General features: G+C 39.6%; 1 protein-coding gene across 1 annotated transcript; it reads right to left on the reverse strand.

The window, feature by feature from the left end:
* Positions 1 to 17,459: 17,459 nt before the first annotated feature.
* On the reverse strand, positions 17,460 to 95,416 carry RYBP (RING1 and YY1 binding protein). Its single transcript, XM_054595343.1, has 5 exons — positions 95,300 to 95,416; positions 94,422 to 94,547; positions 18,528 to 18,704; positions 18,332 to 18,430; positions 17,460 to 17,899 (listed from the first exon to the last, which is right to left on the reverse strand). The coding sequence occupies exons 1-5, from the start codon at positions 95,329 to 95,331 to the stop codon at positions 17,647 to 17,649; spliced, it is 687 nt and encodes a 228-aa protein (XP_054451318.1). The 5' UTR covers positions 95,332 to 95,416; the 3' UTR covers positions 17,460 to 17,646.
* Positions 95,417 to 144,179: the final 48,763 nt, after the last annotated feature.

Here is a 144,179-nt window from a genome sequence, read left to right on the forward strand (position 1 = left end):
AATTGACTGTCAGTTGAGAATTTAATGTTAGTTGACAAACCAGCCCCCAGTCCCACCTTCTTTGGGAAGAGGAAGCAGGCCCAGCATTTGCTGCTTGCTCTCCCCAGATGGGCAATGAGGACCTGGGAGTACAATAGTGATCCTTGTTAAATGATAGCATCAGGGTAGTAGCTAAATTGATGCTCATTGTGCCAGGCACTGTGTGACATCTTGCTGTGCAGAAGCACATACCCACAGGGCTGCCACATAGTTTATTTCAGATGAGGAAACAGAGACTTGGAGAATTCAAGTGATGTGCCCACATCCCACATCTAGCAGGGAGTGGATTCAGGACTTGAACTCAGATCTGACAACAAAGTTTGTGCTCCAAGTCCCTATTTTAGGCTTCACCTCATGGTCCCGGGTACTGCCAAGTCCCCAGGGATGCTGGGTCAGGGAGAGTCATCTCAGTCTTTGCGGACTCCCCAAAAGAAGCTTGACATTGGCCCTTTCTTCTCCTCTCCTGCATGCTTGGCTCAGTGGTTTCCACGTGGTTTCAGGCAAGAACGCCATTAGTAAAGATGCATACAGACCTCCATGCGTTGTTCCAGGTGAGAGTGGCCTGGGTCTTGGCACCCCTCAGTTTCCCCAGGGAGCAGGTGGAAACTGCTGGCCTAGCTCATGCTTGAGGCCACACCCAGCTTCAACATTCTGTGACTCTTGAATTTTGATACTTGCCTCCCAGACAAGTTTTTCTTCCCAAATATGTTCATCAAGACCCTTGGTGACAAAAATTCAATCGAAACTAAGTTAATCAAAAAGGGGAATGCATAAACAGAGGCCCTCGAATTCCACTTCTATGTTTTCAAAGCCAGCACTCCTTGCTGAAAGCTTCCTTGAATGGTTTTTCACAGCTCCCAGAGAGTGAATGCCTCCTTTAGCATGGAAGTCCCTGCCTTACCTGAACCCTGGTTCTGTCTCCAGCTGCATCTCTTGCCTTGCTCTCGTTTCTTGAAGCCTTTTACCTGCTGTGACTTGCACGTGTGATATTCTTCCTCAAACTCTCCATATTCAGATCATTCTCACCATTCAAGCTTCAGCTCAAATGTCACCTCTTCAGGGAGGCCTTTCCTGTCCAGTCTGTCCCTTTTGCCTCCTCATCCAACCTTGTTTCCTTATCATTGTCTGGAACACTGTCATCAGTGTGCTCATGTGGTTGCTGCCTCTCTCTCCACAGAATGCCCCTCACACAGGCACTTTGCATCATTTGCTGCAGTGTCTTTGACATCAAACACTCTGTTTGCCATGTATGTGTGCTCAGAAATACTTGCGGAATGAAGGAATAAATGGCTGACAGTCACTCTGCCTCAAAGTCAACATCGCTTGTGCAGCTTCCCAGGGGCTCTCCTGGGTCTCTTTTCCCCGACTCTAACCTGACATGCTCTGTGCCACTCTGTCCATGTCACCCTATGCTACACTTGGAGGAATCCCAGCTGCCTTCCCATGGGCCACGGGCTCTGCATGGCCTACCCCCTGGAACCCATCTTTTGCCTTCCTATCTCTCTTTCTGCTCCGGCTCCATTCACCTGACTCCTGCCCTCAGGTTTGTAGAGCATTTCTCACCGCTGGTGCACGCACTTCTGCCGTGGTCTCTCCTACCTCACCTTATGTTCTTCAGGGCAGAGACCACCTGGCACACTGAGCGCAGCCTTGTTCCTGGCATTTAGAAGTGCTTCCTACATATTGGCAAATGAATAGATAAATAAATATGGTTGAATATTTATTATATTCCAAACATTAAGCTAAAAATGAAAATATGTTATCACATTTTCTCAGTCATCTTGATTGATTGGACACATGAATGACTAAATGGATGAATTAACTTAAATGTGGGCAGAGCCACAGTCCAAAAGCGTGCACAGGTCAGGAGGGATGTAATTATTGGGAGGCACCCATGCAAGACACTAGTGAGTGGAAGGAACCATGGCATGTTAATAGGTTAATCTGTGTTCCTTCAAAATTTGTATGTTGAAGTCTTAACCCTCAGTACCTCAGAATGTAACCTTATTAGGAGACAGGGTCTTCGCAGATGATTAAATTAATACAAGGTCATTAGGGTGGGCCCTAATCCAGTATGACTGGTGTCCTTTAGAAAAATGGGAAATTTGGATACAGAGGAAAACTTATGTGAAGAGACACAGGGAGAAAATGGCCTTCTACAGGCCTAGAAGAGTCAGGCCTGGAAGAGATCCTTCCCTTGCAGCCCTCAGAAGAAACCCTGTTGCCGCTTTGATCTTGGACTTTTGGTCCCCAGAACTGTAAGACTACAAATTTCTTTTAAGCCACCCAGTCTGTGATACTTCCTTATGGCAGTCTTAGCAAACTAATAACAGCATCCAAAGGCGTTCACATTCAAAAACTTTTTTCAACCCTGGTGAGCCCAATAAAACTCATCCAGAGGCCACATTTTGCCCAAGGCAGCATAGGTAGCAACCTGCAGCTTCCCAGGTTCCCAGAGTATGTTCTGCCCATCAAGAAATCACTCTGTGGGAAGTCACAGTCAAATAGATTAAATGGGAATTCAATTATGGTTTGGAGATAAGTCTGTGAAGTCACAGGTTAAATGAGGGCAGGGACTGGAGTCAGGGCCTCTGTGATGCTTGTGGCCCAGGCTCCAGAACCTTTCTCCACACAGAGCCTGTTTGTCAAGGAAGAATTTAAAAGAAGAGATAGAGTGAATCAGTTTAGACATGGCTGTCAACTAATACCCCTAGCATATAGTAACCAATACTCTGTAAAGCCCATTGGAACTACTGTTTACAAGTATCTGTTAATTATTAAAATATAATCTATTTTTCCCACTCCATTTGTTGAGAAATTTCATGTTACACAGAAAGGTTAATTATCAACCAACTTCCAAAAACCCTTTGTTGGAAGCTTCTGGTTCATTTTCTCCAAAAAGAAGGAATCCTTGAACTCCCTATTTGGGAATGCAGACTTGGGCTGGCTTAGCTAAACTGTCTTCTCATTCTAGGAGCCAGATGGGGCAAACCTCTCAGATGACCCGATAGAGCTGGGATTAACCAGAAACCACTTCAGGCCATCCCAAACCATTTAAAATGTAGATGTGTTAGTTTTTCTGTATAGTCTGAAGACCACCATCTTTTCAACATGGTTGTAAAAGTAAAAGGGTCTCTAGTTCTGGGACCACAATGAGAGACATTATTCCAGTGGCTATACCTATTAGGTCTGTTTGGTGCCAACTGTGTGGAAGGTAAATGGTCTATCATCTCGTGGATAATACATACCACATGATATTGCTCAGCCTCAAGGAAGCCTAGGAAGCCTCATTTTTGTAGTGATAACTGGAATGGCGTGATACAGAGCAGGCCTCAGTCTCGCTGCTAGGCCCTTCCCCACCACCAGCTGCTTGCCATGGCCCATCATCACAGTCTTCCCAGGACTCAGTTCTCTCCAGCTATGCTGGGAAATGTCCTTATAGAAGATGGAGGCAATACTGGTTTTTATCTGCTTCTTTTGGCTCTTCAACTTCATGTGATTCCATGTGGTCTCTCCAGAGTGTCATTGTGGTACCCAGTCCCTGGGCATTATGGTTGGGCCAAGCACAGGATTATATCCCTCTGTTTGGGTCAGGAATGAGCACATGACCCAAAATCCCTAGGCTTTATAGCATATAAGACTTATAGTGTGTGAAGATAGTCCTCCTCTTAGAAAAAGATTTTAAGAAATTCTCTGCTATAGGGGTATACACCCAGCCTCTGTGAACCAACTTTCTTGCCCATTGGACTGTTTCTGGCTGCAACTACATAACAAAATAAATGATGATGATGATGATAGTTAAATACTTATATAGTATTTCCTGTTCAAAGCACTATTCTAAGCATATCACATGTATTACCTCACTGAATCCCCGTAACTCTCCTCTTACCGTCATCGCCATTTCATATATACTAGGAAATTGAGGCATAGAAAGGTTAAGTAGCTTGCCAAAGTTCCCATGATGAGCAAGATTGAAACCTAGGCAGCCTGGCTCCAGAGTCTTTCCTCTTAATCACTTCCATAGAGAGAACAAGAGGAGGATGTAGAGGTGTCATCAGTTAAGCCCCTGGATGCAGCCTGAAGTGGATTTCCCAGTTACACAAACCAATTCATTCTCTTTGCTTGAGATGTTTTACTTTGTTGTCTGTCTCTTGTAACCAAAGGAGTCCTGCTTAATCCATCACTTCAATACATTCTTCTGGGTAGAAGACAGGCAAAAAGCATCTTAGTGTTTCTTGTAGTCTATTAAACAGAGCTCTGCCTATGAACATAAAATCCCTTCCCATGGTTCTATTATTAGTCTTATTCCACAGACTACGAAACTGAGTTCCAAAGATGTTGTCATTCATCCATGGGTCCCCTCAGGTCTGCCTGACCCATTGTCTATGACCCTGACTACCTTAAAATATGCAGTGTCATTATGTAGATATGAAATACATAGCCCAACTCCTTCCAAAATTAACATAAAGGCTTCCTGTAGACATTCAGATGCCAGAATATCAGTATTTTTTAAACAGATTTATTTATATATAATTCACATATGATACAATTCAGCCATTTAAAAAGTACAATTCAATGATTTGCAATGTATTCAGAGTTGTATAAGCATCACCAAAATAATCTGCAGAGAATATTTTCATCACCTCCCCCTCAAAAAACCTTGTATCAGTTGTTCCTCATTTCTTTCCAATCCTTTCCCCAGTCTTAGGCTACCACTAATCTACTTTCTGTCTCTGTAGATTTGCCAATTCTGGACAATTTATATCAATAGAATCATACAGTATATGTAATAGAGTTAGGGCTTCCACATACAAAACCTGAGAGACACAATTCAACCCATAACATTTAACACTCTTTGTTTATCTGAGAGATTCTTTAGACTTTGGGCACGTTGAATAGGGTACATCTGGGGAGCATGCGTCATGTGTTAAAGCATCCTGTTGTAAAGGCAGGACTGGGAGTAAAGAGACAGGCTAACCATGGACATTGTTAAACATACACTTCTTAGGAGTCCTACCTTTGGATCATCACAGGCAGCTCGCGCTTAAGAACTACAGCTATGGACCAGATTCACACAAAGATCCTCTAGAGCAGAAACAAATAAATGTATAACTAACATAAATGTATATTTCTGCCCTACCCAAAACTTCAGATCACAAAACTCCCCAACTATAGTAACATTTCTCAATTTTCACTTTAGAGGTGTCTGTCTGGAAGCAAAGAGGAGACTGGGAACGTGAAGTTGTGTTCACCTGCAGCCTGGTTCTTCCTGAGTACCAAGTGCATGCATACAGCTGGTTTCACTTTCTTCCAATTATAACAATCCAGCAAGAATGGAAAACCAGGTTTTTCTGTTCAGAGTCTCTCCTTGGATATGGGTAGGGAGGGATGAGGGTAGTGCAATGGAGGGAGCTAGGTTATATTTAGTTCTTTCTGGTTCTTGGTCAATATTTTAATAAAATGATGTGGTAGACCAATTAATGCACAAAATATTTGCTATCCTCCATATGGCACATATCCTGTGGGACAGTTATACAGCCCTGTCCTCTGCGATCATGTAATTTTTTAGCTCATCACATGTGAACAGACACAACACATGCCATCTCTAAGCAGAGGCTCAAATAGCCCAAGCATGGTTTTTTTAATCCTTCCTGCATCTAGACCAAACATAATATCCCAGAACAAGGCAGCTCCACCAGCCTGACTTCCAGAGTAAATATGACTTGAAGAAGAGCTATAAAAGACTTGTAGCATGGGTGACAAACCAACATTTGTTGTAAGCTTTGGAGATTTAAGGTCATTTGTTATAGCAGCAAAACATAGCCTGAGCTGCCTGAGCTGCCTGAGCTGGGGATTCTTCGGAAGCTACCCAAAAGCTACCCATTAACTCATGTGACCACCATATTCTCTGAATAGTATAGATTCTTTCTTTTTGGGAATGATGTAATTTAGAAAAAGAGAGGAGAGAGCCATACCAAAATTATCTGGATCCTTCTTAGCCTGCAGTGGCACTTCAATTTGGGAACATGGAACCATTCTGGAATCCAATGAAACCTCTGAACACTGACCCCAATTAAAATGTGTAATTGCAATAAAAGACACACATTTTTGTGAATCATTTCAAGCAATTCACCTCACAAATCCTCTGAAGCCCATTCATGAAGCCCTGATTTAAGATCTAACTTCCACCTTTCTTTCTTCAAAATTTCTCAGCAGCAGAAACTAAGTTGGAGAGTTGAAACTTGATGTAGCACTTAAGAAGTCTTCCACTAGAGGACAGGGACTCTATAACTCAGTTCTGGGTCATCATAATACTTAGCACAAAGTAGGCAATCACGAGAAGTACGTTGGATTAAACACAATCTCCATATTCAGAGGTATTCCACTGTCATTCAAGGTCACCCAAACTATTAAGAACAACTGGATCTGTACCCTAAATCTGACTTTAGACCTGATGTTGTACTCAAGCTTGGGTTACATGATACTGCATGGGAAACATAGTATATTTTTCTGGGGCATCAGTTTCACTAGGAATTTTTTTTTTTTTTATCATTTGCAAATAACAGAAAGTCATAATAGTATGTGATGGTTAACTTTACCTGTCAACTTGCCTAGGCTAAGGGACACCCAGACAGCTAGTTAAACATTATTTCTGGGTGTGTCTGTGAGGGTGTCTCTGGAAGACATTAACATTTGAATCAGCAGACTCAGTCAAGAAGATCTGTCCTCACCAGTGTTGAGGCCCCCAACAGAACAAAAAGGTAGAGGAAGGGTGACTTCTCTCTCTCTGTCCCAGCTGAGACATCCATCTTCTCATGCCCTCAGACATCAGCATTTCTGGTTCTAAAGTATGGACTGAGAATGAGATTTATATCATCAGATCCCAGATTCTCTGGCCTTCAGACTCAGGCTGAATGAGCTATCATCCATCTTGGGTCTCCAGCTTGAAGATGGCAGACTGTGGGACTCATCAGCCTCCATAATTACATGAGCCAATTTCTATAATCCCTCCCCTGCTCTCTTCTCTCCTCTCCATCCCCCATATTATGTAGGTTCCATCATTAAGTCTACGTCATACTCCAAGATGATAGAATAGCAGTCATCATGTTCAAGTTTCAAGATGAAAGCTTGAGGAATCAGGCAAAGCAAAAGGATGCTGTCTTCCTCCCACCTTTGAGGTCATTTCCTAGAAGTGACATAACAGACACTTGCTTCCCATTGGCTAGAATATAGTCACATGGCCAGACTCAGCTTCAAGGGAGTCTGCGGAATGTTGTCTTATCCCAGAACGGAATCTGCCTTGCTAACGGTTGGGATTCCATTACTAAAAAGGAAGGGAAGAATAAAAATTGGGAAGCAATTAAGAGTCTTTACCACATAATTGGGAGAGGTTATTTTTCTTATATTCAAACACAGCCCCTTCTAATCAGACAGACCTAGTTTTAAGTTTGACCGTGCATTGGGCAAGGGTTGCCTGGATGTAAAGCCAGTCATGTTTGTGCATGGTCTAGGGTGCCCGATTAGTCGGAGGTCAGCTCCGACTCTCACTTCCAGGGTAGACTCCTTGTGGGCAAAGACTTAAGGGTGGGCAGTAATGAAGGTAAATGTGCTGACATCTGACAAATGAAGAAGAAGGCAGCCTGCACCCCAGGCATATGCTCTGACCAGGAATCAAACTGGCAACCTGTTCAATGCTCCACCAAGTGAGCTATGCTGGTCTTCCTGAGAGAGACCGAGTCAATGCTGGTGTCCCTGAGGAGGGGGATTGTTTATATTGGGGGGCAAGACAGAGTCAGCGCTGGTCTTCCTGAGGGGCATTGGGTTTATGTGGTTGGAGAGATGAACTAAAAACAGAGGGAGGCTAAGGACCAGCTTTCCCATTCAGGAGTATGTGCGAGAGGGCAGCCAGCTCTGTTTGACTAGGGGACTAGGAGATGTGCCTAGCAGGTCCTTGGAACCCATGCCTTGTTAAATATATATTTAGCCCTCCCCAAACTAGGCTCTATGTGGCTGGGGGAGGGCAGGAAAGTAAACAGGCTATTCCAGACTTTTTAATTGAAGCACCCATCAAGGCAGAAGAGTATTTCAAGTCTTGCATTTTATTTCTAAAATCCACATTGAGGTTGTATTTCCCCACACTCCATGTTCCTATTATATTGATCATTTAGCTACTCCTATGTGCCAGATATCATGCTATCTCCCTCTGCTCCAGGGATACATACAGCTTTTCCCAGTCTGACAGGGCACTGCTGGCTCCCAATCCTCCACACAACCCCAGCAGCAGACTCCTCAGCAGCCTGGGGTGGAGGTGGGGGACTTTGGAAGGTGCTGAAGTGCACATGCACCACCAAGAGGCTGACAGTGTCTCACCTGCTTTCAGGAAGAAGGGTTTCTGGTGTGCAGGGAATCAAGAAGGACTCATCCTGGACTAGTGTGATTGGCACGAGAGTGGGTTGGAGAGCTCTGCTGCCAGCAGGAATGTGTGGTCACATCTCCCCAGAAATGATGACAGAGCACAGCTCCCTCATGGCACCAGGCCATGGCTATGTTGTTGGCATGAAGACAGCCGGGCATATCTTCCTGTTTGCAATTATAATGCCAGGCATTCTCTATTTTGTGGTGGGGTTCCATTTTATGGTTCTGAATAATCTTTTATTTGTAACTAACTAGGCACTTGAAAGTGAAGTGAGCTATCCCTTTGCAATGCTACCATGGTTCCAAGTGTGGCCTATACAATGGGAACTGGCAGGTGTTTGAGACGGACACCCAGGCTACCCACGGCATGGCAGGGAACTAACATTCGTGAGTATCTAACAGGAGTCAGGAACTCATTGGCTCACTACATCCTTATGACCACCTCACCATTCTACAGGGAAAAAACTGAGATTCAGAGAGACTCAATAATTTTCATATGGTCACAGAGATGCAATTTGTACCTACTATGTCATATCTACAAGTCTTTTTACTAATCTTTTCCCCAGAGTTATATTAGTTGGTAGAAGGTAAGTCAAATAAGTTTTTAAAACACCATATTAAAGAAAGTTGAATGGCTTTTTTTCTTTTTCTGCAGAACTTCCCAGGGCCTTTGCTATGCCAATGTGACTAAAACTCTAAGAGGACTTGTATATTAAACAGTATTTACCAAACTTATTTGGAATCTGGCCTAAATAGTGTTCCAAGGAACATACTTTGAACAAACTGCCTTTTCAACTTCTTGGAAACTGAAAGCCAGGACTGTGGATTAGGCGGCCCTGGTTCATGTCTGATTCCTCCACTTACTACCTGGGTAAACTTGGGCAAATTCCTTAACCTCACCATGATGGGTTCCTCATTTGCAAAAGAGGCAGGCAGTGGTTCCCTCCTCTAGGCCCCTTCCAGACACCGAGGGCTGTCAGTGCTCACCTCCTTCACAGAACGTGAGGAAATAGCAGTGCATTCCAGGGGTCAGAAACACTTTTTATTTAAGGTGCCAGATAAAAAGTATTTTAGGCTCTGTGGGGGCCACATAGCATCTGCTGCGAGGGTTCACCTCTGCTGTAGTAGTGGAAAGCAGACATAACAATACTTGAAAGAGTGGGGCGTGACTGTGTGCCAACAGAACTTCACTTAGAGATGATGAAATTTGAATTTCATATAACTTTCACCTGTCACAAATATTATTCTTTAAACTTTTTTTCCAACTACTTAAAAATGTAAAAACCATTCTTAGCTTATGGGCTGTTGGGATGGTTTGGCGGCAGTTTGCCCACCTTTGCCCCAGCTGTATTCACCACTGTTACTGTGAGGATTAAATGAGTTAATACTCTTAAGACACATGAAACAGTATGCATAAATTGTGCCATTTTTTTGCTAAATACATTTTGCTATGATGCCCCACTATGTTGAGTAGAACTATTTAGAATCAGAATGCAATGAGGAGCTGTCATAGGGCTGAGAACATAAAAGGAAGTCCTACAGTGAAGCCTTGTTTCCACCATCCCCAATCACATGTGTCTCCATTCCCACTTCATTCAGACTCATTTGGGCAAAAGTTCCCACTTGGATTTATCAGCTTCTACAGAAAAGTGGTGAGCCTGGCCAGGTGCCCACCAAAGTGGTCTTCACCTTTTGCCAGCCACATGGGGAAACTGGCTCATCTGTCCACCACAATGTAATTGACAGCATGATTGCTATCTGCTGATTGCTCAAGATGCATGGGAGACTCGTAATTCTCCCTCTTATTACCCCATTTGCTTGCTGCCTTGTGTGACTACTCAGGATGATCTCTGCAAGCAGGAGTCTCCTGGAACTTTACAGTAGAATTTATTAGAGGGTTTTGCCTCTCAGGAATACCTCAACTCACGTATTTTTCCACTCCAGCAGATTGTTATAATCCCAGCCTATGAGACTACTATTGGCTTCTTCAAATGGGTACAAACTTCTTTAAATGTGAAGAGGCAATGAATACAATTTATACATCTCTTTCGTTCCCCATACACAGAGCTCTCTGCATTCTGAGGCTGCTGCAATGGCTGAATTATCCACACTGATAAAATAGTACTCATCTAGAATTCGCTCTTCATGAGTGTATTTGTCGCTCATCTAGTGGTTTGTAGCTCAAACTTTTATGTGCTAGGAGCTTGTGCCATTTATGCATGAATGAAAAAAAAATCCCATTCTGGAGTACTAGATCTGTTGGGTTGATCACTTCTTAAGTTAATATAAACATGTAACCACTAGGCTGTACACCTGAAACTAATATAATATTGTATGTCAACTGTAATTGAAAATTAAAAAATTAATTTTCAAAATCCCATTGTTTAACGAATATTTTTTAATGTTTTACAGTTCCAATTATTTTCCTCTTTGTTCCCCTTCACACAGCCCACCCTCACTACTTCCCATTGTCAATCCGAACCCTGTTGTCCATGGGTCCTTCATATATGTTCCTTGACTAATACCTTCACCTTCTTTCAAGCAGTCCTCCATCCCTCCTCCACTCTTACTGCTGTCAGTCTATCCCATGATTCTATGTCTCTGGTTCTATTTTGCTCATTAGTTTATTTTGTTCATTAGATTCCTCTTATGAGACCATATGGAATACTATGCAGCAGAAAAAAAGAAGGAATTTGTACCTGTTGTGACAGCATGGATGGAAATAGAGACTGTCAAAATCTCATCCTCAGTTAAAAAGAAACTCATATGTGTATGTTTATGTATATATGTAACCCAGAAACTAATGTTCTTTAAGCTTCTACTGTGTGGTGGTGTACCCTATAGATCTTTAATTTTCCACTGACTCTAAACTTTTTCTCTTTTAATAATAACAGGACAGTAAACATTTAAAAAAAATCAAATTTTAATGAAAAATAGCCATATTCGTTGTTAACATTACTTGTAGACACAGAAACACCATGCAACTGTCAAAAATACCACTGGGCTTTATTTACATGTGGCCTTTCTACCAACTGCTCCTTCCTCTGGGTCAAGAAAATAAAATAAATAAAATTTAAGAGCAAGCTAAAACAATTACAAAACAAAATGGATCCTTCTCATTCATTGCTGGTGTTGACATTTATGAAGCATTAGAACAAATGTTCATAAAAAAATTTTGCTCTCCCTTATTCAAAACACAGTAAAATACAAGCACTGGCCCATGGCCCCTTGGAGCAGAGAACAGGGCACTAGAGGGTGTTTCAGAGATGAGAAAATAAACCTAGGGAGGCTGACTTCCCTAAGGTCCACAAACCAGCTGGAGTTCCACCGGTTGACTCCAAAGGAATGTATGCTGTTGTTTCTAGGAATCCCTTTGGTGGTGTGCCTTGTTATTTCAGAGTCAGAGGTTGACCGAACTGGTGTGACTGCTTGGGCAGGTCCCTGTCTGGGCTACATGGGTGGCAGGCCTGTGGGTCTGGAATTTAAAGCTATAATACCCAACACCGGACTCTTGATCTGGTCCACTTTTGAACAGGGAGCTGAGCCTTTTGAAGAGTTGAGTGCTGGATATTGATTTCTCTTATATCCTGACTTCTCCAAGCCTCTCTCAGCCAGCCTTCCTCTTGGAATTGCTACTGTTCCAGGGAGTGCCCACAATTGAAGAGTTAATTAAAAAGTGCCTTGTAAGGTTCACAGGTGCTTTGGGTGGGTTTTGTCCAGGGCAGGAATGACAAATGAGTTCTTCACAGGAACAGGGGTCATGATGCACAGAGAGCCATTTTGAGGATTCTGAATTCAGCTGAAAGAGTACTGTGATTGATTAGTGATATCTGGCACAAGTCTGAGGAGAGGACAATAGTGGGAAGTGGCATGACTTTTTTGCCGGGTCTAGGTCAAATGAACCTGCAGGAGTGGGCCATGTTCACGCTGTGCCCTCGTCTCCACAAATACTTCCGTTGGCTGTTTTTAGCACTGCAGTGGATGCACATCTGGGACTCTAGCAATGCTGAGACTCCCCGAGCCCCAGCCTCATAGTTAATGGATAGAGAGGAGCAGGTTTATCATACAGATTTTAATACCCAGAATCCATACTTTCATTTCAGGGTCTGAGCTCCACCCCATCTCTCCCGACTTGCCCTATGACATTTTCTAGAAAAACCGGAGCCTTCAGTGGCCCATTTATATTGCACATAATAGCCCAGGCTGCTGGGAAGATTGTCCCCTTCCTGACAAATGCCGTTAACAGGCAGCCAGGTTAGATCTGGCTTCTTTTGCTTAGCAAACAGGATCTGGATCAAGAATTTTTAATCCTAACACAAGGGTGGTTCTGAACCTTTCCTTGCGATCATTTTAAGGTTTCAGAGTAGCTCTTCACAACTTCCGGAAAAGCCAGGGATGAGATAGACCAAGGGCCTCCCTGACCTCTCACCTTTTCTTTGCTGCCCGGGGCAGATGTTGAAAGCAAGCATAAGCTTGGGCACTTTCTCACCCTTGACCAAAGTTAAATGAGCAAGAGCTCCTGACCACAATGGTGTCACACCCAGCCAGCGTATTCCTCGGCAGGGGTCTGGACATGTGGTATCTATGCTGGGGCCCAGGACCTTTGCCTCCCTTCTCATCCTTACAATTGGAAAAATCCACCTTCTTCCTAAAAAGCCTGCACTTTCATTGTAGGGACCAACGTCTTGCTGCATACTTTTCTAGTGTGGGAGGTAGCTTCCATCCTCCCCAAACAGTGAAACCAGTGCCACCAGCAGCAGGGATCCTCACGGAGGACTCTTCAGGTACCAAAGGTCACTTTATCTGTACCCACAATGGCACCGAGAAACATCATACACCATCTGATCACTGCCCTTCAACTCTTCCAGGTCCCCCCAAGAGTTCTGAGGAGCCAGGCTTAGGTTGTGACTCAGTCCTGGAAAATAACAAGAATGGTTTGCCACATTTCTTTTTACCAGGACAAACCAATTTTCAAATTAGGGTCCTATACCATTTATAATCTCTTCCTTTCAGTGTCAGTTACAGTGCCAACCCAGGACAAAGGGTAACTGAGGATGCATACTGAAGTTTTTAAGTGGTTTCCATATTCCTTAGAATCAGCAGCAGTTTCCTGGCAAGCTTCCAGGTTTGACACCACTTCTTGTTTACATTGTCACAAATTTATCTCACTGCAGTTGGCCATAAACAGGTCTTCCGAGAATCTTCAGTATCACACTTTCAATTAGCCACTGTGAGCCATACCCTCCATTCCCTTATTTATATCACTGCTATTTCAAGGGATGCCCCCATATGCATTCATTTTCAAAATCTGGTCATTCCTGTGTTCAACTGTATCTCCTGCTGCAGCCATGTAACGAGTATACAACTTTAGTTTCTAATGAACAACTCAAGTTCTTAGCCTCCTATTCATGCTGAGAATATTAAGTTAAAAACTTGGGTTCAGAAATTATTTCCCTAGAGGCTAAAATCTACACACACAAAAGATTTCAATGTAAATTTTACTATTTTATTTGTGAAAAAACTACAAGCAGAATTCATAAATAGACATTTCTATTTAAAGCAAGAAAATGATAAAGTGGCTTCTAATAACATAGTCGTGCACATGCCAGTAACAGGAATATATTAACATCTTTTATTTGCTAGACAAAGAGCAGTGTCCAATATAAATTTCCCCAAAACATTTAAGACCTGTGAATTTCTGACCAGTTCACAAAACCACCAACTGACACTTTAGCATGAAGAAAAAAACAAACCTAAGACTGTCAGCTCTAAAGACATTACAGAGCAGAAACTTCCAAAAGCGTTATACAAGCTGTCTTTCTGGGCAAATGAAAAATAGAGCTCGTATAATACATTAACAAAAATTCACAAGATTATGTTTTGACATACTTAACAAGCATTTTCTATTTGTCTCCAACAAACAAAGCTAAGGAAATAATGTAACCATCTTTACACAGTAAATTAAGGTTACAAGTCATACACAAGAACAGAACTGCTTGCGCATTAAAAACTGTTCAGCTCCATTGTCATACTCTAAATGTTGGCTCTTAAACCAGTTTCGGTTACATACAAGCAAAGGTTATTATATATTCAGCAATTAATAAACTTTCAATAATTTAAGATATGGTAGCTTAAAAAAGTAGACTGAGAATGGTCTTGATAAGGCAGGTGAAACATCTTAGTGGAATTAAACTCACAGAAGCTTCTGCCAATGTTTTAAAATAACTAGATTGAAACTGAAAGGTTTTAATTAAAATGTTTTATGGGTGTCAAGATGTTTCTTTTTTTCTTTCACTGCATGACTCAAACAGAGCATGTCAGGTAAGCTCTGTTTGCGTGCATGCAGGAGCAATAGCGTGGTTTTAAAATAAATGGAAACTTGCAAGTGTAACACTGTGCTTTTGTTTTGTTTTATAACCTGCTTACTGTGCCACTGAATACCAAGTATTTCTGGCCCTCTTCTATCTTTCTAATTTACACTAGTGTTTTTACACACTGCCTTCTAGTTGTAGGGCAAAATACAAATGCAAGAAGTTATATTAATTCCATTTCCAGAATACATGCGTGAGGGGTATCAATTTCAGGAATTAAAAGCCTCAAGTACCTAGCTCCTCACTACCTCAACAGAAAACCCAAAGGCAGCTAAAGGACTGGCCCAATAACATCTGATTGCCGAAAAAGTTCCACTGTCAGCTGTAGTTTCTATCAAAATGGCCATTTTACCCCAGGCTGTTCTAAAGCAACCCTCCCTTCCTTTACCCTTCCCCATACTTTAATTTTATCATGGAGGCAAAACCAAAAAAACCAAGACACTGGCAATGAATTAGCAGCCTATGAGTAGCTGGTTGGTTAGCTTTTGCCACTAATCTAGGGGTCCAATCACTTTACATGAAACTAATTTTTAACAAGTTACACAGTGTTTCTGAACAAAGTGCATACCTACACTTACGGGTTCAAAAAGCAGTGCAACCTATGAGTGAGGTGACATTTTCCTTTTCAAAAAGTTAATTTAAGAAACTTAGCAATTCCTTATATCTCTGGAAAATAAATATGGCTGATTAATTTACCCTCCCTGAGACCCTTAATAAAAGGACTATTAAAAACTTTAGAAGGAATGTCTTTGCAATATCCCACCAATATTAAAATGTGGATTTAAAATTCATAGTCAAATCTCTATGTATTATATATTCTGATGCTTACAGAAAGCATCTGATTTCCTTTGGTTCATTAATAAATACTTGAAAAATGTATTTAAGAAGATAAGCATAGCTTGCATCCCAGACACAAGTATTATTTTAAAAAGAGGGCAACATTGTCCATGCATTTTAGAGTAGGACCACAGCAACAAATGGCACTGCTGTAAAACCTTTGCCTTTTGAGAACAGAATTTAAATTGTGGTATCACAGTGACTACAGAATAGTTTTAATGTAAATGTGAAAGGAACCTTTCCTGTTGGCTACTCAAATCAAGCTGTTAATTTTTTTTAATCTTGTTGCCTCCAGACTGAAGTCACTCCTATTCTGAAGCAAACCATGTTTTTCCACACCTGTGGTGCTTGCTCCCTTACAAATCAGCTGCTCTTTTATGATTCCCTAAAGTATGATCAAATAAGGAAGGTGACCATCATATTCCCATGTCTGAAATGACTCTGAAGTCTACGAACTTTGGATGTGAATGGTAAGAGTTAAATAGGAGTGAGACTCTAAATCCAAACAGAGCAAAACACTTTAAACATGTGGGGGTGGGATCTTTAGTGATCTTTGTTTTGTGTGTTTTTGCAATACAGTGAAATATGAGTGAAAAATAAAATTTAAAAACAGAGTTTACTCAAGTTATCTTTATGTCAAGAAGTCAAGGAAGAAAAGACCACAGGCTCTCATAAAGTATGAGGTTTCCCTGCAACTCTGGCTACTAGCACTTCAAATGTTGACGACTTGAGCTTCTTCCCACAGCAGAAAATTGAGAAATGTCTGGACTGAATGTGTGGTTCATAACCATTTTTCATCAGTAAAATAAACAAGGGTAGATTTTTAAGAGAGAAGAAAAATGCTCACAATTCAATTGGTAGGGTAAGGGAAAGGAGGGGACATGAGGCAAACACACTTCAATTCTAAAACCACCACTGCAGTGTCACGTGCAAAGTGGAAATGGGGATTTGCTTCTTGTATAGATCAAAAACATAGTTTAGACAGTTTTAATCCTAAAACTAAGAGAAAATTTATAGATTTACCCCAGACATGAATAAAGGTCTGGAAAATGGATGGAATTCGAGTTATAGAATACCATATTTTCATGACTGCTTATGTAAGAACAGCAATGTTAACACGTAACCATAAATTTACATGAATACTTGGCATTCTGGAGCTAGCTTAGTTAATTCTGAATGATAAAGCCTCCCAACTAACCACCTGTGATTTGTCAGTTATTCCATCGCAAATGCAGGCTATATGGAGCAGTCTTTGTGATCACATTGTTTAAAAATATATATTTTCATATTGTCCAGTATTCTTTAGACAGATGAGAGAGTCAAGTTCCCACGTGGGTTGGAACACACTTCAGGTAAGACTGATTTTAATTTAATTTCAGCTCTTTCATAGAAGGGACTGTCCCAGATCTGTAACTGTTCAATGTTGTATTCACTTCACAGTGTATCAAGCACCAGCGTTGCCATGGATTGGTTTCAAATAACCCTTTATATATAATTTTATATTTATATATATAGTTATATCAAAACTGATAGTACATAGTATAACTGGAAGAAAGAACTAAACTTAGAAGGATATGCTGAAAAGATGGAGTCTGTGAACACAATAAATAAAAGTTCCCTCACCCAACCCCCCTCCAACAAAACAAAACAAAACAAAAAAACAGTTGTAATGTACATGGAAAATTGTGCACAGCAGTTTTTTTTTTTTTTTTTATAAAAAGTAGATTCAGAAGCACATCCAATTATAAATGATTGTTAGGAAAAATCATATAAAACAATGGAATACATAAAAGTGTCAAGAGTAATCGTCAGGGTGCGAAATTCGTTGGTGGCCAAATGCCCATGGCAAGCAGAAATTATCCTGGCAGCATCACTAACAGGTCGATGTCCATAGAAGATTCTCCAGGGGTGTAAGCAGCATGGGCAGGTGGAGGATTTGAATTTCATACCCTGATTCATAGTTTTCACAATTCCATGTGCAATTTCAGAAAGATTCATCATTTACTGCTGACATGTCGCCCTTTGGAGTGGAGGAGCGGGAAGAGCCCTTGTCTGTGCTCTCTGACCCCGAGCTGCTCTGGTTCTGCTGTTCTGACCCTGCACTGGAGGTCACTGTCGATGAGGATGTGGAGGAAGAGCGAGTCTTTTCCTTAAAGTCTGTGATAATGACGGTGACGTTGCCCACAGTTACTGCCAACTGCTGTGCAGTGCTCCTGTCCACGTTTTTCAGTCGAGGCCTAAACGCACAGAGGAACAGCAGATTAAATAAGCTAAGGACTGAAAATGACTTCTGAAAGACATTAATACCCAGAGATTTCATGACACTGTGGCAGTGAATCTAAACTGTCACCACATACGCCACCACAAAATCTCTGGAACCTTACAAATAACAGAAAACACCTTCAGTAAGCAAAGCCTTGGACCACCTCAAAATCATCATCAATTGATCTGTCTCCTGTTTTGACCACAGTGATATGAAAGTAAAGTGCACGCACACACGGGCACATGCGTGTTCATATCTATATATATGAGGTTAACAGTCTCATACACAATTCTTTATCCCACCCCTTCTTAGCCTATGAACCCACAGGTACCAAACCATCTGAGTTTTTGATTATGACTAAGTAAATCAGAGCAGCACTTTAGTATTTTATTCTAGTTTCAAATACCTTGAGGTGTGATTCGATTCACTGGTCTTTGTTGTAGCATTTGCAGACTGTATACTGTTTGCTTCACTAGGAGGATCTTTCAGAATATCGGACTTTGGTCTAAGGGGAGGAGGGGGAAGTACCAAAAGAGGCATTTAAAGATACCTTTGATTCACCTGCAAAATAATATACTGTGCTGAGTTACCTAGGAACTTACTTTGTTTTCTTGTTGGCATTTTTCTTGGTAACACTGGGACTAATTTCCTTATCTTTCTCAGGTTTCTCTTTGTCTTGCTTCTCCACCTTCTCCTTCTTCTCTTTCTTTGGAGGTGGAGGGGTGGCATACTGTTGTGCCACTTGTTGTGCCACCAGCTGAGAGTTGATTCGAGGTTTCCTAAAACATTCAAGGAAAGACATCCTTGTTTTATAAGTATTTCTTACAGGTTTTTTGTGTCTCTTAATTTCTTAGATATTTTACTACTTTGTATCTGGCACCTCAAAACTCAGTTATGTGGTGCTATTTCTATATTATTATTTCTATGTAGATGGATGAGTCCATAAAACTTTTCCTCTTTCAAACTCACTTTCTGTATATCTGCCCGTTAATGACATATACACGTGCTCACGCAAACAGTAACAATGCCTTTCAGCCAATTAAAAAAAAAAAGGGGGGGGGCACTTTCTAAGAGTGTTGAGGAAACTACTTCTTTTGAGCTGTCAGGATTACACTGACTGACAGCTTTCAAATACTCCTGCTGCAGAGTGGGTTACTCTCACTTTATTATATGGATGCTGGTAATCCCTCGAAAAGAGAGGAAAATCACAAGTGTGATAGTCACTCCTCAATCTAATTATTCCAACTTGATCTGCTCCTCTGCAGCTGTGACTGGCTTGGAGGACACACAGAGTAATAAAAAGTTTGTACCAGCTCCCAAAGGGATGAAGACTGAAAGTCACTATAAAGAACCTTAGACAAGAAACACATTCATTGTGTTATCAACCATTGTGTGCCCGCCAATCTCCAACTGACAGTGGCTCTTAACACTATTGTTTTATAAATTTTAAGTGGTGCTAAAACACTTCTTACAATGTATGATCATTCAGACCTGAATGAGAAAGGAAAGCCTATCTGTTGTTTCTATACAGTATTAATTTTGAAAAACAGTCCTATCTACATTGACATGTACAGCATAATAAACTCTCCAAATACAAGGTGGGGAAACAAACACCCAAATGAATCCATTCATGAGGTGAAACTGACTGGCTGCCACAATGTAATGATCCCCTTTAGGCAAGCCCTAGAATTCCCTTTCCTTTTCCCAGGATGGAGGACTGTACAAAATAAAAAACAAACCTGGAAAAAACAAAACAAAAACAAAGCTTCCTCCTTAGATCTGGCACTTTTGGGCAAGAAGACAGAGAGTTGTCAGAGACAAGATACGCTGACCTTCCTAAATTAAGCATGGTTACTGGATTATTGGAGCACCTCTTGGGAGCAAGAGTGCTATGGCCGAGAAGGCAGTCAGATGCGGGCTGGGGGAGGGGGGGGCGGGAGGATGCTTATTCCACAACCACATCAAGGTAAGCCTGAGTGAGGAAGGCACTAGATTTATTCTGAGTGTTTCATTACTGGTTTGCTGGTACTGTGGCTTTGCCAGAGAACATACCAACAAACGTGCAATCTCAGAGCAAGTTTCCCATTGGCCTCCATCAACACAGGCCTTGGTCACAGGGTGCCACACCAGGAACACCAGTCAGGTACACCTCAGGCTGGATCACTAATGGTCTCACTTGTCACTGAGCAAGGGATTCAAACACAAATGTGAAGTATCCCTAGAGAGAAAGGGAGAAATGTACTTACTCTGAACCTGGCCCTCAAACATATGCAGGACCCCACATGAAAAGTAACTTTGTGGTTTTATAGTTTCTAACAAAGACAGCAGTAGCCATTCTAACACATTCTACTCCTTCAAAGAGAAGTATTGGGTTGGTCAAAAAGTCCATTACATTTTTCCCACATGACAGCTCTAGTAGTACTGAGTTGCCTTTTAACTTCATTTGAAACAATTTTATTAGATTGTATTGCAACAACTGCCATGTCAGTGTGCATTTAAAAAAAACTTTATCGAAATTGGTGAATTTCTGTGCAGCCTTTTTAATATTGAAGATGGAAGAAGACACGTACATTTTTGGTATTATGCTTTATTATTTCAAGAAAGGTCAAAATCCAACTGAATACAAAAAAGAAAGATTTGTGCAGTATATGGAGAAGGTGCTATGACTGTGCCAAAGGTGGTTTGCAAAGTTTCTTTGTACTACTGATATTTTGGCCAAATAATTCTTTCCTGTGAGGCTGTCTTATGCACTGGATGTTTAGCAGCACCCCTGGCCTGTATCCACTGGAAGCCAATAGCAGGAAATAGCTGACATACTTAAAATGTCCAAATCAATGAAGTTATTGGTGAAAATGTGTCTTATTTTATAGAAAAAAGTCACAGACTTTTTGGCCAACCCAATATAACTTAATTGCCACTAGGAACATTTCACAAGCACTTGCTGGGGGACCTAACAGATGAGCTGTCTACAGGGATTATCAGTTTAAATCAAATTAGAGTGCCATATACTAACCAAGATGCAGCCAGCGTTAACACCATGAATCGACCATTAAAACTTTACAAAAAACTCACACCTTCATGGAGAATTTCAATGAAACCAGATGTGTACTTTCCTCCAAGGGAGCCCAACACATAAAGAAGACAGATGGGCACCAGTCTAAGAGTATCTTCAACGGAGACAATCACAGGCACTTGGAGCCTGCCCTAGGGAACTCCCAGCCTAATCAAAGGCTCATCCAATCAGCTAAGAGGAACTTGCCTCACTCTAGGACATACATTCTATGATGTCACTTACCCTGTTACACTGTAATTGATGATCAACTAATTGTATACTCCTCAATGGCAAGACTGCCTCTTAATCATCTTTGTCAGTAAAACCATCTATTGGATAAATAAAAAGCAAACGAACATTGCAGAGAAAGACAAAGTAGGAATAGGATTGAGAAGAGGGGCCCAAGCTTTAGCGATCAGGAGTAGTGGCCAGCTTTTAGAAGAAGAGGCCACATAGGATCAGGGCTGCAAAAATGAAGGAAGTGAAGACTGCCAGAGGAAATAGGAGGTCTTCTTTGAGAATTGTAGTGTTGAGGTAAAAGACAGTCCTGGCTACTACTGGAAAGGATTGAGGGGATTTCTATATAGGAAAGGGAGACAAATTGTGTTGTGCACTGAAAGAGGGAGAAAGATCAAAGACTGACAAGAAATAAGGGTTAACGCATGGGACAAAGGAGAGAAAGAACAAACTCAACAAAGTCCTGGGTAAGGAATGGGGAGACTTTTTTCCTGAGACAGGAGAGGGATGCTAGGTAAAAGGTGGGTTGTAGGCAGAATATGGAAATGAGAGATCAGAGAAGAGATCCAGAATGGATTATTCCCTCACAAGGCCAGTTTGCCAAGGCTACAGGCACACTGCAGACACCAGGTGAGTTGCCCATCTGCATGTTTCTGCTACTGGCATTCTCTAACACTTCAGCAAATATACCCTCAGAATTCTTCAGCACATGCATCACAATCCAGTATCTGTAGCACAATATCTACATGTACAAAAGGTAAAACGAGCTACAATTCTTAATATAGAGCATGTGTGCACAACCAGATGCCATATTCTTATGTGCATCTAAGAAAATGATTTTGATTAGAATGGTTAGGTGTCTTCTCCTGTAATGGTCCACCAAAGCAAAATTTCACAAATGAAAAGAACCCAAGGTTATTTTGGAATCTGATTGTTATGAAGAAATATGGGGGGTTTGCTAAATCCACCTGTGTTGTCAAAATCATTGCCGTGTTCTAAATGTCATTCATATATACATACATAATACGTATCTATCTCCATCCTAAGTAACAACCTAACTCAGCCTTTCTTCATAAAAAATCCTCAACAACAGATGAGCACTTACTACTTTAATTAATACATCTGGTTTTTCAAGTTAATTCCCCCAGGGTCAGGGAATGTGGATGAGGGAGGAAAATATACCTAATTAATTTTGAAAAGGCACACAGTATTTCTGAACAAAGAACATGCCAACACTTACTGGTTCAAAAACCAGTGCAAACCTCTTGGAAGGGGCAGGTAAAGAAAACCAGAAAGGCCACCAGGGTGACCTCTCGTAAGACCTCTTGTTCTTGTAAAAGTGCAACTGTATCCAAACTGTTCTGGCAGCTCTTGACGTCTGTATCCTCCCCTTTTTTCTAAGCTAATATATTCTGACTGTGTGACAGAATAGAAATGGCCAATCTCCAGTAATAGAGCTACACACATTTCACTCCTGTGGAGTGAGACCTACCACTTCTAGACCAGACGTGACAAACTGCACCTATAGTTGGAGAGGCAGAGCCGGTTCACAGGTGGCACAGGACAGGCACACCATATCCTCTAGAGGAGGAATTTTTATCACCATTTTAAAAATTAAGAAGACTGAGAAGCAGAAAGATTAGGAAACTTATTTAGGTGGTTGATATGGGATTTTTAACCCAGATCCATCTGGACTCTCCATGGGCTTCTCTTACGAAGACAGCAAGGAGCCCAGACTTGTTTTTATGTGTATTTGTGTATATGGGGGGTGAGGTGGGGGTGGGAGTAAGTAAGAGCGATATGGCTCGAGCACAGGGTATTAGGGATGTCCCAGGTCCCACTTTTGCTAGGCACAACCTGAGAGTCCTATTACCCTCATTAGTTTCTCCACCTTTACTTTGGCAAAAAAAGGACTACTGGGGTATATTAAAGGAAGAAGAAAGGGCAGGGGGAGGTGACAAGAATGTTTTCCACTGCCTTTGGAACACTGTCTGTAAGGAATGAACCTGTATCATGATATTTAACACAGCTTATCAGTGAGAAATACTTTCTTCCTACCAATTTACATTGCTCAATGAAGTTTTCTAAGTGTCATACAATGAACTGTAAGTAGCACATGTAATAGGCAGAACTATCAGCATGTTGTACAAAGTTTTTTTTTTATATGGAGCTGAGTCAGGAGTCTCCAAAATTACCTTAGTTTCCCAACTAACAAACCTTAAATAAGCAATTAACAGCCTTCACAATACAGTGGAAAACATTAGATGACAGCACATGGTTTATGGCTTTTGGTGTCTAAGCCTCCAGTGACCACCGCCACCATCACCACCAAAAAACAAACAAAAATGGCTGTTAGACCAGAAATGCTATATAGTAAATACGGGGTCTTTATGAGTAAGTATGCACCAAAGAAGTTTTCTGTTTCTTCTTCAAGACTTATATTTTTTATAACAAAGTAAACAAGCAGAACAGAAACAGACTCAGATACAGAGACCAATTTGATGGTTGCCAGCTGGGAGAGGTTGGGGGATGGAGTGAAAAAAGTGAAGGGTCTAAGAAGCACAAATTGGCAGTTACAAAAAAACTCATGGGGATTTAAAGTATAGCACAGGGAATATAGTCAATAATACTGTAATAATTATGTATGGTGCAAGGTGGGTACTAGGCTTCTGGAGTGATCACTTCCTAAGACATATAAAATGTCTAGTCACTATGTTGTACACCCTACAGTAATATAATGTTGTATGTCAACTATAATTGAAAAATAAAAAAGGCTATTTTTATGGAAAAAATTGCCTTCTTAAAATTATTTTATAGATCTAGTGTTAGTTCAGTAGTGTTTACAAATGTAAATCTGCTGTGAAATTGCAGTAATAGACTACATCAGGAAGACACGTTTGTTTATTTGCATTTAAACAGCTAATATTTCAGAAAATGTCTATTCCATAAAAAAAGTAAAATCTTTATATAGGGAGACTGTAATTAAAAAATTTTTTTCCCAGAGTTTGAGCATACATGAATGAATGAACACAAGGGAGATCACAAAACAAGGGATATCTTCTGGGATTTTGATATGTGTACTTGTGCCACTTTGGGGAAGCATGGGCAAATCATATTTTTTAAAAGAGACATTTCTCCCATATTCCCTTTTCCTTTTTCACTTGTGCACTCAGGGGAACCTGAGATCTTATCACTGGTTTTCTCCTGTGCTTCTCTGTCCCCGAGCTACCACAACAGCAACAAGGCAAAAACGTGCCCTCGTGTTCAGGCAACAAAGAGCTGGAGACAACTATGACAAACTGTATCTTTTCCTTGATTATGTCCAGCTCTTCTTAAATGATCATTTGTGTGTTTTGCCCACTTACAGAATTCCATCTGGTATTTCATTTTTCAATTAAAATACCCCAAAGGTCCTGAAATCTGACAACTTATCTGTCAAAAGAAGGGAGAGGCGGTACTTGACAACTTATAAAATGTCTTCAAGTCAGCTTGCATTGCCCTTGAGTTCTTTGGACATTGCCTTTGCAACCTCCTAACCCCTTCCTTACCTTGGCAATCTGTTAGTTGAAGAATTAGCAACTACAAGGTTTTAAGAACTCTGCAAATGTGTTTTCCACTCAGTTTACTCTGCCAGGAGCCCAGGGTTCTTTTAGCCAAGGATCACATTATGGTACTGTAACCACCAGGACCCATGTTCCTGTCCCTACACTCAAAAGGTCATTCTGTGTATGTGCACTAGGCTGGCTTAGATTTTATCCCACCCAAAGATAACTGAATTTTTCTACCACTGATGCTCCAAAACACATATACCAGCTTTGAACAAAGCAAAGTACTCTGTGTATTGCCATTATTCAATAACACCTGCCAACTTAACATCTTTAAAATAAAATGGGAATAACAGTAAATCCAACCTTAGGGAACTGGATAGGCCAAGTTTAAAAATGCTTTATAAACTGCACAACTTTTTTTCTTTGCAAAAGTCCCTGTTAAAGCCACAATGAAGTGAATAAATCTGATCTTTGTCTCAACTAGTCTGCGTACAGTAATGTATTCCAAGTTGTAAACAATCAAACTGCAAGTATATCTGTGGAATATATCCATTAAAAAAAAAAAAAGCCAGCTGATTTTTTTTGGGTAAGATTTTATTTGTTTTTAGGTGGGGGAGGAGAGAAAGAGAGGGAGAGAAACAATGTGTGGTTGTCTCTCGAGCGCCCCCTACTGGGAACCTGGCCTGCAACCAAGGCATGTGCCCTTGCCTGGGAATAGAACTGGAGATCCTTTGGTTCACAGGCCTGCATTCAATCCACTGAGCCACACCAGTTAGAGTTGAATACACCCATTTTTAAATTAGTCAGTGCTTACCTTTATCTCTAAGGCAATGTAAGTGTTAAGTATCAGAATTTGCCTACCCAACCATGCCGACTACAAATGACTCCTGGCTTTGATGACTAATTCAGAAAAGGGGCCTACAAGATGAGGCCTACAGGACAACTTGTTTTCAGTTCATTTTACCTACCACTCTCAATTCATTCTATTTTTTAAAATACAAACAATAACTTAAGAGAATGCTGTGAGCAAAACAAAGAAGTTAAGAGTTCTAACTCCAACATTAATAAACATAAGACCTTATGCTAGACGGGTATGAGACCACTGGGATGATCATTTAGTAAGTTATGTAATGTCTGATCACTGGGGTATACACCTGAAACTAATATAATATTGTCTGTCAACTCGAATTGAAAAATAAAAAAATGACTTAAAAAATAAATCGCATACAAAAATAACCATGACACCTTAAAATGTAATATAAGACTTAAAAAAAAAATACCTAGAAATGTATAGAACACATTTAAAGTAAACAGGCTATTTTTAGGGCTCTTTCCCCTCCACCTGTACTTTTTGTTAAGTGACTAATGCACCACTTTATCCTCAGCCATTCTAAAAGGTAGACAGCCACTAAAAAAGAGAGGGTTAACAACCAGACCAAAGAGAATCAGAACCCCCAGACTACTGTTAGTCTGATATTCTTTCAGCTACGCCATACTAGGCTGAGAACTTTTTAATAAAAGGGTTTTAATACCTTAGAATTTTCTGTATCTTTTTCATATTTAATGGGATATTACTAAGAATCACCAATCCAATGTATCCCAGTCCAATGAAGAGTAAGTAACAGATGTAAGTTACTTACAATGAAGAGTAAGTAAGTAGTAGATCATTTGGTTTACAAGTAAATTCCCAGGGAGTTTCCAGTTAAGTCTTTTCTTTGACATTATTTTAAAGGACCGACAGTCTTAAGAGAAATCTGCTCAGCTATGGGAAGATGAAATCACACAATAGTTCCAACCTAATTCTTCCCTGATGCAGGAACATAAGACTTTACACTAGTTGTTAGTCCCTGATATAGGCTTATGCCAGCACTTCTCAGACCTAGCTGGCTTTGCTCTTGAAAGATTAGTACTCATGGCCGGAGCTGCTCTTGCCACAGGGTCTCGCCATGCCACACCACGGTAATAAGCAGCCTATGTGACTTTGTGACCATCTGTGAAGACAACCATAATCATACGATAGATAATTTAAAAAGTCAGCTGTCACATAACTTTGCCAGGATCAGACCTTGCACAGCATTAATATCCCTTTGCTCCCTAAACAGCATCTCTTCTTGCTATTCTTTTCTCTCCTAAACAGTTCTTTCCTTCTCATGTAAACACCTGTCTTCATGAAATTTCTCAAATGCTTTGGCTCATTTTCGAGAATGAGCCACTGGGTGACCTGAAGGGATCTTAAGTTTGCACTCTAGGTTACTCCTTCCTACCAGTACATATCCCTGCCACAGGAGAACCACTATGCTCTCTATCAGAAAAGCAGCATTTTCCCTCAACTCTGACTCCAACTGTCCAATTAAAAAAAACAAAAGCAAAAACAAAAACACAAACCACAACCAAGCCACCCCCTTTCTCCTACATATCTTTCCTCCTGTAATCTTCTCAAGTGGTAGGGAGGGTATGGACTTTGAGTTAGAACAGCCTTTGGACTTTTATCCAGGCCCTGTTACTACACTCATGTAAATTACTTGAAATGGGAACGGAGCCACACCTAATTTAACAAGGTTGAAGTCAACATTAAATTAGGTAAAATTCACTTAGCTCTTATTAGTATATGTACATAGAATGTGTAGATGTTCAACAAAATAATTTTCCTTAAAAATAATATATATGCTTCAAAGCACTTTTCCAGGTGTGGGTGCATTTACCACCCTTTCTCAGCTACTGGGAGGTAAATGAAAAGATTTTTAAGTACAAGAGGTTGGTAAATCTTCCTCCAGGAAATGGTTTGAGAGACAGAAATCCTTTACATTAGCTACCTAAAGTTAATTATGTTGTACAGCAGCAATAGTAGCACTAAAGATCCTTATGGATATAACTGCCAATTTTTCTGCATATTTCAAATAGAATTTTGATTTTGCAGATATTTCTTTTCAAAGAGGATGCCTTTAGGAGGCCACCAGACTTTAACTGTACAATAAACGTGGCACTATACACACACTCACCAGATACAACTGGCTCCAACAGAACATATTGTTCTTAATTTAATAAATAGCACAATCTGAAATGTTCTACTCTAGATTCAACATGATCATTTCTGAATACTCAAATATCTCTTATGCCCTGAAATCACACTTAGTTAACATATAATTGAGCACCACTAAGTATAGGCACTATAACTTTTCCACAACTCAGGAACATATATTCATTACTTAATGTAATGTTCCTTTTACTTAAAAGGAACTACAAGTGGTTTTGATTTTTGAAAACAAATCATCTATTTTATAAGCTAATCTGGCAGCAACAGACAGATATCTTAGTCCAATGGTTCTCAGGGTATGGTCCAGAGACTCCTAAGAGTGCTCAACACCTTTTCAGGAGGGGTCTAGTGGGCCACAACTACTTCCATAATCATTTTATTTTTCATAATAATTCTAAGACATTACTAGCATTTTATTTTCCAAAGACTACATGACATCACTGCTCTGACAACTAATAAAATAATGTTTGTATATTCTTGTGTTTTAAACATTTCTCAGTTTTGATTTCTGGTATGGGATATATCTACAGATACAATCGACATAAGCAAAAGTTCCTTGGGGTCTATAATAATTTTTAAAAAGTGTATGGGATACTTTGACCAAAAAGCTTGAGAACCACTACCCTAGGATCATGCCAAATATTTAACTGTCGAAGTTTATTTCCTCACAGGAAGAGAATTTCTTTAGAAGGCTTAAATTTGTTCTCAGCAAAACTTCTAAAAGGAAATGTGAAAAGCAGCCTCACCTTCAACTGCAGGTTAAGAAAACATTCTGGAAAACAAAACAAAACAAAACAAAACAAAACATTTTAAACTTACTAAACAGTAGAGTAACTTTCAAGAAGCAGGCTTAAGGTATTCCAACCAGATTGTACACTTGCTTCCTTCCATTTATTGTGGTCATTCAAAACGGCCCATAATAAATGTGCCCTTTAGATCTCCCACAGCTTTTCTCCAAAAGCAAGCCCACTGAAAAAGAACATACAACCTGTGGACCAAATCCTCAGCAAACAGAAGACCTACGGTGAGGATTTGGTCTGAGCAGTGTTGTATTTTAGGGTCACTGTCTATCACTCCTACATCTTTCATTGTCCTTTTCCTTTCTAGTCCAGGAACTAAACACCTTCCTCCACAATGTCCTATTTGGTCATTTTTCATCTTCCCTCCAGTTATCTTACATGATACTACTGAAGCCACTGGTCCAAAAGAGAAAGTTTAACTGCTTATTTCTCTGCTTGAAACCTTTCCCACCCACCTACAGCTTACAGAAGTAAATCTTACCTCTAGCATGATCTAATAGGGCTCTTCACGATTTAGTCCCACCATTCCTCACCAGACCACCTTTCCTCCACTCACCACCCCAGGTTGCTTCTGAGTTCTAGCTCAAGCCACACCAAGACTTTATCTTTCAAGTGATACTTTACCACTTGCTTATTGCTGATCCCTAAGCTTCTGAAATGTCCTTCCCTGGTAATTCACCTGCAGAGCCCACACCCACTTTAACACCTAGCTCAAATGCCACCGATTTCCCAATTTCACTTGCCAAGTAACAGTTTGTGGCCAGATCTGCAGGGTTCCCCATACTTAATGTTCTATATTATAATTTCACCTTGTTTATCTGTTTCTCCTTACTAGATTATGAACATCTCTGAGGCAGTACTGATCTTTAAATTTTATGCTATACTCCCCCAACGTGCTTCAAAATAATTGCTTGTTTCCTGACAGTAGCTCACTTAATGCTGGCTGCAAGAATGTATGTCCTCTGTATAAGGTGGTGCAGACAGCAGATGCTGCATCAGCATGTAACATCACATTCCATTACAATGCTGTATGTACTTAACAGTCTCTCTGGGCCTCAGAAGTGAGGGACTTTGTATAACTCATCTTTTATTCTACCATTCCCTAGCAAAAATGCTAGAACATAAGAGGGTCTCAATGACTGTATCCACCCCAGAGAAAGAAGAGCTCCCAGTTTAAAAGAGGGGAAAAAGAAAAAAAATTCACAGGTAATAGAGAGCTTCCTGTAAGGAGGCACTGTGTTGAATGTACTACTTTCTCTTAACTTTTCAAGGTTACTGAAGGAGCCAAAGCCTAAAGGTCCAACAGTAAAAAAGAAAGCTCAAGCAAGAGGAGTTTAACACAAGCCTATGCTCTTTGGACTAATCCACACTGCCCACCCAATGAATCTTAAAAAGAAGGGAAATGAACTGAAGCCAATGAAAGCAAGGAAAACAGAAGCTGTAGCAAATGAGGACTAAAAACAGGTCTCTGAATCTGTCAATCAAGGTGCTTCTTTTCTGTTCCTTCGCAAGGTTATGCACATACCTACTACTCCCCCAACTCTGCTCCTACCTCAAATATTCCAACTACTGTAACACATCCCACCTACACTCACAACCATACATGTATGAAAAAAGCTGGCTTTGACCTTCTGTTCCACCTTCTGCCTTTATTTTTAACTATCTAGGGCAAAATTCTTCAGAAGTCTAAGTTCTTCAGAAATGCTCTTGGTCTTTTTTGTTTCCTCATCAAAGTCAAAAAAAAAAAAAGAAGATCTATGGGTAGGAACAACTGACTTCTCAAAGCTTACTTCACTCTAGAAAAACCACTTTGTTACAAGAGTAAAGTACTGTGGCATCAAGTGGGAGTCTCAAACCATCAGCAAGCTCTCCAATTATAAAGATTTACCTAAATCCTGAGCTTACACGAAGGGATATTTGGATAAACGGGGATGGTGGTATAGGACATACATGCAAACATCTGCCATCATTCCAATACCAGCAGTTTTCAAACAGGTATCCCACTCAAATAAGTATCTGCCTTTGGTATCAAACTAAGCCAATTTGCATGCCTTGTAGTACATGTGCAACAAGGTAAGGATCCTATTAACGTTCCATGAATGACTTTGAAATGTCTTTGAAAAGGATTTTTTCCTCTTAAACTAAATTGCTACAAGTTTACTTTCTTCAGAGATTTGCTGAAAGTTTGACTCACTAACTTGCAAAGACAAAACAGATTTCTTTAATGCTTTTTTACAATTCTGAAAATAAATTTTAACATTTCATTTTTAACTACAATAATTTCAGAGTTGCAAACATAGTACAGAGTTCTTGTACACTTCCTCACCCAATTTCTAATGTTAACATCTCATATAACTATAGTATAATTATCAAAAGCAGAAAATTAACACTGGTTTGGTTTATAACACTATTAACTGAACACTTTTTTTTTTTTAATTCTCACCAGTTTCCCCATGAATGTCCTTTCTGTTTCAGCATTGTGTCTAGGCTCTAGATGTTACATTTTTACATTCTGTCCTCAATTTTGTCTCCTGTCTACAACAGTTCCTCAGTCTGTCTTTAACAGCCTTGACACTTTCTGAAAAATTCCTCACTAGAGGACATGCTTAGAGAGTGTAAGGGAGTTCGGGGAGTGAGATAGATATACAGACAGAGACAGAGACACACACATTCATCTGTTGACTCTCGTCAGTGCCCTGACTGGGAATCAAATTCACAACCTTTCCACTCACGGGACAATACTCCAACCAACTAAACCAACCTAGCCACACTGATCAGGGCATATCTGATGCTTTCTTATGGTCAGAATGAGGTTATACATTTTAACAACAACACAGCAAACATGCATGTCATCTTGGGTATTTTTCACAAACCACATTATCACAAGGTTAAGTACCGTGGCATCAAGTGGGATATAATTATCAAAGGGTTCATGATGGTTCTATATCTTATTACTGGTGATGTTAACCACGTTCACTTGGCTATGGTGGTGTCTGTCAGGTTTCTTCACTTTCAAGTTACTATTCTTTAAATAAGCATCTTAGAAGAGAGATGTTGAGACTACATGTATAACTATGCTGTTTCCCCCCTCAAAGTTCCATTCAGTAACTTGAGCATCCAAATGTGGACTCTACAAAAACTACTGTTTTTTGTTTTGTTTTGGCCTAATGGTGATTTTCTAGTTCCTCCTTTCCCCCTGCATTTTTTAATTAAAAATTTTTGTGTACGTAAGAGCTGTCTCTGCTCTCTCATTTATTTACTCATAGTTATTTATATCTGTATAAATTGATGAATATTATTTTATTCTGAGGTAACATCCAGTGCTACTGTAATGGGGTAGGTCAGACCTGAGAATGCTGGAGAATGGGGGAAGACAACAGTCCAGAGGAACCCCAGCCTGGCACAAGAGGCTGCTTCCTTTCCGGCCAGGAGAAGGCAGAGGGGAGAGCTGCCCAGGCAGCAGACTGAAGCAGCCTCCCTTCTCTAAAGGGAGGAACCGCTGGAGCAGAAAGTTTCCTCCAGGTGAACTGTAAACAAAAGCAACTCCCTCTTGCTAAACATGGTGGCTGGAAGAAGGGTAAAGGCAAATATGGCCGACACTGGCCCTCACTGGTTGAAAAGCTGGACATTACCCCTGGCTTCCAAAGCACATGGAACTCTGGGAGAGAATTTTAAACAGAAGGCGGGCAAGGGCTCACTCTGTTGGCTCCTTGGACTCTTGTTTTGTTCTGCAGGAACAGGAGCATGGACAGGAGCGGTTGTGAGACCAAGAGATGCTGGGCCCACCTGGGGCTTATGCTCCCAAGCCCCCCAAAACCTATTTCCTTCCACACAAATCTTTGTGGTATGTGTACATAGGTAACAAGTGGCTGGACCCCATGCTGCCCAATTACATTACCATTATTTATTTTGTTGCTTATGTTGCTCCACTGAAGCTGCTAACAGGAACTCTTCCTTTAGGTTGAGATCTTTTAAAAGGCCCCCATCCTTTTTTTAACCCTTAGAATTGAGAAGTTTTTAGGAACAAATAATGTTCTTTAGACTATTTTATATTCCTAAGCACTGTACTAAAGAAAACCATTACAGACCAGCTACAGAAGGAATAAAGTAGTCTTTTACTTGTCAGTTGTGCAAAGTGATTCCTTATTACCTCAATTAGCTTTAAATTCCAGACAGCATAAACATTAACAAAAGCTGGGTGGTGTCTAAGAAAATGGGAGCTCTGGATCTCACAATGAGTACATTTTTTTCAGAATGTATTCACTAACCTAATGCTTCAAGAGAAAACTGCTGTTCTAAAGACATACTTGATCCTTATAAACACTTTGCAGCCAGAGGTAAAAATGCCAGGAGGACTAGTCATAGATGTCAGATGTAAGGTAAGTGTATACCTCAAAACATAAGATATATTTTTCTGGTATTCTTAGGAAAGGGAAAAGATTGCCAACTCTGGAACAATCTGGAGAAATTTTGCCCAGGAAAAAGGGTACAGGAGCCAAAGCATGTTCCAAAGAAGATCATTAAGTATCCCTCAGTGGAGGAAAGAAAGAAACTGTTTGCTTCTGACTTTAGCCCTCTCCACAGCTCTAAAAGAACTAAAAACTAGTAGTACCTCTAAAATCACTCCCTGCTTGCTTACAGCTGCAGCCTCTCCCCCATCCACACAAACAAATGAACAAACAGGGCTAGAAAGAGTAACAAGTGAGTGTTGAGTTTTGCTGACTTGGCAAATTTTTGTATAGGATAAATTTTAATGAGGTACAATTTAGAGAAAACAAAATGCACAGTTGAAGAGTACAGTTTACATTTTGACACATGTATATAGCTCTGTAATCACAATATCCAATCAAGGTTCCTTTGTGTCCCTATTCCCAGCTCCTGAGGGCCACCAATTTGTTTTGTCACTATGGATTAAATTAGACTTTTCTAGGAGTTCCACATAAATGTAATTATATAGCATATAAACTTCGTTAGTGTATGACTATGTTCACTGAGCAAAATATTTCTGAGATTCATCTGTGTTGCTGTGTGTTTTATTTACCTACTCTCCCACTGATGGACATTTCAGCTGTTTCCCGTTTTCAGCTATCGTGAATAAAGCTGCTTTGAACATTCATGTAAAAGTCTTTGTGTGGATAAGTTTTCATTTCTCTTGGCTAAAATACCTATGGCAAGTGCATATTTAACTTTAAAAGAAACTGCCAAACTCTTTTTCAAAGTGTCTGTACCATCTTTTCCTCCAGACAAGTATGGGCATTCCAACTGTTCCATATCCCCAACAACTCTTGGTAGTGTCAGTGTTTTTATTTTGAGCCATTCCAGTGGGTGTATAGCAAAAGTAGAATCTCAATGTGGTTATTTTAACTTAAAATTCTCCAATGAATAATGATGTTGAGCCAACTGTTTGCTGATATCTTTTAAAATATTTGTGAAGAGTATCAAGCTGGCCTATATGGTAATTTTGAAAATTGGATGATGGGCAGGGAGATTGTTATCTCTACTACTGTGTTTAAATTGTGCCTGTATCAAAAAGTTAAATAAACCAGAAGTCTCCTGGGCTGCATACCCAGATACTGTCTCAATGTCTTATCTGAGGTACAAGGACTCAGGAAGAAGAGAATAAAAGTAAAAAGACAATTACTTGTCTGATCTAGGCACAATAATGAAATAAGGCTTTTTAGACTCTGAACTAAACAGCTTTTAAAAAACCTACTATCAACTAACTTTTAAAAATTACCTAACCCAAATGAGCAAGGTTTTAAAAAGTCAGTAGAGAGGTGACTAACTGGAAAGGATAGCTGGAGGGCTATGCAGCATTTCAGATGAAAGAATGAAAATCTGAAGAGGTTCAGCAAATTCTAATAACTGAGATCAGACTGTTGGTTTATAGAGGATAGCAATATTACGTTGACAATCTACTTGCTATTATTTCTTTATCTGAATGTAACTGGCTGTGTGAAGGGTGACCGGTGTTAAGAAAGCAAAATTTTAGCCCTAGTTCTTATCAATTTGCAGAATAACTTATAACAAAGAACCAGTCTTCAGCTTCAGTTGTCCCAACTGTTAAAAGTGAGAGAATACCTATCCTACATATCTCTCATTGTGGTTGAGGCTAAAATGTTGGAACTAGCCAAATAAACACTGGGGGTGGGGCGGGACGCAAAGTCTGGAAGATTTATTTTTGGTTTTCACATTCATGCATATACATATTCATAAAGTAAACACAAGGTTTAAAAACCTTCGATTTAGTAAAACCAAAAGAATATTTTTCCACATTTTATACCAATGTACGTCTCAGAGGGTTGATGGATGGATACTAAATACTTTAACAAGAAAAAAATGATACGTATTAATTGCCATCCTCCTACATTTATTGAACGCCACTGATGACTCATGAGTGAATTTCCCAAAAAGGTAAATCTGCCCAATGCCAGATAGTTTTTAAAAATGGTATTCCATATTCTTTATATTACTGAACACTACATGGAAAAAAGTTTAGCTTTCCAATTACTGTAGGCTGCTATTCCAGTGAGATTCCCTGGAGAAGCATGCAGAGCTGCACCAGCCCTCTCTAGCCATGCCATCGGCTTTATGTTATGGATCAATGATACTGTCCTATAGTCAAGTCATTTCTGTTACCCTAAGACCTGTCCATTGTTCCTGCTGTTCACATAAGAGCCATCCACTCCCACACTCAGTCCTCATTCTGGGAGACTGAAATGCACTTGTTGAAATATAACTGTTTCAAAAGCAGATTACAATACATCCAATTTCTGACCACCAATTCGACATCTCCTCCAAGTGTCTTTAAAAAAAAAATTTGTTCTTGTAATTGAGTTATTACTGTATTAAATCCATCAATCATAAAAAATGCATTTAGAACTTCCTCCTATACTTAACTGTTCTTAATGAATAAGCTACAGCCATTTTATCTCAATACGTATGCACATTCCAAACTTAAATTTGTAAAGAAAACGTCAAGAAGACACAAACACATCAATAATTGTAGTCATTCTGTAAGTATGAAGTATTATCTCATGGGAATGACAATACAGTTATTCAAGACCAAAAACCTCCTCTTCAGACAGCAGCTAGGAAATATATTTTTGATTGACAGGGATATGGGTGTCTGTCAGTCTAACCATTAAGGTTTTAATCATGTTTCCTACCCAACAAATGACCGCTCTACTCCTGAATCAGCAAATTCTTAATTTTTACAAAAGCACAAACCTCCAAGTAATATTACCATTTTAATTTATTTGTTATGTATAATAACAGAATTAGTTTCGTTCAACCTCTTCAGCTGCTGAAGACATGATGAACTCCTTGATTAGGTTTTGGCCAAACTGAACAAATTATCACAGAGTTCAGAAAAATATAAACATGTTTAAAATAGAAAAGTGATAAGGAGAGCAAGTGGTTTAACAGTGGGGGAGGCAGAGCATAGAGCAACACTTCCACTCTAATTAGTTGAGGTGTGAGTAGTTATCCATGGTCCAAGATCCCCAGGCTGCTATGACTAGTCTGGACAACAGCGCTGACAACCAAACTTGTATGTGGCACCTAAGCTCCTGAAAAGCCTAACTGTGGATCAGAAGGATCTTGCTGGAAGCCTCAACTCTGTCTGTGCACAGCTGTACTACTGAGAGAGGAATCAACAGTGCTTTAGGGAAAAAAAAAAAGGTGCCCGTTTCTGGCTTGTGTTCCTCATCAGGGAGGTGGGGCTTCAAATCTATACACATCTAGGGGTCTCCTAAATCCAAAAGTGACTCCCTACTAGGTGCTCTATGAAAATGAAAATAAGACAGGGACCATAATGAGCCACAGCAGGATAAATACCAAAAAAGTACAAAGTATATCAGAGTTTCATGCGAAGAGGAAAACAGGTGTGATGAAAAACAGAGGAAGACAGGAGGCTTCAAATGGACTGTAAGGAATAAACAAGATCTTGAAACCTTTAAAGGTCTAGCTTGGCCCTGTAGTCATAATATGACTTTACAGAAACCTAGAGCAGTTGTCAAGTAGTGCTTGGCAATGTGCAAATAGATGTTCCTTGAAGAAATAAATCTGAGAAACCTACCTTACGGTCTTCTCTTTAACGTTCACAGTAGGCAGTGAATATCAAAGACCTACATTAAATCTGTGTAATTTTGTTTTTACCCAGTGATTCCACAGTTACTTGATCACATAACCTTCTTTGGTTTTGTTTCTTTTCTGTTTATATGCATTGAATTTCTAACTTTTATAAGGTTTTTATTTTGGTATTCCATCTGTCTTCCCACTGAACGAAAGTATGAGAACTGGTGATTTTTCTTTTCAGGAGAGTGGGATGAAGTTAGCATCCTCTCTGTTAACCTAAAGCCAAGTTGCAGCTCATGTTCTCCTATTTTCTAGTAATAAAAGTTAACTCTAAAGTGTGGTAAGTGATGAAAAGTCTGAGTTAGTAACAATAGGGTAATGAGTTTACACATTACAACCTTACTGCAGCTGCATGACTATAAATGCTGTTCAGGAACAGTACACTGGTGTCCCTCATTTTTTGAAAATCTGCATATGCCACTTGCTTTTATGAAAGACCTCCATCAGTATTTCAGAAGAAACCCGATGAGGATTTTCACTTTTATGAAGGAAGGCAAAAAGTGAAATAACGTTCTGTGTTTTACGACAGCCATCACAGAGGCAGCGCACACCATGTACCCCTCAGCAAAAGGGGCCCTGCCAAGCTCTGTTCAGGGAACTACACTCAGCATCTCAGTATCCAGCTGCCAGAGCTTTGAACTGTGTGGGCATCTGTGCTTTATAGCCATTTATTTCGTGCATCATTAGCAACATTGTCCTAAGGTATCACAAAGGCTAAGAGAGCTTATAAGCGTGCTATGCAGAAAACTGGATGTAATTAAGTGTTTTGATCTTGGCGTACAAAATACATTGTGTGTGCTTTGAAGTTGTAAGCATCCACCATTCACACTATTTATATGCAGGGAGAAAGAATCTTGAAAACTGGAGAAATTACTGTTGATTCTGCTGATAGGAAAGTGGTTTCTTTTAGTCCATATCCAGTAATGGATAAAATAGAAAGTGTTGCTTGACTGGGTTGATGGGTGTGCAAAATGTGGTGTTCGGAGAAGTCATTGGTCCAAAAAATTTTTCCATATAAGCTACTGGTGATTGCTTCTTTGTTTTATGCCTTTTGACTTAAGAAAGGTTTAATACAATCACTCTACTTTCAGACAGGGGAGGAAACCTGTACAGAGATAGAATATCTACAGACACTGCTGGGGCATGCTGGATACTCTCTTTATGCTTAGTTTCAAAGTAACTTTTTCAAAATAATGAAAAATTTCCTTTACTTTACAGGTGACTAACCTGGCTTAGAGAGAATGAGCAATTTTTCCAAGAATCTGGGTTTAATTTGCCCCCACATAGTAGCAACCAGGTAAGTGGCTAACCAAGACCCCCCCCTAAATTTTTCCCAGTTTGTAACAGAAGGGTTAGTAGATAACTAAATCTCATTCCTCTACTCCAAGGCACAACTGATGTCATGTTTTTCCTATTCTTACCAAGTATCAAAGAAATTTTTGTACTACTGGTTTCTAACACCAAGTGAAACATCAAAAATGTTAGTATTTGTCACCATTTCAGAAAGGTTAAAATATCAGAGGCTGGGCCCTGGCTGGTGTGGCTCAGTGTAGTGAGCGCTGGCCTGTGAACCAAAGGGTCGCCGGTTCCATTTCCAGTCAGGGTACATGGGGCACATGCCTGGGTTGCCAGCCAGGTCCCCAGTAGGGGGGGCACACGAGGGGCCAACCACACATTGATGTTTCTCTCCCTCTCTTTTTCCTTCCCTTCTCCTCTCTAAAAATAATAGAATCTTAAAGAAAACAAAAAATACTAAAAAGTATGGGAGAATGTTGTACCAGAACAAGCAAAACAAGGTATGATTTGATTTACTCCTATGGATTACTGAATACTTGCCTAGAGTAGTTACTACTGCAATAAAAAGACAGTGTTTAAAAATAAACCTGAATTAATTTAAAAACTCTATTATAATAAAGTAAGATTTGATGCCCATCCCCTTATTCCAAAACAGTTAACTTTCATTAACACTTATCCTAATATCTACTCACATACCTACCGTCTTTAAAAAGTGCTTAAAAAATAAGAAATTTAAAAGTGATCCAGGAAAAGTACTCTCCTTAAAATGTTGTGCATTCTGTTCTGTTGTTTTTGGGGCTCAAGGAGAAAAAGGAAGCAAAAACATGGGTTAGTGGAAGGAATTATGAGATATCTACAATAATAAATTTTCCCACAAAAATACAAGACTTCTGCCCCTGAAACTTACTTATTCACCATTTAAGTGCTGAGGAAACAGAGAAAGAACATTATCTGTATCTCCACTAAGTTTTTCAGTAGTCCTAAACACTGGTGGGTGGGGTCTTTCTTGGAAGCTATTGTGACTGTGATAAAAACTATTAAACCACTGAGAAAAAAATGTACACACAAGAATAAATGTCTGCATGCAATTTCAGAAAATTTATGGTTTATGGATCTTATGGTTATGACTGGTTCAGCAAATACCAGTTCATATAAAAACAAACAAAAATAACAGGAATGACTGGCTAAAATCCCATTTGGAACTTGCAGAATCTCACGATGTTACTGTTCAAACTGTCTGATTCTTCTCTTACCAACTGCAGGAACTGAAAACTCAGCGTAAGTTTTAAGTTGAGTTATGCCTTGTATAGTACCCAAAAACTTGGCTAAATTAAAATGACTGAAAATGGTCCCACACAAATGTCATTTTATTTTTTTCCCCATACATACAGCCATCTACATTATTTCCATTATGTGCAATTTAATATTCACATCCAATATCATTCCATCTTTCTCTACTCCAACCTCCTCAGTTGTATTACAAAAGAATTAACTCAGAATTTATATTTTTAACTTGCTTATCCATTTTAAATTGAGTTTTGGCTTGTGTATTTTATTAGGTTGGCCAAAAAATTCATTCGGTTAAGCAAAACCAAACCACGTTTTTCATTCTCACCAATGACTTTATTGAACAATGTATTCACCATTTTGTTCCACTACCTTCTGCCATCTTTCAAGCAACATCATATCATCTTCTCCTAATTTATCTGTTTTAAAAAAGTTTATTCTTTATTGTATTTTTCCCCATTACCATTTTGTCCCTGTATACACCCCCTCCCCTAAAAACTTTTTATTTTTTTGAGCCAAGAACTGTTGCATGTGCCTTTTGCAGTCTTCCAGGGAAATTAAAATTTCTTCCACTAAGACAATTTTGCAAAGATTGAAATAAATGAAAATCTGAAGGTGCAATGTCTGGTGAATACAGTGGATGAATCAGAATTTGCCAGCCAAGTTGTAACAGTTTTTGCCTGATCATCAAGGAAACAGGAGGTCTTGTGTTATCCTCATGGATGACTATGTGTTTTCTGTTGACTAATTCTGGATACTTTTTTGTGAAGTGCTGCTTTCAGTTTGCCTAACAGGAGGCAGCAGTATTTGTTGGAATTAACTGTTTGGTTTTCCCGAAGGAGCTCATAATGGGGGACTGCCTTCCACATCCACCATATACATGTCACCTTCCAAAGACTAGCCTTTGGTGTGGTTGTTGGTGATTCGTTTCGCTTGCACCACATTCTCTGCCGTTTCACATTACTGTACAGTATCCAGTTTTCATTGCTACAATTTGTTTTAAAAGCAGAACAATTTCACTACGTTTAAGTAGAGAAACGCACGCAGAAATATGGTCAGGAAGTTTTTTTTCCACTTTACTTATATGGAACCCAAACATCAAAGTGATTAACATAACTAAACTGGTGCAAATGATTTCCCACACTTGATTTGGACATTTTTGAGTATGTCAGCTATCTCTCACATGGCATAACACTGACTGTTCTCAATTAATGTCTTGATTTGATCACTATCAACTACAACTAGTCTACTCAGCCATGGAGCATCACTGTCCAGGGAGAAATCTCCAGCAGGGAGAGACTTCACAAACCACTTTTGGTATGTTCGACCGGTCACAGCACCTTCTCCATATACTGCACCAATCTTTTTTTTTGGCGTTTCAGTTGTGCTTTTGTCTTTCTTGAAATAATGGAGAATATGCAAAAAAAATGCTGTATTAAAATGGCTACACAAAAATTCACAAATTTTGTTTTTTCTTTAATGTACACTGACATGACAGCTGTCACAATACAATCAGACAATTGTTTAGAATAAGGTTAAGACAATGAAGCACTACTACAGTCATCTTACAGAAAAAAAAATGAACTTTTTGGCCAACCCAATACTTCTGTGATCAAGAATACTTTCCACATTCTTTTCAAAAATCCAAGCTTCTGGAAAATATTATCTTGAACATTAAGATTACTAATGTCTAGTAGTAGAGATTGAGACATGACTCTTTTCTCCTGTGAAACTTTGAATAGCTCTGCATTCAAAATCTGCACTTTACAGTCCACTTAAAAAAAAAAAATGTTTTTTAATATGTTCCAAAAGGAGGAAATAAGTCTTTATAATACAAAAGATTTATTCAATCTCCTTCACTGCTAAATCCATTGGGTCCAACCTGAAAATATGATTGACCATTAAGAGAGTTTGGGGACCTCAAGAAGATCCCTGAGTGAACTGATAGGGGCAAACTAACGGGGTGGCTTGGGTAAGATGAATTCCACAGGCTTGTGCAGCAAAGCCACCCATATAAAATTCATCTATGTATATACATATGTGTTTGTGTATAATGAAATAATCCCAATTGAGAGCAAAGGCAGCTCCCAAAAGCAGAGGTGTGGCCTCCCCTGGAGAACTCCAAATGAGTTCCAACCTGCCCTTTCCCACCAATCAGACTTCCTTCCAAATAAAACAACACTATAGTGTCGCCCTGCCCCAGCTTCATCTCAGACACACCAGCAGCACATACTCTTTTGGACAGACACATATACATGTCTGCCCACATCTTTCAAGCAACCCTCAAGAGTCTACCCCACACAAGCACGCACATCCCTCAAATGCACATATTCTTTAAATGCATATACTCTGACACCAACAAAATACATACAGATATTACCACCCAAATAAATCAGTACTTACTTCCACCCAAAAGATACATACTCATACACCTTCACTCTTTCACTTAACTAGAAAAGTTGCCAACATTTAATATACTGTATGTAACCAAATCGCACAAAAACAGACTTCATTCACACCTCCCAAAGCATGTGCAACCCCCTGCTCTACCCCTATCACCACTGAAAAAGAATGTGCTGGTTTTAAAAGTTGTCCAAATCCTTTGATACTTCTCACTTCAAAAAAAAAAACAAAAATAAACAAAAAACCCTAGGGAGTCTAAGTTTCTTCTTGACTGTGAACCACACTTAATAACGTACACCTAAAAAATAGAGTATGACTTAAGTGATTTCTGAGCTTAAATATAAAGGAACTGTGGCTTCCTCCTTGCTCTCCTTTGGACCACGGGCGGAAGCCAGGAGTCATATAGCGAGGACACTTAAAAAGCCTGAAGAAGAGGTTCATATGCTGAGCAACTAAGACCTCCTGCCTTGCCTGCCTGCCGCACCCCCCTCCCCCCGCCCCGGCCCCAACAGCAAGGTACTCGAAGACTTTGGCAAAATCACATAAGTCATCTTTGAAAGTTCATCTTCTAGCTCCAGTTTAAGCCTTCAGGTGACTGCAGCCCCATCCAAAATCGTGCTGCAACCTCATTAGGAACCCTGAGCCCAAGCCACTTTTAAGGGTGAGAATTGGATAAAGGTGGTCAAAACCCACAAACTTCCAGTTGTAAAACTAAGTAATTACTGGGGATGCGATGTAAAACATAATGACTACAGTTAACACTGCTGCATGATATATTTGAAAGTAAATTCTAAATGGTCTCCATCACAAAAAACAAAACAAAAACACATTTTTTGGCAGGGAGACTAAATGAGATGATGGCTGGATGTTAACTAAACTAAACTTAGTTAATCATTTTGCAACACAGGTAAGTCATGTCATGTTGTATACCTTAAACTTATACAGTGCTATCTGTCGACTGTATTTCAATAAAACCAAAAGGGAAAAAAAAAAGGTGTAAGATAATACTTGTTTTAAGGTGCTATTTTGGGGATGATTTGTTACACAGCAATACATAGCTCATAACAGACACAAACCTTCCACATTACCTAAACATACATTAATTTTGAAATAAAATATAGGAACATGCCAGAGAAGAAAATACACGCTCCAGTTTATGATACACCTACTATTTTCTACAAAACATTCTGTCAGATCCACTCTAAAGGGAATAATGGTTAATTTGAGGAATACAGAAGTGAAACAATTAATATAAGTAACCCAGACCTGACCTCATAGTCAACTCTTCCGACATGAAATCAAATACTGTCAATATTTATTACACAGTATTCCTTTAGGGGTCAGCAAACTATTTCAGCTTTGTAGGCCAAGGAGCAAAATCAAAATGATTAGGTAGATACATTAACAACTATCTAAAAGTACATACAGGTGGTGGGCCATAGTTTGCTAACTAAAGTCTAGACTGCAAAAAGTATACGGTTTCTCATACCAAAGCAAAAACAAAACTTTCAGTATCTGTATTTCTTTAAAGAAGGGAGGGAGAGAAAATCACATCTATCTGTTGTTCCACTTAGCATTCGTTGGTTGATTTTTGTATGTGCTCTGACCAGGGACTAGAGCCACAATCTTGGCATATTGGACCAATGCTCTAAACAACGGAGCTACCTGGCCAGGTCTCAGTATCTGTATTTCAAATGACTTCCCCATAGGTTGCACATTGTGCAAATCTTTAAACAGCAACGTAGAATATTTGCCTTCTCCTAAGAGAACAAGGCTTGCCATTCCAAAGTTAACAGTATCTCGACAGTCTTAATAACAAAGACACATTGCTGTCAAACTGGAATAAATCCAAATTTGTTTCAGTCAGAATATTAGGGGCAAGATGGTGATGGTGGTAATGTTCCAGCAACTAAATTTATTGTAGTCGGGGGTTTGCGCAGCAAACATGACATACTGGTTACCTTACTTCCTGCAAGATCAGTCACTAGGCAAAGAACACCGATAAATCCCAATGCATTTTATTCCCCAGACAGCAAGGAATCATGCAATTCAACCTTCAACTATTGTTATTGTCACATCTTCTGCCTTTAAAATTCTGTAAGTTATAGGTTTCCTAATTTAGTATTATTTTTTAAGTACACGCAGCTATGTAAATACAACTTATTTAGATCAATGGATGGTTGGAATGAGGTATGTTACTAATTACGTCCTCATTAACAATATGATAGTCAGGCAACCCCCAATGTCTAGTCCCTCTGTGACTAGCTGCTCAACCTTTGCCCAGTCATTTGTGTTCTCGGGATACAGATTCCACATGATGGAGCTAAAATTTGAATCTGATTCCTCTGAATGACAAAAATCCATGACTTATACTTGAAACAAATATAAAGATACCTGAAATAATTTAATTCCGTCTACTTAGCTGAAATTATTTGGTAGATAAGCAGTGCTCTTCTACTAAAAAGGAGGCAAGAAAATGAAAAGAAATTAAGGTCTGGAAAATACTCCATTTGCTTAGGTTCTCATATTAGGAAAATTCTCTTTCTAAGATGCCAGTGAAATGTATTTTCTAAAGGGAATGGCAACCTCCTTGATTAATTTGCCTTAAGACAGTGTTTTGCCTGTGTCTTTAAAATTATAGACCCATTAATCTTCTCAGAATTCTTTTTCCACCGGATAAAAGCTTCTTGTTAAATGTTCACTTTTCAGTGAAAATACACTGAAAGCACTTAAAATCAGTCAGGTGAGCCAATCAATGATTCTGAAAACAACCCATAGGAAAAAAACAATAGAATCAAGCTCCAACTGCCACAAATGAATAGCTGTGTACTCACTATGAAATTATAAAGTCTTGCAACTTACCTGGCTACATGGTCTCCTTCTTGGTGTCTGAGAACATTTAGTAAAGCCCTTATTATCCTATCTTGGCATCTAGTGACAGGTAAGGATCCAGTTTGAATCCAAGTACTGTATAAAAGTCTTCAATCTTTTAGACATGCTTAGCATAAAGTTGTGAATATACATACTTAAGTAAAACTGAATATTAAGTACCTTAGGACAACTCAATGATCTAAGAAAACTTAGGTTTTCTTAAATTTATTTAACAGATTTAATGCTGTGCCATGGCTAGTCATCTTCTTGCCAACAAAACTATTCCATATATTACTTTAATGGGACAATAGGAAAGGACTAAATGTTTCAAAATAAAAAGTAAACACGAAACTAATATTTTAATGAGCTGATCTGGCACTTAAAAATATATAACCATTATTTTATTCTGTCTCCATTCTGTTCCACAAAGAATGAGGTAGTTTGCAAAATTTTTAATCTTAAATGTGTGTGTGCGTGTGTGTGTAAAAATCAATGCTAATGAAAAACAAATTAAGACTAGGGGAAAAAAATATACAACATTGTTGCTGCAGTTCAGCATTTTTCAACCCTTTTCATCTTGTGGCACACAGAAACTAATTACTAGAGTTCTGTGGCACACCCAAAAATGTATTTCTTGCTGATGACAGAAAGAGGTGTAATTTTGATTCTATGCACTGAACAGCTATTGTGTTGGCTGCCGTCATTTTTAAATTTGACAATCAAAGGGAAAAGAGGTCAGTGCTCATTACTAATTATTAGTCATGTATTGCAGTTTAAATCATTCTTGTGGTCCACCCATGTATCTGCCATGGCATACTAGTTGAAAAGACAGTTTAGGAACAAAAATGGACTGAGCCTTCTCTCTAATCTTCCTTTAATATCAGTATGGGGGGGGGATAATTTTTGGGAGAAGAATCAGTTTAAGGAGGAGTTTTCTAAATGAGGTCCTAGATACTAGCAACTACATGTATAGGTAGATGTTAGGGCATGGCAACTATTAAGGCACTTAAAACCAGGCCCATCCAATGCCTTGTGGAGTGAACAGCAGAGGCAGCTGAAGGCACTTTCATTTTTTTCCTTTTCCCTTTCCCCTTCCTTTCCTTTCCATTATTTGGGGAGCCCACCTCAGCACAAGTATTAAACTGACCCTCTATAGTTCTACATGACTGGCCACATAAAGTGATCTAAGCCTAGAAAATTTGCATAAGACGAATGGTATCCACCAGGATTACAGAAAGGTTTTCATAGGGTGCTGCCATAAATATCCTGATTTTGCCAATGCTTTCTGGTGACCTTAATCAATTAAATAGGCTTAGGTTTCCTGCAAGGTCAGTCACTAGCAAAGAACACTGATAAATTCCAGTGCATTTTATTCCCTGGACAATTCAAAACAGGAATAATTAACGAAGAAAAAAAGCCAACCATAATTATCTTTTTTCCTTGGTTTATGTGTAAGGATATGTTTTCTTTTCAGCTGTAAGGTTAAGTCCAGACCATGTTCCTGTTGGTTCTTCCCACTTAAAAAAATATTTAGTCTAATTTCTTCTGTTTTACAGATGGCAAATATGAAATGCAGACAGTGACTTGCCAAAAGCTTTAATATTTGTGTCTAACTCCTGGGTAGAGTAGGCTTGCTTTTTTTATTCAGTAACATTGCCTCCCTTATAAAATTCATATAAATATCCGAAAATATTCATAGATACATGAAAATACATTCCTATTAGAAATTTGTCCCAAGACTCTTCTGCTATTAATAAGCATTGAAGAATTAATTGGTTTGCCTGCCAAGTCTGAATTTAAAATAAGATTATCCTCATTTCTTAAAAAAAAAAAATCCACCCAGAAAAGTGACACTATTTAATAAGTCAAATTTTGCTACCATTTAATAACAATTCCTTTAAAAAGGCAACTGCTCTTTATAAACCATTGTTTATTTCTCTTCCACAGGCTTCTTGCACTGATTTCTTCCTGTCCATCCTGCAAAGCTTAGGGATGACAAGAACCCAGCACAAACACTCTCCCTTCCACACAGAGAACAAACATGACAGGGCACAAATGGGGCTCCAGAAGCCTCAAAATTAACACTCCAGTTCCTTCTGACTTTTCCACTTTTGCTTCTACCCTAATGCCAAATTCATCTTTAAAAAATACTGTTTTGAGCCTTCAAGATCTTTATTGCCTTTCAACTATATATGAAGTAAAAACCTAAAGTCCACAATGTGACACTAATCTAATGCCTGTCTTTCCCCAGCCTGATAACTATACCCTGAACTGGTACTTTCAACCTTTCTCATCTCATGGCACACATAAACTAATTACTAAAATTCTGCAGCACACGAAAAAAATACGTATTTTTTGATGATCTGACAAAAAAAAGAAAAAGGCATAATTTTGATTCATTCACACTGGACGGCTATTGTTATTTATTTATTTTTGGGGGGACAATTTAACGGAAAAGAGGTCAATGCTCCTTGACTAAATAGTCAGGTATTACATATTTTAAAAATTCTTGTGGCACATCAGCTGAAAATTGCTGCCCTAAGCACATAGGTCTGGCTACTGATCCCCCTCATCCCTGAACCTGACAATTCCCATGCTCCCTACTTCCATATCTATTTCAAAGACCTTCCTGACTGCTCCTGTCCAACATGGTTATCTACAGCCTCAGAAGTCTTTAAGTTCCTGTTTAGTTGGTTCTATAGACACATGCAGCTAATGTGATTTTTATCCAGTGCCTTGCATTTTTATTTCCTCATTCCTCATTCATTCATTCATTCATTCATTCATTCATTCATTCATTCATTCATTCAACGTATGCTCTATCTCACATACTGTGCTGGATGCTAGAGATACAATGGTGCATAAAAATAGGCAATCCCTGCTCAAGAGCTTGGTCTAAATAGGGAGACAAAGCAGCAAAAAATCAGACACAGAAACAGAAAATTAAAATTGAGGGAAGTGTTTGAAAGAACAGCAACCTCAGGAACATATTTTTTTAAAAAAGTGGCTTTGGGGTGAGTAAGTTAACCACAGATGGGGGAGGAAGAGTTGAGGAATGGCAGTCTCAGGAAGGGTAAACGTGGAAAAATGGGCCTGTGGTAGGAAGGGCAAGCAGGAAGCCAGATCAGCACTACTACTTATGGATCATGTATTCAGCTACTATAAATCCCCATACTGTCTACTACAGTACTATATAGTTGGTACTATACAGTACTAAACTTGAAACTCATTTGCTGAATGAAAAGTTACATACATCATTACGAATATGCTGAAATGCTAAATAAAATACACACAAGTTGCTACAGAAATAGCAGCCTTGTAGAAAATCCTCCTAATACAATCCATATTGTTGATTCTCATCCATGCCTACCCTTGGATCAATGATTTTCAAATCTGACTGAATATCAGGATCAACCAGGAAGCCCTTAAAGAACGATGATGCTCTGGCCCCACAAATAGAGTTATTCATTTAATGGATCTGAGATGAAGCCCACCTAAAAGAAAGTATTTTAAATGGCTCCCCTAGATACTCTAATGTGAAGTCTAGGTAGAGAAACATTTGCCTTAGAGAAAGTTCTCCTCAGAAATAGATGTGCATTTCTTAACCTTTCCTTAAACCTAGACAATCCCTCCTACCCCCCACCCTGATTTAACCCAACTGCTGCGATTCCCAAACACATCTGAGTAGCTAAATCCCAGGGAAAACACTCATTCTTTTCACATGCTTTCACATAAGCAAGCTGGAATAAAAAATGGAGTGGGGGTGGAGTGAGGTGTTCAGCTGAAACAATAAAACCACTGTGAAAGTAAGCAGTTCAGTTTTACTCTAGTCAAAACTCTAGTTTGTAGAAGAGGGGTACAATCCATAAGGCAAGTGACTTCTGTCCAAGAGAGAAAGAAACTCACCCCTATCACCAGCAGAAAAAGAGAAAACAAAAGGGAACTCGATACATGTTCACTTGTGTCCCAAGCAAAAGGCCTTGAGGAAATGAGAACATTAATCCACAGTATCTCAAGAAACTAGAGGAAGAGGAGTGCACTGAAAATGGTTCCTGAAGTTACAGGCAAATAACAGTTATAACTCAAATACAGGTCAACTCCTAAGCTATCAAAATTGCCTGAATGTAAGTAGACAGACTTTGGCTATAGCTAGTATTTTGTTACATCAGAAAACTGCTAGTCAATGTTTTGTGTGTGGACCCTGAGAAAGAAGATTCCCTACACGAAATAAGGCTCCCGGTGGCTAAGTGGACTCAAATTAAAACAAACAAACAAATAAACAAACAACAAAACAGCCTAGGAGCCATTTCTATAAATAGGAGCCTCTCCTGAAAACAGCACTTAAGAGAAATGCCTACACTGAACTGCCTGTCTGCCTGCACTGTGTTCTTGTAGACTGAGCCATCCCTTTCAAGGGAGTTCCTGGAGTCCTACTGCAAACAGCAGGACTGAGGCTTTCCCCATCCAATCAGAGCTGCGCAGCTATATTCACAACAGCTCCTTCACTGACCAATCAGAGCAGCGCCATTCTGATCAATCAAGACAGTGCCTTTTGGATCATTCAGACCAATAATCTGGAGCCCTAACCTGCACGAGGACAGACAGATCAGGGATCAGGGGCAGAAACTTCTGTCTATGTAAGTCAGACCCCCTTTGACTCTGAAAGTGTACTTTCCATTTCCACCTAAGAGAGAACACTGGGTTTCCCCAGAGCAGACCAATGCAGAACAGGGCTGTCTATCAGATTAGAGGGATGCCTGGCCCCAGGGCCTCCTAAGTGCTATTTTCACAGTGTGCAGTCTGCACTGAATAGAGCTTCCTTCTTCACCACATCCCAAACTGGGGATTCCTGATGGTGTTGAATTGATACAAATGACCTTCTATTGATATCTGTAGTAACAGGATTCTACCCCTTATATACAAAGGTAATGTTTATTATTATTCAAAATTAAATTTGATATTCACTGGTTACTGTGGATTATTTGTGTACATCCCTTCAGCATTAGGTCAATGCAAAAGCACAAAGGAGATTTTAACCATACTTTAAAAAAATCAGGATTTTCACTGAAATTTATCTCAAAAGATGAAATGAAATGTTCACTGTCTTGATTTTAAAACTAAACCCATTCTAAGAATAATTATAAGTGGAAGAAAAATTAGCTCTGTCCAAGAACTTTCAGTTCTAAAATGAACCTTGGCCAGGTGTAAATCACACCATCCAGGAACCATTATTTAAAGCCACTGTCCATTTTAAAGAGTCTCACACCAATGGCAGAAGTGCCTTTCATTACCTATCCCACTTAATACCTCCAATCTCTCCCTTGTTCCACTGACCAGAGTATAGAGCTGATGCGAGAACGGATTATTGGGCTCCTTAATGTCTTTACTTTCTGTTACCTAAAGGTTGAACATTTGGCATGATGCCTGAACTCTATTAACATGTGGAATTGTCATCTTCATAAAAAATGTCTTTTAAGGAGAGTCTTGAATGAATAAATTAAATAAAAAGTGTGTGCTCAGCAAATGCCTTTCAACCAAATGTACATGAATTTTTTTCTTTAAATCCAATCCAAGAAATAAGAACATTCCATTTCACCTTTTGATGACGTAATTTAAAACACATTATGTTCAGATTTTTATATCCTTCTCAAAACTTAATTGCACTATAGGAGAAAAATGACTTAAAGATGTCATTCAGTCCTTTTTAACAATGGCAATGTTCTTGGAAATGTGTTCTATTCCATCATCAACTTAGGGCAACAACAGTATGTCCTTGTGTTTAAAAAAATTAACAATATAAATCTTAGGACTGCAAAAATAATGCAGAATTACTTTATAATGCATCAGGCATCTTTTCCAAATGTATTTCTTTTTGGTACTTAAAAGTTATTTCTACAAACTCAGTAATTTAATACTCCTCAAACCATTTCCCCTACCTTTAGTATTTCACCAATTGAAGGCACTTAAAACATACACAAAACATTAAACTAAATTACTACTTTTTACTACAACTTTGTTTAAAGTAATGAGCCTGTTTACACTGGACTGAGACCAATACTAAACAATTGAAAGATATTACAATTCCCTTTTGGAGATTATGATTTAAACCTATAAAACAACACAAAATAGGGGACAAAAGTAAAAAAACAAAGTACCTGATGCAAGCAAAATAGTGCATTGAACAAACTGGTGAATAAAAAGGCAAAGGCTAAATGGCAGTCTATTGCAATAAATCATTACAGCTCCTACAGGATAGCTGAACACCTCCAGATATTACAGAAATCTACATAATTCGAATCTGTGGAGCTACTGAGCAATCTGACAAGCTGATGTAAGCCATTTCAGAAATAAATGATATTACAAAGAAGGCTCGCATACAGGAATAGAAAACTTAATGTCCTTTCTTTAGTTTATCACAAAGAATGGAAAAATTAATTCTTCCATTGCCATTAATTAATTATACCACTCCCTTTCTCAAAAATATCAGCACAAGTTCCCACAAGCACAATGGCCCAGATCTGGGTTCTTAACGTCCCGATCAATTCCCAAGTAGCAGTGGGGCTTCTAAACATTCTCCAGAGGTTCCTTTAACTGGACTACTCTTTCTGCCCCCCGCCCCTGCCGCCAATTCAACATATAGTGTTTTTCTTGTTAATTATATCCTGAAGCCTCAATTATTTTTTAGTTCACTCAAGAAATATTTACTAAACATCCACTATATTAATTAACATGTCTGTCTGACGAAAGAAGTGATAACTAGAAACCTAGAATTTGTTTGGTTTCCCTACACTTCACAGTTCTATTTTGTTGCTTTCTCCTTTCAATACAGTTGCTCATACATAGTCAAGCAATTCTCTTAAAACAATAATTTACCAAACAAGAAAACTGTGAGAGACCCAGGACGGTACCTTCTAACTAACGACAACAAAGGCAATCTCATTTACGTCTTTTGGGTACATACCTCCTTTGAAGCTCTAGCTATCCACCTTATCTATTCTAAATCCATCCTTCCATTTTTTTAAAAGACCCTGTTGGCTTGTTCTCTACCACTAATTACATACTTGTATTTAGTGATTATAGCCATATATCACCGAGGACACGTTTTAATGTCATTATGCCAGTAGTAGCAGTTATGGGTTCACCTCATTTGAGTGTCCTGCTAACGGGCCAAGACTGTATTTTTATCTCCACTCAGACCAAGGTGTTTTGCTGTTTGGTGCCCAGATACACTACTGCTGTTACTGGTGGAAAACCTTACTATAAATACCTACTATTATATAATAAGAGACTATAAATGAATTATTCAATATTCAACCAACATTGGGGGTGGATAAAGCTAGCAGTGGTGAGAAAATTTTAAATGTGAAAGGCACTGGTTAAGAGACTAGGTATTGTAGTACAAAAGAGGGAATACGAACTTTGCTCTGAGAGATGACTACATAAAATGACTAGGGGGGGTCTTCAATCAGCTAATCAGGTGAACAAAGGGAACATTCCCAGAGAGGTTAAGTATATGTAAAGGGAGAGACAAACAAGTGTGGGGAACTCCAAAAGATGTGGGTAAACAACAGTATTACCAGTGATAGTGAGGACTGTAGGTGTTGACTAAGTATCTTGGTTTACAGGAAAACAAAAAGCACATGGGGAGAAAGGTGATGTGTGAAGTACAAAGAACATCTTTACTACCAGTTTTGTTTTGGATTTATAAATTCACATAAAAATAGATTATATCACTGTATTCTTCTAGGTCCAGAGTCTTTCTCAGCCTGAACCACAGAACACAAAAAATGAGATCACTATTTTCTCAATTCTCCCAAGGATATATATAACCAGTATAATTATAAATGCCAAGGGGAGAAGGTGGTTCACTATCTCCAATGGAAGTCTCAACAGCAACAGAGCTCAATTATTTAAAAACTCGTTAAGAAAGGCTCTTGGTTTAAGAACTCTGTCTTTCCACTTATAACACAGAACATATCACTGACCTCAAGAATGAATGCAACTGTTGAGGAGGGCTCCTGGTGGCTAACTGGGCTCAAATTTATAAACAGAGCCTAGCAGCCATTGCTAAACAGGGGCCTCTTAAGCAATCTGCACTTCGGGGAGAAGCCTGCACTGAACTGCCAGCCTGCACCGTGTTCCTGCTGTCTGAACCAATCCATTAGAAGGGTTCTTGGAATCCTATTTCAAACAAATAGGACTAAAGACTTTCCCTGTCCAAATGGAGCTTATTCTCCATTAGCACCTTCACTAACAAATCAAGACAGTGATTTTTGCACCAAACTGCAAAGATTTGGAGCCGCCATTTACATAAGGATGGACCAATCAGGGACCAGGAGCAGGGACTTTTCTCTATGTAAGTCAGCTCCCCTTGGCTTGGAGAGGGCACTTTCTCTCCTCTTCTACTTAAGACTGAGGACTGCACTACCCTGGCAGGAGAGCAAAAAGGAGCAAAGCAGAACTGTCTAGCCCCAGGGCCACCTCAGAGCCACGCTGTTCCATAGTCCTGCTGTCTCATAATTGAGCTGTTCCACATTTCTGTTGTATCACAATTAAGCTGCTTGTATTGAATAAAGTTTCCTTCTTTTCTGTACCCCAAAGTGCGGATTCCTGTTGGCCGTTGAATTGGTGTCAAGGCCCATCTGTTGACAGTGCAGATACCTCAACCTGAGGTTTGCGCCCTTATATGAAAATTTGTAAATGATACGAAATTTCCATTGCTGGTATATTTTTCTCTCGGAGGTGAGGAGGGAAAAAGTAGTAAGATATGTTATGTTCCAGTCTGTAAAATATTTGCAAATCATCGCTAAGTATCTCACATCGTATATTTATTTAAAACACAGCTTTATTAAAAAAAAAATTACAACACTGCTGAAATCTAATAAGCATAAGCCAATCATTGCATAGATTAGAAAACAAAAGCCAGGGAAGATTTAGGTGCCTTTCCTAGAGTCATGTATGGTGCTCAGGCAGAGGTAGCACTGAGATCAAGATTTTCCACTCTCCCTTTCAGTTCACTACTTGTCCGCTTTTCAACCAACATACTCTACTTCAAAACAAAAGGGATTTATAATGGAGTAGTAATTGCAATAGTAATGATGGAAAAGAAAAAGCATTACTTTATAATGCTTCCCAAACTCAGCATTTATAGTCACTTGACCATGCATTTTATTATAATTACTAGGTTTATCTGGTTATTTCCATGTCAATTTTTAAAAATCTAAGTACTCTTAAATCTGTTTACTGTATTATTGATGTCAATGTTCTAGTCAGTGAGAAACTGATTACATAGGAGAAATATTCTCTAATGTGCTAAGAACATCTAACTTACAAAAAACCAATTATGTAGTAAATTTTTTAAAAAAGATTTTCTTATTCATTTTCAAGGGGCGGGGGAGAGAGAAACATCAATGTGAGAGAGAAATATTAATCCGCTTGCCGCTCATACCTGTCCCAACCTGGGACTGAACCTGCAACCTAGGCATGTGCCCTGACCAGGAATCAAACCAGTGACCTTTCGCTTTGCATGATGACACCCAGGCAACTGGGCCACACTGATCGGGACTATGGTAATTTTTTTAAAATTAAAGTTTAAAATACAAATTCCATCTTTGAGGTTTCCGTAAGATGTTTCACAGATTCAACTTTAATTAACATCTCTGCTTCATCAGAAAAAATGAGCAAAGTCTGGATTTACTTGGCTTAAGCTAAATTTATTTTCACTGTACTACTAGTTTTAATAGTAGTTACTGTGTTTTGCCATGATCTATTCAGAAACTTCAAAATATATAGACACCTGAGGATATAAACCAAATACATTCTACTTTTAAAGAAAAAAAAAGAGAAGCCAATCAACTCTAGCCCAGATGACAAATTCTAGACCAACAAATAGTAGAGTGTGGCTGGTATGAGGGAGAGATCAGACTAACCTATACCGCTAGTTGCTGCTTTGCTAACTGCGGCCTCGCTAAAAGTCTGTGGTTAACTCAATAGGATCCATCCCCATAGAAGGCTTGAAAACTTACTTGAAATCCTTTCTTACAAACTCAAAGGTAGTAAGTGTTTAAAAGATTATAGCATGCATATTACAATTTCCGATTTTTTCAATTCTCTGCATCAGCTATGCTGCTAAAAAAAAAAAAAAACAACTATATAAAGTTAAATGTCTGCATAAGCAGGCATTCCACATTCGAAAGTTTCTACCTAATTGTGTACAAGCAAAACAAAGGAGACACCTTGCAAAAAGGCACAGCTAATTCTAGTGGAGGTAATCTTGCACAAGAGCTTATGTTACTCTAGCAACATGCCAGATGTCACACTTTCCCTCACAGAATTCTCTCAAATTAGAAGCCTTCCAGTGAAGCAATACCTGAATTTCTCTTTTCTTTTCATCCGTCCCCCAATCTTATAACCAACTTTAGCTATATCCTTTTACTTTTCAGCAAGAAAAATGTGTAGCTTTTGCAGGACACAATATACATGTGAATCAGTGAAGTGTGCACTACTACTTCATGCTGTTGTGTCCTGAGAGGTGATCTCAGGCCCCTCTTGTTTCTGATCTTCACTATCAGTCACTTATATGGCTTAGTGCTCCAAAGCCAAGACTGTTCTGCACACGGGACAGTCTTAAAAGTGATGCAAAGCATTGCTAAGCATATGAAGAAAAAGCACTCAATCTCCTTAACTTATACCCTCATCTTGAAATCCACCTGAGACTTCCACTTTCAATTAAGTGTTATTATTGTGTTGCCTTTTGCATATTAAGATGGCTGGTTAAGAAGTCTAACCCTGATGCCACCACAATTAAGTGTACAGTTTGTACTTCTTCCTTTATCAAAGTGTCTCCTTTTTTTTGTTAAAGAATTTACTCTAGATCTACCTTGCACTTTGATAATTTATTATTAGTGAACCAATGGCAAATGAAGAAAAAACCTTTGTATACAGGTATGAAGGGAGAAAAAAAAAGAACAAATTTGCCATCTCTTCAGCCAGAATTATAGTGCTGTAATAAATCTCCAAACGGTAATTTTTAAAAAGCTTGCTGCAATAATAAACTCTACATTAAAAAGTAACAAAATGAAAAGTTAAAGAGCATTTTTGTCTTGTGCTATGAGTTCTAAACAGAATGAGAGACAACAGATACACACACAGACATACACATGGGTGGGGGAGAGGGGAGCTATTATTTGCTCTTCAAGAAAATTCCTTAACAGGTCTAAGGTGAAAATATTTCTTGCTTTTTGAATATGAAGTAATATGAAAAAACCAAGCGCAAGTTTGTATTACAGTCAAGAGGTTCTGGGGTAAAAATAGATATGGTTAACTGTTCTTTTCGGGGCAGGGGTGGGTAAGAAAACTAAAAACCAAGAAAAGATCCTTAAGACTGTAACTCAATAATGTTTTAGAAACAGACTAATAAAGTCAGCTCATAATGAATATACATCATTCTTTTACTGGTTAAACTTGTCTTCTTAAAAAATGCTTTCGATAAGAAAAACAATAGAATAAATTGAAGTTCATCAAAATTAAAAACTTTTGTTCTTCAAAAAACATAAGAAAACAAAAGAGGCACATAAATTTGATAAAGGGAATAAAGCCAGAATATAGTAAGAATTCTTACAATTCTAAAAAAAGCTTACAACCCAATTTTAAAAATGGGTACATCATTAGTCCTTTGAGAAATGCAAGTTAAAACTGCAATGAGGTAGACTTCCAGTCAACATGGCAGTGTAGGCAGCCATGGCTCACCTCTTCCTGCAACCACATTGTAATTACAACTAAAATACAGAACCATCACTCAGGAGTGGCAGAAATCAAGTAGAATGGAAGTCTGACAATTACAGAATTAAAGAAACCACATACATTCATCAAGACTGGTAGGAGGGGCGCCCACAAGGAATGGGCTGGTCCCTCACCCACATGTTGCGTATATAAATACAGGAGAGAGATCTCAGGAGCAAGGAGTCCCACCCCACACTAGGCCCCCCAGGTTAGGGTTCCAGTGCCAGGAATATAGGTCCTCAAAACATTTGGCTGCAAAAACCAGCTGGGATTGAGCTGGTGGAATAACTGCTGAAGCCCCAAGCAGTCCCTCTTAAAGAACCCACACAGGGGACTCACCTACTCAGACTCACTCCCTCTGAGCTCCAGAACTGGGTAGCAGCTTGAAAGGCACCTGTGGCATACAAGGAAGAACTCAAGTGTCTGTCATCAAGGTGAGAGAGGCCACTGTCCCCTTTCTAAACACTTCTCCCACAGAGCTGGCAAACTGGTGCCATATCTGAGACTCCATCAACCTGGCTAACACTGTTTGATCCGGCTTGGAGATCCTAAGAGACTCTGCCACAACCAAGCTGCTTTTCCATATGAATGGCTGGTCTAAACTCACGCTTGAGTCACAATTTCCTAAATCCCCTCAAACAAGCACAGCTGGCCTCAGTGAGCCCCAGGCCTGGCACAGACAGCAGCCAGCCTAGATTCACCACTTGGCTTTGCCTGGGAATCTCCAAGCCCAGCACAGGTAGCAGCAATCTCAAATTGCTTTATTCCAGCCACGATGGCCCTGGGCCAAACACAGGTGGGGGCTGACCTTGGCCTGCACCACCGAGGAAACCAAAGGGCCAACCCACCCAGTGAATAGCTACAGACCACATTGGAGCACCACCATCCTGCCCCTTTACAGCTGATGCACCTGGGTAAATCCCTCCCATTGACCTGTAAACAACAACCAAAGCTCAATTACAAGAGGAGGGTCAGTGCAACCCACATGAAAGGGGCATAGGTGAGGCTGTGCCGCTGGACCCTAAAGGATACCTACTACACTAGGCCACACTGCTAAGGCACAGAGTCAAAGCTATGTATTAACTCCACCTAATACACAGACACAATCACAGGGAACCTGCCAAAATGAGAAGACAATGAAACATGGCCCAAATGAAAGAACAGGTCAAAACTCCAGAAAAAGAACTAAACAAAATGGAGGTAAGCAATCTACCAGATGCAGAGTGCAAAACACTGGTTGTAAGGATGCTCAAGTAATTTAGTGAGGACCTCCACGACATAAAAGAAATCCAGTCAGAGACAAAGGGTACACTAACTGAAATAAAGAACAACTTTTCGGGAAACAACAGTGGAGTGCATGAAGCTGAGAATCAAATCAATGATTTGGAACCTAAGTAAGCAAAGGACAACCAATCAGAACAACAAGAACAAAAAAGAATCCACCCCCTCCTCCCCAAAACCAGTATGGTGTAAGCAGGCTCTGGGACAACTTACTTCAAGCTTTCCAACATCTGCATCATAGGGGTGTCAGAAGGAGAAGATGAAGAACAAGAAACTGGGAACCTATTTGAAAAAATAATGAAAAAAAAACTTCCCTAATTCAGTGAAGGAAACAGAAATCAAGTCCAGGAAGCACAGAGAGTCCCAAACAAGGTGGATGCCAAGGGGCCCACTCCAAGGCACATCACAATTAAAATGCCAAAAGTTAAAGGTACAGAGGGAATCTTAAAAGCAGTAAGAGAAAAGAAGTTACAGTAGTTACCTACAGGGGAGTTCCCATGAGACTGTCAGCTGATTTCTGAAAAGGAGCATTGCAGGCTAGAAGGGACTGGCCAGAAATGTTCTAAGTCATGGAAAGCAGGGAGCTATAGCCAACATTCCCCTACCCGGCAAAGATATTCAGAATTGGTGGGCAGATAAGGAGCTGCCCAGACAAGGAAAGACTAAAGGAGTTCACCATCACCAAACCATTATCATATGATGGTTTATATAAAAGGCATTTATTTAAAAAAAGATCAAAACTATGAAAAATAAAATGGCAATAAATACATATCTAGCAACAATTGAATCTAATAAGCAAACTAAGCTAACAAGAAGATCAGAGACATAATCATGGATACAGAAAGCATTTATAGGAAATAGAGTAGCCAAAGAACTTATATGCATGACCCATGGGCATGCACAATGGTGGGGAAATTTCCTGAGGGAATGGGTGGTGCTGGGTGGAGGGGGACAAAGGTTGAAAAACCAGGACAACTGTAATAGCATAATCAATAAAATATAATTTTTAAAGAACTACTAATAGGTACCAAAACATACCCACTAACAAGGCTTTATCAAAGAGGCAATATCAAGTGTTGGTGATGACATAGAGCTCTCACATATTCTGGTGGTTAATACAAAATAGCACAACCACTTGGAAACAGACATTTCCTTAAAGGGTTAAATATACAATTACCACTTAAGCCAGTAATCTACTTTTAGGTTACCTGAAGAGAAACAACAATACAATGCATGCACACACAAATTGGAAACGATCCTAATGCATTAACTGGTAAATACAGATAAAGTAGTTTACCTATGCCAATACTATACTTTAATAACATAACAAGGTGGGCAGACCTCAAAAACAGTATGCTGACTGAAGTAAGCCTGACACAGAACACTATACACTGAATGATCCCACTGACATGAAATTTCTGCATATGGAAAGTGAAGACTGACTGCAAACAGGCACAAAGGAATTTTTTGAAGTGCTCTAAGTGTTTTCAAATTGGGCTATGGTGATAACAGAATTATTTGATAGGTGAATTGCATAGTAAATTATAATGTAAGAAAGCTGTCAAAAGTGAAAACTTTAACAACCCAATTCCCTAGAAATTTTTAATACTGAAGTTAATTTACTTTTCAAAATATTCTTATCTTAGTCTTTATTTACCAATAAACAATTATGTTTTCAAACCAAAAAAATTAAAGGAAATTACATATGATCAAAGTTTCCCATGTTAACTCATGTTGTTTAGAAATTTCTAACATACCACACATATGCACTAGTCTCAATGCACTGCCCAGTAACTGTACTTTTGGGCATTTATCCTAGAGAAACAAAACTTATATACAGGGTGGGGCAAAAGTAGGTTTATAGTCATGTGTACACAAAATTTATTCTTGATTTATTATTTAATTATTGTATTATTTTCCCACATGAACAATAAACCTTTTGCTCCACCTTGTATTCACACAAAAACCTGTACACAAGTGTTTACAGCAGCTTTATTTGTTCATAGCCAAAACCTGAAAATGATCCAAATGTCCTTCTATGGTTGAATGTTAAAACTGTGGTACATTCATACCATGTGATACCAACCACTAAGCAATAAAAACAAAAAAATGAACTACTGATACACATACCTTGAATGGATATCAAAGGAATTACGATGAGTGAAAAAAATCTCAAAAGGTTATATGTATAATTCTATTTACCTAATATTCTCAAAATGACAAAATTATAGAGATGGAGAAAATTCAGTAATTTCCAGAGGTTGGTGGTGGGAGAGGTGAGTGGCTATAAAACAATAGCAAGAGGAATTTTGTGATGGGATCCTTCTAAATCTTGACTGTAATCGTATTAACACAAACCACGCAGGTGATAGCATTACATAAAAAGTAGATATGCATTCTCATATTCTCCACCCATGCCCTTTCAACTCTACACACAGGTCCAAGCAAAAGGAATCTGAATCAAGTCTGTAGATTGTATCAATGTCAATTTCCTGGGTGTGATATTGGACTATAGCTAAGGAAACATGTTACCATTAGGAAAAACAGGATAAAGAGTACGAGATTTCCTTGCAGAATTTCTCACATGTGAATCTATAATTATTTCAAGAGTTTAAAAAAAACCAACATACTATATATGCACCACTACTTCCATGGAATACCAATATATAACATATTGTGCAGCTAAATTATGCTGAAGTCTTGCAATATATTATTCTTTTTATGAGGCACAAATCTTTTCCTTAAAAAAAAAACCCCAAAAAACAGACCTAACAAAAGCTATGACTAAAATCACTAACTGGAGGGGGGGAAAAAAAAAGAATATTCAGCACTTTCAACTTCTATACAAAGCCACATAGAACAATCTCTGGAGGTGTATTACAAATTTTCACAGAACAGAGGAACAATCTCATCTATGAGGAAAGTATTTTCTTTAGTGTGATACAGATGGAGCATTCAAGGCTAAAAGACACAAACAGGCACACCTTTCATTAAAAATTCCAGGTGTAGCCCTGGCTGGTATGGCTCAGTGGACTGAGTGCTAGCCTGCAAAAGAAAGGGCCATTGGTCAGGGCCCGTGCCTGAGTTGGGGGCAAGGCCCCCCATAAGAGGCACATGAGAAGCAACCACACATTGATGTTTCTCTCCCTCTGTCCCCCCTTCCCCTCTCTCTAATAATAAATAAATAAAATCTTTAAAAAATAATTCCATGGTTCAACAAGCAAGTTCAAATCACTAACCTGTGTTCCTAGCACCTTGACACATGAAGTATATCTGACAGGATACCTGAGCATTTGGTTAGTGAAAAGAACTATCACAATAAACTGTCACTTTGCTTGTACCTCAGTCTTTTGGGAGCGAGATTTCATCTTCATCCACTACCCCCACTTAAAGAGTGCAAAGCTCAGTCCCTTGAATATGGAGACCTACTGATGACACCCAGCAAGTCTTCAAAGGAATAACTAGTTACTAGGAAAAGGAGGGATGAGAGTCAACGTGAAATAGAGTGTCTCCATTTTAAAGAAAGAAGTAGCTTTAAAGGACCTATATGAAAAATCAACCCTGGCTCATGTGTTTCAGTGGATTGAGCACCGGACTGAGAAGCAAAGGGTCACTGGTTGGATTCCCAGTCAGGGCACATGCCTGGGTTGCAGGCAGATCAGGGGGAAAGGGGGGCAGGAGGGGGACACGCAAGAGGCAACCACACATTGGTATTTCTCTCCCTTCCTTCCTCTCTCTCTAAAAAAGAACCCAAACAGTGAATAAATAAAATCTTCAAAAAAGAAAAATCATAACATTGCCTGATAGTTTTAACTATACAAACAAAAGCAAGAAGGGCAAGTACTATAGACCTTTTGCACCCTGAACTAAACAGACAACTAAAGACAAAGGATAGGAAACTTGAGAAGAGACTATAAAAAAACCAAAGGAAAGGACTTAAGGACTTCTGTCCTGGTGGGGTGACTCAGTTGGTAGGAGGGTAGTCTAGCACACGGGGGGGGGGGGGGGGGTGGCGGGGGGGAAGGTTGCAGGTTCTATCCCAGGTAGGGGCACATCTGGGAGGCAAATGATAGATGTGTCTCTTTCACACAAATTTGTCTGTTTCTGTCTCTCCCCCATCAATAAACATGTCCTGGGGTGAGAAAGGAAGGTAGGTAGGAAAGGTTGCAGGAGGAAGTAGGGAGGGAGGACAGAAATAACTCAGGGAAGTATGTCCAGAGGATTAAACCCTCTCGACATTCTAACACCACAGTTAACAAATACAGAAGGATTTAAAACAGCATATAAGAAGGTATACCATGTTTGAGGATTGGAAGACTCTCATTTTCAAGAAATCAATTCTCTTTAAATTTAAAATTAATTTTGAATTTAAACTAAAATCAAATAAAATTTAAAATTGATTTCCAGTCTCACTATCCACATTTTAAGTAGTAAATAGTCAAATATTGTTACTAACTACCATATATTGAACAGTACAGATACAAAACATAACCATGATTACAGATAGTTAAATTGCTACTGAACAGTTCTGATCTATAGTCATTGCAATCCCAACAAAATCCCAGCAAGTTTCACAGAAACTGACAGGCTAAGTCTAAAATTTACATGAAAAACCAGAGGACCTAGTATAGTCAAAAACAATTTTGAAAAATACAAAGTTGAAGGACTAGTGTTCCCTAAATTCATGATTTATGTTGACTACTTATAGTAGTCAGACACAATGTGGTATTGGCAGCCAAATGGCAGACAAGAGACTGAATGGAACAAAACAATCCAGAAACATATCCATACATATGGTCATTTGATTTTCAACAGAAATACCATTGATTAGATAGAGTTTTAAAAAAAAAACCAGAATATCCATATGTAAAAATTAAGAACCTCAATCCATACCTATTATCCATAAAATAATGATTAACCCAAAATAGATCATACATCTAATTGTAAAACCTCAGACTTAAAAACTATTAAGCCCTGGCCAGTGTGGCTCAACTGGTTGGAATATCATCTGGTAAACCAAAAGGTTGCGTTTTCGATTCCCAGTCAAGGAACATACCTGGGCTGCAGGTTCAATCTCTGGTGGCGACGCGCAGGAGGGACAACCAATCTGTGTTCTCTCCCTCTTTTTTTCTCCCTCTCTAAGCATGTCCTCAGATGAGGATAAAAATAAAAAGTAAAATTGTAAAAAAAACAAAAAAAAAAACTTCTAAAAAAATTAAAGAAAATCTTTATGACTCTGAGCAAAGATTCCTTAGATAAAACATAAAAACCATAAAAGAAAAAAAACTGATACACTGGGTTGTGTTCATAAAAATTAAGTTTCTGCTCTTTAAAAGACACTATTTTACCCCGTTTTATTGAGAAATAATTGACAAACATAGCTGTATAAATTTAAGGTGCGCAGCATGATGGTTTGACTTATATACATTGCAATGTTTAGTTAACGCCTATTTTTTGGAGCTACTTTTTTGGGTATATATCTTTTCCTTGTGATCAGAGCTTTTAAGATTTACTCTCATAACTTTCCTATACATCATACAGCAGGCTTAACTATAATCTTCATGTCGTACATTATATCCCTTGTACTTACTTATTTTATAACTAGACTAATTTTGACCATCTTCCTCCAATTTCCCCTTGCCCTGAAACACTAGAAAGAAAATGAAAAGCCACAGACTAGGAGAAAACATTTACAAAATATACATCTGATAAAGAACTGCTAGCCAACAGTTTAAAATGGGCCAATTTGGAGTCACAGCAACAAAAAGATAAATGGATTTTATCAAAAAGATAATGATAAGCACATGAAAAGCTTATTAGTTATGAGAGAAATGTAAATTAAAACTACAATGAGATATAATCTACTATACTGGTTGTTAAAGACAAAACAGCTGGCAATACCAACCACTCAGGAGGATGTACAGAGACTGGAATTACTACACTGCTGATGAGAAAGCAAAATGGCACTTTTTAGGACAATAAAAATATTTTCTTTATTGTAATTACAAGACTTAGTTCACCAAAATTAACAGACCTGTACACCACAAGGAAGGGTTAATTTTACTATACTTAAATAGCTCAATAAATCTGACTTTGAAAAAATTCTCAAATTTTTAAGTATGTTCTCTAAACTATTTTAACATTTTGGTTTTCCATTCAGACATGCCTCTCATCATGTACTCCTAATAGCCTTCTGAGGACCTCATATAACTAGCTTCATCAAACCTCAACACTTCAAGACAGGATGACCTCATTTACTGCATTATTAGACAATCTGTTTCAAATGCACAGGGATGGATAACCAACCAGATAAGCTTCAAAAAGGATAAAGACATGTATACTATTCTACCTCTGCAAAAATACTCCAAGTGCAAGAAAGTCAGCAAAAAGAATAATCAATATGAAGGATCCTAAAAACAAAAGAAATCTTACAAAGGGAAAGGCAGTGCTATGAATGTGATACAGATGGTAACAACAAAAAAAATCAACCCACTCACATACTTCCCACTGGGGGAAATTAAGTGAGAAGAAAACAGAAACATGTCAAGAGAAAGTAAGTTCATACCCTAAAGCCCCTTTGTACCAAATGAGAAGTTACCTACCAAGCAAACAAAATAAGACTTTTTAAGACAACCTATTAAAAATCTGAGTTATAATTACAAAAGAAAGTATTTGTATGGGGGGGGGAAATGGGAGCTGGAAACAGAAGAAACTGTTACTTCATTGTGAAATACATATGTACCTGCCATAGTTCTGAATCTTAGAGGTAAAGAAATCCTGAAATAGAGAGCACAGCAAGAGTGTTACTACATTAGAGTTCAAAGCTATACCTCTAGCCATCTTCCTAATGCTTGGTCTGTCAGAGGTGGCATAATTTGATGGGAAGAGGACAAGGCTAGCCCATACGTACAAGTCCAGATTCTAATACTACTCATCTGGCTCCATGACATTGGGCCAGTAAATCACTAAATTCTGGTTTTCTTGCATAGAATGTTGGATAAATTATCACTAAGGTGCAATCTAAAGAAAATTTTCTCTGGCATAAGAAAGAGTAGCCAAGGGCAATTCAAAGTACTCTCTAGCTCTTCTATATTTCTTACTATAAATGCAGATTTACTAGTATCTCATTTTGTATGACTATCCTACTTATTTCCTAATAGATTCTGAGCTTTAAATAGAAAGAAAAATGCTGCTCAACAAACCCCAAGCACAAGAAACTTGAAAACTATACCAAGCTTTATCATAAACAAACTGCCACAAACCAGTCATTAAGAGAAATCTTTAAAAGCAGTCAAAGAAAAGATGCATTTCGCAGATGAACAAAGATTAAGAATGGCAGCAGGTTGTTCATCAGAAATGATGTAACCCAGGAGACAAGAAACATCTTTAAGGTACTAAAATCAAAACTGCACCCAGAGTTGTACACCCATTGAAAACATCTTCCAAAGCAAGGGGAAGAAACTGAAAGCCTCATACACTCTTGTTGGGAATGGAAAATGGTGCAGCTACTTTGGTAGTATGGTATGGTGGGCTGCAAAATGCTACCAAAGACATAAAAAAAAATCAACCACCAGCAGACCTGCACTATAAGAAATGTTAAAGGAAGTTCTTTAGGCAGAAGTAAAATATTATCACATGAAAATCCGGATCTACAAGGAGGAATAAAGAGCACCAAAAATGGTAAATATGTGGAAAAATAAAAAAATTCATATTTTGAAATCTCTTTAAAAAATAACTACCTCTCAAAGCAAAAATTAACTTGTAGGGGATTACAACGTATGTAGAAATAAATATATGCCTACAGCAGCACAAAGGCTAGTTCTCTGAAAGGTACTACATACTACTATAAGGTTCTTATGCTATATGTAAAGAAATAGACTATCACTTAAAAGTTAACTGTGATAAGTTAAAGATGTACACAAAAGCAGCAACTAAAACCACCAAGGGATACAGCTAAGACGTTAAGAAAGGACATAGATGGGATTAAAAAAAAAAAAAAAAAATCCAGAGAAAGGCAAAAAAAAGGGGGAACACAAAGAATGAATGGGAAAAATAGAAAACAAATAGCAAGACAGTAGATTTAAAACCAGTCGTATCAATAATTGCACTAAATGTAAATAGTTTTATCATCACAATATAAATGCAAAGATTAGAATATTTTATTAGAATATTAAATACTTGATTAGGAAAAAACCAAGTATATCTAGCTTATGTAAGTTATATACTAGAAACTCATTTCAAAAACACACACACACACAAAAGGAAAAAATGAAGGCCATGCTAACCCTAGTTAAAAAAAAAAAAAAGGAGTAGCTATATTAATACATGACAAAGTAGGTATCAGAGCAATAAAAGTACCAGGGATAAAAGTCATTTCATAATGACAAAGGGCTCCATCCAGAACCAATTCTAAAATATTTATGCGCCTAATAACAAAACTGACATAATTATATTAGATGTCAAAGCAACAGTTATCTGGAAAATCTTCATGTTCAGAAACTAAGTAACATAATTCTAAACAGTCACGTACTACATAACAGCATCTTGGTCAACATCGGGCCACGTGTACGATGTTGGTCTCCTAAGACTAATAGAGCTGAAATTTTCTATCGCCTAGTGATATCACAGCTCTCTTAACGCTGCAGTGCAATACATTACTCATGTTGTTTGTGGTGACGCTGGTGTCAACACACCTACTGCGCTGCCAGTTGTATAAAAGTATAGTACATACAATTACAATAGCTACACCATTTAGGTTTGTGTAAGTGCACTCTATTATGCTTGCAGGACAAAATTACTAGACACATTTCTCAGAATATATCTTGGTCATTAGGCAACACGTGACTATAATACATCAGTTTAAAAAATCAAAGAGAAAATTAAGAAGTATTTTGAACTAAGTGAAAATGAACACACATCATTAAATTTTAGGGGTTGTAACTAAAGTAATACTTGAGAGAGAAATTTACAGTACCAAGTGCCTGTACTTCAAAAACAAAGTTCTCAAAACATGACCTCAATTTATACCTTATATAACTAGGTAGAAGAACAAATAAAACTTAAAATAAGCAAAAGAAAGTCAATAGTAAAGATCAGACCAGAAATCAATAAAATACAAAAGTGAAACAGAAATCAAAAGTTTGTTGAAAGCAATAAAATCCCAGTAAGCCAAACTCATCAGGAAAAAGAACAAATTACCAATGAGGAATAAAAGAGGTGACATCTCTACAGATACTAAAAAGATGACTTGAGAATATTATGAACAACTTTACTCCATAAAGCAGACAGAATCCTACGTTCCTCAAAAGGCACAAACCGCCAAAGTTCACTAAAAAAATAAGTAAATAAATAATTTGAATATTCCTATATATTTTAAAGAAATTTAATTTGTAATTCAAATCTATTGGATTGGCTAAAAAGTTCGGTCCCCCCCCGCCCCACCTCTCATAAAGATGGCTTTAGTAGCACTTAGCTCATTCAAAACAATTTTGTTAGACTGCATATGACAGCTGTCATATCAGCATGCATTAAAAAAAAACTTATCAAAATTGATGAATTTTTGTGTAGCCATTTTAATATTAAAGATAAATGGAGAACACATGCATCGTTTCAGCATACTATGTTTCATTATTTCAAGAAAGGTAAAAACACACCTAAAACACACAAAAAAATTTTGCAGTGTATGGAGAAGGTGCTGTGATTGATTGAACATGTCAGAAGTCATTTGCAAAGTTTCAGGCTGGAGATTTCTCACTGGATGATGCCGCATGGTCAGGTAGACCAGTTAAGTTGATAGCAATCAAATTGAGACATTAATTGAGAAAAATCAATTATACCACATGGTGATAGCTGACATAAAAGATATCCGATTTAATAAAGTTACTGGTGAAAATGAAAAAAGTGTGTATTTTATTTTATGGAAAAAATCTAAAACAGACTTTTTGGTCAAGCCAGTACAAATAAAGAAAACTCTAGACCCAAATGACTCCACTGGTGAATTCTACCAAACATATCCAACATGGAGTACTGTGATGGGAATATATCATGACAAAGTGAGATTTATCCTCAGAATGCAAGGTTGGTTTACAATCTTAAAAATAACTCATGTAATTCAGCATTAACTATGCAATATCATATAATTATCTTAATAGATGCACAAGGAAAAATGTATCTGACAAAGTCTAACATCTATTCCTTAGCAAACCAAGATAGGAAGGAACTTCCCTCAACCTACCAAAACAAAAAAAACAAACTGTAGCTATACCATACTTAATATTGGGTTGGCCAAAAAAGTCTTTTTAGACACATTTCTCATTTTCACCAATAACTACTTATTTGGGTATCTTGAATGTCAGCTCTCTCCAGCATAGTATAACGTTGATTTTTGTGTATTTTGTATCCTGCAACCTTGCTAAAGTTACCAGTGCTAACAGCTAATGTAGTTTTTGCAGAGTTTTTCTCAATGATGTCTGTGAATTAGGTAGTCTTACTTCTTTTCTAATTTGGATTCTTCTTCTTCTTCTTCTTCATCATTATTATTATTATTAATTATTGTCATTATTATTATTTTTACTTGCCTACTGCACTGACTAACCCTTCCAGTACAGGGTTGAATAGAAATGGGTTGAAGAGTGGGCATCCTTGCATTGTCCCTGACTTTTAAGGGAGTACAGCATTATACCACTGTTATAAATGAGCTACAATCAGAAATAGTGAAACTTAAAGCAGTAACATTCACTTAGCATAAAAAATGTTAAGCAGAGACTTCAAAATGGCAGAGGAGTCAATGGCAGTCACACTGACCTCCTCCCAGGAATTACAACTAAATTGTGGAGAAAATACCTGAAAAACAACTGAACAATAGTGAGAGAGAAGCCTTAAAACCTCAGACGGAGAGAGAAATTGAGTTTAGCATAACCTAAGTGGTAAGAAGTGTGGTAGAGACTCAAGAAGGTGGGCTGGGCGCCTAAGGGTGACACCGCCAGAGGGATTTTTAAGTGGCCAAATGGATCCCCCTGAGAAGAGAGGGGTCTAAACCAAAAGCGGGGAACTCCAGCCTACAGCACCAGAACCCAGAAAGTAATCAAGTAACAGCTCGCTGGGTAAAGCGACAGTGTTGCTCTCTGCTAGAGACAGGTGGCTGGAGAAGCAAAAGAGGCATTTAAAGGGCCAACACATAAACTTGTATTGGCAGTTACTTACCCTAATCTCTGGCAAAGGCGGGGGCACAGTGGGCTGGAGCCCACTGATGAGAGACAGGGAAGGAGGCTTTGGGGAAAGATCTTACAGAGTAGCCAGCGGAAACTCAGTGCTAACGCCCCCCAATTTGGCAGCTGCCATCTTGCTCAGGCACACCACTGCCCTGAGAGGGAGCAGAGTGAGTGGACCCAACAGCCCTGCCCTCAGGAGGCTCTGCTCCAGTGGTGGTGCCCAAGCTCGACTGCTGAGTACAGAGTGGCAGCCACAGATAAAAGATTCCTGGCAAAAGGGGGTGCAGAGTGGTCAAGAACACTAGAGTAGAGACTGGAGATGGAGGCTTGGAGGAGAGAGAGTAGCCAACGGGATTGCGGTGCTGACTCCTCCCCCATATGGCAGCAGCCATCTTGCTCGAGCAGACCACTCCCCTGAGTGGCAGGAGCGTGAGAGGACCGAATAACCCTGCCCCAAGGAGGGACTCTGCCAAGCCCTGTGGTGTCTCTAAGCCAGCCTGCTGAGTATAGAGTGACCAGACTAACAGCTGAAGAGGAGGCAGCCACAAAGAGTAGATTCCTGGAAGTCTGCCTAAGGTCAGTTAAGGTCAACAGCTGACATCCTCACAGGCAGATCTAGAAACAAGAAGGAGAAAAAAAAGAGTGGTCTCCTACCATAAAATTTCAGACAACAAAGTGAGGAGGTCAAGAGAGATCAATTTAGGAAGCAGAAGCAAAAAAGAAGAGTCTCACAAATAATGGAAAGACAAAGAAACACTGCCCAGTTGAATGGAAAGGAGGAATGGAAAGGAGGAATCCCCAGAAAGAGAACTAAATGAAAGAGAAGCACGTAAACTATAAGATACTGAATTCAAAACAATGGTTATAAAGAATGGAAAGGAGGGATCCCCAAAAAGAGAACTAAATGAAAGAGAAGCACGTAAACTATAAGATACTGAATTCAAAACAATGGTTCTAAAGAAGTGCAGCGAGCTCGGTGAGCACAAAGAGAAATTACCAAAAACTAAAGGGAAACTAAGAGGAACCTACTGCAAACTAAATCAATATGAAAAAGGACTGAGACTATCAGTAAGAGGCAAGAGCAAATGAATCTCTGAATTGGAGAATACAGTAGAAGGAATCAAAAGCAGGCAAGGTGAAGCGGAGGATCGAATCAGCAGGCTGGAGGACAAGATAGAAAGAAACCTCCCAGAAAGAGCAAGAAAATGAAAAAGACTCAAAAAGAACGAAGAGGTGTTGCAGGAAATGTAGGACAATCTGAAAAGTAATAACATCCATTAATAGGGATACCAGAAGAAGAGCAGGAAGGGAAAGAGAACCTATGTGAATAAGTAATGATGGAAATCTTCCCTAATTGGAGGAAAGAAAAAGTCACACAAGTCCATAAAGCACAGAGGGTCCCACTCAAGAGGAACCCAAAGATGCCCACTCCAAGACACATAATAATTAAAATGGCAAATATCAAAGACAAAGATATATTCCTAAAGGCGGCAAGAGAGAAACAGGTACTAACATACAAGGAGCCCCGATACAGGTAGCAGTTGACTTCTCAACAGAAACACTACAAGCCAGAAAGGAATGACAAGAAATATTCCAAGGAATGAAAAGCATAGGCCTACAACCAACACTGCTCTACACAGCAAGACTCTCAATTAAAATGGACAGCAAAATAAGAAGTTTCCCAGACAAAAGAAGGCTAAAAGAATACACCTCCACGACGCCAGCACTGCAGGATATGCTGAAGGGACTACTTTAAGAAGATGAAGGAAAAGAGTGAGAAAGAGGGGCTCACGGGTACAAAGGGAAAAAAATGAGTAAGTATCAAGCAATATTAACTTAAAATGTAAATAGATAAAATGCCCCAATCAAATGACATAGGATAGCTGCATGGATAAGAAAACATGACCTACACATATACTGCCTACAAGAGACCCACCTCAGAACAAAGGACCTATACAGACTGAGAGTAAAAGGATGGGAAAAAAATATTCCTAGCAAATGGACAGGAAAATAAAGCTGGCGTAGGAATACTTATAACAGACAAAATAGATTTCAAAACAAAGGCCATAAAAAGAAACCCAGAAAGACACTTCATAATGCTCAAAGGAAGAATCCATCAAGACATAAACATTGTAAACCAATATACACCCAAAATAGGAGCACCCAAATATATAAGGAAAATCTTGGAGGACTTCAAGAAAGATATAGACAGCAACACACTGATATTAGGGGATTTTAACACCCCACTGTCAAAAATAGATAGATATTCCAAACAAAACATCAACAAGGATATTGTGGAACTGAACAATGCATTAGATCAAATGGACTTAACTGACATATGTAGAACCTCTCATCCCAAAGAAAGAAATGCACACGGAACATTTTCAAAGATAGACCACATGACACGGCACAAAACAAGCCTCAACAAATTCAGTTAAATCAAAATCATAACAAGCATTTTCGTGGAACACAAGGGCTTGAAACTAGAAACCAAACTAAAGGAAAAAGCTCAAAAACATTCAAACTCATGGAGACTGAAGAGTACACTATTAAAACATTAATTGGTCAATAATGAAATCAAAGAAGAAATCAAAAAGTTTCTGGAAACAAATGAAAATGAACACACAACAGTCCAAAACCTCTTGGACACAGCTAAGGCAGTCCTCAGAGGGAAGGTACAGAGCAATACCGGTCCACCTAAAAAAAGACAAACAGTTCAGATAAAGGACCTAACTCTACAGCTTCAAGAATGGGAGAAAAAACAACAAAGCCCAGAGTGAGTAAAAGGAAGGAAATAATCAAAATCAGAGCAGAACTGAAGGACACAGAGCCAAAAAGAACAATTTAAAGGATCAACCAATCCAGGAGCTGGTTCTTTGAAAAGATAAACAAAATCACCAAATCTTTAAGTCGACTCATGAAGAAAAAGAGGAAGAGGACCCAAATAGATAATATCAGAAATGAAAGAGGAGAAATTACAACTGATACCATAGAAATACAAAGGACTGTAAGAAATTACTATGAACAATTATATGCAAAGAAATTTGAAAGCCTGGGTAAAATGGACAAATTTCTAGAAAAACATACCTTCCAAAGATGAAGGAAGAAGCAGCAAAAAGCCTGAACAGACCAGTAAGAGCTGGGGAAATTGAAGCAGTAATCAAAAAACTCCCAACACACAAAAGCCCTGGACTGGATGGTTTCACAGGAGAATTTTACAAAACATTTAAGGAATAGTTACCCTTGTCCTTCTCAGACTATTCCAAAAAATCCAAGATGAGGGAAGATTCCCAAATTCTTTTTATGAGGACAGCATCATCCTAATCCAAAAACCAGATAAAGACACAACAAAGAAAGAAAACTACAGGCTAATGTCGCTGATGAACACAGATGCTAAAATCCTCAAGAAAATATTGGCAAACTGTATCCAGCAATACATTAAAAAGATCATCCACCATGATCAAGTGGGATTCATCCCAGGATGCAGAGATGGCTCAATATTCGCAAATCAATAAATGTAATACATAATATAAACAAAAGAAAAGACAAAAACCACACAATCATATCAACATATGTGGAAAAATCATTTGATAACGTACAGTACCCATTTATGATAAAAACACTCAGCAAAGTGGGAATAAACGGGGCATACCTCAACATAATAAAGGCCATATATGAAAAACCTACAGCCAACAGCATACTCAATTGGCAAAAACTAAAAAGCTTTCCCACTAAGATCAGGAACAAGACAAGTTTGCTCGCTTTCACCACTTCTATTCAACATAGTATTGGAAGTCCTAGCCACAGCAATCAGACAAGAGAAAGAAATAAGAGGCATCCAAATTGGAAAGGAGGAAGTAAAACTATCATTGTTTGCCGATGACATGATAGTATACACAGAAAACCCCACAGACTCCACCAAAAAAGTACTCAACACAGTAAGTGAATTTAGGACAACAACAGGATACAAAATCAATATTCAGAAATCGAAGGCATTTTTGTACACCAACAATGAAATATCAGAAACAGAAATGGGGATAAAAGTCCCCTTTGCTAGAACAAGAAAAATAAAGTTCCTAGGAATAAATGTAACCAAGGAGGTAAAAAACCTCTATTCAGAAAAGTACACACCGAAGAAAGAAATTAAGAAAGACACAAGCAAATGGAAGCATATACTGTGTTCATGGACTGGAAGAATTAACATCATCAAAATGTCCACTCTACCCACAACAATTTACAGATTCAACGCAACCCTATAAAAATACCAATGGCGTATTTCAGACATAGAAAAAAACATTTCAAAAACTTCTATGGAACCATAAATGACCCTAAATAGTATCAACAATTTTGAGAAAGAAAAACAAAGTAAGAGGGATCACAATACCTGACATCAAACTGTATTACAAGGCCACTATAATCAAAAGAGCCTGGTATTGGCATAAGAACAGACACATAGATCAATGGAACAAAATAGAGAGCTCAAGAAACCCATATATCTATGGTCAATTAATATTCAACAAAGGGGGCAGAAGCATAAAATGGAGTAAAAATAGCCTCTTCAAGAAATGGTGTTGGGAGATCTGGACAGCTACATGCAAAAAAAAATGAAAATCGAGCCCCAACTCACACCATACAAAAAAATAAATTCAGGAGGGATAAAAGACTTAAATATACGTAATGATATCATAAAAGTCCAAGAGGAGAACATAGGCAGGAAACTCTCAGATATCCCACACAGTACTATTTTCACCAATATGTCCCCTAGAGCAAGGGACATAAAGAATAAACAAGTGGGACTTCATCAAAATAAGAAGCTTCTGCATGGCTAAAGAAAACATTTGCAAAATGGAAAGGGAGCCAACCGTATGGGAAAAGATATTTGCCAATGATACCTCAGACAGGAGTTTCATCTCCAAAATATATAAAGAACTCACACAACTCCAGTCCAGGAAGACAAACAATCCAATTAAAGAATGGGCAAAGGACCTAAACAGACACTTCTCCAAAGAGGACATAAACATGGCCCAGAGACTTATGAAAGGACGTTCACCATTACCAGCCATCAGAGAAATGCAAATTAAAACTCCAATGAGATTACCACTTCACACTTGTCAGAATGCCATCATTAACAAGTCAACAAACAATGGGTGCTGGCGAAGTTGTGGAGAAAAGGGTACCTTAGTACACTCTTGGTGTTAATGCAGACTGATGCAGCCACTGTGGAAAACAGTGTGGAATTTCCTCAAGAAGCTAAAAATGGAACTGCCTTTTGACCCAGTAATTCCACTGCTGGGACTATATACCCTAGGAATCCCAAAACACCAATTCAAAAGAACCTATGCACCCCAATGTTCACAGCAGCACAATTTACAATAGCCAAGTGCTAGAAGCAGCCTAGGTGCTCAACAGTAAATGAGTGGATCAAAAAGCTATGGTATATTTATACAATGGAATACTACGCAGCAGAAGAAAGTGAGCAAGCTACTACCCTTCGCGACAGCATGGATGGAACTGGAGAGCATTATGCTAAGCAAAATAAGCCAGGGGTGAAAGGCAAAACCATACAATCTCACCCTTAAGTGGAAACTAATCAAAAATACAAACAAGCAAGGAAAATTTAACCAGCAACATTGAAAGAAAAAAGAAACTGACAGTAACATGAGGAAGGAGGGAGGGGAGTAATGGGGAACAGAAGAGGAAGGGTCAAGGAACCTGTATGAAGGACCCATGGGCAAAGCCAAAGTGGGGAAGGATTGAGGGAGGGAGGTGAGGGTGGGTGGGGCAATGGGAAGTGGAGGTGGGAAAATGAAGACAAATGTATTTGAACATAAAAAAAGAAAAATAATAAAATAAAATTAAAATGTTAAGCATTTTGTGATAAATTTTACAAAAGATATGTAAGACTCATACATTTGAAAACCAAAAAACATTGCTGAGAAAACAAATAAATGGAGAGCTATACCACGTTCAGGGATTAGAACACTGAATTTGATCTTGTTAAGACATGCGTTTTTCCCAAGTTTATCTATAGATTCAATATGCCTCAATAAAAATTCCAGGAGACTTTTTAGTAGAAATTGACCAGCTGATTGTAAAATTTATACAGAAATGCAAAGGATCTAGAATTGCCAAAGTACAGTAATTGTGAGAACGAACAAAGTTAGAACGCTTATACTCCCTGAATTCAAGACATTACAGAGCTACATTAAGACAGTAGTACCTATGTTAAAATAAAAAAAAAAAAAGACAAATAGGGCAATGGAACAAAACAGAGTCCAGAAACAGAGCAACAAATATACAGTTCACTGATTTTCAACAAAGATGTCAAGGCAACTCAGTGAGGAAAGAACCATCTTTCCAATAAATGGTACTGCAACAACTACATAGCCATAAAAAAAACTTATCTCACCCTTACAAATGTGTATACAAATATTAACTCAAAAAACACTAGAAACCTAAATGTAGGAGGTAAAACTAACAAATTGGAAGTAAAGGTCTAATAAAGCCTTAGTAATGCTGGATTTGGCAAAGATTTCTTAAAAGACACAAAAAGTAAATGGTATAAAAAAATAATAAATTGGGTTTCACCAAAATTAGTAAGTCTGCTGTTCAAAAGACTTTGAAAACATACCTGAATGTAGAAAAAGAAAACATACAGATGGCAAATAAACACATAAAAACATGCTCAACATGCTTAATGTGTATTAAGGAAACACAAATTAAAACTCTTAAAGAGGTACCATTAGATATGCTCTACTGGTCTAAAATTAAAAAGACTAACCACATCAAAGGTGGCAAGGATATGGAGCAATCAGAATTCTTATACAGTGCTTTGGGAATTTAAAATGATAAAACCACTTTAAAAAAGTTTGGCAGTTAAGTTAAACATAACCACTAATCCACTCCTAGGTATTTACTGTACAGAAGTGTGAAAGTATATGTCCACACACAGACTTGTTCAAGAACGTACAAAGCAGCTTTATTTCTAACAGTCAGAACATGGAAACTCAAAGGTCTGTCAACAGGTGAGTGGATAACAAATAGTGAAGTATGCCTACAATGATATGTTACTCAGCAATAAAACAGGAATGTAAGTGAATAAATCTCATCATAAGCATGAAAGGAAACACCAAAGAAACAAAACTACATATGACTGCATTTACATCCAATTCAAGACAATGCAAACTAATCTATAGTGACAAAAAGCAGATTAGTGATTCCATAATGGACAGAAAAGGGTAAAAGGAGTTACTAAGGGGCAAGAGAAAAATTTTTAGGGATGACAGATATGATCATTACCTTGTTTTTAGTGGCTATTCTGGTTAGTCTTTAAAGTTTCTTATATGCCAATTCTACTTCAATAAAACTGAATTAAGCACAAATATTATGCTTTTTCTCCTGATTGCAGTACACCTTTTTTTTTTTTGCTTTTTAAAAGAGGATTAATACAGAAACTATACATTAGTGTAAAAAATTCATTTTATAAAAGGATTACTGTTTATAATCTTTTAAAATCAGGAGATAAAAATCTAGTTTATTACTATTTGAGGATGTAGACTAGAAATGCTACAAATAGTGCAAATTTTTATAGAGCAAAGTATTTTCTCACTAGCTTGCATATTCAAAATGCTGTTATCTTCATTCCTAGTAATTTTAATTGTCAAAAGAGTCTAATATTTTAGTTGTAAATTTAGTATTAACACCATTATTACACATACATACTCTCTCTACAAATTATAATGTGTATCTCTTCAGTAACAATCTGTACAACAGGGTTTCACCAAGGCATAAAGTGGATTTCATGACTGGAAGAGATCATAAATCTAGCTTGTTTACAACTTCATGTAATTGAGGTCACTACGCTATTTCCTATATTCCCTACAGTAGAGTAACCCTACTCTTCTTCCTTATCTCCACGCCAGTATCTTGTCCAAACATTTTTATGTCCAGCACAAGAAGTGAAAGAAAAGAAACACAACCAGGCTGACTTTGCTCAAAGGTCAATTATTTATGTAGTTAGCTCTTTCCTGCTTCATGCCATCTAAAAGTTTTCATTCAGCAGGACAAGAGAAGTGTGCCTTCTTTCCCTACTTTTGAATCCCTGAGTCTTAAAATGCAAGAGGTAAAGAAAAAAAAGCAATAAATCAATTTTTATTTGCCAGGAGCCTTCTTTTATTTATTTGCAGGGTTTGGGTTTTTTTTTTTTTTTTTGGAGGGGAGGAGATGATGGTGGAAGTGGTGATGAAAAAGTTAAAGCTAATGATTAAAATGAATTTTAAGGTTAGATGAGAAAATTCTAAATCATATAAGACAACTGGAAACCGGGGCTAATTGCTCTGCATTCATCATTCTTATGTTGCTTTCTGCTATGAAGCAGAAGAGAGGCCAACAAGACTGCTGTTTCTAATTCTAAATAACCAGTGGCAAGAATTAAAAATGTGTTCATTCATATACAATGTAAAGTATTCTACAACATAATGCAAATATCTGCCAAATTGAAGGTCAAATTATACACTCGAGTACAGAACTATACAAAGTCTGATTTATCTGCTACACATATTCTGACACTTAAATCTGGTTTATTCCCACGAGGAGTACAAAAGTTAAAGTGACACAAAAACGTCCAAAATATTGGACATTGCCTATTACTCAGAAGTTGGAGAACAACTTCTATACTATAAAAACTACTATAAATTTGAATTCCTCTAATTTACTTTAGAGACAAGACAGTTGTGACTAAAGAGTTACAAATAAAAACCTTATTTCTAAAGCATTAGTTCATATAAAACTATAAAGTCTAGATAAAGGGAAAATAGAAAAATATAATTAGGACATTTTTACCTGACAAAATTACAGCTATAAACAAAATAAACTTCCAATGATAGTAAAACAAAACTAAAAAGTACACTTCAAAGATTATATTGGTCACTGAGACGAAGTTATATCTTTATACCACTTTTCTGTGATCACGTTATCAATAAAATTAATTTTAATTTTCAAGATAATTTATGGCTTTCAAAATGACTCATCAAGTTATCATTAATTGGTTTAACTATTGGGATTAAATCTAATACTAAATTTTGTGAAAGATCTCCATTTAGGGAACAACCTGGTTGCTATGTGTTGAATTTATTTGTTTTTGTATAGTACATTTCCTGTTTGTAAATACTTTTGTAAATCTAGGTATTGACTTGACAAAAGTTTCCATATAACACCTATTTAGAAACCAACTCTGAGGTTCCATATTAATCTATATTTTCATTGAGAATTTATTTATTCTCAAAGTCTGTGCTCCAGTAAGTAATTAATAGATAATAGGTTAATTTAAAATGTAACAAACTCTCTTTTTAACAAAACATCCCAATTCATCATGAAAAATATGTTCTCTCACGATATTCACAATTAGGTCAAAGAGTTCTAAAAATACTAACATGCAATTCTTCATTTATAAAACAGTACCAGCTGAAAGGGAAAAATCATCTAGGACTTCACTCCTGAAAAATAATAGATAAAATTTCAATATCTAAATTATTAACCAGTTCAAAAACTTCTACAGTTAACCTCTTGAAAAATCCTTTACTAAGAGAATTAGCAACCATTCTAAGTCCTAACTAAGCTGCAAAATTTCTAAAAAAATACAGACCTCATTGTCTTGCCAATTTTAATCCACCTTTACCTCCTCAAGCTACATTCTTAGTCTAGAAAGGTCTTCTCTTAGTTATAGTCAATGTTCTACAAACCTTTTGAGATAGCTGTTTCCACAATCTTAAACCAGCAAACACAGGAAAGAATGGAATTTAAGAAGAAGGTATTCTGTAAGAGTTCTCCTGAGAAGGATCACTTTTTAAAACAGTGTTTCCAAAGAATTCTATTTTGCAATCCATTGCTGTCTCAGCTGTGAGCAGAAAAGCAGGTATGAACTTCACAGGGAGATAATTGAGGGATCTCTCTTAAGAGTAACAACTATACAAAGAGCAAAATTAAAAACCAAAGAGAGGAAGTAAGCCACTGTAGCATTATTTCCAAGTTTTTTTTAAACTTTTTTATATTGCATAAATATAAATATTATATTAGTTTCAGGTGTACCACACAATGATTCACTATTTGTATATTCTGTGGAACAATCACCACAATAAGTCTAGTTACAGCCGTCACAACACTTAAATCACATAAATTTTTTTTCTTGTGATGAGAATGTTTAAGATCTATGCAAGGGTTCCCTTTTCTGTCCGCTTGCTCTGGATGGATGTCTAAAGCGAAGAATATAGATTGGGTGGATGTACAGATCATAAAGCCATTATTGGGGCTGGGGGGTGGGGACCTGAAGTGAAACAATAGGCAATTATGTGAAGCTGGAAAGGATCCTAGTCAAGGGCAACTCTGCTATTTAACTTGGGTTAGGAATATAAGCTCTAGGTCAGGGGAGTCCAACCTTTTGGCGTCTCTGGGACACACTGGAAGAAGAGTTGTCTTGGGCCACACACTAAATATACAAACACTAATGAAAACTGATGAGCAAAAAGAAAGGTTTTAAGTAATTATGATTTTGTGTTGGGCCATATTCATAGCCATCCTGGGCTATGGGTTGGACACCCCTGCTTACAGTGTTTTGGCCAGTCTGTAATGAATTTAATTTCTTAGGGAAAGTCAGGCAGAATGATTTGTTACTCACACATGAAGGACTTCAAAATAAAAACATTAACTATAACTTAAAAAAGGAGACTGTTCAGCTACACATAAACTCTACAATGCCAAAACATTTTGAAAGATAGTTTTCCTATTTGGAGACTCTGAAATGTTTAAATACCTGACACATCTTGGGGGTAGGGCAGGTGAGAAATTACAAATTATTTTCTGTATATTTTTAGATAAGTAATTCGGCACTGTGATAGTTAAGTCATTTTATCATTGCTATTTATTATAAATTGCCAAAACTGACACAATCATACTATTTTAGAACTGTAGGAGACACAGAAATCACCTAGTTCTGAAAATTTCAAAACATACATAATGTCTTACAATTATTTTTAAAGTTTTTATTCACAATATAATTGCAGTAGCAGAGGTTGTCTATAGTCAGACTTCTAAGAAATCCTAGGCATTTGAGATTCCACCTGCCAAAACAGAAATCTTTGAAACATGACTGTATTAGATAAAAGTTCATCCCAAACTTCAATCAGGACAGCTACATTCCACAATCCTCACAACAGCCATTCAATAAAACACCAATGCAGAATGTTATGTTGCTAAGATTCCCCAAGATTAGAAATGATGAGTTCTTAGCACAGGATTCTGATAGGTTCTTTGCATAAGATTTATAGTCCTAAATCTACAGTTAAAGTTGGGTGGAAAGGAAGAGAGGCATTGTCAGGCAAATTATGCTGAGCTGAAGGGGAAAAATATCTGAAAATATAAAAAACCAAGGGGCAAAGAACATGCTACCTACCTACTTCCCCTTATCACTATGGTAATGAGCACCAAAAATAATTCCCATTATAAATACAGATCACTGATGCACACCAAAAGTACTTGTCAAAATAACCTGATACTCTTGACCAGTGTGGCTTAGTTGGGTGTGGTCCTGCAAACCTGTCATTCACCAGTTAAATTCCAGGTCATGGCACATTCCTGGTTGTAGCTTTGGTTCCTGGCTGAGGCATGTATGAGAGGCAACTGAAATGTCTCTCTCCCTCCCTCCCTCTAAAATATATATATAAATAAAAATCTCAAAAAAAAAAAAAAAAAAAAGGTGATAGGTTACTATCATACATTTTTGTCCCAGAGTACTCAACAACAAATTGGATGTCATGTCCTCAGGTTTCCTAATTAGAGAAGAAACCGGAAGTAAAGCCAGCAATATATAACAGTGAAAGCAGAATCTATTATTAGAATACGAACACTGAACACCTGGGCATGATACATCTGACTCTGTTCAGGAGACAAGTGCCTTCCACTGAACCCCTATCTTGGGAGAGTCACTGATTCACAATCTCACTGTCTCTCACCACCCATAGGAATGGTAGCATGCAATGTTCTTTCAAAGAATTGTGTAATTTTTCTGAGTAAGTCAAAAGATAAACAGCACCTCAAAGAACTTGATTTTAAAGCAGTTAGCATGTATTACATATACTAAGCCCATTTTTGTGGATATATTTAACCAAGAAACAGAATGATAAACACTATCAAGAGCCCTGGCTGCTGTGGCACAGTGGATTGAGCACTGTTCTGTGAACCAAATGGTTGCTAGTTCAATTCCCAGTCAGGGCACATACCTGGATTGCAGGCCAGGTCCCCAGTTAGGGGCGTGAGAGGCAACCACACACTGACTGGTGTTTCTCTCCCTCTCTTTCTCCCTCCCTTCCCCTCTCTCCCGAAATAAGTAAAATCTTTAAAAAACAAACTTTAAAATGAAAAAAATAAAAACACTATAAAGAGAAACACCACAACAAGCAAAATGTATCAACTAATAATCAATACAGGCTTATGTTAACTTTTTACAGCATAGGTGATCTGATCAGGCTAATCTCAGGATAATTCTGAGGAAGCTATTCAGCTGGCATTATATTATTGCTCTCTTCTAATTCAAATGGCCCTGAACAAGGCAAAGGTGGAAGGGAAAGAATCAAAAGAAGGCAGTTTTGACACTTGTGGTACCATATCTGTCATTTAATAAAGTCACCTTTCTACTTCTATTCTACTGAGTATGAAACCAACTAAGTCATTTCACTTTTCTAAGCCCCAGCTTCAACTATGAAAGCTGAAATAATGACTACCTCTCAGGGTTGCTTTGGGTATTACAATGGGAAAATACATATAAAGCTGGCATGCAAAATGTAAAGTACTATGCAAATACATAGTATTTGACGGTATCACCTTAAGACTTATAGTCAAAAAGTTCAACTGACTGGTGCAGTATTCTACACATGAGTGCTCAAGTATCTGTCTATTCATCAGTCATAATATAAAGATTACCTCATGTACTATTTATGTATTTATCCACTGGTAATATTATAAAGAAATCAGTCATGTCTTTAAAATGATTAGTCATTCAATCCGAGACACACTCTACTGTAATAGTAATAACAACACTACCAACAACTGTATACTGTTGACAGCATGTATTCTGTGCCAAGTCCTATATCTAGTATGCTACACACATTCACTCATTTAATCCTTACAATTCCCACCACCTGTGAAGAAGTTATCTCTAAATGAAAAACTAAAGCACAAGTTCAAGTAATATGCCCAAGATCACAAGGATGGTAAATGGCAGAGCTAGCATTACTGGAACTCAGGTCTGACACCCAAGCCCTGGCTCCCAACTATCCAAACATGGTTGCCACTAGCCAGTCCCATGTGGCTACTGAAATGTGGCTAATCTGGAGTTGTGCTGTAACTGCAAAACACGCACCACATTTTGAAAGCCTAGTGTGAAATAAAGAATTCAAGACATCTCACTGCAAGTTTATACTGATTACATGTTGAAATGATAGTATTGTTTGATATAATGGAATTAAATATAAAATATATTAAAATTCATTTTACCTGCTTCTTTTTATAGTCTTACTGTGGCTACTAGAAAGTTTAAATTCATATGGGGCTTGAAATGCAAATATTTATACTGGACAGTACTGATTTAGAACATCATACAGGATATCATGTAAAAACAAAAAACACAAAACAATTTTAGATTTACAAAACAACAGTTTTAAGAGTAGAGATGCTTTCCAATCTTGAGTAATAACTGTTATAATACCAACAGTGTAACCAATATAAACAAACTTTAAAATCCTGTAATGTAAAAATATAGTTCCACTTATTTAAATTTCAGTATTCCAAAATTATATTTTTTAAAATGCTGTAGTATGAAAACTGGCCTTTCCGACTACAAAAGTGCTACCAACTCCATCCACACTATAGAAATTATATAAAAGTGCACACACAAAAAAGAATCCATTATCCCACCACTCACAATTAATATTTTGATCAGTCATTACTTCTAGGTGGTAATTACTATGGTATGAATACTACTTAAAATGGGATCATACTGCCTATCATTTTGTAACTTGCTTTTTTTCTATTATGACATTAACTTTGATTACAGATTCTTTCAAAATTATTTTTATTTTGAAGAAACTAATTGATTATAGGAGGTTGCAAAATAGTATCAAGTCCCATATACCCTTCACCCAGTTGCTTTGAAATGGTTGCATCTTCTTGATTATAGTAGAATATGAAAACCAGGAAATTGACATTGGTACAATGTATATGTATATAGGTCTATGCCATCTTATTACAGGTGTGTAAGTTCATGTAACCAAGACCACAATTAAGATACAGATCTATTCACCACCACAAAGATCTCCTTGCTACTCCTTTATAGTGGCATCCATCTTCCCTGGCCCCCAAAAGCCCTAAACCCTGGCAACCACTAATCAGTTCTCTCTGGGTAATTTTGTCATTTCAAGAATGCATGAGACCTTGAGACTGGCTTTTTTCACTCAGAATAATGTCCTTGAGACCCATGACAGTTGTGTGTATCAATACTTTGTTCCTTTTTAATCAGTGAGTAGCATTCCCTGGAATGAGCGCACCCTTCACTTACTGAAGGTCATTTAGGTTGTTTCCAGTTTTAGGCTATTTATTATAAACAAAGCTGCCATGAACAGGTTTGTTGTGAACATATTTTTTTACTTCCCTGTGATAAAGACCCAAGAGTGCAACTGCTAGGTCATATGGCAAGTAAATGTTTAGTTTTATAAGAAACTGCCAAATTCTTCCAGAGTGGTTCAACCATTTTATATTCCCATCCCCAATAAGAGAGAGCTGCAAAAATATTCACAACTATTCCATACTTTTTAACAACTCCCTGCTGATTCTTATGTAGGTAGTTTTTTTTTTTTTTTGGTTATAATAACGATGCAATTAACTTTGCATCGTTATTATACCTGTATTATACACATATATATGTATAATATATATTATACATATTTAATAATATACCTGTATTTACACAGACATTTTTACATGCAGATCACACAAATTCCTAGAAATTAAATTACTGGGTTCAGGGCACAAATATGTTAAAGAAATTTGATACCAATCACAATGGCCTTCAGAAAATTTAAATCAACTGACCCACCTACCAAGTGTCCATGAGAGAATGCCCATTTCCCAACCTTACTAAAATTGTTTTACTATTTAGTATTTGACTTGCCAAAATATGCATTGTTTTGTATTTGAGAAATTAAGTTATATATTTCTTATCTTTCCTAACTTAATTTGTAGCTCTTTTATGAATTACCTGTTCATGTTCTTTGCCAACATGCTATTGGAATGATTTGCTGATTATAAAGATCTGCTTCTAACATATGATGAAAAATAGGATTTAAAATACATATATCTGAAATCCAATGCAAGTGCCAGCAATGTAAGATAACAGCTGATTTTAGAATATAAAAAGATATGAATTTAGCTGATATAGTAACCCAATTTATAAACATTCCCATACTTCACAGGATGTACTCACAGTTAAGGTATCACATTTGGTACCAGCTTCAGAATGGCCCCTAGAATGCTGCTCATTTACTTCTAAGTTCACTTTGAAATGCCGAGACATAATTTTCCATAACCAGTATCAAAAACTATCATCAACTTCATTAGGAAGCCTGGCTGTCTTCTTTAGGAGAATTTAAGGTCATCTAAACCAGTAGTTCTCAAAGTGTCTTCCTCAGACAAGCAGAATCAACATCCCCTGGGAACTTGAAGAAATGCAAATTCTTGGGCCACACCCCAGACCTACTTAATATAAAATTCTGGAAGCTGGAACCAGCTATGTATTTCAACAAGGCTTCCAGGTGATTCTGACACACATACTAATGTTTGAGAACCACCAACATAAACAGACAGCGTAAAAATGTTAAATTAAGGTTGCCTTGTATTCATAATTGTTCTTTAATGAAAAATTTTGTGTAAGTTAATAATGCTACAGATACTAAGAACTCCATGACATTTTCATATTTCTCCAAACTGAAACAATCTACAAAGAAGGCTGGAAACTAGATTTTAGCCATATTTTCTACAAATACAATTCCTAAAATGATGCAGTCTTCACAAAAATCTTTCCTTAGAAGAACTGAAAATGAACCATATAAAAAGATCAGAATATTTATTTTTTAAGTCAAGAGACTCTATTTGTTTCATACTGCCTGATTTACCAACTCCCACAGGGAACTACCACCTAGATGGTTTTGAAAATTCAATGAACTAGCATATTAAAGGACAGCACATGGAAAACTACATAATTTCTTAAATATTTGTGGTTCAGTGACAAACTGCTCAATAAGTAAAAATAATTCTGGATGGCAGGATTATGAGTGACCTACTGTATGGCCCCCCGATTTTCTGCAAGAATTACCTTTACAGCTAAAATAAAGGACAAAGAATATCAATGGCCATATATAACAATAAAGGAAATTAACCTATAGAACATCAGTATTTTTAAAACTATACCAATACTCATCAACAATCTTTTTTCTATGTGATAAAAATTAACAAGGTACTAGAGTAAGAAATTAATTATAGTTTGAATCAAGAACTAAATTTGTCATAAGTATTAACCCAGTAACAAAACCAAAACGTAGTACTAAGCTATCATAGCTACTTTCTAGCCACCTAATTATGTCTCCCATCTCCCTTCAAGTAGCAGATCCTGCAGATGAGCTAGGTCTGGCCAATCAGAGTATCCCAACCTCCAGGCAACCAAAAATGGTCCAAGATTTGGACAAGTAACAGGAGTCCTGATTCCTGCAGTTACTCTTTTGATTCTGAATTCAAATGGTATCCTTGTCATTGCTGGCTATATGGGCCAGTAAATCCATTTTTTAATTTTGTTTCGACTTAATGTAATTTCAGTTAAATTCCTATCTCCTGCAACCTTGAATATTCTTGCAGCACTTAAGGTATTAAACAACTTTTAGGAAAAGAATGAAGAACAGTGCATAAATCTCATAACTTACATATGAAATCTGATCTGTTCTTAGAAAGCAATCACCAAGTTTGTTTTCTCCCTTTGACTAATCACCATGAACGTGTTTTTTACGACTCAATTAAGATGATGAAACTGGTGTCCTACATCACCCTTAATTTCCTGTGTCTCCCAAAGACTATCCAAGTTTCATCTTAAATTGTATTGCTAACACTCTTAAATTATAGAGAAAAATGTGTTGAATGTTTTAAGATGCATTTTACATATCCCTTCCTCTAGTTTCTTTTCCCAACTAAAGGATAAATTAAGTATATTTTTCTAAAGTGACAGAGGAGGAAAATACTAATCCTATTAAAAAATAAAAATTTCACTGTTTACCCTGTGATTTCAACTATTCACAATTTCTGAGTAACACTGTTTATTTGTGTTGTCTTTATGGACAATTCACCTTTGATGCCACAGCCTGTGTCAATTACTGCATGGAAGTGAAATGATATCTAAATAAATGAAAAACGTGAATGAGTCAAGAATTTCAACTTAACAGAAGTAGTTCATCCAAATTACTAAACAGAATAGTAATGTACACCATGTACAAGATATGATATGTTGACACAAAAGAGCTTACACAGTGGACAGCATAACATTTTTAACACTCAAAATGTTCTGTAGCCATTAGGTGTTATCTTACAAGCACACCCACCTAGTTCCTTATCACACCTCAAAATTGGTTTTGCACAACAAAATGGGCCTCTGCTTTATTACCAGACTTTTCAATATGACTTTTGGTTTCTTAAACCACTAAATGGGCAAAAAGAAAGGATTAGGAAGCGTTACAGTTACTGTTATTTAGGTGAGTATGCTAAAGCTCTAAAGGGGAAACCACTCCAGGAAGTACTGTAAATGCACTGCCTACAGCCTCCAAGGCTCTAGTTCTGTATTTAATTTTTAGTACATGTTTAGAAAATAAAACCAGAAAAACAGGACTTTTTTTTTTTTGGTAGAGAGGGTAAGGGAGGGAAGAGAAGGAAAAAAACATCAAACATCCCGTGAGAGAGAAACACTGACTGGTCATCTTTTGTAGGCACCCCAACCAGGGGTGGAACCTGCAACCTGGACACGTGCACTGACCAGGAATCAAAACCAGGACCTGGTTTGCAGGACAATGCCAAACCAACTGAACCATTCTGGCCAGGGAAGGAATACTACTTTTATGGGCATATTTCATAAAGACAGTTTTTTCCTAATCCAGTAACATTTACATACACAAGATGCAAGCCCTAATATGAAACAGTATTTATTAGAACTCTTAAACTTGTACAGTTTTAAACTTGAACTTTAAACTTGTTCAGTGACTCCACTGAAATTCCCCATCTTCGTTTATTCTATATATATTTACAAACCCACTGCCAAGTACCAGGAACTGTAACAGACATAGGAAAATAAAGCTATGAAAGGAAAGGTCCCGCCCTCAACAGCAAAGGTGATCTAGTGAATATACAGTCCAAATGTCATGAGGTATAAATCAATAAAGGGCAATGATGGAAAGGCTTCCTGAGACATCCAGAAGGACAAACAGAAGTCAGCCAGGACACAAAAGGAAAGAAAAAGCATTTCAGAAGAAAACCCAGAGAACAAAATGTGTAAAGATATGGAAACAATACATCATGGTCAGTGCCTGGAAAAACACCAAGCAGTTTGGTGTGAAAGACACATATACTGTGTATGGAGGGCAGACAGGATGATAGCAGGCTGCTACCAAAAATTCTAAGGAAACAAACAATAAAGTACCAACTCAGAAGTCCCTTGTGATGCTCAGGATTTAGGCCGTATCCTAATGGCAATTAGAACCAGGAGATTATTTAAGTTGTCCAAGAGGAGAGGCCCAAGAGACAAATTTTTGTCATGTGTGCATGCGGTGATGACAGGTGGTTAATAAACAGTATTTGGGAACTGCCAGCCTTTGGGGAGAGGTGGAAAAGTGTAGATGATGTCTGAGGAGAGTATAGTTAATAAGCAAGTAGGAAGAAGCAAAGAACTAATTAATTTGCATCGGCTTGTAGGAGGGTGCCCAACCTTTTTTGGCGTCTCTGGGCCATACTGGAAGAAGAGTTGTCTTGGGCCACACATTAAATACGCAAACACTAACAAAAACTGATAAACAACAACAACAAAAAGGTTTTAAGTAAAGTTACAATTTTGTGTTGAGCTGTATTCAGAGCCATCCTGGCCTGTGGGCTGGACGCCTGTTAGACTAGGGCAAACCTTACATCCAAGAATCATAAGGGTCTAGTTTAAATCCCAAACTGAGTGAGGTGTTCCTCAATGCACCCCACAGACTATCTCTACCTCCTCTAAAAAGCATTTATGTTCTCTACCATGTACTCAATTCACTCCAAGGGTACGTGAAGTTTGTTCACATTATTGAGTGCTTTAGACCATTAGTTATGTCTTTATGGTCTTATCTTCTCAACAAATTTGTTAGGTTCTTTGAAAGTGGGAATCTTCCATCTATTTAACCAACACATCTTCAAATAAAAATGACTGATGAACAATACTATCGGTGAGAAACAAAATTTACTCCATTTATGTACTCTAGATAAGTTCCACACACCAGGTTTTGTTGGTTTCACTTAATGATGTGTGAATTTATGCTACTGATAGAAGGAAATAGCTGTATTCAAGTATGCAGGTGATGAAGAGACGTTGAAAAGAGACCCTATGTCTAGAATGTACTCATGTAAGGGTTTACATGAAAAGACTTGAGCTCTAAAATATTCTCAGGATTAAATAGCCCTGGCAAAATAAGCAAAAACTACACTGAAATAGGTCTTATGATCCAGAAGTGTACATACCATATGACTCCACTTACATAATGTTCAAAAATAAGCAAAACTCATCTCTGGCGTTAGAAGTCAGGAGAGCAGCTGGGGTAGGGGGAGTGACTACAGAGTACACAAGGGGCTCCTACTAGGGTTCTCATAATGTTCTGCTTCTTAATCTGGGTGCTGGTTACACACGTGTGCCCACTTTGTGAAAGTTCAAGCCTTAAAATTTATTTGCACACTTCTCTGTAAGTATGCTACATTTCAAAACATTTACTTAAACATCACCAGGCAAAAAAGAGGAGGGAAGCACCAGTGATGAGGAGTATAAAGGAAGATGCCACAAAGTACAAAGGTCCTGGTGATAGGGCAAAAGAAAAAATAAAAAGCCTAAAAGATTGTAGACTGTTTTAGTAGTTCAAGCGGGAAAGCACACATTTAGAGACCTACAGTCACCTAAAGTGCTAATAAACTGAATTAGTGCTAATAATTATTTTGGTAAACTACAGCTACTTAAGGAAGTTTTTAATTCATCTTAAAATTTCTTCAGCATCTACAGAAGCACACAGTAAATATATATCACATTAATAAATACATAACTGAATCCATTTGGAACCTCCTGTCCTAGTAAGATACACTAATAATATATAGTGGCAAGTTAGCTAGCCTGGGTTTAGTTTGTGACAAGCAACTAAAACTAGCTGAGTTGTCTGTGCACAAAGGCTCCAACTCCAAACTATTCCCAACCAAATGAGCTAAATGGCACAGGTAAAAACCTACAGAAATAACTATCCCCTTGTTCCAAAAGAAAGCAGCGTTAGTGTTTCCTAAAAAGGCAAATGTGTATCTCCACAATCTATAAAGCAGTCACTCCACCCACTTCTCATTATTCTAAAGTTCCCTTATCCTGTTCTAAATTCTTTGCAGCACTTGCCGCTAGCTGAAATTATCTTACTTATGTTTACTTGTTTATTTTCTCCTTCTCTCCACAGCATTTTAAGCTCTGTAAGAACAAGGACCTTATCTGTCTTTATACCACAGTAGCCAGAGCCCAGATGGCTGTGTGCTCAATAAAAATTTGTCAAATAACCACAACTACGCAGGTAATTTACTCTAAGATCGCCAAGTATACATTAAGATCAAATCAGTACCAATAAATCAGTAGGTTCTATGTAACAGCAAATACAAAATAAATTATCACCCCATTTCTGGGTAAAAGTAATTGATCCAGCTTTTGTACCAGCTTTGAGACCGAAGGGTTTGATACTTTGGGAAACAGGTAATTTTCTATGTATCTTATAAATAAATTGTATGAAAGACAAACACTATAACAAAACCAATATGGCCCTGAACAGGTGGCTCAGCTGGTTGGAGTGTCATTCTGTACACCAGAAGAAAAGGTTAAGAAGGGTTCAATCCCCAGTTCAGGGTGCAACCAGGAAAAAACCAATTGCCGTTCCTCTTTCACACCGATGTTTACCCCCCTTCTAAAAAAAAAAGAAGAAAATCAATAAACATATCCCTAGGTGAGATTTTAAAAACAAACAAACAAAATCACTATGACCTAAGGAGCAAAAGCACAGTGGTGGATGACCCAGGACCTTAGAGAAGAGGCCTGGCTCTGCTCCAGGTTACCTGCCTACTCCCTCTGCTTTCTGGGAGTTTTCCTGTCTAAAAAGTCTTACAATAAGATGCACTTTTCAGGCTTCCAGCAAAGAGCAAGACTTTGAACTATCACTAATTAGGTGTGTTTTTCTCTATAACTTCCAAAGTACTTCATGACTACTACTAAGGAGATTTTAAGTTGTCAGTAAGTATTTGAATTTAAGGGGATAAAAAGTCCAGAGTATTAACTGCAAAAAATAAGGGAACAAGGAAAACATTTTACACACAAAACAAAGAGTACCAACTTCCAGTTCAATATCCTACATACCAGCTTTTTTATTATGCTACACAATTTAAGTAAATTCTTCACTTTTACTTGTCTGGAAAATATCTAAAAAAAAGAACACTTTTCAGAAGAACAGTATTCAAATGAACAGGGAAAAAATTAAAACATGATTTCAACTCAACACCATGATAAAATCTGAAATTGAAAACTAACAAAGTTCTAAATATATGGTAATTATCCAAAGCAAAATATCTCCAATTTTTCAAGTGAGTGTGACTTCAGCAGTAGCTGAAGGTCAAGATGCAGCACTGTTTCCAAAAAACCATTAATCAGCAACATCTTAGTAATTTTATCAAGCCATTACTGCATTCAGAGAAATAACAAGACCAAAAGTAAAATATATTTACCACCAAGTCTAAAAGTTATTCTGCCCAACACTCAAGAACTTCAAGTTAACAATGGTTAGATAAACTGTCACATTTGTGGGTTGTTTTCCTTTTCTTTTAAAAGCTGGTATCCTCTTTCAAGAAACTGGCAAAGTGTGCTAGGAAATACTACTAGCTATTACCTAGAAAGGATAGTGTTTCTCTTCCCTACCTACCGCCACCACACACTCCCCTAATTTTTAGCTTGAAAGGCTTAAGAGTACAGCAGCATGGTGGGTGTAGAGAAAACTTTCCCAACTGCAGGTGACTCTTCCATGTGCTAGTGTTAAGACTTAAAAAGTGTATCACACAACAAGCAAGAGAAAACCACATGATGAGATGAAATATCTAAACTGGTTTGTAGGGATGGTACACAACTCTTCAAAATTACTAAAAATCACTGAATCATACATTTACAATCAGAGAATTTTATGGTATATGAATTATACCTTTATTAACAACGGTATAAAAATATAACCAGCAAGAGGTAGGGACCCAACACATAATTGACAATACATCCAAAATATAAGCTCTCTACTTTCCTCTGAACCTCCAAGTAGCCTATTAAGTATTCCCTCCTTCTTCCTTTAAGAGTTCTTTAGGGGTTTCTGACCTTCCTTTCATTTTGCTATGCTGCTCCAAAAAGAATAACTTACTTCTGAATTATTTTCCTGACTCCACCTAGAGAATTAAATATATTTGGTACACATGGCAATAATAGTGAAGAACTGGAAGGTTATTTTGCAGAAATCAATTATCCTATCCAGAAGAAACAGGAGAGGGGGATTCCTAATTGATTCCCAAGCCGGACTTCTCCAATCTCCCACAGCTCTTTAAACCTCTCTTAGGGACTTTGTAACTTGGAGTATGATCCAAGTCTTCTGGTAACATGTCTTACCAACTTTTAACACCCTCTTTCCCTCCCCAAAGTCTTGAGGGGTGGCTTTCACATCCTGGGGATTTAAAAATGTTCTTTGGATAAGTGGCAATATTTTCCTAATCAAATTGAGGATTATTAATTCTATCCTCAGAGGATAAATACAGTTGTGTCCTACTGGACTACCAGTAATTCAACACTGACTTCTTTGGTTGACTGGTAAATGATGGCTACAAAAATGACAAGAATGATGAACTACCTCAAAAATGACCACTGGCTAGCCAACCAGCTAGGTTGTTCTAATACCAAACACCAGCTTAGAAAAACAAAATGCAATTTCTATGCCAATCAACAGGTTAAAAAAACCCTTTTATTATTTAAAAGTGACTCTAAAAATCACTAATTTTTGCATATTATCCAGCATCCAAAACCCAGCAACAAGCTTTCTACTGCCATCAGTACCAAGTCTGATTAAAATATCATGCAAAGCAAAAAATGTCAAATCTTTAAGGTAGAGAAAATTACAAGAAAAGGGACCAGGAAAAAAAACAAAACAGCAGTAACTAGGATCAGAGAAATTAACCAATACACTGGATAAGACAAGTGAAAACCTGATAAATTAACCTTTCCACATGAAGCACAAATGTTATTTGCCTTCCAATTAGTGATGACTTCTAGAATAGCTCTAAAACACCAAAATACTGGCAATAACCAAAACAAATTTAGGTTGATATAAATTTAAGGTATGTACCATGAGTTGATAAAGAGTTTAAGTCATCAGAGGTCTGAAATCTGTGTTCAAAGCTTATTCAACAACAGACATCAAAAAATTACAAAATGATCCTCAAAGATAGTAGGTGAATATCCTGTTCCTGAATGGACTTTAAAATATTTTCATTAATAATTTAATATTTGGTTAAAAAACAATTTCACTATCATCTGAGACTCTAAAAAAACTTTAATCATATCATTTTTAAAGTCAAAATCTTCCACGTGCTTTCAAAAAGTTGAGTCAGATTTTTAATACATGTAGAAACTGAAACGCGCTTCATTATGTGACATAATTGTTCCCAGCAATACATCACATGTAAACTTGAATTTGACCTAAGTTTCTTTTCACCAGTAAAGTCAAGTTCTTAGGAGTTTCCTAGTCATTTACTTGAACATTATCTACGGTAACACTCAAAGCAAAACCACAATAAAGAGGCACGGACTCTAAGGGATTCTACATGTAAAAATAAAAAATTACTCACAAATAAAATACAATCGCTGTTGCTTTAAATAACACACATTTCTAAACTTGCATACCATTTGATGGAATTCCCTGTTTTGGATAACAAAACAAAGTCTATTAAGCCACAATGAGTGTTTCTATTTTAACTAAATAAATTTATGATCACTTCAAAAAAACTGACATGAATTTACTCTAAAAACTATTTATGGTAAAATATCTTCACTTTTTTGAGTATTTTTATTCAAAGGTCGCATTGTTTACAAAGGTAGTGGAATTCACGGAACTGTTCCATCAGTAACTGAACCAATTCATTTCTGAGTTATATTCTTTAGGTTGCCCAATATCATATTTAATCCCAGGAACACGTAAAGCAATGATACTCTAACAGACACATTCATTTAGTCAAAGAACACTATCCAGTTAAAACTAACTGTCATATTGGAATACCAATTCAAATAGAAGTACCTGATGAAATGAGACTTTTGGCAAAATTAAGTCTTCAAGAATAAACCAAGAAATTCACTCATTCTGTCTCTTTTCACACATACATACACCAATGTCTGCACCTTTCATAACATCAAGAACAGCTTAACTTCAAACTCTACCATTACTGAAACAAATTCAAGATATTATGTCAAAAGATGATTTGAAGACTACAAAATGAGCTTTGACATGTAAAGAAATTTTCAATATTCTTTTCATTGTAATAAAGTTTTAAACACAAACTTCCATATAGTCACACTTACTCATTTCACCATTTTGCTAAATCGTCTTCCATAAAAACTCTGCATAAGCCAGGGGGGGGCGGGGCGGGGGCCAACTTAGTTCAGCCTTCCAAAAAATGCACTTTCTTTATCAAAGCTCAACGTTTATTTTAAAGTGCAAGAAAATAACAGACATTTGCAGCTCAAGACAGGAAAAGCACAACCATCATTAAATTTCTCAAAGAGAGAAACAATTCAAGACAAGCAAATTTATAACATTCTGCGCATGGCAAAAAGGTCTTCTGTCCTAAAATCCATAGCAAAAGTACTGTTCCCTCTCTTTTTGAGCCAATACCAATGGACACAAGTATAAAATAAATTCAGTGTCTGTTTGAAACAAGAAGAAAACCTGAAAAAATTCCCTCCCATATTTATTCAACACGAGGCTTTGCACCCAACAAAATACAACCAAAACCACACATCACCCACCCCAGAAATGCAGAAAAAGCGACGATCAACAAGTTGGAAAGCGGGCAAAATGAATAGCCCACTACCCTCTCTCCCATTGTAGGAAGAAAAAAGTCCTGTAACAAAAGATAACACAGATCTTCAAGTACCTGGTGGAGGTGCCTTTTCTCACATCACAGATGCTGCATTTAAAGGCTTCCGCGCTGTTTCTGAAGGTGCAGACGCTACAATCCCAAAAGCCTTCGTCTGCGGCAGGTTTCGCTTGTCTTTTTGGCCTTCGGAGGAGTGCGGAATGAGGAGCGGGGGAAAGGGGAAGGGAAGAGACAGGGAGCAAGAAAAAGGGGGAGACAGCAAATCACAAGCGCTGGTGAGCCGTCTTAATTTCGCAGGAATCCAGGGCTGGAAACTTCGCTCAGGCAACCACCCACCCAACCTTTTCTGTGACTGGAGGAGGGACTGGGGCCGCCACCGGTCTCCCGAAACCTCCGGGCCGCGTGGCCTCCCACCGCAGGCGGCGGCTGCTCCTGTAGAAGGGCCGCGGCGGGCGCAGGAAGCGGGCGGACTTGTGGACTTGAGCGTGGGCCTTGTGGGGGTTGGGGGATCGGGAAGGAGCCGCGGCCGGATCTGGAGGGGGCGCGCAGGGGCTGCCGAGGCCGGCGGTGGGGACTGGGCCGGTCCCTTCCCTTCCCCTCCATCCTCGCGCCCGCCCGCCCTCCCTCCCTCCCTCCCTCCCGCCCTCCCTCCCTCCCTCCCCACCTGGTTAAATCTCCCTTTGTCTGGGAGGAGTGGCGGCGGCCGCGGCGGAGGGCCGCGAAGGAGGGCCGCCATGGCTGCGGCGCGCACGGCCGCCGGCGAGTCGGAGCGACACCGCCTCCCGCCGCCGCGGTGGCCGCCTGCCCCCGCCCCCGGATCTCCATCTTGGCAGCGCCTCCCCCCGCCCCGGGTGGCTCCGGGGCCTAGTCGTCGTCGGCCCCCGCCCGCCCCCAGTCCTCCCTCCCCTTCCGCCCCCTAGGCTCGGAGCAGGTACCTGGTCGGGCTCTTCTTGTCGCCCATGGTCATGGATGGGCTGGACCCCCGCCCCCACAAAGTCGAAACCAGCGCCGCTCCGAGGAGAAACGCCGTCCGGGGAGTCGTCGCTGACCGCCCCCCCTCCCTCCCCCGCGCGCACCCGCCCTTAGCCGCTGGGGCTCAAGCTCCGGCCGCCGCCGCCGCCGCCAGTCCCCGGACGAGACTAGTCCCCGACAGCGCCGCCTCCGCCGAGTGACTGACGAGGGGCGGGGCCGGCACCGCGCGTCACTGGCAGTGCAGCCAATAGGAGGGCGGCAGCTTGAGCCGCTGGGGCGAGGGCGGGGCGCGGGGGAAGGCGGGGCGTGGTGGACCTGGGCCGGGCTGTCCGTGTGCGTGCCCCAGAGTGTGTGCACGCTGGTGGCGCGCGTGCCTGCTGGAGGCCCCGCGGCTCCGCTCGGCGGAGCGTGCGAGCCAAGCTGGGCGCACGTGGCCACGCCCGGGAGCCGGCTGTGGGCTTTGGACCCCGCTGGGTGGCCCAGTGTGGCTGCCCTCCAGGCCGCGTCCCCGAAGTCGCCCCGGGGAAGTAGGTCCCAGCAGTTTGAGTGCTCTTCTAGGATTTGGAACAACCGCGCTGTTGCCTACTCCTCGACGCTTTCAGTGCCACGCTAGCCGGCAGGGCCTCTTTAGCCTGGGTTCGCCTGCGCCCTTCAGCTCCTCTGCCACGCCAAGCTTTGTGTCTGCTTCTTCTTAAGTCCCCGCCTCCAGCCCAAAGCCCCTACCTAAGCCCCTGACGCAGAATGGAACTGTGCAGAAGGGCGTGGCACAAATGAAGGTTCCCCAAGGTTGGACACTGAGGTCCTGCGCGCCAAGTCCCTCCCTAGCACGCCTGGAGCCGAAATAGGGCGTTTCCGTAAGGAAGTAGCTGTTGGATTCCTGACAGCCACGTGCCAGCAGTCAAACCTTGTGCCTCGGTTCCTTCATCTCCAAAACAATCCTCCTAGGATTGGAAAATTCGAAGACATAATGTATGGAAAGCATGCAGGTCAGTGCGCAACGCTTCGGAAGGACCAATACAAAATACTGGGTTGAGACCTGTCGTAACTGGGCTTGGGTTGTGTACTGTTTCCCCCACTTTAGAAGATTCTTGAAGGCAAGGAACATGCAGCACCCTTTACTTTCTGCCCTGATTCAAGAATGCTTGCCAAATTGACTTTAATGTGACTCAGGCCCTCTGCTCTTAAGCACTGGGGAGCTGTGGTAGGGGCAGGATCCCGGCTGATAAGATAAAAGGCTTGGCTGGAATGAAGCCCTGGGTAAAGGTAGGCACAGGGTCAAAGAATGCTTCCTGTGGTTGGCGGTGGGAAGAAAGGTGTAGAAGGAAGATAAGACTGGTCCTCAGCATTCACTGTGATGGGCCCCGTTTATATTGAGACTGAGTGCCGGAGAGTAGAAAGTCCTAGGATCAGTCCAGGGATCAGAAGCCAGAGAATAAAAGAGCAAGGGAATGTGTCAACTCTAAGCTTGATCAGCACATGCTGTCCTTTCTAGGCAGGCACACCCTAGAAGGCCAGGAGGGAGAGCACTATTTAGCAAGGGCCAACAACCTCCCTGGCCACTCTCTCTTCCACCTGCCTACTCAGAAAGGGAGGGAGGAAAGGAGGAAGAGGAGGAGGCAGGCATGGGGCCTAGGACCAAAGGGGCCAGAGAAAGCTAAGGAACATGCACGCAAGCCATCGTCCCAGGGCCTGCAGCCTTGGCCTCTGGTGTCTGCCTGGCATGCTTCCAGTATGCCACCCCTGATGTGAAGGTACTGAGAGAAAAGAGGTGGTAAAAAATCCCAGCTGGAGGAGTGGCCTCTGGGGAGAGGAGGAAGAAGACTGACTTAAGTATTATTTATGTAGATTAGAATGCACAAATCATTTTGCAGCTCTGTGAATTTTTTTAATCCTCACTAGATATGTTTATTGATTTTAGAGAGGAAGGTAGAAGATAGAGGAGAAAGAGAGAAACATCCATGTGAGAGAGAAACATCGATTTGTTGCCTCCCATTAATGGCAGTGGTAGCAGGGAGGTCGAACCCACATCCTAGATATGTCCCTTGACCAGGGATCGAAACTCAACCTTTCTGGTGTATGGGACAATGCTCCAACCAAGTAAGCCACCCGCCAAGGCCCCTGATTTTTTTTTAATTTTTTATTTATTGTTTTGAGAGAGAAAAACATCAATGTGTCGTTCCATTTATTCATGCACTCATTGCTTAATTCTTGTATGTGCCATGACCATGGATTGAACTAGCAGCCTTGGCATAACAGGACAATGCTCTAACCAACTGAGCTACCCAACCAGGGCTTATATACAGAGTCTGGCAGAAGTAACAACTGCTTGAATGTGGTTGATAGGGTAATAATATGGGTATAATAATTTATAGTTTTAATTTGAACAGTTCACCTAAAATGTCTTTTGGTGTGCTTGAGTGTGATATTGTTATCTTACAGAATTACATTCTTACGATTTTGTAATAAAAAAGGGGCATTATTTGTGCCAGACCCGTATATATCTATTACACCTTTGTACCCACCACCCAGATCAAGACAAAGAACATTTTCATCCTTTCATCCACTCCCTGCAGTAACCACTATTTCAGCTTTTGTTATTAAAGACTAGCATTGCCTGCTTGAATGTCATATACATGGATCATATAATATGTACTCATTTGGCTGACACCTGTTCCTCAACATAAAAATTGTGATATTCATCTGTATGGTTGCCTATATCAGTAGTTCCTTAGTTCATTTTTGTTGGTTTGCTTAAGTGTGTAGAATTCCATTGCAAATACAAGCTAGTTTACTCATTCAGAGGAGACTGACCATTTTAGTGTTTTTTTAATCTTTGACTTGTTTTACCTTTTCATGAAAACATGTAGTTTAAAAATTGTTTTTAAGGAAAAAAGAAGTTCCTGTATAGAGAACTAATTTCTAGGAACATATCAGATCCACACATTACCATGTGATTGTAACTGTAGATGCTTTAATTTCATTTACATGTTGGAGGTAAAATCATCTACTGAAAGTCTCCTTGTAGTAACAGGAGCCAGACAATACTACTTCTGAAGCAGTGTGCTGTAGAATAGCATGGTTCTAAGCAGAACAGCAGGCTATGATTCTTAGAGCCATGGTTTCAACCTGAGCTGGGGGAGGGAAGCAAACCTTCCTCCACACTGATGCCTTGAACCAGTGTACTGTGAAGAGATGAGTGGGAATTGACAGAGAGCCCCTCCCCTGCTCCTCTGAATCTTATCCTGAACTTCTACTTCATGTTTCATTTGAAGGCAGGTTTCTAGTGCTTTAAAAATTATTTGAAACCCATGGTTTAAAAATAGATGCTGGTTAGAAGTGCTCCCCAAGAAATGTCTCCTGTAATTGATTCCACTGATACATACCTCAGATTAAAAAACCACATTTTGTCCAAGCCAAGTCCCTCTACTTTAGTCACACTGACTTCTTTGCTGCTCCTTGAACTGTTGCTCTCCCACTTCGGAGTCTACACTTGGCTGTTTTGTCTGCCTGAAATGTTCTTTCCCCCCCAAGTAACCATGTTTTTACCTGCCTCACTCCCTTCAGGTCTTTGTTCAAAAGTCACATTTTCAGTAAGGTTACCCTGGTCAACAAGAATAAAAATTTCAGTTGATTGAGTGCCGGCCTGCGAACCAAAAGGTCTCTGGTTTGATTCCCAGTCAGGGCACATCCCTGGGCTGCAGGCCAGGTCCCCAGTTGGGCGCATGTGAGAGGCAACTGATGGATGTTTCTCTTTCTCTTTCTGCCTCCCTTCCCCTCTCTCTAAAAATAAATAAATAAAGTCTTTTAAAAAAAATCCATACATCAGCCCATGGCCTAATGCCTCGTGTCGCCCTTCACTACTTTACTTTTTTCTCCTTAGCATTTATCACCATCTAACATACCATGTGATTTACTTATCTTGTTTAGCAGATCTCGCCCCAGTAGAATATAAACTCTATAAGTGGCAAGGATTTTTTTTTCTCTTTTCATTCCACCTGCAAAGTGAAATATTTTCATTTCACAATAGCAGTTTAGGAATTTCCAGTCAAGATGGCAGCATAGGTAAACACAGCTCACCTCCTTGCACAACCATATCAAAATTACAACTAAAATATAAAACAACCATCACCAAGAACCATCAGAAATCAAGCTGAATGGAAGTCTGACAACTGCAGAATTAAAGAAACCACATCCATCCAGACTGGTAGGAGGTGCACAGATGTAGAACAGGCTGGTCCTTCACCCACATGTAGTGGATAAAAATTCAGGAGGGATATCTTGGGAGTGCAGAGTCCCAGCCCCACATCAGGTACCCCAGCCTTGGGTTCCAGTGCCAGGAAGATAAGTTCCCATAACTCCTGGCTGCAAAAACCAGTGGAGACTGAGTTGGAGGAAGAAACTCCTGGAGTCCCAAGCAGTTCCTTTTAAAGAACCCCACAAATGGGCTTACTGAGACTCATTCCCTCTGAGCTGCACCACCAATGTAGCAGCTTGAAAGGCACCAGTGACATACAGGGAGGAAATGAAGTGTCTGGCATCAAGGCAAGAGCTGGGGGACAGCTTTCTCACAGAAAGAAAGGTGGGTAGAGGCCATTGTTCTCTATTTGAACACTCCCCCCACAAAGCCAAGGAGCAGGCAAGTAGGTACCATATCTGAGACTCCACTAACCTGGCTAACAGTGTTTGCCCCACCCTGAAGATCCCGTGAGACTCCATCCCATCCTACTTACCAGCACATCTGAACTGTTAGCAGTGTTTTTCCATATGAATGGTGGGTCTTGGCTCACACATCACAACTTGCTAAATCCTCTCAAACAAGCAACAGCTGGCCCCAGTGAGTCCCCAGGATCCTGTACCACTTACTAAGTGGACCCAGGCTGGGCACTAAAGCAGCTACTCTAGATTCACAGTTTAATCTTGCTGGGGGATCTCTAAGTCCAGCACAAGTCGCAGCCATCTCAGATTGCTTTATAACTCAGGCGGGGTTGTCCCAGGAAGAACACAGGTCGGGGGCTGACCTTGGCCCACACCACTGAGGAAACCCCAGAGCCAGTGCACCCAGTGGGCAACTACAGACTGTGTTGAAGCACCACCACCATGCCTCTACACAACTGATCCTCCACAGAAGGCGTAGGTTTGTGCTCAGTGGCCACAGCCAGTCCTTGAAGCTGACTGGTCTGGGTAAATCCCTCCCATTGACCTATAAGCAACAACCAAAGCTCAACTGCAAGAGGAGGGTCAGTGCAACCCATATGAAGGGTATACCTTGAGTATACCAAGATTGGGTAATAGGGGAGGCTGTGCCACTGGACCCTAAAGGATACCTACTACACTAGGCCACACTGCTAAGGCACAGAGTCAAAGCTATGTATTAGCTTTACCTAATAGACACAAACACAGGGAGGCTGCCAAAATGAGAAGACAATGAAACATGGCCCAAATGAAAGAACAGGTCAAAACTCCAGAAAAAGAACTAAACAAAATGGAGGTAAGCAATCTACCAGATGCAGAGTGCAAAACACTGGTTGTAAGGATGCTCAAGTAATTTAGTGAGGACCTCCACGACATAAAAGAAATCCAGTCAGAGACAAAGGGTACACTAACTGAAATAAAGAACAACTTTTCGGGAAACAACAGTGGAGTGCATGAAGCTGAGAATCAAATCAATGATTTGGAACCTAAGTAAGCAAAGGACAACCAATCAGAACAACAAGAACAAAAAAGAATCCACCCCCTCCTCCCCAAAACCAGTATGGTGTAAGCAGGCTCTGGGACAACTTACTTCAAGCTTTCCAACATCTGCATCATAGGGGTGTCAGAAGGAGAAGATGAAGAACAAGAAACTGGGAACCTATTTGAAAAAATAATGAAAAAAAACTTCCCTAATTCAGTGAAGGAAACAGAAATCAAGTCCAGGAAGCACAGAGAGTCCCAAACAAGGTGGATGCCAAGGGGCCCACTCCAAGGCACATCACAATTAAAATGCCAAAAGTTAAAGGTACAGAGGGAATCTTAAAAGCAGTAAGAGAAAAGAAGTTACAGTAGTTACCTACAGGGGAGTTCCCATGAGACTGTCAGCTGATTTCTGAAAAGGAGCATTGCAGGCTAGAAGGGACTGGCCAGAAATGTTCTAAGTCATGGAAAGCAGGGAGCTATAGCCAACATTCCCCTACCCGGCAAAGATATTCAGAATTGGTGGGCAGATAAGGAGCTGCCCAGACAAGGAAAGACTAAAGGAGTTCACCATCACCAAACCATTATTATATGAAATGTTAAAGGCATTTATTTAAAAAAAGATCAAAACTATGAAAAATAAAATGGCAATAAATACATATCTAGCAACAATTGAATCTAATAAGCAAACTAAGCTAACAAGATCAGAGACATAATCATGGATACAGAGAGTGTTTTGATGTTTGCCAGATGGGCAGGATGTGTGGGGGAATGGGTGAAGAGGTAAGGAGATTAAGAAGTTCAAATAGGTAGTTGCAGAATAGCGATGGGGATGTAAAGTACGGTATAGAAAATGAAGTAGCCAAAGCACTTACACTCATGACCCATGGACATGAACAATGGTGTGAGGATTGCCTTAGGGACTGGGCGGAGTTGGGTGAAGGGCGGCAAAGGGGAAAATTGTAATAGCAATTAATTACAATTTCATTAAATTGCTTAAATTAATGAAATATAATTTAAAAATACAATAGCATTTTTTAAAGCAGTATTTAGGTGCAATGCCCTGCTTCAGGTACTACAAAGATCATATAAACAAGATAGACTTGATTCCTAATCTTTTGGAGTTTATGTTCTAGTTGAGAAGCCAAACTTCATACAATTAATTATGATTATGACGATTGCTACAAAGTCAAGAGGGTTGTAGGGAGGGAAGGATCCCTGAAAAAGTTAAGATTGTATAGGAGAAGAGACGATTGCTTCCCGATGTGGTGTTTTGGGAAGAGCTGAAGACAAGTAGCTGTGACCAGAGCTCTGAGGGAGAAGAGAGTTAAGGCTGAAGAAATTGGTTCTGTCTAGATCCTGTATGGCAGGGTAGGCTTAGCTGGGAATGGGGTCTCTATCCTGAATGCGTGGTGGCCATTGTCTCAGTAAGAAACATCTAAACCTGTAAAGAATTTTTATGGCTTTATTTGAGCCCAAAATGACCATTGCTGGAAGCAAGATCTCAAATATCTGGAGAATAACAGTTTATAGTTTCTTTTATGCATTTGGAATTAAGGTAGAAACATAAGATTACATGGAAGTGAGAGAAAGGAAGATAAGGACTGGATTATGGGATAGTTAAAATTATGTATTCTTGAGGGGTATTATGACATTTCAAAGGTGTGTTAACCTAGGTGCTCCAAAACAATGGACAGGGCTGGCTTAAATACCTTTCACTGAAGAAAGTATAGGCCTGGGGTATGACTGACCAGTTAGGATTTTTTGATTTATTACAGCACCACTTTTTCCTCCACACTATTTATGGGTTTCCCAAGAATATTTGTCTACCTGAGACTGTCTGTCTTAATGAATGAGATGCTGGGAGACTACAGACCCTTTGGAAGGAGTGGGTAGTGAAAGGACCTTTAAACTGGCCAGAGAAATGCACCAGGAAGTACAGCTTGCATGGGCTTCCCTTTTTTCTTTTACTCAAGAAAGCAATACCTGCTGGTGCCTGCCAAAATAAGGGTCTGGGTCATTATTAACTCAGCTTCCTCCTGTCTTTAAATTTGCAAGTATTAATCCCAGGCAGAAAACGTAAATGCTCGCTAAGACCTGGATTTGAACCTTAGGAATATCTAATAAAGTTAATAAGTAAAAAGCCTTTCTCCAAATAGCTCAGGGCTTACCCAACCCACCCATGTTACACCTTTTTTTGGTCTGAGTACCAAAATGTAGTTTAGAGTGCAGTTTTTACCAATCTGCATGAATTAAGAAAACTAATGGATAAATGTAGAAATACTTTCCTATATACAAGTAAGTTACCCACAGTTGATTCTAGGGAAAGACTTTTATTTGAAGAGTGTGTCCTTCCATATTTTTTCTTTTCTTCAAGAGTAATTTAATTTTTTTAAATTATATTTATTTTTTATTTTTTTCAAGTGCAAGTGAAAGTTTATTTAGAAAGTCACAGAGGTAGAAGATGTGAGCCATAGAAGAAAGGAGCCAGCTGAGCTGCATGGGCTCAGGAAACAAGTTACAGAGGTGAATGAAGGGCCTTTGGAGCTTAGGAGAAAGGAAGGCAAAGAACCAGCCTGGAGCAAAGAAATTGGGAAAGGTGCAGGGGCTCCAGAGAGAGTGTGTCTGGGGAAAGAAGGATATGGGGAAAGGCACAGGCCAGTGTGTGTGTGTGTGTGTGTGTGTGTGTGTGTGTGTGAGAGAGAGAGAGAGAGAGAGAGACAGACAGAGACAGAGAGAGACAAAGAGAGAGAGAAGAGTGAAAGAGAGACAGTGAGCCCCAGACGGCTCGGTAATTTAAATGCCACCTTTTTAATGGAGTGATCACAATAGTATATGGTAGTTGCCTTTCTTAAGATGTACTCAATTGGACAAATCACAAGTTGAAAATTCTATGTTGGCCACCTCACCTTTTCTCTCAAGTTTTAAGTAACCAATTTTATTCTTCAAGTTTTAAGTAACCAAGATCTAAATGATTTTAATGAAATATTAGAGCCAGTGTTATTGAGAGGGAGAGGGAGGTGAAAATATTATCTTTTGGTGGCTAAAAGAGCCACTCAAGAATGACAGTAGCTAGGAATCTTTAAGATTTTGATTCTAACTGCTAAGATTTAATGCCCTGCTTTGTACTGAATGTTAATAGAGTGGTTTAAGAGAGAACATTGTTTCTTGAAGCAACTATCTGCCAAGAGCATTTTAGGAACTGGGGAGAACCTAGGTCACTTCACTTAAAGAATCAGGCTGCCCCTGCCCAACTTTTGGCTCCTCCCAAGCTGTTTCCAGTGGCTTTTCCATACAAATGGCCTGTCTCAGATCATGCTTCAGATTTTTCTAAAAGCTCTCAAACCAGCAGAGTCTGGCCTCAGAGTGCCCCAGATCTCTCACTAAGTGCCCCTAGGTCCAACACTAGCAACAGCTGTCCTTGGTTTGTAGTGTGGTCTCGCCTGGGCACCTCCAAGCCCAGCATAACTAGCAGCCATCTGTATACCTCTTTGTAGCTCATGTTGGGTGGTCCAGGGCAAAACACAGGCAGTGGCTGGCCTTGATCTGCACCTCCTGGGAGGCCCCAGAGCCAGCATAACCTGTGGACAGCTTCACACCATGTTGAAGCATCACTACCCAACCACCTCCACAAGTGTCACATTGAAGTGGTGGACTCAGCACGGGCCAGAGCCTCACTGAAATAAGCCCTGCTCAATGGGCTGGGCTTCTACACAGCTGATCTTTCAGGGTGGTCAGAGGTCAATGGTCAGTGGTTGCATGCATTCCTTGCAGTTGATCACCTGGGGGTAAATCCCTCTCATTGACATGCCAACAGTAATCAAGGTTGAACTGTAAAAAGAGGTTGTACACAGCCCACATGGTGGGGCACACCTAGAGTGCCCTATTTTGGTGATTGAGGAGGCTGTGCCACTGGACCTTACAAAACACCTACTATATTAGGCCACTCTACCAAGCCAGAGAGACATAGCAGGTCTACCTAATACACAGAAACAAACACAGGCAGGCTGTGAAAATGAGGAAGCAAAGAAACATGGCCAAAATAAAAAAAAAAAACAGAACAAACCTCCAGAAAAAGCAATCTACTAGATGCAGAGTTAAAAACACTGGTTTATAAGGATGCTCAAAAAACATAGCAAGAACCTCAACAGCGTAACAAAGGACTATTCGGAAATGAAGGATACACTAATTGAAGTGAAGAATAATTTACAGGGAATCAACAGTAGAGTGGATGAAACCAAGAATCAAATCAGCGATTTAGAATATAAGGAAGCAAAAAATCACCCAATCAGAATAGCAAAAAGAAAAAAGAATCCCAAAAAATGAGGATAGTGTAAGGAGCCTTTGGAATAACTTCAAGCATACCAACACTCATATCATGGGGGTTCCAGAAAGGAGAAGAGAAAGAACAAGAAATTGAAAACCTATTTGAAAAAATAATGACAGAAAACTTCCCTAACCTGGTGAAGGAAATAGACATATAAGTCCAGGAAGCACAGAGAGCCCCAACAAGATGAACCCAAAGAAGCTTACACAAAACGCATTATAATAAAAAATGTAAAAAGGTAAAGGCAAAAAGGAAATCTTAAAAGCAGCAAGAATAAAAGCAGTTAGTTACCAACAAGGGAGCTTCCATATGACTGTCAGCTGATTTCTCAACAGAAACTTTGCAGGCCAGAATGGAATGGCAAGAAATATTGAATGTGCTGATAAGCAAGGACCTACAATCAAGATTACTCTACCTAGCAAGCTATCATTTAGAATTAAAAGGCATATAAAGAGCTTCTCAGACAAGAAAAAGTTAAGAGTTCATCACCACCAAACCAGTATTATATGAAATGTTAAAGGGTCTTCAAGAAGAAGAAGGAGAAGGGGAAGGAGGAGGAGGAGGAGGAGAGGAGGAAGAAGAAGATGAACAATAAAGTGACAATAAATGCATATCTATCAACAAATGTAAAAAAAACAAAATAAATGAACAAAGGAACAGACTCATAGATACAGAGAACATTTTGAGGGTTGCCAGGTGGAAGGGGGGCTGGGGAGTGGGTGAAAAAGGTGAAGGGATTAAGAAGTACAAATTGGTTGTTACAGAACAGTCATGGGGATAGGGAAGTACAGCATAGGGAATTTAGTAAAAAATGTCATAATTATGTATGATGTCAGGTGGGTGGGCGATTTATCAGGTTGATCACTTAGTAAGTTATGTAATGTCTAATCACTGGAGTGTACTTTTGAAACTAATAGTATATGTCAACTCTAACTGAAAAATAAAAATTATTTAAAAATTAAAAGAAGAATCTGGTTTGTGCTAGTATCACCAAGACTCAGGCTTGTGCTGCTCTCACTGGGGACTTCTGCAGAGAGATAATAAAGTTAAAAATCACGTGTAAAGAAGCAGCTCTGGAGTCAAAGAGAAGTGGAGCTTCCTTGACCATCAGTGTTTGAAACTTAACCAGGTTTTGCAACCAGCTGCAAAGCCATTTGTATATGTGCTTATCAGAGAGGTGAAGTTTTATTGATCTGCTTCTTGCACAGTGGAAAATATCACCAGTCAAAATTGTCCTGGGTTATACCTCACACCATTTACAAAAATTAATTCAAATAGAGATCATAGACCTAAAAGTAACACCGAAAACTATAAAACTTCTAGAAAAAAGATATAGAAGAAAACCTCTGTGGCCTTGGGTAAACAAAGATTTAAACAATCAAAATCATAGTCTATAAAAGAAAAAATTGGTAACTTAGACTTCGTCAAAATGAGAAACTTCTGCTCTTTGGAGGACACTTAAGAAAATGAAAAGAGAAATGAAAGACTGAGAATATATTTGCACAAATCTGATAAAGGAATCACATCTAGAATATAAGAAGACAAGCAATCTTATGAAAACGTGGCCAAAAATTTAAGTGAACATTTCACCAAAAAAGATATGTTAATAGTTATTAAGCACATGAAAAGATGCTCAATATCATTATTCATTAAGGAAATACAGATTAAGACCACAATGAGATATCACTGCACTTTGGAATAGTTTAAATTAAAAAATCCTGCCCTGGCTGGTGTAGCTTAGTGGACTGAGTGCCAACCTGTGAACAAAAAGATTGCTGGTTGGATTCTCAGCAATCAAACCTGGGAATGTGGGCCAGGTCCCCAGTTGGGGGCATGCTAGAGGCAACCAAGAGGCAAGTGATCCATGTATCTCTCTTGCACATTGATGTTTCTCTCCCTGTCTTTCTCCCTCTCTTTCCCTCTCTGTAAAAGTAAATAAAATCTTTTTTAAAAATCCTGACAATTCCAAGTACCGGGAAGGGTGTGGAATGACCCTCCCACAGTACTGACAGGAGTGCAACATGGTACAGTTCCTCTGGGAAAATGTTTTGGCCAATTCTTATAAAGTTAAACATACACTTATCACATGAGCCAGCAATCCTACTTCTAGAAATTTACCAAGAGAAATAAAGACATATGTTCACAGAAGAACCTGTATTTCAGATATTTATAGTTTTATTTATAATCACCAAAGGCTGGAAACAACCCAAATGGCCTTCAGCTGGTAAATGATAGACAAAGATTGGGCCATCCACCCCATGGAAGAAAAAGGAAGAAACTATGAAATGTGCAACACAGATTAATCTCAAATTCGTTATCTTAAGTGAAAGAATCCACTTGCATACTTTGTAATTCTACTTATGTAACACTCTGGAAAAAGCACAACTATAGGGATGGAGAACAAATCAGTGGTTTTTAGGCCTGAGGGGTGGAGGGAGGTTTAGACTACAAAGGAAAGAGCAGCAGATGGGACTTTAGGGAGATGATAGAAGACTCTACGTCTTGATTCTAGGGGTGGTTACAAGACAAAAATGTATTTGTCAAAACTCAGACCTACATGCCACAAAGAATAAATTTTACTGTACATAAATCACACTTCAATAAATCTGGCTTTTAATCATTCTGGGTGAAGAGGTTCCCAAGCCTCTGCATTCCATATTGCCTGCTCCCTCAATAGTAATAACCACAGGAGCTAGCATTTTGTAATTTCCAGCATTGTGGGTATTTCTGTGCTTTTCTGAGTCTTCTTTTCAGTACTCAGGTCATAAATCTTGGAGTCATCTATGACTCCTCTCTTTCCCTTATACCCTACATCAAACCCATCAGCATATCCTTTGTTTTTGACCTTCAATATATACATGTATACTGAATCTAACCTCTTCTTTTCATCTCTGTTGTTGTCATTCCATTCCAAGTGGGGATCTTCTTTAAGTCTCCTAATTGGTCTGTCTCCCTGCTTCTCCTGCTCCTTGACCCTGTTAGGAGATTTTATTTATTTATTTATTTATTTATTTTTAGAGAATGGGGAAGGGAAAGAGAAAGAGAGGGAGAGAAACATCAATATGTGGTTGCCTCTCACACACCAATTACTGGGGACCTGGCCCGCAACCCAGGCACATGCCCTGACTGGGAATCGAATTGGCCACCCTTTGGTTCGCAGGCCGGCACTCAATCCACTAAGCCACACCAGCCAGGGATGTTAGGAGATTTTAGATTATGTTATGGTTATGACTCCCAAATCTTCATGATTTTCCCTGCAGAGGTTGAATTCTCACTGAAGTGATATGTCCACTGCAGGCCAACTGCAGCTCTGTCCCACATTTCTTCCTGGTGACACCCAGGCCGAAGGAGCAGCCTCTACCTGAACAATGTTGGTAACTAGACACAAGAAACAGGAGCTTGGGATGGTCTCACATTGGCAATTAACCGTTTGGCTTGGAAATGACACTTGTGACTTCTGCTCATAGCTCATTGGTCAAAGTTGCATGTCCCCACTCAGCAACAGAAAGTATAGCCCACCATGTGCCCTGGAGTTGGAGTGCTGGAAATATTTGGCCATCAGTTATGTGATTACTATGATTCTTTAAAAATCTCTTCTTCATACAGTCAAGGGGTCCTTTTAAGATGTATGTGACAAAGTCACCCCCCTGCTTGAAGTCCTCTAATGACTTCTCATGACACTTAGATTAAAATTCAGAATCTTGACCCTCGGTTTCAAGGCCTACTGGTCAGCTCCAGGCACACTGACCTTGGGGTGGTGTTCTGCCAAGCTCAGCCACTCCTCAGGCTTCTTTACCTGTTCTCCCCCAGAAATTCTCATGAACACATCTCTCTCCTCATCCAGGCATCTGCTAACCTGCCCCCTCTTCAGGGAAGACCTTCCCGACTAAGATATTTTGCATCTTATCACCCCTAGTCAGTGCCATCATTTATCCTATTTTATTTTTCTTTATATTCTTATTGTGACCTGGCATTTCATGATGTATTATTACTATTATCTTTACCTGACTTTTCCACTAGAATTTAATTTCTATCAGGACAGCAACTTTGTTTTGTTCCATTCTATATCTCTAATAACTAGAGCAGTATAGTAAATGTTCCTACACATCGCAGGAACACAAAAATTATTTATAGAATGAATGAAGCACTTTTAGATATGTTACCCCAAATTACCCAGTGAGTAAAACTCACTATTACCCTATCCTATTTGAAAGATCAGGAAACTGAGTCAGTGAAGTGTTTTGCCCAGGATTAGGGTCAAAATCTGAATACATTCTCAGCCTCTGACTTCCCAACTTCATCCCTAATCTCTCTTCATTATGCTGTTTCTAAAGCACATTTTCATTGAAAAGAAATCAGCCAGTCTTGGAAAGTGCCTGGGAAAGGTGGACAGACAGGGAAGTTCAAGTGGTCCTTTCTGACACAGTATCCCAGGGTCCTCTTAAAGACAGGGATGTTTGCTGGCCCTTGCACAGCTAGTTTTTAAGCCCATATTACTGTGAGTTCTTGCCAAAATAGACAAGCCACATGTGCCAGAACCCAGAGAATGAATGACACACTTGGGCATTGATCCAGTTTGGGTCTTAGGAATATGCAGAGTTAGGGGGTTCCCTATAATGGCATGCTTTCTTTCATTGACTTGATAGTACCTATTGATGCCTTGAGTCCAGAAATTGCTTCCCTAGTAGATGGTCCTTGATACTTGAATTTCCACCCTTAGAATCATAGAATTGGCAGAGGATGGAAAGGAGAAGCAAGGCAATTCATCTAGTTTTGTCTTCTGAGTTCAGAGGCAAAAACCCGGGAGTGTAGAGATTATGGAATGCTTTCACATACATTGTTGTCCTTGACCCTCATAGCCACAGTTGCTGTGAGTGACCATGTCCTCCTCAGGAAGAGGACAGTTTCTGAGGCTCAGGCAAGGCATGTGACTGGCTCAAGGTCATAGAACTCTGAGCAGGTTTGAAGCTCAGGCTTAAAAACTGAGCTCAAAACCTGCTTTTCTGATTTCAGATTCTTTCTACTATTATAACAAATGGAATCCCTAGAACTCAAACATCCTGGGATTCATTAATTAAGAATTAGATTAAGAAAGAGGCTTACCCATAGGAACATCTAATGTTGTCATGGACTGAATTGTGTTCCCCTTAAAATGATTAAGGCTTAACCCCCAGTTACTCAGAATGTGACTGTATTTAGAGATAGAGCCTGTAAAGTGGTGATTAAGCTAAAATGAGTCTGTTACGGTGGGCCCTAATCCAATCTGACTGTGGCATTATAAGAAGAGGAAGAGACACCAGGGCTGTACATGCACAGAGAAAAAGCCATGGGAGGACACAGCAAGGAGGTGGCCATCTGCATGCCAAGGAGAGAGGCCTTGGGAAAAAACTGACCTTGCTGACACTTTGATCTTAGACATCTGGCTTTTATGACTATGAGACAATAGATTTCTGTTGTTTAAACCACCTAGTCTATGGTATGTTGTTACGGCTGCCAGAGCAGACTAATACACATATCTCAAATTTGTGTGTAGCTAAAGAGACATTGCCTGTGGAATAATAACCAATATATATGGAGTGTTTACTTTGGCAAAGTGCTAAACACTTTAGGTGTTTTAACTAAATTAATGCTAACAAAAACCAACCATGTGAGGTAGATTCTATGTTGAGGTCCCTTTTATAAATAAGGAAAGTAGAACAAAAAAGTTACTTCCCATGAGCTACACATTTTGGAAGTGACAGGCTGGGATTTGATCCCAGGAAATCTGGGCTCCTGAGCCCACTCTCTAAAGAATATAATAAGGTCAGTTATTCCTATTTTCTGCATGAGTAAACTGAGTCACAGATACTTGTCCAACATCCCACAGTCAGGGTGGGAAGGAACCATAATTTCAAGTTCTATGTACTTAATCACATACTGAATCCCTGAAACTCAAGAATCCTAAAAATTGTTAATTGGAGGAATGGAGGGAGTCCACCTGGAGGGCTCAAAGCAAAAATCTATGTACATGCAAAATAATTTGCAGGGGTATCTGATATAGATGGTTGGGCCACTTGCAGAGTGAGGGGAGATGGTAAAATTGAGCCAGAACCTGGGGAGGCTAGGAAGAGGGCAATGGACAAATGACAGCTCTGAGGAACACTGTGACCTTCCTCTCATCTTGGGATCCTCTCCTCCTATTGCCCGAGGTCATACGACTAGGAATGAAGTTTTGGCAATATTCATTTAGGTCTCTTTGACTCTGAAGTTCACTATTTCCTTACTTTTATTTTTAATTTTAACAGCTATTTGTGAAGCACTGACTGTGTGCCAGATACCAGGTGCTGACAATATTAGAATAAATACTGGTATTTATGACAAGAAAAACAAGGCGTCTGTAGAGATTCCAGGGACCCAGCATGCAGTGGGCGTTGTAGATGACCCCTGGACTTGAAGAGGCTGTGAAAAGGAAAACAGGCCTATGGCAACCTGTGATGAAGAGATGCTCTGAAACCAGACAGAGATTGCCCTCAGCACCCTGATACTAGGGAGTCTAGAACTTAGGCACAACACTGGAGAAATGAGAAGTACCAAACTGGCTGAGAGTGAAATGAGATGGGGGATCAAAATAAAAATCAAGGGGAGAGAGACAAAAGTAGGAATGATATTTCTGGCATGCCTGAAATTTACACCTGCTATGTTGTACCAGAGGCAAACCAAGATGCATTGAAAAGTACAGGCCAGCCAGGATTGTTCAGGGAGACTAGTCAGAGAGGGCATCTCATGCACAGGGCACCACCTGTGCGGTACCAGTAAGGAGCAGTGGCTTATGGACCACAAGGATATCAGTGTGCGGAAGCTTAGAGTACATGTGGAGTGGTGGAGGGGGGAGGCTGGAGAGGTAAACCCTGTCTTGAAGCAGCTCGCAAACCATGAGGATCCATTGGATTTTATCCTGAAGACAAGTGTAGCTTATGGACACATTTTAATCGGGTAGTTGCAGGATTAGTACTGAGTTTTTAAAATACCTTTGGGAGCAATGTAGATAGAGGTGGCTGGGGTCAGAATGAGAACAGTGTCAGAAGACCAGTAAAAGTGGCAAAGAACTGCAAAGAACAGGAGAGCATAATGGAAAAAAAGAATGAGAGATTTTCAACAGTAGAATCTCTTGGACTTAATTCATGATTGGACTTTAGGTGGTGGGGAGGCAATGGAAAGAGTCAAGAATGATGCTCAGGTTTCCAAGTCAATCACAATGACATTAAGAGAGACAGAGTCATAGGAGGGGAGGCTGTTCAGAAGAAAAGATATTGACTTGAGGTATGGATATGATGAATTTGATGTGTCACTTAGGAGGCCTTTGACCGCAAGTAAGAACAGCTACAAAATAAAAACCCATAAGACAATGAAAAAAATGTATTATTTAATATAGTATGAAGCCTGTGTTCCAGATAAGATACAACTAGCTGGTCATTAGGGATCCAAGTTCTTTCCCTTATTACACTCAACCTAACCCTCAGTGGTGCAGATGGCTGTTACCACTCCAATATTACAAGGCACAACATCTAGATAAAGGAAAAAAAAAAACCTATCTTTAATATATCTTTTTAAGAAGGAGAAAAAAGCTCTTCTAGACATTCCCAGCAATCTCACCCATTGTGTCTGACTGGCAGAATTGGGGCACATGCCCACTTAAGCACTCATGGTTTTGGTGAATCATCAGGAATGGACTGACAGTGGGGGAGATGACACAGTGATGGTGGCACACACAAGTAGAGATATCTTGGAAACGGATGGAAATTAGGATCAGAGGCCAGATTTTGGCTGAAGATATGAAAGAGGTGCATGAGAGGAGGGCTGTGGATGAGAGCTTACAGGGACAGGGGCAGAGAGAAGAAAAAGGGCCACACAGAAGTCCAGAGACCACCTTTATTTAAGAGGATACCTGAAGAAGAGAAATTACAATGAAATAGCTGAGAACCTGACTCTGACTTCAAATGGATCTGGATGGGAATTCCAGTTCTGCTACTTGTTAGCAGTGTGACCTGGGTAAGGATCCCTTCATCATTCAGAGGCTCATTTTCCTTGTTTGTAAAGTGGAACCACTAAGTCTTATCTCACAGGGCTGCTGGGAAGATTTGATAAGAAAATGCTTGCAAAGCCTCCCTTGATTTCAGCCCACAGCAGCTTCTCACAGCTGTTGGCAAGAAAGAGGGCCACCTAGAGAGGGTTTGAGGAGAAATGAGGAAAGCTAGGGAGTGGCCTGGATAGGCTGGTGTCATAGGAGGCACAGGTGAAAGGATTTGTAGGAGGAAAGAGTCGGCGATTTTGTCATCTGCTGAAGACCGGTCAGGTCAGAAGTAGATTGAAAAGTGCCCTTTGGATTTATCAATCAGGTCACTGGTACCCTTGACCAGAACACTTTGAATGGAGTGCGAGGCTGGAAGCCAGGAAGCTGGGAGTCAAAAGTCAAGGTGGGAATTCAAGTTGCCAATGTCAACATCCTTTTCACTATGCCAGAAGCTGCTTCATTTTGAAAACTCCCCTTTTAAGTGATGCCTCAAAAATATTCACTTTTATAGCAGTAAACAATAGGATTTCACAATATGTGAACGTATTAGCTCCTCTATGACATTTTTATTTTGTGGATAAACCAAAAGTGGCCCTTTCCTTTCATTAGAACTATGTTATATCCTTTTGGAGGGTTTGTGTTTACATTATCATTTTATTGCTATGTGGCTCTTTTTTATATTATATATTTTGCAACCATAAAAACAAACAAAATCCAAACAATGTATGAGCTTTGCATTAAATTCAAAAAGTGCAAATCCCTCATTCCATGCACGGAGGCAAAGTGTGGGTCTAGGAAAATCCTAGAAGAACCATGCAATTTGGCAAATCTTCCATTAATAAATGATAGCAGTTGCTTTTGAGACTAGTTTGGTCAGACAGATGATGTTTGTCAGGGCTGTCATTAAAAGCCTAATATTTTTTCCACTGCCGAATCCCTGCAAGTAATCCAAACATGGGCAGCGGCCGAGCACCGTCAGTGTGGTGACCTCCTTCCTGCTCTCCACTTCCCCTCCTGGCTTGTTCAACTCCCCAGTGGATGATCCCTCAGCACTAGCAAGGCTGCAGCTGCTACTGTTTCTTGACTCTGGCAAGGAAAGTGGGCTTGGGGCCAAGTCTATTGTCCAGAGCTCCCTGTGGAAGATGCTAAAAGAGAGCACCAAACATCTGGATTGCAACATGCAGAGTTCAAAGGTCCAGCATGTGTGTCTGCACCTGGCCTAACTGTTTAAATGGCATTGACCTCAAACCAAACACTGGGGCTTATTTATGTGGAGACTTGGATGCCAAATACAAATATTAACTTCTCCTCACAGGACTTTGTGACTAAAGGATGCATGTGAACCACCTACCGGCCGTAGACAGCTACCCAGATCTTCTCTGAGGGATGAACTCTTCTTCCAACAACAAGTGTGAATGTTTATTTAGTTTAATAGTATCACACCTCTACCTGAAACTAATACAAAATAATACTGGATGTAAATTATAATTGAAAAATAAAATTTAAAGTTCTTTTTTCCTTTTAATCCTCTCCCAAGGATTTTTTATTATTATTATTGATTTTAGAGAGAGAGAAATAGATACAGAGAAACATGGATGTGAGACAGAAACATCAACTGGTTGCTTCCTGTACATGCTCTGACTGGGAATTGAACTCTCAACCTTTTGGTGTACAGGACGATGCTCCAACCAAGCCACCTAGCCAGGTCAAATTTAAAGGTTTTTGTTTTTGTTTTTGTTTTTCAAATAGTATCACAGCTCTTTTCTACTGTGGAGACCAATGTAGCCTCTTGCACTTCAAATCATCAGGTGGTGGGCACGCTGCCAAAGTGGGTCTCTCATTCCTGGGAGATTGTTGTGAGTGACACCACATACTATTGAGACCCCTCAGAATTCAGTGGCAGGGCTGGGTACACAGTCAGGGAAGGGCAAGGCAACATGGCAGCATGCAGTGAAAGTAGGTTCTTAGTTCTCAGCAGCTCTGAGCCATTGCTCCTCTATGAAATTAGATGAGGAAAATGGGTGGTTATACGTGTGTGGCCGGTGTGGCTGAGAGTAGCCAAGGTCGGTACAAGAAAAACGTAGACAATGAGATTCCTGGGCACAAGACTGGATCTAGTTTTTCTCTTCCTAGAGAGAGGCCTGAAGATAGAGAGAGAATGATTTAGTTTCCACAAACTTTTATTAACAAACTGATTGTAATTATTATCCAATATAATTATTCTGTAAGACAGGGCTATGTGCAAAATATTATGGGGTAAAGAGAAGAAAAGACTAACCTTAACTAAGATAATTAATAAAAGTTTCACAGAGAAAGAAGTGTTTGAATGGGATAAATCCTTCATTCAACAAATATTTATGGAGCCCTATTACATGCTAATACCAGACTAGGTCCTATGCAGATGTCAGACATTGTTCCCACCATGGATCTCACTCTTTGGTGACACTAGAATGCATGCCTACTGGGTGCCAGGCCCAAGGATATATGCCCCCTTGGAGATAACAGTCTGTTGAAACAAATGACACAAGTTACTTCAAAAATGTGCCATAGGTGCTATCATCAGGGAAGAACAGGAAGCTATGAGATGATCAGAAGAGGACTTTGTCTATTTTAATGGTTTTCAACCAAAGGCAATTCTGTCCTCCTGCCAACCAAGGAGACATTTGGCAACATCTGGACACATGTTTGGTTGTAACAACTTGGGGAGGAGAGTGACTGGCACTCATTAGAAGAACCTGTTGGGCATGTCAACCAAGGTCACTGGTGACCTTTTCAAGAGCAGTTTCACTATAATGGGGAGTGTAAAATTTATTTAAAGATGTTTGATTATCCAAATGTGAAGGAAAGAAATGGGGATTGAATATCTATATCTGGGCAGAATTTGAATAGCAGTCATTTTCCATGCTTGACAAACAGAAAAAGAGTATATCAATAAAGTAGCAGAGAACCAAATTGACTATAGGTCAAACCATAAGAACAGTTCCTATGTACTGAAAAAGAAGGTTTGGAGGCAAGCAACCCAACATTCAATTTAGCAGCTTAGTAATGTCGTTAATAATCTGGACTCATTCTATTTTCCTCGTCTGCCCTCTTACACATGTTTACTTTTGTCCTCATCCTGATAACAACACAGTCACAAAAAGGCAGCTGCAGCTCTAAGTATCACATCCTCACAGGACACTAGACAGTACCTAAAGTAGAAAGAAAGAGGTCAGGGACCAATATGAGTCTCACCTCATACTCCTCTGTCCTTTCATTGGGAGACTTACCCTTTATATATCATTGGCCAGAGCTTAATCACATACTTTCCCCTAAAACAATTAAAGGTGAATAGAACTGCCATAATTGACTTGCACCAATCATGATTCCTCTCCTGGGGCTAAGCACAAGGAAGAAGGGGGACTAGCAGTTGGGGTGGCAGCCATCAGTGTCTGCCATAGGAAACCATCCTTTCTTATCTTTCATAGCCATGGGGTGAGGAGTGGGGAGGAAACAAAAACATTACAGCATGGGACAAGCTCTTGGAGAGCTCTGAAAAGAAGGAGTAGATTTTAGAGTTGATATTTACAATGGAGACATGATAACATCCATCATTTACTGAGTGCCAATTTAGGGCAGAAAGCTGATTGCTTTACGGATCTTATATCATATACTCAGAAACACCAGGATATAGGTAATAATTATGATGATGATGCTGGGGATAAAGTATACTTATTGAGTGCTTACTTTGTGCCAGGTACTTTAAGTTCATTTTCTCAGTTAATCCTCAAAACAAGTGAGATAGATAGATGCCATTGATATGTCTGTTTTATAGAGGAGAAAACTGAGGTGTGTGGAGAATTAATAACTTGCCTGGAGCCCCTCAGCTAGTAGCAGCCAACCCTGGACTGCCTCATACTGACATACCAAAGTTAGTATACATACTGACTACACTCTACTACCTTCTCAGATTAAAAAAAGCCACTGGGAAATTTTATTATGCCCACAGATGGAAGCAATTGCATGTAAGAATGAAAAATTTGCTGCCATGATCATTCTGTGTACCAGTGCCCTGAGTTTTTAGCATTTAATATTCCATACAACTTTGGAACTAAAGCACATCCAACAGACAGCTCATTCTCCCAGCTTTGCACCCTTGTTTAACAAGCTCACTAGGCTTACATTGCACCTCTAAGGTCGGGAGAACAAGGTGGTTAAGCATACTCTTGGGCCAAGTGCATGTTCTGGCCACAGAACTTCTTTCTGGTGAGAGTAGTGACACAGGTGACATTTTGGGCACAAAGATCACATTGTGAAGGCTCCCTTTTTCTCATGGAGGAAAAAGGGAGCCTTCAACAAAAGATGACAAAAACTGTCTTGAAATTTCAACAAGTTCTTAACCGGAATTTAGGTTCACATCTTGAGACATGAGAAGAAGAGCCCATCTTATGGGTGCTATGTTCTTGGCTCTGTGCTCAGCAATTTACATGCATCATCTAATTGAACCTTACAGTGAGGCTATGGAGAGGAAACTTTTATTATCTCTGTTTTACAGATGAGGAAAATAAGGCTTAGAATGTTTAAGCAATCTGTTTAAGATTATACAGCTAGTGAGAGGAAAAGATGAAATCTGAACCCTCCCAGATCTGTCCCTCCAGACTGATTGTTTTTAACCTATGTTTTACCTCCTAGATACTCCTGTTCAGTAATATCTCCAGGTGTTGAATGAACCTGGGGTAGGGCAGAAGAGAGATGCTGAAACTCATAACCCTTCTGTTTTTTTCTAATCCAGTTTCTGTTCCAAATATATTCCAAGGTGTGTATATTTCATTTTCACACCTTGGAATATATATTCACACTTTGGATGAGCACACATACATAATTAAAATCATGGAAGCAGGTTGGAAAGTCATCTTAACAGTGCTTAGAAACAGAAGTAAAGAGATCATAGGTACAACGTAACACATAAGCTGCACCCATGGTGTCTTAGGGTTTGGGCGGAGGGTATTTCAGTTTCTTCAGAAGGAAGGAGCGCTAAGGCAAGCCAGCCTTTCTTGGAGTAATGTTGGCCTGCTCTAGACTGGGTTTTCATATAGTCGTTTTGCTGAGTTCCAGTTTCTTTCTTCACCATTCCCCAAACTGCTAAAATTGCTTTCTGGAGCTTGGATTAGTGGCTGTGGATAGAGAGGTGGGAGATAAGCTGGGAAGTGCCAAGGAGGAGACCCCACCCTTCCACCAACATGTGGAAACCCAGTTCCAGCCACTGATGTCAGCTCCTCTCTCACATTTAAGAATGACTTACAGAATTTGAATTCCTCTTGCTGGCAGGGGTGTCATACTTTTTGGCATCTCTGGGCCACACTGGAAGAAGAGTTGCCTTGGGCCACACATTAAATACACTGTGATACATGATCACAAAAAAATCTCATAATATTTTAAGTACACTTACAATTTTCTGTTGGGCCACGTTCACAGCCATCCTGGGTTGCATGCAGCCCAGGTTGGACACTCCTGGTAGAGGTATTACCCGAAAATGACATTATTACAAGTCATAATAAAAACCTAAAGCAGGGGGAATCTGAGATGATGTTATGTCTATCCTAGGCTGCCTCTACCCACAGTGACCCCACTGAGTGCCCTAGGATGAGAGTTGAATATGGCCCCTTTTCCTCTGGGACCAGGCCTTGGTGAGTGGAGGGCAGCCTTTATTTCAGTTCTCACTGTGCAAAGCAGAATAAAGAATGGCAGCTCTGACCCAGGTCTTGTCTCAGATTCTCAGAATATTTGCCAGGACTTGAAAGCAGAAAGCTGCAGGACACATTCTTACCCAGCTTAAAGGGAAAGAGGAGGGAAACTTCTCCTTTTCTGAGACTTCCTTTCTGTGTGTTGAATTACTTAAATCCTGCAGTTTAGCCTGGAATAAGAAAAAGTCAGAATCATGAAAGAAAGGCCCACGGTCATATTCAAAAAGCTTTCAAAAATTCTTAGCTCAATTCCTCAACGTAATAAAGGCCATATATGAAAAACCTACAGCCAATATCATACTCAACGGGGAAAAACTGAAAGCTTTCCCACTAAGATCGGGAACACGACAAGGATGTCCGCTCTCACCGCTTCTTTTCAACATCGTATTGGAAGTCCTAGCCACAGCGGTGAGACAAGAGAAAGAGATAAAAGGCATCCAAATAGGAAAGGAGGAAGTAAAACTATAATTGTTTGCAGATGACATGATAGTGTACATAGAGAACCCAGTAGACTCTACCAAAAAACTCCTCAACCTAATAAGTGAATTTGGCAAAACAGCAGGATACAAAGTCAACATTCAGAAATCAAAGGCGTTTTTGTACACCAGCAATGCAATAGAAGAAGAAGAAATCAGGAAAAATATACCATTCGATATAGCACGAAAAAAGATAAAGTACCTAGGGATAAATTTAACCAAAGACACAAAAGACCTGTACGCAGAAAACTATACAACATTGAAAAAAGAAATTAAGGAAGACACAAATAAATGGAAGCATATACCGTGCACATGGATTGGAAGAATTAATATCCTCAAAATGTCCATACTATCCAAAGCAATTTATAGATTCAACGCAATCCCTATTAAGATACCAATGACGTATTTCACAGAAATAGAACAGACATTTCAAAAATTTATATGGAACCATAAACGACCCCGAATAGCCGCAGCAATTTTGAGAAAGAAACACAAAGTAGGAGGGATCACAATACCGGACATCAAACTCTACTACAAAGCCACTATACTCAAAACAATCTGGTACTGGCACAAGAACAGACCCATAGACCAGTGGAACAGAATAGAAAGCCCAGAAATAAGCCCAGGTCTCTATGGACATCTAATATTCGACAAAGGGGGCAGAAGCATAAAATGGGGCAATAACAGCCTCTTCAACAAATGGTGTTGGGAGAGCTGGATGGCTACATGCAAAAAATTGAAATTGGATCATCAGCTGACACCATACACAAAAATAAACTCAAGATGGATAAAAGACTTAAATATAAGTTGCAACACCATCAAAGTCCTAGAGGACAACATTGGTAGGAAACTCTCAGATATCCCATGCAGTAATTTTTTCACTGATATGTCTCCTAAAGCAAGGGACATAAAGGAAAGAATAAACAAGTGGGACCTCATCAAAATAAGAAGCTTCTGCATGACAAAAGAAAACATCAGCAAAATGAAAGGGGAGCCAACCCTATGGGAAAATATATTTGCTAATGATACATCAGATAGGGATTTGATCTCCAAGATATATAAAGAACTCACTCGGTCTCCACTCCAAGAAGACAAACGATCCAATCAAAAAATGGGCAACGGACCTGGGCAGACGCTTTTCCAAGGAGGAGATACAGAGGGCCCAGAGGCATTTGAAAGGATGCTCAGCATCACTAGCCATCAGAGAAATGCAGATCAAAACCACCATGAGGTACCACCTCACACCGGTCAGAATGGCCATCATAAACAGATCCACAAACAACAGGTGCTGGCGAGGCTGCGGAGAAAAGGGAAACTCTAGTCCACTGTTGGTGGGACTGCAGACTGGTGCAGCCACTATGGAAAGCAGTGTGGAATTTCCTCAGAAAGCTGAAAATGGAACTGCCTTTTGATCCAGGGATTCCCCTGCTGGGACTATACCCTGAGAACACCAAAACGCCAATACAAAAGAACCTATGCACCCCAGTGTTCATAGCAGCACAATTTACAATAGCCAAGTGTTGGAAGCAACCTAAATGCCCATCAGTAGATGATTGGATCAAAAAGTAATGGTACATATACACAATGGAATGCTATGCAGCAGAAAGAAAAAAAGAACTACTGCACTTCGCAACAGCATGGATGGAACTGGAGAGCATCATGCTAAGCGAAATAAGCCAGGGGGCGAAAGACAAATACCATATGATCTCACCTATAAGCGGAACCTAACCAACAATGCAAAGATGCAAGGAAAATATGACCAGCAACACTGAAAGGAAAAGAAATCAACAGAGACGAGAGGGAAGGGGGGCCAGGGAAAGGGAAGGGAAGGGGAAAGTCAAGGAACATATAGCAAGGACTCATGGACAAAACCAAAGGGGAAGAGCTGAGGGAGGGAAGGAGGGAGGGGGCCAGGGAAAGTGGTGGGGGGGAGGCAGAGACAAATGTATTTAAAAAGTAAATAAATTAAAAAAAATAAAATAAAATAAAATTCTTAGCCCAGAACAATTTCGTTTAGTTCACAAAATTATCATTGACTCAACCAACATCTCTTCTCTTAGCCTCATCTCTTAGCCTCATCCTTGACCCTTCATAGCAAAGGAGGAAGTGCAATGCTTAAGAGGACTGGGCTACAGATCTAGGGTTAGAATTGTCAACAGTACTTCGGAGCTTTGTGACCTTGGGCAAGTTACCTTCTCTGAGCTCCAGTTTCATCACAGGGTTATCATGGTGGATAAATGGGATAATGATGTATAAAGCACTTTCCATTATGCTTGCCCCTTAGAAAATGGACAAAGCCTGATGGCTATCATTAACCCAGGCAGTGTTGGAATGCAGAACACAGGAGTGTCAGCTCCTCTGACCCTCTTCTTTCTGCCTCAACCCCCAGATGGCTTATGGCCACCTTGGTAGGAACCATTAAAGGTGTGTATAACTAGACCTAGACATGGCCAACTTTATCTTTTTACTTGATGAACATCTTCTATATATGAGGCACTGAGCTAAGAATGGTGTAAGGATAAAGATTAGAAGTCCCCTACCCTTAAGGAATTTGCATATTGGTTAAAAAAACAGGTAGCAAAGAGCCTTTCTGTTATTATCAGTTAAGAAAATATTCTGGAGGTATCTATCATTTTCTCCCTGCCACATCTGTCACCTCCAAGGGCCAGCCTTCCATGTCTTCTGACCTCTGACTCATCCTGGGTACAGCTAATTGGACCTGACCACACCAATCCAATCAGATTCTCCCATGGGGATTTAAAATGGAATGAATTAAAATTCAGACTCAGAGTGAAGTTAGTCATAATGGCGGGTACAGAGCTAAAAGTGATGAAATTCTCACCTTGAGCATGCCAATTAGTAAGCAGAGAATTCCAGAAGAAAGCAATGATGAGAGGCCAGGGAGCTCCAGAAAGAGATGAGAAAGAGATGAGAAAGAGATGGAGGCAGTAGCCTTTTCTGGTTCCTGATGGCCTTTTAGTTCCTATGAAGCTAAGCTCCCCTTTCTTTGGTGAGTTTGCATGAGTCTTCCCTTCTAATAAGCCCTTTTATGTGAGTAATCAATGCCCCTTGTTCCTAAGAAGGGCTGAGTGTGTGGGACCCACTAATTGTATTTTTAAAAGCTGCCTAAGGCCATTCAGATATGATTTCTTTAATCAAAATAACTGCCTCTTAAAAGCATGATTAGATTAACTATTTGGTGTTTAATTCAAACAACTGTAGGACAATTGAGACCAATTGAGTAAATCTAGGAAAACAGGGCTATCACCACATTTTACTCAGAGCAACACCATTTTATGTGATGGTAGACCTTTATGAATTGTTCCCTGAAAAAATATATACTCTGGGGAAGTAAAAATTTAAAAATTGTAGATAAAAGAGACTGCAATTAAAGTTCTGTAGACTCTTTTAGGCCTGCCTTACCTTCATGGCTGGCTTAAGGAACCCTTCATGCCTGCATCACCCAGTTGTGCAGAAGCTAGTCAATAATCCAAGCACAGTGTCCAACCAAAAGATCTTTTTACAAAACAGAAACGCAACTACTTCCATCCAACCACCCTTTCTGAATACCCTGTCCTTGCTGGTATATTACTAACAACATTATTGTGCCATTGCCAAAGTTCTAAAATTAAATTCAGGGAAGCTCATGAATGGGATATTGTATTTGAGGAATATGCATATTGTCTGTACATCAGTTGGCATCTTGGGACTGCTCTGGGATACAGGGGCCTAAGTTTAATGATGCAAGGAGTTGTCCTAATGGTAAGTATTGATTAGTAGCCTCAGAGAAAAAGATAGCTGGCATTTAGTCTTCTCCATATGCCAGACTCCCAAAGAAGGAATGTCTTTCCCAGAGCTCCTTGGAAAACACTGCATGCACTGCATGGAACATTCAGCCTGCTGTGCAGAGAAGTACTAAGAGAGTGGGAAATGATAAATAACATCATGCAGCATCTGCATAGCTGTGATACCTGGTAGGAAAGTACTGAAAACCAATAAATATTATATACATATAAATATATTAGTTTTCTACTGCTGCCATGACAAATCACTCCAAACTTAGTCTCTTGAAATAACAAAAATTTTTATCTCATACCTCCAAAGTCCCAGTTGGCTGGACTGGTTTCTCTACTTTGAGTTTCAAAAGGCCAAATCAAGGTGTCAGCATTCCTTTCTGGGGACTTCCAGGGTGAGTAGCTTCCAAGGTCATCAGGTTTTTGTCTGAACTCAGTTCCTTACAGATGTAGGACCTAGGTCCCAGCTTCCTCTCTGGCTGTCAGCCGGAGCTGCTCCCTTTTCCTGAAGGCTGCTGCATTCATTCTCATGCTATACACATTGCCCTTCCCAGCAACGGTGGGTTCTTCTCACATCAGCCAGAAAAAGTTCTATGCTTTTAGGGTTCTTGTGATTAGATTGGGCCCAGGTGGATCATCTAGAATAATCTCTCTATTTCTAAGTTTGTAATCTTAACTACATATGCAAAATCCCCTTTGCTAGGTGACATAACATATCCACAGGTCCCAGGAATTAATTAGAATATGGACATTTTGGGAAGCCCATTATTTGGCTTACCACAATATACATATAATATTTTTGTATATCATGAGAAGCAGAGCTGTAGCAGGATCCCTGGTGGGGTCTGCATTGCATTCTGACTGAGCAAAATGTAAGTAATTCTGTATTAGTTACCTATTGATGCATAATGAATTACACCAATATTTAGCAGCTTAAAACAACAAATCTTCCATGTGTCAGCAATCTAATGCGGCTCAGCCGAGTGCTTCAAACCCAATATTTCCTATGAGCCTATCCAGCTACAGTTTCATCTGACGGGGGCTTCATTCACCAGAGGCACAGTAGGAGGGCAGTTAAAGATCTACTTCCAAGTATATTTACACGTTGGCAGGCCTCAGAAGGTTCACCTCCAAATTGGATGAGTGATCTGAGAGAGAGTCAGAGACAGAGAACAACAGAGGGTGAGCACACCAAGAGAGTGAGAATGAGATGGCCAGACACAAAAACTACAGTCTTTTCTTTTCAAACCATCTTAACTATTTTTTTTTTTTGCTTTTGATCACATGATTTATTTTTTATTTTTTTTAATTAATTTATTTACTTTTTAAATACATTTGTCTCTGCCTTCCCCCCACCTCTTTCCCTTGCCCCCTCCCACCTTCCCTCCCTCAGCTCTTCCCCTTTGGTTTTGTCCATGAGTCCTTGCTATATGTTCCTTGACTTTCCCCTTCCCTTCCCTTTCCCTGGCCCCCCTTCCCTCTCGTCTCTGTTGATTTCTTTTCCTTTCAGTGTTGCTGGTCATATTTTCCTTGCTTCTTTGCATTGTTGCTTAGGTTCCGCTTATAGGTGAGATCATATGGTATTTGTCTTTCGCCCCCTGGCTTATTTCGCTTAGCATGATGCTCTCCAGTTCCATCCATGCTGTTGCGAAGTTTAGTACTTCTTTTTTTCTTTCTGCTGCGTAGTACTCCATTGTGTATATGTACCATAATTTTTTGATCCAGTCATCTACTGATGGGCATTTAGGTTGCTTCCAACACTTGGCTATTGTAAATTGTGCTGCTATGAACACTGGGGTGCATAGGTTCTTTTGTATTGGCGTTTTGGTGTTCTCAGGGTATAGTCCCAGCAGGGGAATCCCTGGATCAAAAGGCAGTTCCATTTTCAGCTTTCTGAGGAAATTCCACACTGCTTTCCATAGTGGCTGCACCAGTCTGCAGTCCCACCAACAGTGGACTAGAGTTCCCTTTTCTCCACAGCCTCGCCAGCACCTGTTGTTTGTGGATCTGTTTATGATGGCCATTCTGACCGGTGTGAGGTGGTACCTCATGGTGGTTTTGATCTGCATTTCTCTGATGGCTAGTGATGCTGAGCATCCTTTCAAATGCCTCTGGGCCCTCTGTATCTCCTCCTTAGAAAAGCATCTGCCCAGGTCCTTTGCCCATTATTTGATTGGATCGTTTGTCTTCTTGGAGTAAAGTCGAGTGAGTTCTTTGTATATCTTGGAGATCAAACCTCTATCTGATGTATCATTAGCAAATATATTTTCCCAAATGGTTGGCTCCCTTTTCATTTTGCTGATGTTTTCTTTTGTCATGCAGAAGCTTCTTATTTTGATGAGGTCCCACTTGTTTATTCTTTCCTTTATGTCCCTTGCTTTAGGAGACATATCAGTGAAAAAATTGCTGCGTGGGATATCTGAGAGTTTCCTACCAATGTTGTCCTCTAGGACTTTGATGGTATTGCAACTTATATTTAAGTCTTTTATCCATCTTGAGTTTATTTTTGTGTATGGTGTCAGCTGATGATCCAATTTCAATTTTTTGCATGTAGCCATCCAGCTCTCCCAACACCATTTGTTGAAGAGGCTGTTATTGCCCCATTTTATGCTTCTGCCCCCTTTGTCGAATATTAGATGTCCATAGAGACCTGGGCTTATTTCTGGGCTTTCTATTCTGTTCCACTGGTCTATGGGTCTGTTCTTGTGCCAGTACCAGATTGTTTTGAGTATAGTGGCTTTGTAGTAGAGTTTGATGTCCGGTATTGTGATCCCTCCTACTTTGTGTTTCTTTCTCAAAATTGCTGTGGCTATTCGGGGTCGTTTATGGTTCCATATAAATTTTTGAAATGTCTGTTCTATTTCTGTGAAATACGTCATTGGTATCTTAATAGGGATTGCGTTGAATCTATAAATTGCTTTGGATAGTATGGACATTTTGAGGATATTAATTCTTCCAATCCATGTGCACGGTATATGCTTCCATTTATTTGTGTCTTCCTTAATTTCTTTTTTCAATGTTGTATAGTTTTCTGCGTACAGGTCTTTTGTGTCTTTGGTTAAATTTATCCCTAGGTACTTTATCTTTTTTCGTGCTATATCGAATGGTATATTTTTCCTGATTTCTTCTTCTTCTATTGCATTGCTGGTGTACAAAAACGCCTTTGATTTCTGAATGTTGACTTTGTATCCTGCTGTTTTGCCAAATTCACTTATTAGGTTGAGGAGTTTTTGGTAGAGTCTACTGGGTTCTCTATGTACACTATCATGTCATCTGCAAACAATTATAGTTTTACTTCCTCCTTTCCTATTTGGATGCCTTTTATCTCTTTCTCTTGTCTCACCGCTGTGGCTAGGACTTCCAATACGATGTTGAAAAGAAGCGGTGAGAGCGGACATCCTTGTCGTGTTCCCGATCTTAGTGGGAAAGCTTTCAGTTTTTCCCCGTTGAGTATGATATTGGCTGTAGGTTTTTCATATATGGCCTTTATTACGTTGAGGAATGCCCCATTGATTCCCATTTTGCTGAGTGTTTTGATCATAAATGGGTGCTGTACCTTGTCAAATGCTTTTTCTGCATCTATCGAGATGATCATGTGGTTTTTGTCTTTTCTTTGATTTATGTGGTGTATCACGTTTACTGATTTGCGTATATTGAACCATCCCTGCATCCCTGGGATGAATCCCACTTGATCGTGATGGATAATCTTTTGAATGTATTGCTGGATGCGGTTTGCCAATATTTTGTGGAGGATTTTAGCATCTATGTTCATCAGCGAAATTGGCCTGTAGTTTTCTTTCTTTGTAGGGTCTTTATCTGGTTTTGGGATCAGGGTGATGCTGGCCTCATAGAAGGAGTCTGGCAGTCGTCCCTCCTCTTGGATTTTTTGGAAAAGTCTGAGAAGGACAGGGGTTAGCTCTTCCTTAAATGTTTTGTAAAATTCTCCTGGGAAACCGTCTGGCCCTGGGCTTTTGTGTGCTGGGAGTTTCTTGATTACTGCTTCAATTTCCCCAACTGTTATCGGTCTGTTCAAGCTTTCTGTTTCTTCCTCCTTCAGTGTTGGAAGATTATACTTTTCTAAAAATTTGTCCATTTCATCAAGATTTTCAAATTTCTTGGCATATAATTGCTCATAATAGTTTCTGATGATCATTTGTATTTCTGTGGTATCAGTTGTTATTTCTCCTCTTTCATTTCTGATATTATTAATTTGGGTCCTCTCCCTTTTTTCTTGATGAGTCTGCTTAAAGGTTTGTCAACTTTATGAATCTTTTCAAAGAACCAGCTTCTGGATTGGTTGATCCTCTGAATTGTTCTTTTTGTCTCTATGTCATTCAGTTCTGCTCTAATCTTGACTATTTCCTTCCTTCTACTTGCTCTGGGATTTATTTGTTGTTGTTTCTCCAGTTCTTCAAGTTGTAGTGTTAGGTCTTTTATTTGAAATGTTTCTATCTTTTTAAGGTAAGCCTGTATTGCTATGAACTTCCCTCTCAGGACCGCCTTTGCTGTGTCCCATAGGTTTTGGATAGTTGTCTGTTCATTTTCATTTGTTTCCAGAAATTTTTTGATTTCTTCTCTTATCTCATTATTGACCCATTCATTGTTTAATAGTGTACTGTTCAGTCTCCATGAGTTTCCAAGTTTTTGAAGTTTCTCTTTGAGTTTGATTTCGAGTTTCAAGGCCTTGTGGTCTGAGAAAAAGTTTGGTATTATTTCAATTTTCCTGAATTTACTGAGGCTTGCTTTGTGTCCTATCATGTGTTCTATCTTTGAAAAACTGCCATGAGCATTTGAAAAGAATGTGCATTTTTCTTCTTTGGGATGTAAGATTCTATATATGTCAGTTAAGTCTCTTTGATTCAGTGTTTCATTCAGCGCCACGATATGTTTATTAATGTTTTGTTTGGAAGATCTGTCCATTTTGGACAGTGGGGTGTTGAAATCCCCTACTATCAGTGTGTTGCTATCTATATCTTTTTTGAAGTCATCCAACAATTTCCTTATAAACTTGGGGGCTCCTATATTGGGAGCATATAAGTTTCCAATGTTGATGTCTTCTTGAGAGATTCTTCCTTTAAGTATGATAAAGTGCCCCTCTGGGTCTCTCTTTATGGCCTTTGTTTTGAAATCTACTTTGTCTGATACAAGTATGGCAACGCCAGCCTTTTTCTCATGTCCATTTGCTTGGAATATTGTTTTCCATCCCTTTACTTTCAATCTGTGTAGGTCTTTTGCTCTGAGGTGGGTCTCTTGTAGGCAGCATATGTGTGGGTCCTGTTTTCTTATCCATTCAGCTACCCTCTGTCTTTTGATTGGGGCATTTATTCCATTCACATTGAGAGATATTACTGATAGAAACTTACTCATCTTTTCTCTTTGTACTTGTGTTCCTCTCTGTCTCATTCTTTTCCTTCATCTGCTTAAACCAGTCCCCTTAGCATATCTTGGAGTGCTGGTTTGGTAGAGATGTATTCTTTTAGCTTTCTTTTGTCTGGGAAACTCCGTATTTCTCCTTCTATTTTAATGGAGAGCCTAGCTGGGTAGAGCGGCCTTGGCTGTAGGCCCTTGCTTTTCATGGCTTGGAATATTTGTTGCCATTCCCTTCTGGCTTGTAGTGTTTCTGTTGAGAAGTCAGCTCCTAGGCGTATCGGGGCCCCCTTGTATGTTACTTTCTCCTTCTCCCTTGCTGCCTTGAGGATTCTCTCTTTGTCTTTGACATTTGCCATTTTAATGATGATGTGTCTTGGAGTGGACCTCCTTGAGTCCCTCTTAAGTGGGGTCCTCTGTCCCTCCTGGATTCATGAGAGCCTTTCTCTCCTCAAATTAGGGAAATTTTCCATCATTACTTTTTCGAGGAGGTTCTCTATCCCTTGCTCCTCTTCTTTTCCTTCTGGGATCCCTATTATACGGATATTATTGCATTTCAGGTTATCCTGCATTTCCCTAAATGCCTCTTCATTCTTTTTGGGCCGTTTTTCCATTTCTTGTTCTTTCTGGGAGCTTCTTTCTACTTTGTCCTCCATCTCACTAATTCGATATTCGGCTTCATCCAGCCTGCTTGGATTCCTTCTACTGTCTTCTTCAATTCAGAAATGGTTTTCTTCATATCCTCTTGTGTCTTCTTGATAGTTTCTCTGTCCTTTTCAGGCTGATATAGGTTGTTGTAAGATCCTGATAGTTTCTCTGCAGTTTCTCCTAGTTCTCTTTGAGCTGGCTGATCTCATTGAGCTTCCTTAGAACCATTGTTTTCAATTCCATATCTGATAGTTCCCTTGCCTCTATTTCATTTAGCTCTCTCTGTGGGGAGTCCCCTTTTCCACTCATTTGGGGGGAACTTCTTTTTCTTCCCATTTTTGTGAGAGTCTGTTAAGTATATTTGTCCTTTACTTTTCTTTCTGGGCCTGCCTCTGATGATGTCAGTTGTTGACCCTATACAGCCTTGGGTTGTTTGTTTGAGCCTTTCAGGAGTCTAATGCCTGTGTCTGACTCCTGCTTGGAGCAGTTCTGTGACCCCTTCGGTCAGGGCTGGGCTATTTTTTGGGATCTCTCTGCGCTCTCACGAGAGTTCCTTGAGCCCGTTCCCAGCGCGGCAGGGTCCCCCACCTGCCTTGGCTCACATGTGTTTGCCCCAGACCAGGGGGCTTATTCGCGACCTCCCATGCTCATCTGGCCTCCCTGGCACGCGAGCTTCGCGGCACTGGTCAGTTTACTGTCTTCTATTGTGTGTTTTCCCCGCTTTTGGCTCTTTGGGTGCGTTGCTTGCCCTCGCCAAATGGGGACTACGGAAATGGCAGGAAATCAACTCTAGGACTCTCCGGTTAATCCTGTTTCTGGTCTCTCCTCCAGGGACTCTGGGCAGCTCTACTTATTTTGTGGGCTGCTCCGCAATCGCGGCGGGTAGGTCAATTTACGCCTGCCCTTGCCCCTCTGTGCAATCCCTCGCAGGCCGTATTGGGTGCCAGTCTGTGTGAGGCCTTGCCGGCAGGTGCAAATGTTCGCCAGCCCGCGTGTGTCACACACACGCTCGCCAACCCTCGCCAGTCACTCGGCGCAAGTGTGCGCGCCTGCTCTGGGTGTTTTGGGGGTGTCTATGTTTGCTTTTCGGCTTTTGGTTCTTTGGGGGTGTGGCCTCTTCCCGCGCAATGGAGACTTCGGCAAGGAGAAGGAGTCAGGACTCCCCGGTTCCTCCTCCCGTTCTTTCTCCAATGCCTCCGTTTCTAGTCTCCCCTCAGGGACCTCTGGGCAGTTCTGTGACCCCTTCGGCTGAGGATCCAACCCCTGTGCGGACTGCGTTTCAATCGCAGGCAGTCTGGTTCATGCGCGCCCCGCTTCTGCCTCTTTGGGGTCGCGCCTTTCCAGCCCACAATGGAGACTACCGAACGTGGAGGGAGTCGGGACTCCCCGGTTCCTCCTCCCGTTCTTTCCCCAATGCCTCCGTCTCCAGTCTCTCCTCAAGGCTCTCCCAGCCAGTCTGCACTCAGCCCCGTAGCTCACACTCGCACAAGCTGTGTGCGGAGCGCACAAAAGGCAGGTTAATTGATTCCCTTATGCCTGAGCGAGATGGTAGCTGCAGAGTGGGAAGTGCGTTATCACCCGGGCTCCACCGGCCACAGTGTCAGTTCTCTTCACAAAGTTTTCCTCACCTGTCTTTTCCCAGGCACCAGCCCACCCTGCTGCCGCCTGTACCCAGCGATCAAGGAGGGTGGCTGCCGCTGCAACTTTTGCGTTTGCCCTTTAAATGTCTTTTTGCATCCCCAGCCACCTGTCTCTGGCAGAGAGTGCCCCTAAGCTTTTTGGGGTTGTGTTTTGTCTGTATTTTCTCGGCTTTAGCGGCTGTAGTTTAGGGGTTTCTGTTTATGATTCAGACCCCGTTCTTCCCGGGGGGACGCTAACTGGCCGTTTCAATGTCCCTCTGGTGCCAGTGCCCGTGCGCACCCAGCCCACCCTCTCGAGCCTCCACCGCAATTCTCACCCGTTGGGATGTGTGAGAGTCGAATCCGCTGTCCGCGGCACCAAGGCTCCTCTCCCACTATTGCTCCACTGCTTTCCAGGTGATTACTCCATTATTTAGTTGCAATTCCAGTTTGGTTTTGGGAGGAGGTCAGCGTGACTCCCTTTCACTCCTCCGCCATCTTTTTCTCTCTCTCCCTTCTTAACTATTTTTAAGTGTGCAGTTCAGTGGTGTTAAATGCATTCACATTGTTGTGTATCAGATCTCCAGAACTTTCTCCTCTTTCAAAACCAGCACTCTATATTCATTGAGCAACTCCCCACTTCCCCTCTCCTCAATCCCTGGCAACCAATGATTCTACTTTCTGTCTTCATGAATTTGACTACTCTAGATATGTCATATAAGTGGAGTCTTACAGTATTTATTTATTTATTAGTTACTGAATCATTTCACTTAGTATAATGCATTCAAGTTCATCCATGTTGTAGTATGTGATAAGATATCCTATCAATATTTAAAGCTGAACAATATTCCATGCTATGTGTGGACCACAGTTTCTTGTCCATTCACCTGCCAATGGGCATTTGGGTGCTTTTACCCCTTGGCTATTGGGAATAGTGCTGTTGTGAACACAGATAGGCAAATATCTTTTCAAGACACTGCTTCTAATTTTTTTGAATATGTATACCCAGGAGTGGGACTGCTAGATCATATGAAAATTCTATTTTTAATTTTTGGGGACCCTCCATACCATTTTCCATAGCAGCTGCGCCAGTTTCCATTCTCACCAACAGTGCACAGGGGTTACAATTTCTCCACATTCTCACCATCACTTGTTATTTTCTGTTTTTATTTTAATAGTGGCCATGTAATGTATATGATATGATATCTCATTATGGTTTGATTTGCATTTCTCTAATGATAAGGGATGTTGATCATCTTTTCATGTGGTTGTTAGCCATTTGTATATCTTCTTCAGAGGGAAGCCACAATTTTTTAAAAACTTTTTTAACTTTTTCAAAATTTTTTAATATCAGAAGTGATATTGTATTACTTCTGTTGTATTTATTCATCAGAAGTGAGTCAATAAATCCAGTCCATGGGCAAGGGGAACAAAAACGCCAAGAGGCAGGGATCATGGGAGCCATCTGAAAGTCTGCTGACTACAGATGGAGTCTCAAAGGTTCATGAGGAAGTCTGTCTCAGGCCCTCAGTGTACCAAGGGAATTTTCATAAACTTTCCTTTTAACTGGAATTTCTTGGGAAGCTTTTTGAAAAAAAAAATCTTATCATCCTCCCTTGTAGGTGCCAAATCAGTGGGTCTTTGTTACGGCCCAGCAATCTGTTTTTTAAACAACCACCCAAGGGATTCTTTATTATTTAGATACAATTCATATACCAGAAAATTCACCCTTTAAAAATACACATTTCTGTTGTTTTTAATATATTCACAAAGTTGTGCAACCGTCACTTCTGAGAACCTTTCATCACTCCTAAAGAAACTCCTACACATTAGCAGTCACTTGGCATTCCTTACTCCCTTTCAAGTCCTGATAATTACTGATTGACTTTCTGTCACTATGGATTCGCCAATTCTGGACATCTTATAAATGGGATAGTACAATACATGGCCTTTTGTGTCTGGCTTTTTTCATTAGTGTAATGTTTTCAAGGTTGATCCATGTAGTTCCCTGTGTCAGTGCTACATTTCTTTTTATGACTGAATGACATTCCATTTATAGATAGGTTACAACTTTTATTTATCCACTCATTTGTTGATGGGCCCCAGAGATTATTATCATAAGGGAAATTTGAAAAGGCTGCAAACTAAATGTTATAGGGATATCAAAAGCAGTTTGGATGTCTTGAGTACTTGTAAAAATGCAGGTTTCCAAGCCCAAGCCAAAACTCCTGTGAGGTGATGCGGGGCTCTGCATCTGAGGGTTCCTGTTCGGGGGCCATCTGAGGTGGGAGTGTGGACTCTGATCCCCCACAGAGCCCATACCAGGGTTGTCACGAATGGGAAAAATGAAACAAGTCATCCCAGACATTTCTCTGTCTGCCAGGAGAGGGGGTGGCTCTTTACTCTAGTGGAGAAGGTCCTCAGCCCTTCTCTTGAAGTGGCTTTTATTGAGAACCATATGCACAGGGGTATACAGCAAAGCTCATCAATCAACATCAATAGGCTATGTTTACAGAAAACAGATAGAGATCATACATAACAATTGAAGGAACATAAGAGATCTGCCTCAAGTCAAGGTCTGTGAATAATTTAAATTTCCTTCCCAGTATGAGCCAGTTATCATAGCTTTTGAGGGAAGAACAAAGCATGCTTCAAGGAACTTACTTTTAGGCCTGATTTTCCCTGGGAACCGCCAGATCCAGTTTAGGGCTGTACCTGCCTTTAGTATTGTTTCAAGCCTGATCCAGACAGGCAGGACAAAGCCGCCAAGAGATAAGGAGACTTTTTTCAGATAGAATGAGGACTCCAGCCATATCAAAGCTAGGGGTGAGGGTCTTTTGCCTTTTCTCCATGTCTCCCAAATTCTTCCCTGATGCCCATGCGGCTGTCCCTGTCCCTGGTTGCCCCTGCCATTAAGGGATCTTACTGGTCATTGACTAACCAGCCATCATCTAGGGCCAAGCAGGGTGATATGAGGGAGGCAGGGGCTGCACCTCTGCTAGGCGGACAGGTTTTGTCTTCTCAGTGGCTTGTTTTCCCAAGGCCTCCTTGCTTAGCTCCAGCCTTGTGGCCCTCTCGCCTGTTGGTGGGGCTACGGTTCCTGAAACCAGACAGGGCATTTCCCAACACTCCTGAATTATAATTAGGTGAAGGCCCAGGAATCGTATTTTAAACAAGCTTCCTGGGGAGGTCCTTTTGCACACTGAAACTCAGACCTGGAGCTGAATCAAAGTGTGGTAAGGAGCAGGAAAAGTTAGTATTCCCTCTAAGGACAAGGGGCACCTTTTACACAATTTTTAAGTGGTGATTTGATGAGATGGTAGCTCAGCATTTAGCATCATGTGTACGATGAAAAGAACTGCAGTGACGTTTCATGAACACAAAATCTTTTGATATATTGGGAAGATGGTCAAAGATGGTGCCTCTTACTGTTTTTTCTGTTTTCTGTTTGATCACTCCGCAGACTCTGCTGTCTGGCCAGGCCCTGCCCCACTACCAGCTTCTTCTGATATAAGAACGTAATTAAGTAGATATAATGTCATAAATTCATAGAGGGAAGAGGACTTAGGAGGTTATTTTGTTCCATGCCTTCCAAATACAGCTAATCCTCCAATCAACTTTCAAGATTCTTTTTAAAATTCTGCTTTCCAACACTACTTTCCCACAATTCTTGAAGTTAAGATTTGGTAGCTCTGGGATGTTGAAATCTGTGGCTTTGCAAAGCTGTCCAAGTGAATCTGCTGGTCAGCCAGATTCAATAACCACCCGTTCAACACCTTCATTTTTCAGAGCAGAAAACTGACTCTAGGTCAGACAAGTCTGAGAAAGAACATTGCCTAGAACTTAGGTCTCCTAAATTCTCATCAATATTTTTTTTGAAAACTGTGTTGTCGAAATGTTTAATCATTGGAGTAAAAACCTTAAGCAATTTGAGAATTTGGTTGTTGACACTGGGGTACAAGCTTGTATACAAATATACTGTCAAGATTTTAGGTTAGTCCTTGATGTCATGAATGTTAGCTGGCTAACATTAAATTGTGAAAGAATTAATGATGAATGGAACAGTCATTACCAAGGTAATACCACTTGGAACCAGCAGCCATTAATATTTCAATGCAGGCTATATATCCTGATAGTTTGATTATAATTAAGATTTAGAAATGAGAAAATTTGGGCTTTAGCCATATCATAAATATGGATAAAATTCTCACTGATACGTGTGTGGGGGTGTGTGTGTGTAGTCTCATTCACACACACTCACACACACACACACATACACACACACCTGGAAATAACAACTTTCCAACTCAGTGGTTCTACAATTTCACTGTGCATTAGAACCACCTGGGAGTGTTTAAATATATACCCTTGCCCAGCCCCAACCATCAAAACCTCAAGATGTAGACTCTATGGCCAGAGCTCAGGCTCATGTATTTAAAAATAGAGCTCCCCAAGTTATTCTGATGTATAGTCATGTATAACCATTTTTCTGTCTCCTTAGATATCTAATAAAATGAGGATAATTTTTAAAGTTTGAGTTTTGCATCATATTTCTGAGAAAGAATGGGCCCACAAAGAATCTTATTCTGTGCTCCTACAACATAGGAGTTATAATCAGTGACATCTCTGGCCAGATTTAGAATTTACTAAGTTGTTTTCACATACATTTCATCACCCAGATGATGATTTATTAAGTGTCTGTCTATCATACGTTTCCTGCTAGGAGTTCAAGGTAGTGGATTCTCCTGTCCATTATAAAAAGGACTCCATTAATGAGGCTTTTCTTTTCAGAATTTTAAATAAGACAAAGAAAAAAACGTAAAACAGGGCAGTAATCTTTCCACCAGAAAACTGTGCTATGTAATGACACCAGGACTCCTTGAACATTAAATGTTAAGACTAGGCTAAATTCAATTGTAGAGGGTCACAGAAACTTGAGGTTGAGGTAATGATGACAAAGAAGCCAGGGGGAAAATGTAAATTCTACACCAATGCTTTTCTTTTCTTTTTTTAAATTTTTATTGTATTGATTGTGCTAGAAAAGCTGTCCTGATTATTCTCCCTTTGCTCTCCCTCCACTCAGCACCCAACTCCCTCAGGCAATCCCCACACCATTTTCCATGTCCATGGGTCATGTATATAAGTTCTTTGGCTACTGCGTTTCCTATACTGTACTTTAAAACCCCATAGCTATTCTGTAACTACCTATTTATACTTCTTAATCCCCTCACCTCTTCACCAATTCCTGCATACTCCCTCCCATCTGGCAACCATCAGAATGTTCTCTGTATCCATGATTCTGTATCTGTTCTTCTTGTTAGCTTAATTTGTTTTTTAGATTCAATTTTTGATAGATCTGTGTGTTGTTGTTGGTTTTTTTTCCATTTTATTGTTCATAGTTTTGATCTTCTTTTTCTTACCTAAGTAACTTTAACATTTCATATAATAATGGTTTGGTGATGATGAACTCCTTTAGTTTTTTCTTGTCTGGAAACCTCTTTATCTGCCCTTTGATTTCTAATGATAGCTTTGCTGGGTAGAGCAATCTTGGCTGCAGGTCTCTGCTTTTCATGACTTCCAATATTTCTTGCCAATCCCTTCTAATCTTCAAAGTTTCTTTTGAGAAATCAGCTGACAGTCTTATGGGATTGCCCCTGTAAGTAACTAACTTCTTTTCTCTTACTCCTTTTAAAATTCTCTTTTTACCTTTAATCTTTGGTATTTTAATTATGATGTGTCTAGGAGTGGGCCTATTTTCATGCCTCTTTTTTGGGATTCTCTGTACTTCCTGGACTTTCATGTCTATTTCCTTCACTGGATTAGGGAAGTTTTCTTTCATCATTTTTTCAAACAGATTTCCAATTTCTTGCTTTTTCTCATCTCCTTCTGACATACCTATGATGCAAATGTTGGAATGCTTGAAGTAAGTTGTCCCAAAGGGTGCTTATACTATCCTCTCTCTTTTGGATTCTTTTTATCTTCTTCTAGCTCTGACTGGTTGTTTTTCCTTCCTTATGTTCCAAATCATTGATTTGATTCTCGGCTTCATGCCCTCTACTGTCGTTTCCCTGAAAATTGTTCTTTATTTCGGTTAGTGTATCCTTTGTTTCTGACTGGATCTTTTTTATGCTGTTGAGGTTCTCACTAAGTTCCTTGAGCATCCTTATAACCAGTGTTTTGAACTCTGCATCTGGTAGATTGCTTACCTCCATTTTGTTTAGTTCTTTTTCTGGAGTTTTGACCCGTTCTTTCATTTGGGCCATGTTTCATTGTCTCCTCATTTTGGCAGCCGCCCTGTGTTTGTTTCTATGTATTAGGTAGAGCTGCTTTGACTCCGTGTCTTTGTAGTGTGGCCTGTTGTAGTAAGAGTCCTTTAGGGTCCAGTGGCACAGCCTCCTGTATCACCCAATCTGGGTACTTGAGGTGTGCCTTTCATGTGGACCAAGTACACCTTCCTCTTGTAGTTGGGCCTTGGTTGCTGTTGGCAGATCAATGGGAGGGATTTAGCCAGGCAGGTCAGCTGCGAGCATTGGCTGTGACCACTGACCGCCAACCTCCACCCTCCACGGGGGATCTGCTATGCGGGGACAGGGTGGTGGTGCTTCATCGTGCTCTGTAGCTGTCCACAGGGTGTGCTGGCCCTGGGGTTTCCCGGGTGGTGTAGGCCATTGTCAGCCCCCACCTGTATTTTGCCTGGAGCACTTTGTGTGAGCTATAAAGCAATGTGAGGTGGCTGATACTTGTACTGAGCTTGGAGATTCCCAGGAAAAGTCAAGCTAATTTTGGCTGGCTGCTGCTAGTGCTTGACCTAGGGCTGACTGAAGCAAGCTATTTTTTGTTTGAGAGGATTTAGGAAGTTGTGAAGCATGAATCAAGACCAGATATTCATATGGAAAAGCAGCATGGGGAGGTCCATACGTTGTGTGGGGCTGAGTCTCTGGGGATCTTTAAGTTAGGCCAGACAGTGTTAGCCAGGTTGATGGAGTCTCAGATATGGCACCAGCCTGCCAGCTCAGTGTGGATAGACATGGTTCCTTTAATTCTGTAGTTGTCAGCCTTCCATTCAACCCAATTTCTGATGGTTCTTAGTGATGATTGTATTATGTTTTAGTTGTAATTTTTATGTGGTTGTGCAAAGAAGTGAGCTATGTCTCCCTCCACCACTATGTTGACTGGAATTCTCCCAACCAGTGTTTTTCAAATTCTAAACTGCATATGAATCACCTGGGGATCTTGTTAAAATGCAGATTCTTCTTCAGCTGGTCTGGGCCTGGTAAGATCCTGTGGTTTAACAAGCTGCCTGGTAACACCAAGATCCCAGAATACATTTTGACTGGAATGATTCTACAATTAGGGACAGGCAATTGGAAAGAGGTCAGGAGATCCATTTTTCCCTTGGGGTTCTGCTACAAAATCACCATGAAACTTTGGAGAAGTCACTATATGTCTCAAAATCTTAGGTTTCCCATCCACAAAATGAGGTTGGCTTTGTCTAGATCAGGATGACAAACTATTTACCCTGTGACTGCTTCCCAGATGCTATAGAAAGACAGAAGGTATTGGAGGCAGGATGGGCATAATTTTTAGTCCTACAGCCAGAAAATACAGGCAGTACCTTCAAGAAACACCTAATTAATTGTACATTGTCACATATTCAAATTGTGACCTGGTAAATCTTTCATCTGGATCTGACTGTCAAAACAATTAGGTTTTAGAGTCACACTAGGTATCTAAAAATTTTGATTGGAAAGAAGCTGCCACAGTGAAAGAATCTGGAGACAGGAGAGCCAGGTCCACAAGAAAGATGCCAAGAGGGAAGCAAGGGCTCCAGCAGGAGATTGACAGGGCAGGGAAGCCCCAGAGGACACACTTAATCTACTTCATCAGGCCCTGATTTTTGGATTATCATCTGAAACCTTGGTCTTTGTAGGATTTTTCAGCTTTAGTCCCTGAACCTGGAGCAGAGAAGGGACCCCTCTTTTCCAACCCAGGCAGAAGAGAGGAAGCTATGTGAGATGAGCCTGCCTGCATTTTTCCCTCAGGAGCCAGGTGGCACTTACTCATTGCCTAGAGTTATACTTCAGCATCATCTAATCACACAGGGAGAAGGTTCTGTATCAATGAATAGAGACAATGCCACCCATGGGCAAAATTTATCAACTCACTCCCCTGGCAAAAGCCTAGCGGTTGTGTGGCTGGCACTACTTCCAGATTTTCAAGGGTTAAGGAAGATATTTCCAGAGGGAAAATATATACTCTGAGACACAGACAATGTGCTAAGTCACTGTGCTAGGAACTATCGCTTTTATCTCATTTAAGAAACATAACCCTGCAAATGTAGTGTTATTCTTCCCATTTCACAGATGAATAAACAGACTTAGAGGTCAACAAAACTACCACAACTCACACAGCTGAAATCTAGATGATCAAATGTCAGGTCTAGGTCAAATGTCTAGATGACCTGACATTTGATTCCAGTTTATCTGACTCCAATAATGCTGCCCTTACTGCCTCTGAGATGGGCTGGAGGGAGGACTCTTTAGAAGCTGAGACTGAATGGGATAGATGAAAAGGAGCCAACTTCATTCCATGTCTCTAGTTCAGGACAAAACAGGTGCCCAACACACTGGAATATTTTTTGAAGTTCTTCGAAGATATGAACCTTTTTCTTCTGTCTCCAAGCGGTGGTAATCTGACATTGGGGGTCCTGAGTTACAAACAGATGACCTATAGAAGGTACCCAGGACTCAGACTACCACCTTGAGGGGGGCCTAGATCCTTCTAGAAATTGCAGATGCCATTAGCAACTATCTTGTGTATTCTCCCAAACTCTGCAGTCAATTCATTTCAAATGTATTTTGAGTGCTACAGTCTACCAGACAATAAGGCAAGTGCTGAGAGGTAGATGCAGTTTGAACAAGGCAGGTCAGGCCCATTCTCCAGGGCTGATTTTCTATTGGGAAAGGGGCATGGGAGCCAGTCACAAATAAGACATTCCACGTGTAAAGAAAATGATGAAAAGTGGCCTTGAAGTGTCCTGGGAGCACACCGACACCCAAACTCTCAGCAGGCCACTTAGTAGGCCAAGTGGGTTGAATTAAACTTAATCAAACTTCCCTGCCTAGAAGAACTTCAACCAAACCAGATGGTTTTGCCACCTGGAGCCATGGCTGCCCTGCCTCTAATTTAAAGAAACACTCTCTTACTAAGGTTGTCATAAATTCCCTGCCACTTGGCTCATGTGCTGGCCTCTCTAGGTCTGGGCAGAAAAGCCCAGGCATGTCACATGTGCTCACAGAAACACACACGCACACACACACAGCCTTTCACACTCACGGGGTCATATTTCATATCCTTCTTCCTCTAAGGCAAAGCCCAGGGATAGGCTTTCCTTCAGAGTTTGCCCCGGAGATACTGTTAATATCTTGTGTTTTAAAACCAGTTCCTTTGTTCTTAGAGGAATACACTTAGATATTAATAGTGGTATATCTGGGTGGTAGAATTATGGGCTATGTCTTTTCCTTTTTGAAATTTTATTTTTATTTTGTAGCTTTTCAATAATGAGCACAAACCACCTGTGTAACAAATTTTTTTTTTTTAAAGAAAAATGAGATCCCCTTTCCTACACTACAACTGCTCTCTATATCTTATTTGTCCTGGAAGATAAAGCATGTCATGTCTTTGAGGCTTGGTGGCAGCTGTGTGGTATAATGGCAAGGGCACAGGATTGGGATCTATAACACAGAAGTTTAGTTCCTAGCCTTCCAGAACTTTCTAAATTTTGTACATTGGACAAGTAACTTCTCTAAGGCTTCATTGTCTCATCTGCAGCAGAGTATTGTAGTAACACCCAGAAGATCATAAAATTGATACACAAATGTCAAGAGGGATCATGATTATAATTCATGTAATTGAAAATTGGCCAATTTTATACTTGCGTAGAAAGGAGAGAAAACAATGGTTCTGGGAATTGTAGCATGGTCAGTTTCAATTGGTACCTGGAGGTGGTAGCCAGGTTTGGATGGCCCCCAGTGATTCTCATGTTTTGATATTCATGCCCTTGGACAGTCCCCTCCCTCAGTGAGTAGGGCTGATCTCTGTAACCTAAAGGATATTGCAAAAATGAGAGCTCTTGGCTTCTGAGGCTGGGTCATAAAGGACATTGTGACTCTGCCATACTCTTTCTCAGATCACACACTCTGGAAAAAGCTAGTTGCCATGTCATGGGGATACTCGTGTGACCTTATGGAGAGGTCTTTGGAGCAAGGTACTGAGGCCTCCTAACAACTGCCAGCACCAACTTGCCAGCTATAAAAGTGAGTCACCATGGAAGAGATTCTCCAGCCCAAACTTTCGGATACTGCAGCCCTGGGTGATAGCTTGACTACAAACTCTTGAGCAACCCAACCACCTAGCTAAGTCACTTCCTATTTCCTGACAAACGGACACTATGTGTGAGAATCAAAGTTGATTGTTACTTGAAGCTGTCCAATTGTGAGGAGGTCTGTTACACAGCAATAGGCTATCAATCCTTCAGTTGGCAGCCATCTCAGATGGTTCAGGACCCACGTGGCTTTGGGCAGAGCAATTCATTCCAAGCCAATTTCATATCCTTTTATGATGAAGTAACCAAGCATGTGGCTAGAGGAGGGGGAGGAGCAGTAAGTGTATCTCTCTGACCTCAGGAGGGCTTTTAATTTAATACCACATGTCACTATCATCAACATGCAGGGAGGCAGGGTCTTAGTGGTGGTTCATTGATTTGGCCCCAGTAGAATAGATTTGGGAGCTAATCCAGTAATTGAAGGAGAAGGAGGAATATGGATACTAATAATAATGTCAATGTCAATACTAATACTCCACGAATTAACACTGCTAATAATTAACACTGTTAATGTTTGTCTTCTAGTTACTCTCCCTGGAAGATCCCCAAGTCTTTGGAACTCAATAATCACCTTTTTCTTTAACAAACAGGGAAAATGTTTTCAGGTTTTGTTGCAGCACTTTGAAAAGTTTCCTTCAAAAAATCCAGAGATTTCAGAAAGATCTACCTTCTCTGGTCAGCACTAGCTGCAGCCTTGGTCACTATGGTTCCCTTGTCCTCCCCTGTCCTCTCTGTTAGCAGTTCATTTTCTTCGTGACTCAAAGTGCCATGAACACAAGGCTGGCCCCTGAAAGTCTGTGGAAAATGGAAAGTGGTTACAGTCCTGCGCAGCAGGACTCAAAAAAAATCTACAGCGGCAGGCACAGTCCTTGAGTTCCTTGGCTGTGGCTGCTGCAGAGTTTCCACTGCTCTGTGTGCGTTTGCTGCCCACCCCCTTTCTTCCAAGCTGCCACAGTCTTTCCTCACCCTCTTCTCTTAATTTCTCTCTTCCCCCACTCCCAGGCTCCCTCACTTCCTCTCACAGCCTGGCTGCCCCCAACTCTAGATCCCTGATGCCTTTTTTTGCAGACAATTCACCTCTGTCTGTGTGTCACCTCTTCCTACCAGGGTGTTATAGATATGGTTTAACACATGGGCACTGATGCCAGATGAGATGCCCCTGTTTTACTCCCAGCTCTGCATTGTCTTCAAATCCTTCCTATCCCTATTTACAGGTGACAAAACTGACTTCCAGGGGGATTCCGTTTTGTGTAAGGTCTCGGGGTGAGTAGGAAAGATCTGAAACAACTCCCAGGCTTCTACCAGGAGGAGAAGGAGGTTGGAGATGGGTGGTTGAGGGCACCTGAAGAAGCTAAATTGAGCCTGTCTGAAGCTTAGGAAGGAAGAAATGTATGTAGTTACTTCCTAGAAGGCTTATAAATAGGGCTATTGCTCACAAGTCCTAAAAAGTTGCAGGCAGACCTTCCTGAGGAGAGGATGGGGCAAAGTCACATGGCTTCCTGAGGTCATTTCTAGTTTGATGATTCACTTGGCAAAATCCCAGAGTGGGTTCAGCACCCCAGAGTGTACTTTCAGTTTGCATTATACTTTGCCACTTGAGCTAATATGAACTCAAACTAATGTCACTTCCCTCTTAAGTTCTTGACCAGAAAACATCTATTTCTCCATCTAACTGGGCTTTTTGGGGGGTTGGAAGGGATCACAGTTCCTACAAAATCATGTTGCATTTCACCTCAATATTTTTTTCTCTTTTCAAAATAGCTTTTTTGGGGCTTTTCTTCTGGTTATAAATGTAATGAACTGCTCATTGCAAAGAATCAGGAAAACATAGAAATCTGAAAGAAGAAAATAAAAACTATATATAATGCCTCACCCATAGAAAAATATTAAAAACTATAGTGTGATTCTTTGTCTTTTCCCATGTATATGATAATTTTTATCATAATTGTTTCAAATGCTTGCTTCTATTTAGACTTCTATTTAAGAGTGGGAGGAAAGGATCATACATTCTGGCTTTTGTGAAAAAATGAGTTTTAATAATAGTTTATAATTACTGAGTACTGACAATATTCCAGGTACTTTACTAAGCATTTTATATGCATTGCCGTAACTGAATCTTCACAACAACCCACTGAAGAGATGCTAACTCTGTGCTTATTTTACACACAAGGAAACTGAGATTCTGAAAACTTAAGCAACATTTCCAAGGACAGTGAGTTCATAGTACAGTTGGGATAGATTTGAACAGAAATATTTTTGCATCCACGTGCTGGACTATTAAACTTTTAATGTATTTAGAGCTTACCTCTCTAACAATAAATGTACAACTAGAAATGCCACAATGGAAATACTGACATCTTTCTTATTTAACAGGGAATATTTTAATCACACCACAATATATTCATGGAAGAAAGACCATGCTCCATTCTGATCTTCTGTAACACTTTGCTTTTAAAAAATACAGGGAGGAAGGAAATCGGAGGAAAAGCTCATTAGCAAGTGCTGCTACAAGCTTGCACACCCTTTCCTATAAGCTTCTGCTACTTTAGGGCTTGATGACCACTTAAGATGTCTCCAGGCCCAGGGGCAGCTGTCGGATGCCAGGGGACACAGTGCATATGCTGTGAAGTGCTCATTCTTTCTAAAGCCATTCATTGAGTGCCTATTGCATTTCTCTCCAGCACAGTGCTAGGCCCAGACCCCAAATGTAATCTGTATAAAGCCAACACCCATGGGTTCAGCCCAAGTGGTGAGGTGGTGTTACAGTTAAAACACACACACA

This window comes from Pteronotus mesoamericanus, unplaced genomic scaffold, assembly GCF_021234165.1.
Source record: "Pteronotus mesoamericanus isolate MK-2021 breed Mesoamerican mustached bat unplaced genomic scaffold, CSHL_Meso_final scaffold_54, whole genome shotgun sequence".
Classification (NCBI taxonomy): Eukaryota; Metazoa; Chordata; class Mammalia; order Chiroptera; family Mormoopidae; genus Pteronotus; species Pteronotus mesoamericanus.

Coding starts and splice junctions, on each gene's coding strand:
- RYBP (XM_054595343.1), bottom strand. CDS start 95,331: ATGACCATGGGCGACAAGAAGAGCCCGACCAG. Junction 94,548..95,299: donor GACAAGAAGAGCCCGACCAG/GTACCTGCTCCG, acceptor ACTCCTCCGAAG/GCCAAAAAGACAAGCGAAAC. Junction 18,705..94,421: donor AGAAAAGGCACCTCCACCAG/GTACTTGAAGAT, acceptor TGAATGTTTTAG/GAAACCTCGAATCAACTCTC.